Source organism: Chiroxiphia lanceolata, chromosome 1 (genome assembly GCF_009829145.1).
Source record: "Chiroxiphia lanceolata isolate bChiLan1 chromosome 1, bChiLan1.pri, whole genome shotgun sequence".
Taxonomy (NCBI): Eukaryota; Metazoa; Chordata; class Aves; order Passeriformes; family Pipridae; genus Chiroxiphia; species Chiroxiphia lanceolata.
This window is the reverse complement of record NC_045637.1, coordinates 57,618,852-57,753,135: the sequence shown is the minus strand read 5'-3', so window position 1 is coordinate 57,753,135 and position 134,284 is coordinate 57,618,852. Positions and strand designations below refer to the sequence as shown.

Below are 134,284 nucleotides of genomic sequence, written 5' to 3'. Positions count from 1 at the left end.
ATAGTAGAAATCAGTGATCTTGAGAGGCAAAAAAAAAAAGGTAAATCTGCTTATAAATCCAGTTATTTTTTAAATATCATTTAAATATTAAAGGTTTCAAATAAGAAATAGGCTATATGACCACATAATTTCAACAACAAAAATTTTGAGTGAAAGGTTATATTTACCTTGGGATATATTAGAAAAGGCCACCATATCATGGGTGACATTTCTAAATATCAATTTAGCTGATCTTATGAAACACAGCTTCTGTTTCTCTGGAGCCAAACTGAACAAATACTCCAGTGCAAGTGAAGTTCCTTAGCCCAGCAGCACTGTTTAAGTATTAGAAAAATACAAAGCCTTATCCTTTTGGCCACAGTTCGAAGACTGATATTAAATACTCCAGCCTAGATACACATCCAAGTTAGACTCTATCAGCCTACCTTCACTATTGCAAACCCACTCCTTAGTAGTTTATACACAGAGCACTCATTTAATTTCAGATACTGAATATCAGAATTTGTAGTAATTCTCCTGTTAAAAGAATTATACACCATGTAGAATAAGAGTTGCACAGTATCTATTTTAGACTTCAAGAATAGCATCTGTCAAGCATTTCTGATTCTGCTATTATGCTGATTTACTGCTTAAAGGTGTAAGAATGTGAGTTCACATTAATGTGCCTTAGTTTTGGAACATGCCATGAATTGGATGGTCCACAATTTTCCGATGATTCTCCGTGGCTGCATAACATGCTTATTTATGTTTATTTTTATATTATTTATATTTATTTATGTAATCAAACTATATTTTATATACTGGTCCATATTGGGACCAGTGTTATTTAATTTCTTCATTAATGACAAAGGGATCAAGTGCAGCCACAGCAATAAGCAGATGGTACCAAGCTGAGTGGTGCAGTTGACACACCTGAAGGCTGGTATGTCATCTAGAGGGACCTGGACAAGCTTGAGAAGTGAACACATGGGAATCTCATGAGTTTTAACAAGACCAAGTGCAAGCTGCTGCACCTGGGGTGGGACAATCCCCGGTATAAAGGCTGGGAGATGAAGAGATCGAGAGTAACCCTGCCAAGAAGGACTTGGGGGTGCTGGTTGATGAGAGGCTGGACATGACCTGGCAACGTGCACTTGCAGACCAGAAAGCCAGTTGTGGCCTGGGCTGTATCAAAAGCAGTGTGACTAGAAGGGCAAGAGAGGGGATTCTACCCCTCTACTCCGTGCTGGTGAGACTCCACTTGGAGTGCTGCATTCAACTCTGGGGTCTCCAGCACAGAGGACATTGACCTGTTGGGAGAAGTCCAGAGGAGGACCACCAAGATGATTAGAGGGATAGAGCAGCCCTAGTACAAGGAAAGGCTGAGAGAATTGGGTTTGTTTAGCCTGGAAAATAGAAGGCATGACCTAATAGAAGGGTGATCTAATTTCAGTACCTGAAGGGAGCCTACAAGAGATCTGGAGAGGAAATTTTTACAAGAGCATGTAGGGGCAGGACAAGAGGGAATGGCTTCAAACTAAAAGAGAGCAGGTTTAGACTAGATACTAGGAAAAAATTCTTTACTGTGAAGGTGATGGGGCACTGGAACAGGTTTCCCAGAGAAGTTGTGGATGCACCATCTCTTGAAGTGTTCTAGGCCAGGTTGGATGGAGCTCTGAACAACGTGGCCCAGGGCAAGGTGTCCCTGCACATAGCAGAGGGATTGGAACTAAGTGATCTTTAAGGTCCCTTCTAACCTAAACCATTCTATGATTCTATTATTCTATCATTCTACATATACTACTTAGGATTATGTAACATAGCTATGTTTTATAAATTGCCTTGTCATTGATATCAATGTTGTAGGTTAAAAAAAAGTCGCAAAGTTCTGTACTCTCTAAGTCTCACCATATTCAGAGAAGTTATTTTCAGGATAAGGAAAAATCCCTTACTGTGCTGTATTTAACATAAAGAACAAATGAAATCTTAGCTTACAGTATTGAATACCAATATTTTTAAAACTCCTTTTCAAATATTACATTGTTTTGATTATAGATATGTTGGGTTTTTTCATCAACTCATTCTATTTTATTATTTCCTTATGTGAACACATCTTTATAATGGACAAAACACAAATGCATGGAATGAATATACCTATTCAGAAAATTATAATAGATGATATAGGACATACTCTAATATTCCAAAGTAATATATGTAAGTTAGGGAATCATGTCCAAGATTTGGAGACAAATCTTGTTTTCATTAAGAAGAAAAACATTGTTTTCCTCTGTAAGAGGAAAAAAATGGAATTTAAAACATTTCTAGTCATTGCTCTTCATAAACTCCAGTTTTCACAACTTCTGTTGATTGGCATATGACCTTCAGCATTCCAGAGTGCAAAACTTCTGCTTCATGCACGCAAGCCTGATTTGTTCTTATGAAATTTAATATAAGCATATCCTGAAGCACTTGATTTAACATTTCTGTGTGAGTTGTGTCCACTGTTCAATGAAATTAACCTATCTGCATTTAGAAGCTAGTAAGCACCACACACTCTGAAAGGTCTCCTTGAAAACCTCTTGCGAGTTGTCATCATATATTTGGGTCACTAATAATAAATTCTTTATAAATAAATTATAAGCTGAATTTCATGACCTAAAACATTTCAGAAAAAAAAAGCACTTGGAAAAAATAAAATAATTTGGTATTGGATAAGAACTAAATAGGACAGTGAAAAATAGGTCTAGAAATTCAGAAAATGTGATTTCTAATCCTTCATTACCTAATTAATTAGTAACAGATTACTGAATTGTAGTCACAATGGGGTTAGGACATAAAATTTCATGAAAATTTATTTCTTCCTAATTCAGAGAATGCATACTTTTATCAAAAAACTATAAACATTCAAAGCTTTTAATTGTCTTCAATATCCTTCATCTTTTAGTGTGAACACCCCAATTTTTTTTACATTATTGAAGCATTCAATACATCCTGATGGAAAAAAACTTAACAGCTTATAAGCTGCAAGATTTTTGTGAAATGTTTTGAAATCAGAAAAGAGGACCAGAATAAAATTAACTTCTGTTGAAATTGTGGGATTTTTTTTCCCACATTTAAAAATCTTTTCTTTAAAAAAAAAAATAATCAATGACTCATGTTTGAAAAACAATTGTTTCTAAAGCACTGTGGTCATTAGTTCATATTTTCACTACTCTCCTGCAAAATAGTAAGAGAATCACAAAGGTCCTTACAAAAATATAGTTCCATTGCCAAATTATTTCTAGTACCATGGCCTGTGTACTGTTGTTTACGTTACATCCAATCCATACTTATTTAGGAAGAAATTCTTTACAGAAAGGGTAATCAGGCATTGGAATGGGCTACCCAGGGAAGTGGTGGATTCTCTGTCCCTGGAGTTTTTTAAGATGAGACTGGATGTGGCACTTAACGCCATGGTCTAGTAACCACGGCGGTGTTGGATCAAGGATTGGACTTGATGATCTCAGAGGTCCCTTCCAACCCAGCTGATTCTATGATTCAATAATTTTTTCATTATCATAACAATAAACCCTGATCCAAGAAAGAATAATATCTTCTTCCTTAAGCATTTGAAGGCCACATTAAAGTGTTATACAGTGGTATAAAGTAATTGAGGATAGTATAGTTATAGAAATACTAGTAAAACAAATTTTGGTATTGAAGAATGTTAAAATATTTTTCATTAATAACAGTGGATGGAATAGCATCTGTTGGGTTTGAATTTGGCAGATTTGATTTATGAGTTTGTTGTACTTATTTATTTTTGTACAGAAAGATGAGTGACGCTAGATTATTTGGGGGTTAACAATTTCTTTGTTTGAACAAACAAATAAACAATCCCCCTGCAAATCTCAAAACCACATACTTCCTTTCCTTAGATCAATAACCTGAATTCTGTTATTGTCTGTTTCCTGAATAACATCACCATCACTTCAATTGAATTAGAATAAATTATGATGTAAGGTATGGCCAAGCTGGATTTTTTCTTCTACAGTATTTATAATTATATATGACAGAGGTGATTGACATATAGGGCTGCAAATACATTTCTCTTAACTAGAAAGAAAGCAGTGCAGAAACACTGTGATTTATTGTTTTAGGACGAAAAAGCGACCACAGGCAGCCACAAATGCAGAAATGACAAAACAAGACCACTGTATGAGCCCATAACTCAATTATTTTTTTTATAGATCAACAAGAACAAATGCTTTCTCCTCATTTTTCTACAGGAGTTGCCACTCAAGAGATGACTTGAGGTTCCAGTAAGACATAATATAAAAAATCAGTTACCATCCATTATCTACTAGGGACCAACGGTGGTATTGTAAACAACTTTGAATATCTGTGAGAGAATTAATTACCTTGTAGGTACTGTACTATAGCTACACACATCTTATTGTATGTTTTTCTCTTTTCTGTAGCAAAATAACACACTCTATTTTCACTGAATAAAACACATGTGGAGTAGAAAACAATTTGTAATAGTTACAGCTACTGCATTTGTCCAGAATCACATTACAGACACTGCAAACCAGATTTCTTTTAATTTATCCTACATTGATCTTTCTTTTTACACTTCAGAACAATACACAGAAACACTTTAAGAACCTAGAGTTCTTCCTAAATTAAACCTAATTACCTAGCTGTGAAAAAAGACATTAATGAATTTTAAAAGTTTAATACAAATTCATTAAATGAATGAAGTTTAGAGTTTAATAAAGTGGGACATATATCTCAAAGAGTGTTAACCATCTGCTATTCTTTATTCCTTCCTATGGCAAAATTTGAGGCTTTCTATACTATAGCATGTGTACTTCCACACATTGTACCACCACTTGAAAATATTTAAATATAGTAATTTATGTCATCTTTTGTCAGAGTACTTGATAAGAGTATTCATTTATTCTTTTTACACTTCCCTTTCCTTTCCTTCCCTTCAATTTTCTTTCCTTCCAACACATGTCCAAACACGCTAAAATATCTGATTTATTTCTACTTTTTAAAAGTTACCCTAGTTACTTTTGATGTAAATAATTTTTACTTAGTCTTTTTAATAATGTTTCAGTTAAACAGTGAAACATTGGAATGAAGCCAGATAACAACTTTTTCCTCATACACACTTACTAAGAAATAGGTCTGAATTAAATTTATTAGTGAAAAAGAAATTAATGACATAACCACCTAAGTAAAACACTCAACTGAGTTAGTTCAGAATATAATATTGAATGATGAGAGAAAAGGTGCTAAAGTGACTTTGAAAGTTTCAGTTGTATGAAAAACCAAAAGAAAATTTATTTTTCATCCCAATTTAAATTGTCAATTTCTATAGTGACAAAACACTTATTTTTGACAATATGATTCCTTTTGTTTCATTAAATTGTAAGAGCTAAATTTTCAATTTCAAGTGAAAATATTTGACTATTTTATCTCTTAAAAGCATGCAGATTTATGGTTATACCTTCAGTACAATTTTTTCTTACATCAGCAAAATCACTGGATTTTGCTGTCATATAATGAACTATTTCTGATAAAAATTATTTGAAATATTTTATTCTAGTGCAGAGCATCTCAATGGCGTTAATTCTGTCATATCACTGTATTATCGTAAGTCTGAAGTATAACTTCCTTAGTATTGTTTCTAAAAAATCCCATAAAATTCAAATAATTTAATACCTCCAACATGCCTTCTCTACCTCCTTCATAGCTGAAAATGAAGAAAAAGATTTGTTCATTATCAAAGATTAGATTAAGACATGTCATAAATCTATAAACCTTTAAATAGAATATATCTGAGTACTGCCTCTGATTTGATTTGATTTGATTTTTGAGGTCTGCATTCACTACACCCATGTGGAAATGAAAATAAAAATTCTTTCAATATGAACAATGTGTAAAATGCTAAATTGTACTGCCTTCCAGGGAAAAACAAGATACTTATGATTTATAGTTTAAAGTGACAATATATGGCCCATATTTTTATATAAATATACAGATGAGCAGAAACACACAGTATGTATACAGACTTAGACATACCTATGTCTTGCAATTCAAAGTATGTAATCTTAAGACTTGAGTGATTACTACTAACACACAGATCTGAAGAAATTGAGACAGCAGAGACGTTGAGACATATGAAAAATATATAAGAAATACAGCTTATTCTCACAGTTTGTATGAACATAAAGAGTAATACTGAGAATTCCAGCAGAGTTTCAGAATGTCTACAGAACTCATCAAATAATCAATACCTTATTTCAAAAAAAAGGGAATCTTGGAACTGTCTATGAACATCAAACCCAAAGTACCCAGGCTGTTTTTATGCCCTGTACAGTGCTAAAAATACATTTATTCTTGGTTTCCTTTGTTGCAGAACACTGATTTTTTAGTACCATGCTATGGCAACAATACATCTGCACAGACTTTTTTTTTATATGGCTTAAGGCTCAAACTCTAGTGATGCACAAGCTATGGGGTTAAACCCTATTCAAAGACCTAATGCAATCAAGTCTTCATCTAACAGACCTGGCTATAATACTATTGTTGTAATTATTTGTATCCATATGAATCCACACCAATTTTTCAAATATGATAATGTTCCAAATAAAAACAGTATGTATAGTCCCTATCATACAAAGGTTGATAGTCTGAGACACGGTTAGCAAAGACCTTCTGGGTTTTTTTCACCTTGAAGAAGCTGGTAGGATAACTAGATAATTTCTCATGTTTTGGGTAACTGCACTTAGAGGTCATACTGGCAGATTCAGGTGTCTTAATATGATACAAGTTTAAGGCCATTTATTTTGAGACAGAGTATGAAAGTTGGGGTACTGTAGCAGTATGTACTGTTATACACCAAGGTAACTAGTGACTAGTACAACCACAACAGGACAGCTATGCAAATTCACAAAATCTCAATGAGATAAAAAATAATCCTCTAATTAAATCTTGCTGTGACAAATACATTTAAAAGTATTCCACTAGTATATACAATAACATCAGAACAGAACTAAATAAATAAAGTACTGAAGCATCTTAATGCAGTATAAAATAACAAAAAAGATCTACATAAATTGAACAGTAACACTAAGCTTATGTTCCAAGTACTGCTAAAAAAATTATACAATTGCCTCAGTTCTATTGGTAACACTTGAGACTGAACACCTATTGACCTAAACAGTCCAACTTTTGGCATTAACAATCACTCCGTCTTCTTTAATTAAAAAAAAAGTTCTAAATGTGGAAGTCAAAAGTCTATCATTGTCACTACAAATTAATTTTACACCTCAATCCAGTTTGAATCCTTTACCATCAAAATTTTAAAGGATGTCTTAAGGTAAAAGACTAATTTTCAAGCTGGAATGCAATGCCTCTCAAGAATCTAAACTCTTATTTTCTGAAAAGTTCAAGTAAACATAGAGAATGAAAATAAATCTCCTTGATCCCAAACACTGTCTGCCTCTTTTCACAAATTATTTATTATGTTTCATGTTAATGTTGTTTTCAAACCTGTAAAATTAAAATATTTCTCTGAGGAGTTTGGCAGTGTTGGAATTGAGCATTAACAGCCCAGGAGACTGAAAGACAAAAAATTGCCCACTTATGCTGGAATAAATCCAGAGACTCTAATGGAGTGTTGCTTATATGCTTTTCAGTATGAAAAGCTATAGAATGAAAGATGAACAAAAATAATATGGTCTTCACAGAAGCTTAACTGCTAGACTTCAGGCTGGATGAGAACTGAACACCTCAATCACATCTGCAGTGATTTATTATTATGTGAAAGAGCATCACTGAAATAGTTTTAAGAGGATCTACCCCAGAGTAGATTATAGACTAGTTTTCCTATTTCTCATTATTTCATTCTAGTACCTTATGTTCTTTCTCTTTATAGCACAATTTCCTAAAAACTTTAGATTTATGGAATTGATATTTTCTAAATCATAAAGATTATTCTTGTATGTAAATCCAAAAATCCCCTATTTATTAGATTTAAGAAGTCCCAATAAGGTCAATGGAAATAAAGTTCATTCTCAACACAACCATCACTTTCTGAAACAAACAGAAACATCAATAGCTTTCTTCACCTAATCAATGCAGACAGATTGATTTTCAGAAGGCAGACTATTATGTATGTCTGAGTACCATGACCTTTCAGATTTTACCAACAATATTCTTCATGTAAATTGATCCACCTTATACCATGGGAGCCAGGGATGCAGAACTGCCAAAAGCATTCTCTTCCACTTAGTTAGCTAGAAATATAAGTTCTCATGAAAAAGCACCTTCTTCAATCTTGGTATGTGACTTCTATATGTTGTGTGATGAGTTGTAAATGACTAAGACAATTCAGAACTGCAGATACCTTTACACTTAGTAATCATAAAACCATAAGAGTGTGAATGTAGAGTAATTGATTTAAACTTATCAGTTCTAGGCCATTAGGCTTGGTAAAAGGTATTTCCACTCAACTATACAGAAACCCATTACAGTCATTTCCATTTGAAGGTCAGCAATCACTAGCGTTGACCTTCAACATGACATAAAGGTTGTTAATTGATGAATTTACCAGAGCAACCAACAATCAAAAAACCATATTAAAAGAAAAATAAACAAACAAACAAAAAAGCTCCCCAAAAAACTCAGTTCATATTTAATTATTCTGAGCAGAAGGAACTTAACATTTTGGTGAATTAGGCTACACACTCTCCCTCTTCTATGGCTTTGTAGCATCTTAGCTGTGTTCTAATGCAGATACTGTCATTTGGTACTACGTGAGGAGCAATAGGACTCTAAGGGCAGAGATTTGGCTGCCTGAGCTCTGGGTCAATTTAGAGACAGTTTAGCTGAGGGCATGCCCCTGATCCCTTTTCAGAAAGGACCTTAAGTAAGGCTCTTCCAGAAAGCTCTGCTGGAAATCAAAAGCAAGTGCTGCTCAGCTCCTGGCTTTCCTTCCCTTGGGGAACAGGTGCCCCCCTGCCATGTTAGGGTAGACGTTAACATACTGGTTTTGACGCTGATACCAAAATTACAGTAGTTCAACGTAAGAGGAGTTCTGGATTTCAAATACTTACAGACAAAATGTATCCATACAATATTGGCAAAAAAAGCAGTCTCCACTGACTAATCACCTACAAAGTTATAAGGACCCTTCTCTAACTCTATAGTGACAAAAAAAAATATTTTCTAGACAGCATTTGGAAAGGTGTCTACAAACTTGCTTAAGTAAGGTGTATAGTGTATTAAATATAGTACACTATTCGGTACTAAAGAAATTGCATCTTCCAACATGGTTGCCACATTTGGTAATGTGTAAATAAATATCCTTGGTAAAATGTATGGTTTGAAGTAAGGATTTATTATGGTATCTAAGCATTCCTGCAAAATGACATCTGTCTCCAATGTACACAAACAACTGATATTTTTAAGAAATCTCTCCAAAAAATAACTTTATCTAATAACAAAATAAAGGCTGTTATTGCTGTCATCTCTTTGGCACAAGACTTAATTTTTATGCAGTTCTTAATCCTTGAAGGTGGTGTGCTGCACTGCCCTTTTTTTTTTTTTTAATAAGGTCCAATGAAGAAAAAACAGGTTATTTATGATTAGATTACTCTTTCCATATAGAATAATAGAATGGTCTGGGTTGGAAGGGACCTTAAAGACCATTCAGTTACAACCCCCCTGTCATGGGCAGGGACACCTTCCCCTAGACCAGGTTGCTCAGGGCCCCATCCAACCTGGCCTAGAGCACTTCCAGGGATGGGGCATCCACAACTTCTTTGGAAATTTGTTCAAGTGTCTCACCCCACTTTCAGTAAAGAATTTTTTCCTAATATCTAATCTAAATCTACTCTCAGTTTGAAGCCATTCTTCCTTGTCTTGTCACTACACACCCTTGTAAAAACCCCTTCTTGGTCTTTCTTGTAAGTTCCCTTCAGGTACTGGAAGGCCACAGCCAGGCCCACCCTAAGCCTTCTCTTTTCCAGGCTGAACAATCCCATTTCTCTAAGTCTTTTCTCATAGGAGAAGTGTTCCATTCCTTTAATCATCTTGGTGGCCCTCCTCTGGTATTCTCTGTAACAGGCTGATGTCATTCCCGTGCTGGGAATCCACGACCTGACACAGTACTCAAGGTGGGTTCTCACCAGAACAGAGTAGAGGAGCAGAATCCCCTCCCCTTGACCTGCTGGCCACACTGCTTTTGATGCAGCCCAGGTTACAATTGGCTTCTGGTCTGCAAGTGTGCAAGTGCACACTGCCAGGTCGTGTCCAGCCTCTTATCCACCAGCACCCCCAAGTCCTTCTTGGCAGGGCTGCTCTCAATCTGCTCATTCCCCAGCTCGTGTTGATAGAAGGAGATGGCCCAATCCCCTTGCACTTGGTCTTGTTAAACTTTGTGAGATTTCCACTGGCCCATTTCTCAAGCGTAATATACTGGGATAGATATATAAGAAAGAAAGAGGGAAAAGAAGGAAGCAAACAAGCAAGCAAGCAAGCAATGCAGTATGCATAGCACAGTAAGGCATAGCTCAAGGTATTCCAAACATCTACTGCTGACTGTTTAAGGAACTGAAATTTCCAAAGTTGATAAGAAATATCACAAAACAGAGTTCAAATCCATGAGCATGCATTCTTAAGAGGAATGCTGTTGAGGAACAATGCCTTCTACTTTTTTTCCAAGACTGTTAAAAGATGCCCAAAACTGAAGGCTGAGTTAACCTCTCTCTCATTTTTTTTTATTTATTTTATTTTTCTTGAAAAGGAATGTGAATCATAGGATATTCTGAGTTGGAAGGGACCCACAGGGATCATCAAAGTCCAGCTCCTGTTCCTGCAACAAGTGTTGGAAGGGACCCACAGGGATCATCAAAGTCCAGCTCCTGTTCCTGCAACAAGTGAATTTGAAAGTTTGCTACTTCAAAGTCAGATGTTAATCAGAAGAACTCTTTTCAAATATTCAGTAAGTGTAAGAATTACCTTGCCAACTGAGACAAGCTTACAGATATTCCACATAGGGGCAAAGTTTTTAACTGGAAAGATTAATCACTGGAACTGTCACATTTGACAGGATGAATTTAAAGGAATGATACTTGAACTGAGCATCAACACACTATATATCAACACACATATATCCCCCCTTTACCAACTGACAACTTAATCACCAGACAAAAAGAACCCCAAACAACAAAAAAACCCCACCAAAAACACCAAAGGGAAAATTCCTGACCTTGTATCAACAACAAAAATATAAAGAACATATTTCAGGAGTGAATAAAATAGGGAAAAACAGAATTAAAGATCTAAATACTAAACTTAAATGAGAAATTTGAAGCATATTAAGTTATACCACTAGGCAGATGCAAATGAGAGATTAATTTTTAAATGTGTTCTTGGACTTTTGGCTTTTCTTGTCAGGAATTCTGAATTAAATATTTTTGAAACTGGAAATAATTTGGTGAGAAAAGTACAGTATTGAGAGTTGATTCATAACAGATTGTAATCCAGTAATTTTTTTCTCCTTGTTTTTATTAACTATATGCACAACTTACTAGAGGAAATGAACACATCTGTAAAACTCTCTTTTTATTTGGCTTTAGTTTTACGGTTCAGTGGGTTTTCTAAGGAATTGAAATGAGCATTTCAACAGAAAATAATTAGAAAAAAATCATATAGAAACAACTGTAGCCCAAGTCATAATTCTGACAAAATACATTGTGTTTTAGAAATCTGTTAAGGGAGCAAACTGTGCAGTCTGCTTTATCATTGCAACAATCAGCCCCAGAGGTTTATGTTGTAATAAATACAATTCTCCATTGGATGAACAGTGCTAGATGAAGATCAAAGTGTTCAACTATAATACCATAAATATGTCTTTTCTTGAACTTTGTTCTGATGAAGAGAAAAAAATATAGTAAAAACTCAGTCCAAGAGATCTGTGACACAAAATCAGGAATGAAACACATGTCAACTAGTTATAAGACTATATTATACAAACTCCTTTCTTATCATCCAGGCAAATTATATAACTCCTACTCCACACTCTGCTGCCTCCTCAAGTACATCTGGCAGTCCACAGGCATTTGGATAGTGGATAGGCAGATCACTGTTTACTGTGGTCACTGTTGACAAGGAAGCAGTTTCCATCTCCTTTTGCATTTGGCCCATTCACACCAGTAAGTCAGCAGAGTAGAAGTTTGTAAGCAGATGACAGCAGCAGGTGCTGAGGCCCATGCACAAACACAAGAGTCTAGACTTATGCTTCTCCTATGGCCCTTAATCCACATGTAGTATAACACCACCTCAAAAACTGTCAATGCTCCAGCCCCATCCCCTCTCTTAGGGCTTGGAAAAAGGACAGTAAATACCTAAAACAGAACTTCCTACACAGTTTCATTAAAAAAAGAATTAAGTATGCACAAAACCACTCCTCCATCAAATGATCAAACGTTGCCATTTTTTGCTTATAGCTTCTACAAGTATGAATCAGCCACTTATACATTAATACCACTATTTTTTTCTATGCAACTACAATGAATCTCCCAAATAACCTCCCAAATACAGGTTTTGGAAAAGCTAGGACATTAGGTAACTGTGTTTTACTCTGGGATTCATTCTATAACACCTTCTGTATATTTCTTTTGTCTACTTGTTAAATCAAGCCATAATCAGAGAGATCAGTATGGAAAAAGACCTTTAGTCATCTGTAATTTCAATCTTTGCTATCTTAAACACCAAACCATAACCAATATTGCAGAAATCATCCTTTTGTACTCTTCTAACCCTACATATGATGTGATATTTTATTTGGACTCAGGCTACCATCCCAGAAATAAAAGGTTCCTGAATTAGAAGTTAAAGCCATTCTTTTCAGGTTATTTACAGTATCAGGGCAAATTAGAGAGAAACAGTCTCAGAGTTTAGAAAGGTTCAGTGGTGACATTAGGATGTGTCTACATAGGAATAGAGAGGTTCCATCTAAGATATAAATTATGTTGAAATCCTTGAAAAAGAAACTCTGTCCTTCCTTAACTCTTTTTCATTTAACAGCAGCAGCAACCTTAAAAAGTATGTTAACTAACTCTACAAATCTCTGCCTTCTCCACATATGACTGACCAAGCCCCCAGTGCCATGACTGATTTGGACATGAACTCATTGCTAGAGTAGTTTCCTCACAAGACTGTTTCTACCTTACTTTTTCCAGTTGTGAAGAGTTCATTTTATCATTAAGGGTTCACCATAGTCCTTTCCTCTAACACTGTTGACCTTTGTTTTTCTCATGTTGTCAATGGGTGCTCAGTGTCACAGAAAACTGTTTTCTGGTGATACTTTTTGATATCCCTGCAGCTAGAGACCAGGAGCCCTGGACACAGTGAGCAAGTATGCTTAGGATACTATGGCAGGCCCTGGCAAGATGTTCTGGCTGGCAGCGCTACTGAAGACTACAAGACCACTCAGCCTTGGTGATGATGCATCCCAGGGCGTGCTTCTCAACCCAAAATGGAGAATCGCAGCAGATATCCCATAAAGGGCTTCTCATCTCCCTGTGAGGCTGGGCAGGCAGAGGCAATATCCTTGCCTGCAGATGGGATCAAAAAGTCCTGTTGCCAAGCTGAAAGAAGGGGCCAACAGGAAACTTTTGAAATTGAGTAATGACTAAGCCCTTCACCATGGGTAGAAGAGTCCCTTGCAACAACAGAGGGGTTATGGCTTTTCCAAAGTAACTGTTGCTTACAGACTGGTTAGGCAGTCAGTCTGCTGGTGGTGTGTGATTACTTTTGCATCCCTTTTTTTTTCTTTTTTACCTCATTCCCCCTCACCAACTATTAATCTGTCCTTATCTCAATCCACAAGATTTTTTTCTCAATTTGCCCTTCCAATTCTGTCCCACACCTCACTGCTGTAGAGTGAATGAGGGTTGGGTAGATGCTTAACTGCCAGCTGGGGTCAGCCCATCATAAACATGATGCCCAGAGAGGTTGTGCAGTTCTGGAAGTTTTTGAGACCTCACTGGACAAAACCATGAGCAACCAATTCTGACTTCAGAGCTAACCATGCTAGGAGCAGGAAGTAGCACTGAAGATCTCCTGAGGTCCATTCCAGTCTGGCTTATTCTGTGATTCCATGTTTTGCATTTCTTGTAAATCAAATATAGAGGTGTGATACTGACAGATAGTGCTGATACTAATAGAGTTGCTCACAGATGTCTAATAGTCTATGCAAGTAACTGTTTTTTAAAAAAACAAACAAATAAATAAACTAGCACATTCATATAAGATATTTGAAAAACAGTAGCATGCCTTAGCAGGTGAGCATCTTTCTGGCCATATCTCCAACGTCAAATAACTTGCATTACACAGAAATCAAGAAAACGCTGATGTGGTATGTTATGATGTTATCTGATATGTACGATATGATAAAATAAACACTAGTGAAGAAAAGTCCATACCTGGTGCTATGTGAGATGTTTTAGCAAGATATGTTATATACATGAACTTCAATTTGCTGTTCCTTACCCACCACAGAAATATAGAAAAATCATAAAATTACATTTAAAAGCAGACATCAAGTAGACATCTCAGTCTTTCCCAAGAGGAGTTATCTATTGTAACTAAACCCTAAATCTAGTTACTCAGAATGCAATTATTCAACAATAAATGCACATAAATTAGATTAAATTATTTGTTATTTAGGCACATTAAAAAAATGTTACTGTTTCTCACCACCCAACTCGAACGTACAGACACTTGCTGATTGGTTGGTGGTTTTTGGTTTTTTTGCTTTCTCTTACACAGCTTTCAGAGTGTTAATGAAAGTGAGAGCCTTCTGGATTGCTACTTAGCTATTGGCATAGAAAAGCATAAAATAAAGGAAATATGCTCAGCTAAGAGTCTTTGAATAATTTATCACGTCATTTTTAGCAGTACAATAAGGTTTAAAAGTGAATAGATCTTTAGGGGAATATGGAAAAAAGCAGTGAGACTCTTCCTTCTGTTCCCTCTCCCCTAAGAAGTGTTTCAATGTTCAACAAGACAGAGAAATGTTTTGTCTAATAGCTTTTTTTTGCTTTGACCTTTATCAGGACTCTGTAGCTACCAAAGTTTACTTAATCTTTTCTGTTCTTCCTAGTCTTCACTTTTGTTTCCTAGTCTTGTTAGACTTGTCATGTCTCCCTTCTCCTTTTAGAAAAGAAAAGATATTTAATTCTGTTTCTGTACCCTATGGAAATTCCAAGTCACTGAGTTCCAATTTTCCAGGTCTGAGAATGGACTGTTCTGTCTTATATAATCCTTGTTTTAGGGACACATTTTAACATTGTGAAACAGTAATTTTGGCAGCGAGTTCTCCCCAGAAAATCAAAGTATTACGCGTACTTTATTTTTAGCCAACAGCTTATTTTGTGTGTGTTTATGATCACAACTCAGTTTAGTTATTGCTGGTTTATTTTTTCATCTCCAGATGTCCCTCTATTTATTTTACCTGTAATTTCAGTTTTCTAGTCTCTTCTTCCAAACTGTGCTTTTCTGCTTCAGGTCGTTCTCTCTTTCCCCATTCAGAGGTATTCTCACACTGCATTCTTTCCAGCTGGGAAGGGTTGGAATGGGAGGAAGAAAAACCAAAAGAGGAAAAAAAGAAAGAGGAATAACATAATTAAAAATTCCTGTTCTTCACTGAGTGAGGCTAATGGCTTCATCTCAAAGTAAGGTGAGTGTCTTAGAAATCAGTCCAAGTTGTAAGTTTTCCATGTTTCATAAAGTTAAATATCTGAATTTGAAGAGAAAATGACAAAGACAGTCAATTTTTCATCAACTGTACCTCTACAAAAGTAAAGCATAAATAATTTTTTAATATAGCAACTGGTAACAAAATCTTATTCTTTTCCTGCTATTTATGGAAAAAACAGTTTAAAGAAAATAATGAAATGTTTTAAATAACATTAAGACTGATTTTGGCTTGACACTGTCAAAGTTCACTTTTTATTCTCCAAAAGATGAAAAATCAGCATGTTTTTACTCTGTTTACACTTTAGAAGGATGAAAATGAATATTCATTAAACTGAAGAAGTTCTAAAGTATGTCTTCAGTATTGCATACTGCTAACCTCATAATTAGAGAAAAGAAGTTTTTTAAATTTTCACACTAATCTGTTTCTTGTGGTCACAGTTAATAGCTTAAGGGAAATATTATCTTTTATGGCCAATGTTGTGACCTTAATTTAGGATAACTTTATTAATTCATTCATCAGATCCATATATAGGAAGAATTAAATATATCAACAAAAAGCCATGTTCCTAAATCATATAAAGTAATTATTTAAGAACTGAGTTATACTTCAGAGACAAGTACATAGAGGTTTTGTCAAGGCTGCATTAAATGTTCCTCAGATTTCAAAAGAAAAATGGTAAAATGAATTTATTTTTATAGCACAAAACAGGTACTTATCAGGTGCTAATAGATATTGAACAGAAGATTATTATTGCTAAGTATTATTATTAACAAGTCATTATTAACTGGTTCTTAAAATAGATTAAAAGAGATTAAGATAGATTAGAAACTGTGAAAATAAAAGGTTCCAGTTCTTTCAACTGAGATGAAAAAAAAGAACAGAAATGTTAATACATAAACCTCAAAATTTTAAGAACATTTTACAATTTTTCAGTTTTGTAAGAACTAAAATCAATTGTTTCATAAAAATAGAGACTGATAACATTGTGAGGCACTTCTTCATTAAAGAAACAGAATATCTGTGCTTTAGAAAGAGCCATAGAGGTGTACTTTTTAAGATATTGGTTACTTTTATTCTAAAATTAATTTCTGGCAAACAATGAAAAGCTGCTGAATGTGAGGCAAAGAGAATGAGTTGTTACAGCATCAGAGAAACATAACTTAGACCTTGTGAATAGTAACAGTGATTATCTAGCTGAAGCAAATTGCAAACTTGTCTGTTACCACCTTATTTCTGAGTAAATAAAAACAGTTAGAAACTCTGTAAAGTTAAAGAGGTTCCTACAGGTTTTTAGAGGACAGTAAAAGGGATTATTCTACTCTACTCTGTGCTGGTGCAGCCTCGCCTCGAGCACTGGGTGCAGTTTTGGGTACTACAATATAAGAAGGTCGTTGGACTATTAGACTGGGTCCAGAGGAGGATGACCAAATGTTGGAAGGTCATGATGGCAACACTTTTGAGAAGTGGCTGAGGATACTCGGTTTGTTCAGCTGGAAGAAAAGAAAGATGAGGGGTGATGTCATCATAACCTACAACATCCTTGAAGGGAGGTGCTGATCTCTCTCTGGTGAACCATGATAAGAACTCAAAATGGCATGAGGTGACATCAGGGAAAGTTCAGGTTGGACATTAGGAAAAGGTTCTTCACTGAGAGGGTGGTTGGTAACTGGAACAAGTTCCCCAGGAAAGTGGTCACAGCACCAAACCTGCCAGAGTTCAAGGAGTGTCTAGACAATGCTCCTAGTCACATGATTTACTTTAGGTAGTCCTTCAAGTAGCAGGTAGTTGGACTCAATGATTCTTATTGGTCACTTCCAATTGAGAGATTCTATGACTCTAACTACCAGCTACTTCGCTCAGAAAACTAAATTTTCAAAGACTTAAAAAGTGAATGGATTATGTTTTAAGGCATTTTATTCTATTAGCAACAGATATTTCCAGAGGCTGTTCCTTCTCATCATGGATTATGTGCTCCCCTTAATAAACAAAACAACAACACGTGTACAACTCTTCCCCCACACCCCAATAGTATTCCTAAAACCTTGGCGAGTCTTAACATCATGATACACTGTTGGATGGTAGCATTTGGAGACAAATCTGAAGCAGTTCTTAAAGCTTTTGATCTAAGATTAAGGAAAACAACAAGATAGAAAGAAAATAATACATTGCTTTCATATTCTGTATCATATTGGCTGAATAACTGGGAACTAATTTAACTTTTTAAACAATTACAGTATTTGGTAGTTTTCTTTGCATTATATATTTGTTCTTGTATGAAAAGACTTAATGCAGCTACAAAACTACTAGTTTTGGAGGCTGGTCCACTTGATTAAAATGCAACAGAGTGAGAGGTCTATGTATTTTAGATTCATGCTATTTCATAATTTTTATAGGTTGTTTACCAAGTTAAATTCCTTAGAATATGATAAACATCTGTACTTGGATTAAATTGTGATATTAACTTAGTTGGTTACAGCATGATGCTAATAACACCAAGGTCATGGGTTTGATCCCTGTATGGGCCGTTCATTTAAGAGTTGGACTCAGTGATCCTTGTGGGTCCCTTGCAACTCACAATATTCTGTGAAACTGTGATTATAAGCAGGGAATTAGGGAAGGATAATTTTGTACTATTGGTTTTGGGCTTGGTTTTTCTTTTGGCATGGTGTAGCAGCTGATGATAGACTACAAGGTGTTAACTCCAACACCTACAATGTTGTTTGATGTTCACATGTTCCCAATCAGGTCTTTAAACTCTGATCACTGAATTTCTGTACAATAGCTGGAAATGAAGGAGTCACATACCTCTGTTAGGCACCAAATATTGTTTCTTCCCTACCAAAATTATGTAGGTTTATAGTTGTTCAAATACTGTCTATTGGACTACAATCACAAATCTTACATTTTTTCCTAAATAAATATGCAGACATAATGTCTTACAAGTATCCATGAAAGTTCTGGGACATGAGAAACCCTGTGTTCTTGCAAAGCATCTGCCAAAATACAGAGCTGAAATTGTAAGCCTGAAAGATCACCTTTCCCCACTGTTGACTCTAATCAATACAAATTCATTTTTGGCAGAATTCAAATAGAGAGAAATCACTAAACCATCCAAGGTTGAACTTCCATCAGACAATTAAGCAGAAGATGACTACCAAACCAAGATCTGATGTCAAAGATAAATTTACTTACCTCTGTGTCTGTAAAATTTCAATTCATTTCACCCAAGGTGTTTATGAGTCCAATAATGATAAATTTACATATTTAATTATCTTGATTTCAGCTGGCATAGAGTTCATTTTCTTCCTAGTAGCTGGTACAGTGCTGTGTTTTGAATTTAGTATGAGAATAATATTGATAACACAGGAATGCTTTAATTGTTGCTGAGCAGTGCTTACACTAAGTCAAAGTCTTTTCAGCTTCTCATACTGCTCTGCCAGCAAGGAGGCTGAGACTGCACAAGAAGCTGGGAGGGGACAGCTGATCCAAACTAGCCAAAGGGATATTCTATTCTGTATGATACCATGTTGAAAAAAAGATACATAGGGGAAGTTGGCTGGGAGGGGCTGATTGCTTCTCAGAGTCTATCTAGCTGGTTATCAGTCAGCAGGTGCTATGTATGTCACTTGTTTTGTATGTTCTTTTATTTTCTCTTCCTTTTATGTCCTATCAAACTGTCTTTATCTCAACCCACAAGATTTACTTTTTTTTCTGACTCTCTCCCTCATCACATTGAGTGAACACTTGTGTGGTGTTTAGCTCCCTACCTGTGTATGTAGCACATACATAAAGAACTCCAGAATAAAGTCAGAAAAATAAAATCTCCCTTACTTCTCAGCCATTCATGTCAGTCTTCCAAATGAGTAGGGAAATTAAAGCAAAGCAAAAAAATAAGTCTGGAATTAAGTTAGGAAGAACAAACAAAAATAGATAATTTGTGATTTCTTTAATGTAATTTTCTATAAAAAATCTTGTAGGGCTATGGTCTTTCAGAACACATTCAAGTTTGTTCAGTCCTCTTTGAGATGTAAGAAGATTCTTTATATAGTGTCTGTTTTATCTTTCAGGAAAGATTAAGTGCAATTACCAAAGGCAATGCTAGGTGTTAACTGGATTTTTGAGAATGTATTCTTCTCATTAAAACAAGGTAAAACAAAAGAAGAAAAAAAAAAAAGAAGCTTATCTGTTTATCTGCAGAAACACGATTTGAAATGTTGCTTATTTTTCAATTGAAAATTATTCTATGTCCCTGATTCTATGTCCCCGTGTTACTTTAAATGGAACCTGGCATTTTTAATTTTTTCCCTGTATTTCATTACATGAAAAACAAACAAAGAAACAAACAAACATCCTTTAAATGAATTTATTGCTGCCTTAAATTCAACTCTTTCCTTTTACTTTTCACAGAAAAATATTTCCCTGGAACAGTAATACCTATTTTTCATTTTGAAATGTATTACTGAAACTTCAGTTTAAAAACACAAATTGACTGAACTGCAGTGATACCTCTCTCACATCTCCACTGAAAAGAATTTCAGGGTTTTTTTTTCCCCAAAAAATATACATTTTCATACTTGTACAGAGAATAAGTATTTTAGATGCTCTCATGTGGAACTCCAGAATTCAATTTATAAAGGAAGCAAAAGATAAGAAACTATTTGCAACACTGGGAAAAAATCTTGAGATCTTTAATTTTCCCTTCAAATGTGAATATTTTCGCTCCATAAAATGTCTCCACAGATTTTTTACCTTTTTCCACTGAATTTTACCTTTTAATAGGAAGACCCGAATAATGGTGAAAGTATAGAGAGAGGTCAAGATACTGTCAGTGAAGTGAATAATTGCAAAGGTGAGTAGTGGAAATGAAGTACAGTGTATTGACCTTTCGAAACTGGATAATTACATCTTAGAGCTAACCTGCACCCTTTTATGACTACCATGAAAGGCAGAACCCTGAAAAAAAGCCAGACACAGAAAAAGGAACTCTACTTTGTACAGATCATTAGCAGGAAAATCTTGATGCCCTAGTTCAGTTTAAGGCAATGTAACAGTGGTTGAAGCTCAAAAATTTTTATTGAAACAACATTTTTCTCCTTCCCCTTAGTCAAGAGAAGATAGAGTAGGATGGAGGACAACAATTAAGGGGTAATGACAGCAAAAAGAAAGATGATGAAGAAGAAACACAGTCAATATGATTTCAGACAGAAAACGGAAGAATTTCCACACATCCTTCAGGAGAAAGGGAGATTAAGACAGCAGCAATTTATTTATTTTTTTGTTTTAGCACAAAATGGTAAGAAAATGTATTTAGAGAGTCATGATCCTCAGCTTTATAAAAAAAACACTTAAAATAGAACTGGACAGAACACAAGCATTACGGTTAAAAGAACCCCATCATTTTGATCTGATCTGACTGGTAGTGATATCAGAAAAAAAAAAAAAAGACAATTCAACCAGAAATTCTCCCTGCAAAAATTTTTCTTCTACAAATCTGCCATTTTTTGCCAACAGCATTTTCTGAGAAAGATTCTGCAACATCTTAAATAAAAGTTGCCTATACAAGATACTTCACATTTCATGGATGGCATTTGCCACAGCCAAATGACTAAAACTAGTAGAGTTTTGTTGATTTATTTATTTACAATCTGAACCTTACACTACCACACCAAAATATTAAATTCTAATGATATCTGTCTTTATACTAGGAATCTACAGGCAAGCCAAATATGGCCTATGGACTTGTGACCCACAGAGACAAGAATTTCTGTTTAAACTAATGATTAGAAAACTCTGGCAGACTCATTCATTTGTAGACCTAAAATATCTGTTTCAGTTTGCACAGATCAAAAATGAAGATTTAAAATCAACATGCTTTTTTTGTGCTTTAAATGACTGTGCAGAGGCTTTTTCATATTTCAAAGCAGGATGAATGAATACATTTTTTCAAGATCCTTAATATCCTCACTGTTTTGTGCATGGAAGTAATTTCCATTTACCTAATGCTACAAATTATTCTACACATTTCAAGCAAGGCAGATATTGAACTGAAAATTTAATAAGCCACAGGTTGATTATGAATTAAGGATCATATCATCCTCCTAATAAAGAAAATTTACTGAAATAACTATAAAGCTTCATTAAGAAATTAGTGAATTTGATTCTTATGGATCTTTTCCCCTGCAGTTAGTCAAAAAATTCAGCACAAGAAGTACATTTTCCTTTTCTGCAACTCAGGAATCTTCATTACTTGCAAAGCAACCTGTATTTTGTTGGGATATGGGATGGTTGTGTTTTGAGGTTTTTTGCCTTTTTTTTTAAATTATATTTATTTTGTTTGTTTTGAGATTTCTTTTGTAAGTCTGTAAGAACATAATGAAAACTGCAAAAGCTCCTAAAGTGTGAAAGGAAACCATCAGCTTTCCTGTTTCCAAAACCTGCACTGCTGTATGCAGGTGTGATGTTTGCTGGCAAGCAGATTATTACTTAGCATGTGTGACACTGGGCAGTTTTGCAGTGACTATTTACAGTATATCTGACATTTTCTAGAATTCTTTTCCTTCTTCATCTAAAAGGTGCAATCAAAGATTACCAGAATCCGTAGCAGTCCTTCCACAGGAAAGGGAAGACAAATGTTGACTACATTTTTATTTGACAAGTACTTCAATATTCAATATAGGGAAAAAAAAAATCACTCTGCTTTTTCTCTTACTGTGAGCAAGTCTGCCAAGAACACCATTTAGTCCACCAGAAACTATACTGAAAGCATGATAAATGTTTATGTGCCTGACAATATCTTGAGACACCAAGCCCTGCAACAAATTGAACTTTTTTTAATGAATGCATATATTCATAACAATGCTGAGCACCAGGATGTTTAGTAATCAAATATTTCTTCCTTCTGGTGCTACTCAGTTGCTTAACTCTGCTGCAAGCTGATATCATTGCACTGTGTCGACACTAAAAGAAAAGTGGCTGATTTACCAGCACTTATTTTCCTTTCCCCCATCTGCATGCAGAGAAGACTCTTTTGTGTGTATGACTAATTTACCAGAAGTGATTTATGAAGGAATATAAGTTGTCCATAGATACATAAAAAACTTTAAACCTGAAATATTACAATTGTGGATAATATATGCGGAGAGCATAAATAAGTTCAAAAATTGGAAAATGCTGGGAACAAGGTGGGGAAAACTACCCTTGATCTTACAGATCTTTCTTTCCATGTAGATTCTGGTACAGCTTTTTATCAGTTTCTTGTAAGTTCAATTTCATATGGACTATGTATTTCATTAAAATTAACACCTCCAGGTTCAGGAGAATCTACTATGCATTCAAGAAAAACACATTTTCTGTCAATGACTATCAGAAAAAATTATCCATAATACCTGATCAAAATTCTGCTTTCATTAATTATCTGAAAATAGTTAAAAACTACTTTTAACTCTCTAAACTGTTGAGATCAGTAAAGAGATTATCAGCACATCATGCATTTATTTTTACTTTAAAGTTACGGAGTGTTTTTGTGTTTTATCTCATTTTAAACAAGGGATATTTACAATTTTCAGGTGAAAAAATTAATCAACATGATTAAGCAAATACTGAAGGTTTCTTGCAGTATCACAATCACAGAATGGGTAAGGTTAGAAGGGACCACAGTGGGCCATCCTGTCCAACCTCCCCTCTCAAGCCTTCTCCACTGTAATCAGTGAATTAAGTAATACCGTGATCAGTAATTCATACCAAGATTGACACTAGAGGAATGTCCAAACTGTCAGTGTCTACAAAGTTATAAAGTGTTGATTATTTATTCAACATTTTTTTCATGAATTATGAGCTATTGCAAAAATTATCTAGGAAACCAGTTAGAACTAGAAAGGACTGTTAGAATGAAGATAAAAAAAATCTGATAGTCAAAAAAATATCTGATAGTCAAAAGATGTAAGGACAATTCTGTCAAGTAGATATTCCTGTAGGCATGACAGAAAAATGGGAATATTTGAATGAATATTTAAAAACAAATCACAGAATCACAGAATATTCTGAGTGGAAGATAAGAGCATGATTATTTTTGCCTGATAAATCTTGTGCTGTTTTAGCTATCTCTTCTCACACATAATGCCTGTTTTCATATTTACATATTTACAGGAATTTTCTTGGAGCCCCACTGTCTCAGATTTCCCCTGATTTAGTATAACATAAAGTAAATAAAAAATTCTGTATTCCCATTGGCCCCCAAAATAGATTCTACTGTTGATGGAGAGAGAACAGTTAATCTACCAGGTAAACTGTGACCTGGCTGACAATTAGGATTTAAAATTGAAGGGAAGTAGTTGCTTTCTTTCTGAAATCTACATCCATCAAATAAAATTAAAACACAAAAAATCTTCCTTAATTACACCTGTAGAAGAAAGAAGTCTGCACTTTTACTATCTTCAGACCAAGAACAATAACTGTCAGTGCACAAAACCTGGTGGGAACCAGACTGACTGAAAGATACTCCTATAAAAAACTGAAAATACATTTTACACAGTCCATACACTGCACTGTTTGATAATTACAATTAGTGGTTAAGAGGCTTGTTACAAGTATATTTCATTTTGCAACTAAACTCAACTCAATGAGCCTTAACAGAACTAGATCCCCTGAAAAGTATCTACAACCTCTCCAAGACACAGTAGTCCCGTAATGCTTAGGTCCTTAACTCTACAGCCCTACTTGTAAGAGTCTGAAATTAGGATCCTGAAATATATTACTCCTTTTTAGCAAGTAGTATCTGTTTAGCAATAGCATCTATTTATTCTTTCTCTAGTAGCTGGTGCTCAGTATAGGAATAAACTGTATGCAACATAGTGTACTACTAACAGAAACTGTTTTTTAAATACAAAAGTAATATAATTTTTTTCTCACATAAATAAGCTTTATGTACTGGTGCTGTCAATTCATTAGTGTACATAATCAGGAGCTACAGTCCAAAAAAGAATTATACAAGTACCTGAATGCTTAACCCTAAATTAATATGAAAATTAGTTTTCCAGCAGACCAAATGGTATTGAAAGGAGATATCAATCATATATTAAATCAAAAAGAAAAAAAACAAACAAAAAGACTACCAAACAACATAGGTTTCCATTCAATTTTTTGGTTTTGAGATATACCTACATATATATATATATATTTATATAGCAATCTGATACAAGACATTATTGAAATTCTAAAATTAATATTCACATTCACACTATATGGAAAAAGTCATACATCTCGTGTAATTTATTCTAGTTTTTAGAGTTTATCCAGGGAAAAGGGTTGATGACATGCATTTTGAGAGCTACATAGCAATAAGGATTTTTCCAGACAAGAAAACTGAAGAATGAAGTTGTCTTACATAAGAAAACAGTTCTACTGAGATATAATCCAAATGCTAAACCATTTGTAGGCTGTCTTGGAAACTGCAGGGTTCTCACATATGGCTTAAACAAATGCATAAATGCTTCATTCATTTTTATAGCCGGGCAACATATCAAACTTTTCCATGTGTCCTGATCAACCAAATTACTAATGCATATGAAAAATGAACCACATATCTTATTGTCTTTCAGAACAGTATCAATCTGTATTTCAAGATGCAAACTTCATACATTACTAGTCCACACAAATACCTGTAAGTGTTGTTATGAGTAAAGTGTGTTTCAGCTGAGAGAAACACAGAAAAAAAGGATTCCCTGGTCACAGGAAAACACACACTTGATTATTATGAGCACTAACGCATCTTCTGTATGCAAATTTAATTAAGAAGACAATAAAAATAATAAAAACTAAACATGACCATCTTCTCGTACATTTCAAAATAGAACAAAATATCAGCCTCATCTAAGTTTCCATTCTTGATGCAGCTTTCTCTGGTATTTGCTAATATATCAATATTTTATCACCATTTGTGGTTGGGGAGCTCCCATATTGTCAAAAAGGTAGCAGGCCATATATTTGCCTATCTCAAAATAAAATATTTGGGTAAGAACCATTCCTCAGTTTTGTCATTATTATTGATATTGACTGAATTTCTAAGTAGATGAAATAATCACTGTGAGTGCATTCTCCAAGGTGAAGTTGAAAGATTTAAGTCTCTTCTTGACTTTCTGTGCATTTCCTTAGAGATCACTGAGGAACTCATGGGAACCCCATAAGGTACTTGTGGGTTTCTGCTGCTGTCACATAAAGAATGACTGAAGTAACTGCTCCTTCACTACCAGAAAGCTTCAGAAGGAGGACACAGCAAGTGTCAGGCTGCAGAGTCCCTTGAGCCTCTTGTACCCTGCAGGAGATGTGTACCTGTCAAGGGGCTCTCCTTCCTTGTGAAAGACATATGGGAAGGGGCCATCAAACTGCACAGCATCAGAGAGGATGAGAAATAGATGGACTAGATCTTCTCTGAGATCTTGCAGCTTCAAGAATCTGAACCATCAGCTTTAGGGGAGGGGCAGGAAGAACCTATGCTTATGAATTTGGAAAGTGGAAACTCTCATGAAGAAGATTGGAAACTGGCGGCTTCTTGCACTAGGTTTATGCCCCATCTGATAACTTGTACCTTCAGAACAGGTTCACTGCCCTTACAGTTGATGAGAAGCCTCTCTGGTGAATGAGGCTGAGCCATTCAGGATCACTAGGAGGAAGTGGTGAATAATAGCAACAGGAAACTCCCTACTGTTGGGAATGGGGACATCCATCTGCTGATGCGAATTGCCAGAGGAAGGTTTGCTGTTTGCTGAATTTCAGAACAAATGCCCCCACAAGATTTCTAAATTGGAACAAAAGGTATGAAATCTATAACTATTTCTCCTACATTTTGAAAAATTTGCCATAATAATTTGTCTTTTTTTTAAAAAGCTACTTAAAAGTTACAAATATCTTGTCTATCAAGATACTGGGAAACATCCTGAAAATTTCCTCTCTTCCCCCATAAGATGAATGTGATAAGTGCGAGCTATTTACTTACTGAAAAAATTTAATTATAACTAAATTTCCAATAATAAATGGTCCATCAAGTAATTTTTTGTTTAAAACTTCTACTGTTTTTTAGGAAGAAATACTCATGTTCTCTCATTTTATATATACCCAATGCATATATACATAGATAATTTTATGCAGACCTTATAACTATATTACAATATGAGCAACAGTAGAATAACCTTATTTTCCAGCTCTGTCTGGGCCTAAGACCTCACCTCTGGCTCGCACATAAAGGCCCTCACAGTGCAGATCTGTTGGTTTTCCTAACTTTCCTTGGACTCTCGCTCCCCTGATTCTAGACCCATTCCAACAACACTTCTAAGCTTTCTCTTTTGCTTAACCCTACCCCAAAATTCTGTCTCAGGCTGGGGCAACTAACTGTATCTCCAGAATTTCTGTCAGCATAACTCACAACCTTGCCTGCTCTGCGTTTCCTATTTTAGAAGCTGTTCAGATATATTGCCCTCCTACTTCTATGGTTTTGCCATATTTTAAAAGCAATGCTGTGGTAGTTTTAGTCTAGGCCTTCCTTGGTGACTAGTTTGTAACCAAGGAAGTGGCCACGTTCCCAGTATTCCATACGATTTTTATGTACGCCAGGGTATAAATAAGAAGGAGAAGCCTCTTCCCTCTTCCCTTCTGGTGGATCTGAAGGCAGAGGTTCTCTGCTGTCAGTCCCACTCGTGTATGGGAGTGAGGCCTAGTGAGGCCTTGGAGGCCTTGGGAGGCGGGGGGTGCGGGTGGTCATTTGGTGTGATTCTGCTGTCTCAAGGAGAGTAGTAAGATTTTCTTTGCTAGGTCTTTATTGATTGTTCCCGGATTTCGATTGCGCATATCTGTTTTGGTTTCCTTTTTGTCCCTTTTCCCTTTTCCTTTCCCTTTCCCTTTGGGGGATGTTTGGGATTCCTTTTTATATGTATATAACTGTGATATATTTAAAAATATATATATATTGATACAATTCAGTTGGCTTTGGTTTTTTTTCAGTTTCTATAGTTTTTCCTTTGCCCAAAGGGGAAGGGAGGGGGAGGTTTTTGCTATAGTCTCAGGGACTTGATGGGGAGCCAAGTCCAAACTCTAACAAATGCTCATGCTATAAAATGCACCAACATCTACATCAAAGGTCACTTACCCAGCTGCCCCCAAAAGATGCTTTGCTAGCTTACTTCAGTAATTTGACTCTGAAAATATACTATATGGCTTAAGAAAGTCCCCTTTTCCCGTGGTCTTTCAGACTAATATCAGCTTTCTATTTGGGTTCCATTCTAGCCTACTTCTTCATACTAACCACTTCCAAAAATCTCCCGGTTCCTTGATATTGCTCATAAGCCAAATACTTTTCATTTCTCCTTGTACAAATCCAAAGACAGCAACTCTGATTAATTCCTGATTGCAGAAAAAAAATGTTGAAGCATTGGTTCCAACTTAATTCAACAACTATTTGGTCATAACCTTAAAATTAGGCAACCTTTAAGTAGCCTTTGTCTTGAAGGCTGTTTTATTAATAAAGGCAAAGACAAAAACACTCAGATTCAAGTGCTTTCTGTGCTTCCTGTAATTACAGAGAGACTGAATCTAAACTCATTTGAATGCACTGGGCATCTTTTTGCAATGTCCCCCCTACTGCAAGCTCTTCAAATTATCATTTTTTTGTTATGTTTAGCAAAATATTGGTGCCTAGATAAGTATGATCTCACATAAAAATGGTATGTACAATATGCCCATTTCCTATATTCTTAAATGCAAGTGATATTTGAGATGGGATTAATATGACTTCTCAAACTGCATTTCCTTTTTTGCCTAGAGATGAACTTAGTAGAGTTCCAACCAAGTTTAATCTAAATGAACATTATACAATGGTTTAGGTGAATTTAAAGTGTTCTCTAATCTCAGTCAAGGAAAGAATTCACATTTCAGCTAATCCCTTGAAGAATGCTTCTTGAAATTTATAAGGGACATACATCAACCAAAACTCTCAAAACTTGACAAGTCATCCCTCATGTGGTGAATGAGAATTCCAATGTGCTAACAAATGCCTCATTGCTTTTGCAGAGAGGTTGGATTTTTAATCCATGAAATAAACAAATAAAAGTTCCCATACTGCCTAACAATCAACTGGTCTAAGAACTGTAGCTCAAATCAATTTATTAAAAAAAAAAATAAAAAATCTTACCTTAATATTTCTGTTTCACTACCAAGCAAGGGAAAGCTAGAGCTCTTGACATTTACACCAAAGGGTTTGCTTTGTTTGCTTTACAAACAGTAGCATGCTTTTCTTGCAGTTGATTGGATTATGACAGAACACAGTAGAGGTGACAGTGGTAATAGATTAAACAAACTGTGTTTAAAAACCTAAGTAAATGGCAAAGATTGTTTTAGACAGAGGGATTACAGCAATTATTTTTCCTAATTTAATTTGAAATCTCAACAGGCAGCTGGTTTGGAGCATTCTTAAACAAAATGATCTGAAGTAAACCATGAACTTTCATCCCTTAATTTGCCTCAGTGACATCTTAGCTTTATGGTGGGTGGAGGTGGGGGGAAGGGGGAAATGAAAGACTGCTCACTGTGTGCTTAAAGGTTCAATTCCAGACATTTTGGCTGATGTTTCAATAAAAGTTATAACAGGCCTCTGCTGAGAACCTTTTTATTTTGTTTGTTTTTAATGACTCTTGAATCTTCTTACTAAACTCTGCTTAATTTCCTTTTCATCCAAGTGTTGTTGAAAGACTGAAGTTGCTCAGTTTAAGAGTTTTAATGATCTGAAGTTAGTTTACTTTTGTTATACTTCTCTTATCTGCGGGTGGGGACCAGGTGTGCATGTGGCTTTTTGGGTTTTTTTCCTACCTAAACCTAATAGAACAATCTCCTTCCCAAAACATGGAGCACAGACTATCCCCTGAGAGACATGAGACTGATTAATGCAAAACTTTTTTTTAATATCATGATAAAGAATAGATTTGTTGGTTGGTATGCCTATGAGTAGAAATTCACATACAGACTTAATTGAAAGCAAAAATAAGCTTCTATTCTGTGGAAAGGAATACCAAATTAAATTTTTAATTCTTAAGTATTAGAACAATGACAATTTATCTATCACTTACCAAAGATAATTTTAAAATTTGGTACTTTACAGATAAATAGCATATAAATTTAATTTTAGTTCACACTTTAACAGCTTACCTCCCTTTACTGCAAGTAGTTTTCTATTGCTGTGTGTTTAATAAAACTGTTAGTTATTATTAGTAATTGATTCAGGGACTAGAATAAGCCATAAGCCTTTCTAATAAGCACTGTAAGAAGATGATAACCTGTCATCTAGAAATACAGGGATTTTTCACATGAATACAGACATACAGAAGTGTTCTGAAAAAAACAAACAAACAAACATATGAAAGTAAATAGTGCAATGGAAAAGCTTTCCTTTTTTTTTTAATTACTTTTATTCGCTGTACAGAAGGTCAATAACTCTTGTTTCCAACCAATTTCTAATCTAATTTTCCATCCTCACTTTATACCCCCAAATTGAGACAAATATATAGCTAAATAAGGAACTGTCAGGAAACAGAAAAATCAATAGTGGTCAGCATGATTGGAAACACTCAAAGCAAGTTCAAATTGTCATCAGTCTCAAAAATTTCCTGGACAGTATTAGTATTACGTGCTGCAGATCAGAGCACTGTTCCATCTAATTGATGAGAAATTATTAAATTAATAATATTAGAGATATAAGAACAATTCTAATTGATAAATTGGAAAATAAAATGCTAACTAAAATTGTTTCAGTTTATAGTATATTTTTGATGTAACAGCTAGTGAATCACACCAAAAATACATCAAAACTGAAAGCAACATTCAAAGCCTTCTACATTTAATTTGGGAACTTCACTATTTCACTTATCTTACAGGTGAAGGCTGTTGACTTTTCAGATTAATAGAGAAGGGATGCTGGTAATAGGATGTTTCCTGTAACTTTAGGTCTCTACAAATAAGTATATCTAAGACTACTAGAATACTAAATAGTGTGAGACCACACTAGAATTTGTAAAAATTACTTTCCTGTAGTCAAAACATTCCATACCACTTTAAAAGTGAAAGAAATTTTAAAGTGTTGTGATGCTTAGACTTCAGGTAAATATAGTATAAAACATTGTCTAAATAAAGCTCTCTTTCAGAGTAAGAACTTGAAATATGCAGCTTTAGTCACTTGATCTAGGTAAGAAATTATGTAAGATAATTTCTATAGTAGAGTGGTCTGGTGGCAAGTGTCTGTAGCAATAGTTCTACTGTTTTCAGTACAGTTTACATGGCACCTCTTCTGTTCTATCTGAGCCATACCCATCATAACACATTATCTTGGTATTTTGAAGTTACGAACGTTCCTGAAGAATCTTCTGGCACAGTTCTTAATCACCTGTTACTACAGAATTTAATTCAGAAACTGACCCAAAGCAGACTTCTCATTGACTTCAGGATATCACTCACACTGTTACTCAGAGACATGCAGTACTTCACTGATGAAAGCAAGGAAACTTTTGTGATTGTATCCAAAAAAGACACTCATTAATTTTTCCTAAGACTGAATCCTTTGTTTGAAAGTAATCTGAAAATGCAATACTTCAGTGGAGCAGCATTTACTTAAGTGCCAGACAGTTCTCTCTAAACAAGATCAGAGGAAATTCCTATTACACATTAAACAGAAAAAAAAAGAAAGCAGGAAAAAAGAGAGAAAAAGTAGGGGGTGGTGAGGGGGAAGCATGGGTTCTCTTCCTACCTCCCGCGAAAGCACTACTTCTCTGTTCCAGAAGTAATACAGCTATCTTGTATGTTACAACTGAGTCAAAAAGAAAATTCCATTTCAGCAGCCACATTTCACACATATGAGTTAGGAAGCAAAAGTACCTCTAACCATCGTGCAAGCTGTATGAATATAACTGTATCCTAGACAGTAGGCATGAAGCTACGTTAATTCTAACACTAGATGTTTTAGGCACCTTCTTTATTGGTAGAATGTGACAAGAACATTTAAATCCAAGAAACTTAATTCCAGTTTCTCATGTGTTTTCCCTTCAAAGGTATGCAAAAAAAATACTTAATCCATTTACCATATAATAAACCTGAAACTCTAGATTACTTCACAGTAATGGATTTCACAAGCCTTCAAGGCTTGCACAGACTTGTGCCTTAACATAAGCAGCGATTCCTAGCAGTCTTGCTGAGTCTGCAGTGGAAACTGTTCATAACCACAAAGGTATTAGATCCTGGATAAATAGAGGAGCACTTATGATTTTTCACATCTAAAAAAGAGCATTTTATTTTCAAAAACAATGAAAGAGAATGATCTAAGGCTATTCTCCCTCTCCCCAAATTAGATAGTTAGTTTTTAAATGACCCATTGCTATCCGTATCTAGTTAAGGATAGAAAGAAAAAGACTACATCAAATGCAAAATGCTTGTATCTTTAATTTAATATGTTTAATGTTCAGACATTAAATACAATTTTGTACTTTCTATCTGTTGTTAGATTTAATTCTTCAGTGGTTTGTTATTTTTTAAAAAAATTTAGCCCAAGATGATTTTATGTGAATGAATAATAAGCATACTAGCAGAAATATTTACTTAAACAAGAAACTGAGAGAATGCTAAAATATAATACTGAAAGGTAAATTCAGGATATTTTTTAAACATATATTGAATAAATTAAATATTAAAAAGCCTTTTTGAGGGTGTTTTTTAAAGCTATACACAGCAAAGTATTAATTTCTGGTACAGAACCAAATGGCTAACTAACCACACTAACACATTATAAAGAAGTAACTTTGTCTTAATTTTGAGGTTTTCAATCTTAACTATGAAAAATTGTTTTTTTAAAAGATGTAATCACAGAATCATAGAATGTCCTGGGAAGGATCCTGGGCGGGGACACTTTTGCTAACCTCTAGCACAAAGATTGCTTCGTGCACATAAAAGCACAAACACATATATATACACATAAATGTACGCACGTGCATATTCATCCTTCATCTTCAACTCATTTCCTCACTAGGTTATACTTTCTGCCAGTAGCAGAAAAACAAGCTAAACAAACGTCTAAAATGATGCCGTATTGGCATGATATTCCTTTCACAGAAATCAGTATGCACAGATATGTTTCAATATGCACAGACATACTAAACATACTTATAAAACTAAGTTTTCATCCTTCAGTTGTAACAGAATGTCCTTAAATAAATAGCAATTGAAAAAAAAAATTAAAAAATCATGTTCTTTCTTGTTATGTTCATTGCAAAACTTGTAATGTAAACAAAGAAAACATTGGCAAGTGCAACTCAATAGAGTTTAAATATCTTATTGGAAGCCAGTATGGGGGAAAAATGTCAACGAAACAGTAGACTTTTCCTGCGCTTTCCAAATTAGATTTCTAGGAAAATAAACATCAGATGGAACCTTGATGTTATGCAGTATGAAAAATTATACTTCATGTTGGACAGAAAGAACATTCACATTAAGGACATAATTTCTAGAGATAAGACTACATATGAACTGGGACTTGATTTATGAAAACAGTGGAAAGAATAGTTAAGACTTTATGACAGTTTCTGCTTAAGCAATAATGCAGATTCATTCCTTACTCTCTAATTACCTGTTAATTATTTTAATTTAGAAGGGAAAAAAATATGTCTATCAAAAGTAATTTTAAAATACTTTTATCAAAGTACAAGTCAGATGTGTGGCACCATTAACATCCCATTTCACTCAGTCTGAAAATTGCAACAGCCTCTCAAACAAATGAAGGATTGAGACCAGTAAGGAACACTCTAAATTCTAGATCTAGTCTAAAATTAATGAGATTTTATCATAGGAAAATTAACTGCACGAGTTTCCACTCCATAAAGTCATTTGAGTTCTCAAATAATTCAGACGCTGTTTTCACAAAATTACCTAATGATATTTTAAAGCTCAGCCTTGAGGATTCTGATATCAAACTTTATAAAAACCCCTTTAACACACTAAAACAGATTACTGGCTCTTCTGTAATATATAAAAGCACCACAAAATTAATTTTTGGGACACTTATTCCTGTGATAGCCATGCAAAATACACAATAATTCTATGCATCTTAAGTGAGAAATTAAACAGAAAAATTCACAGTAACCAGTATAGCCATTCAGGCTACTGGGTTATACCTGATTATTATGTTTTCTGCAGGATTCAGAGGACAATGAGAAGACATTTTTTGAGTCACGTGAAGAGTATGGGACAGAATAGATGACTGTACTATATGTGTCTAAATTTCCCATAAGATCATCAGAGTATCACTATTTCTATTTCAGGTATATACTAAGTGAATAAAAAAAGCAATTATAGGTAAGCAACTCTGTGGCATCTTCACACTGTAAGGCAATTTCAGAATAAAGATTTCTGGAGAAGGTAGAAATCACAGTGAATCTTCAACAGGACAGCTGTTAACAACCTGAGCTTCCAAAAAGACCATTCCATTTTAAAGAGCATTTAAATGTTTACAGTGATAGTAGAAGACTTGATTTATTCAGAAGCCTCACTCACATCAGTGGAGCTTCCTCCACCTGCAAAGCAACAGGTAGGGAACCATTCATGATCTCTCAAAGAAAATAATACTTCTAAGTAACAATACACAGGTTGCTGTAATACACAATGTAAAACATCTGTATACTGAGAAAGAGAACAGAAAACACTTGTTTTAAAAGATGTTTAAAGATTATTTTCTTTGCTGCAGTGCAAAATCAATAGCTGATGACTTACCTTCAACAGTGTAAAAAAGAGGAAGAACAGAAATGTCTTTGCCAAAGATACAAAATATTAATTTAACCTGGTTTCCTTTTTATATAGGGATACTTTTCTTATTACTGATGTTCTGATAAGCTTTAAGTACCAATTAGAGTAATTTTTGCCTCATGTCCCACAACCTGGAATATGAATTTCCCTCATTAACTACCAAAACACTAGATAATGCAGAGTAAGAGCACATTCTTCACTTCAGCTAGCTGAAAATTACTTTAAGCAACACAGAAGTTGCTGTCTATAGTGGCATTTGTAAGTCTACAGTGCACACCAGTGGAATACAGTAGTACATGCATTTTTTCACTCTTTTCAGAGTAATATAAAATTGCTTTGTAAATATTCCATCTTATTTAATTTTTAAATGACCAGAAAATCATCTCCTACAGGAATTTTAAAGAAAGATTTTGAGGAAGACTTGCAATGAGTATAAACAAGAATGTTTTATTGTGCATGTTATAAGATTAAGTGACCTTTCTAAAACCTAAAACTTTAACTGTCTTGCTAACTACATTTCTGTGTTTACAAACATCTGGGCAACACACTAAGGATTTGCTCTGTTTAACAAGGAGTCCAAATAGCTAAGTAATCAAACTCAGATACACTTTTTGTGTTTCTCAGACTGTTGGTTAATTGATTGGAAAATAAACTGTATCTGACAAAATTGAGTAGTCCGTTTCCGGGAACGTTCAACAAATAATGTTATTGATGTAGAAATGTTCATGTTCTTCTGAGAACTTAAAGATTCCTTGTTTTTCCAATAAAGTGTAGTTTAACCCCAAATATATCTAATGTCAACACCATTTATTTTATAGTTTTACAAACTTGATTTTTGCCCTTCTGTGGAGTTTCATGCAAACACAACAATAAATGTAATTTTATACTGAGTAATTGCTTTCCCCTTTTTTAAAATGTCAGTGTTTTACAGCTGTTAATATGTTATTTTTAATATATGTGGAAAGCAAGGTATAGAAAATATTAGTTGATTTAGTATCCCACTAAGAGCTAAAAGTTCCTCTAGGAGTATAAGTGAAGCTTATTAACTAGACAGTACATACAAAATGTCTTTTACAGCTAAGAAATGTAGACACATAAATCTCAGTTTAAGATGTGATTTTATGGACTGAATATTGTTTAGCAAGCTCATAAATAGGTCTCTTCAAAAGCTGCAAAGGTATCTAGCAATCTCTGATACTCATAGCAATCTTAGGCCACAAATTCACAATAATTTTTAAGGTTGTCTCCATATAGTAGAATACATTTCCCCTGGGATAAATACAAAGTATAAGGAAGGTGCACTCAATTTCCATTTTCCTTCCTGGAAAAATATTTGGCAGACATAAAGACTTCATTCACTAGCTCTTTAAAGAAAGTCAAGACACAATTTTCAGTTTTTTAGACAAGTAAGGGAAAATTTAAGCCCTAGTCTGTAGTGAGGAGTTAATTTTAAGAATAACCAATTAAGACTCAGTTTGAAACTGTCATAATGAAAGTATACTTGAAATTAAGGATAGGGTAGAGAAAGCACAATGAATGAGAAATTCTGAGTGTCCTTGGAGAAACAGACAAAATGATATGCAGTAAAGAAAAGATGACATCTGACTGCTTGAAAATAGAGGTCTGTCAAACATAATCAAGATTTGAACAATGAGCTTCTTAGTGTTAATCTTAACTTTTTATTTTATTGTTTAATTGGAGAACAGAATTCTTATAACAGAATAGGAAATTATCAATTGTAACACTAAATGCAGCTTTCTGATATATCTGTTAAAATGATCTAATTTATGACTCCAAACAAATTCAATGCTAGCGTCACACAAAGCTCTCTATAGTGCTCATGGTTACTATGAACATAAATTTCCACTTTACTACTTTTTTTAGTTAACTCAATACATTGAAATCTTATTTGCAATTTACAAGCTTATGCAGAATGCATAATTTTTTAAAAAGATGATCATCAGGATCACCAAGGCTTTCTGTATTTAGTTTGTTCCAAGGAAAGTAAATACGCATCTTTTAACAGAAATTAATTAGTTACTGGCAGCACTAATAATCAAATCTTGGTAGCTGTGAAATTTCTATCATTCCACAAAATCTCTACAACTTCCAAAAGGTTAGTAGAGCTATACATTCTTAAAAATGGTTTAATTTACTATGGCACTGTCACTTGCAAACCAAGCACTTTTTTCACATTCCCAGTGGGACTGTTAGGCAATCTACCAAAGGGAATAGCAGATTAATTTAGGCATAACTAAAACCAAAAACTCTTAGTCAAGGGCATGAAAATAATCCAGATGTAGTGATTGATCTTTTATTAATCCAAAAATTTCTTTGTGATTTAATATTGCAAGTGTGTATAGGAATCAGATTTCATGCTTACCCTAGTACATGTCTGCACTTTCCTTTATTTCACTTTCAAATTTTTCACTGTCAAAATCTTGTATGGTGTTCCAGCAGCCATTTCTCAACAGTAATATGTAGTGAATGATATTCACAGATGTGTTGTCAACAAACAAGATCTGTTTTTTTTCAGTAAAGGAAGGGTTTTCACTTGCAAAAACTCCACTAATATAAGTAATTTCATTCACAGTCAGATTTCATTCATTAGTCAGATTCATTAAGACCAATGCTGTTCTGTAATTTAAAAATTAGAGGTATGTCTTATAAATCTCAGAAAATTAATAGAATGCTCAAAATATCATCTCCTGTTAACAATTAAAGCAATTGAGCATGTTTCTAAAAAAAAGCAACAACACATATGTGTGCATGCACATGCATAAAAATTGCTATCCATCAATTTCCAACAAATTCTCAGTAAATTTTTACTGCTTTTTGTGTTATTCCTGCTGACAGCACCATAAAGTACAAAGATTACATTTCTTAAGCAAAACAATTATCAAAATCTAGACTTCCTCTATTTTGCAGAAATAACAAGCTAGAATCCTACTTAATGAGCAAGCAGAAAATAGAGAACTAAAATCTGAAGGAACTCAAATATGAGAGATAGATGTTGATTTGTTCCTGCGTATGTTCATCTACGAAGGAAATTCTATTTACAGATGCACCAGTTTTTAACTAGAACTTGGGATTTAATAGATGTCTTGAAATCTTTTCCAAGACATGAAAGAAAGCTGAATTCCCTGCATTATTCCAAATCTGAGATGTTAAATTCATAGGAAATTTTAAATTCACTATCTATGTTCAGTTATATAGACACACATTTTGAGTGTTGTTGGATCTAAGAGGTCCTCGATTCATTGTTCTGAAAGTTAAACCCTGTAAACTGCAACACAAATATTTCTTATTCTTCTACTCATGAACTCAGATTGAAATGAACATTTATTTCCTAACACCAATCTTACATAACCAGGCAATGTTCTTAAATTACTCCTTTGAAGGTTGCTCTTCTTTATAAAAGCATATTGCTTTCTGGCATCAGAACTCTACCAAGAGAGCCCTTATAAGCTAAATCAATCTCCTGAGAAATCTACCAGTTCTCCTGAACACTAGGACAAACATTTGTTGCTCTTGGAAGATTCTGGACTTCAAGACCTGCCAGCTTTGGTGGGCTCCTTTGTTTACCTGTCAGAGCTGCCTCCCATGATTCCAATAGTTCCCCGAGTAAGCCAATATCCTGCTTTCCTTAGGTTCAGGGTCTGTACTCTGCTGCTCATCTTTCTGACTTCCTTCAGGACCACCAACACTGCTATTTCAAAGTTACCACAGACAAGGAAATTATTCATCATCACAACCCTAACTAGTTTCCTTCATATTAGTCAACACTGCGTCACCACTGATTGCTCCTTTTAATATCTTCAGGAAGAATTTATTTTTGAAACCCTCCAGAAATCTCTTTGATTGCAACAGCCATGTTGCCTTTCTAGCAGCTCTAGTCAGTCACCCGTGAGAACTGGGGTCTACAACTCAAGAGTTTTGGGTTCCTCAAACACTTTATTTGCTTCCCCATCAGGTAGTCTGTAACAAACTCCTACCATAATGACATCATTATTAGCTTTTCCTCTGATCCTGAGTCACAAGTGTGATTAACCCCCATCCTGCTGAAGATCTCAAAAGATCTGTGCTGCTTATAGATCCCCTATAGATCCACCCCCTCAGCTCTTCCTTGCCAGTGTTTCTGGAAGTCCTTCATAATACTCCAGCTGCATGAACTTCACACAGTATTTGAATTGTTCCAACTATGTTGCAGTTCTGTAATCCCATACAGCTCTAATTTTTTTTGCTTGTTTCCAGGATGTGTGCATTTCTTTACCAATGCTTGAGACAGGTGTCACTTCACGCTCTTTTATCATTCCTGAAGTCTTTCTTGCTCTTATCAACCTGTGCCCCAAGCTTTCCACATGACCACCAGTTTTTCATTTAACTGTGGTCTGTAATCTCTCATTGCTTCCTTTCCTAGTTCAAAGCTCTCCTCATTAGCTACCTGCAGCTCAAGGCCTGGGAACCTGCATCCTCCCTCAGCAGCTCTGAGCTGAGATCTCTGCCGTGCCAACAGCAGTTCTTCCAGCTGGTGTTGCAGACTGTGCCCCAGGCTGTGCTGCTACAGCTGCTGCTGTGTCTCGTGTTCCCAGCTCCCTCCCACATGCAAACTGCTGGAGAAATCACCACTCCTCAAAGATATGGGACATGTTCTGGGCTTACCAGCTGCACCTGAACTGGCACTCAGCTCTCCCTAGGCAGGAATTACCTCTTTTGGCCACAGCCTGGATCTCAGAGTGTCCCCATCATCTCTGAGAATGCTGCCATCCCTCCTTGCCAGTTACTCTTAGTTATAACACAGGAAATCGGAAGTCTAAATTCTCTTTCTTATTCCATGTGATAATGATGTACTGCCAACATACCTGTTTCAGGCTTTCCAGTTTGGTTTGCCTCAGTTCTTCATATTTCCATTTATAAAGAAATAATTCATTTTCCATCTTTTCCATTTCTTTTTCCAGAAATGCATTCATTCTGAAAAAAGTATTTTAAAATTCAGCATTGTACCACTTTTAAGCTGGCAAAAGACAAATTACTTTGAATATCCTTTCCATAGCTTGTTATATTTTACTGTCTTTGTGAATGATATATCTTGATTTTATTAAAAACTTATCATCACATAATTATTCCAAGAGGTTTACCAAAATTAATAGCTACAGAGAAAAAAGAAATCCAGTAGTACAGAATTAAAATTTTAATAAAATAAAATTTTGGGATAAACTGAAGAAAATTTGAACTTTGACTTCAGTTAGTGATTCAGATCACCTAGTTTATATCAAGGTAGTGAAGATCCTCAGAGAAAGGGTATTATATAATTTTTTTTGGTATAGACAGAAGATTAGTTTAAACATACATATACAGGGGAAAATATACAGTATGAAGACACAACACAAATCAAAGTTGATTGACTTTAGATGTTAAAAATTTTTTAAAATATGTATATTTCATGTTTCAATAAATAATTGTTCTTGAAATAAAATGCTAGAAGAATTTTAGGAAAATGGACTATTTAGCTCAGAAGTACTATGCCTGTAGGATGAAAGAAAATATTGAAACAGTTTAAACAAAAATTCCAATACTGGAATTAAAGAAACTGTTGTGTCAGATTGTAGTTATTTTCCGTTCTGTGGCTAATGGAATTTGTCAGCCCTTTTACTAAAGATGCTATTGCCAGTGATGCCTTAAGCCCCTAATGTTTTTTTATTTTTCTAATATTGGTAAGCCTTATAAGTTTTATAAGTAGATTTTAAAAGCAGCAACCCTCCCTCCTTTGTCCCTTGTCCCTTATCCCTTTCCCTCTAGCACCCTTGTTTACACATTCCTTAACCCTCTTACCCCATTCTATGCTCCCTATATCAATCCTACTCCTGAATCCAATAGAAATGTTTAGTCTTTTGTCAAGTCAAGGCCTAGATTGTTGGCAGAACAGCATATCAGGGCCTAAACCACAGAACATGGTCAAAAACTGGGTAACTACTACCCTTTGTGCTCTGATGAGGAGGAAGATGGGATGAACAGGGGGTCCCAAAAAGCCCCCAGACTCATTTTAAGGGGGCGGACCCGGGGCGGACCAGAGTAAAGGCCACAGGTTGGACACATCCGGGATTGGATGGATGGTATTATAAAATGTAACCTCTCGGGCACAGGGGCACGGGTCTTGTAACATCTTAGCCTTGGCAAAATAAACCCTTTCTTATCTCACCCCTAATTAACTGCTCTGGGAGATTTTTTTAGCACTTAAATCCCACGGCAACACCAGGCTAGACTAGAACTATATTCTGAGAACATTTGGTTTAAAATCCATCTGTTAAAGCAAAGTGAATTGCTGGGGTTTGTCTGGGGCATTTCTAAGCAGCACACTGCAGACTTGCACAAAGACAGCAAGAGTTACCACTGACTGGACTGGCTCAGGTCCTGGAAGCAATGTTAGCTACATTAATGAAGCAATCCACTTCAGTGAAAAATCTTGTTCTTGAACCAGGGATCTCCTTTTGCTGCCTAGATTTAGCATATCAAACATCTTCTCTTAGCAAACACCTAGAGCTCCCATAACATTATAGTAATAAAATAAACACCATCACTCACAAAGCAAAGTGGAGCAAGATGTATGTCATGCAATTCAACTCAACATTTTTTCTTCTAAAGTAATGGAATATCTGATTGGAATGATATCATGACTTCATGGGGGAACTAAAAGAATAATTAAGTGGGACATTTAATACAATAGAAAGGGAAAGCATGGAAGATGACAGCTTAATACTTTGAATAATAGCCTATTGACTTTATTGAATGTAGTGAAAGTCATTAGAAATGGTCTAATCTGAAAAGTAAAAGAGGAATATCCAGTATGAAGAGCTTATTTAGAAGACAATAGCTTTATTTTCTGTTACAGTACATCTTAAGTGAGATCAGGTCCCTCTGATTCTACTAAATTAAACAACTGATCCTGACTATATAAAATTTACTATTTAAATAAAGAAAACAAAGAGTGGAAGAAGGACTATAGCAAAGGTCAGTGAAGCAGCTTACTACTAGGTAAAAAGATCAAGGTCATAGCATTTTAATGGCTCTTGTAACCAGCTATTTTAACTCCTTATTATCTAATTAAATCACATAATTACACAGAATGGTTGAGGTTGAAAGGGACTTGCGGAGGTCATCTGGTCCAAATCCCCTGCTCAAGAAGGGTTGCCTAGAGCTAGTTGCTAGTTGCTCAGGTCCAAGTTCAGATGGCTTTTGAAGGTCTCCAAGGATGCAGACACAACAACCTCTCTGGGAAACCTGGGCTAGTGTTCAATCACCCTCACAGAAAAAAAAAAAAAAAAAGCACTTCTTGATATTCAGACAGAGCCTTCTGTATCCACTATCTAACTCTATGCATCCAGCTCTAAGAAATTCCTCTGTGATATTATTAACTACGAGTGTAGTTTGTGGGCTTTTGGTTTTAGAGGAAAGAAATATTTTTAAGTTCAAAATGGAACAAACTACAATCTTAAAACTAGAAGACATTTAGATGAGATCACTGATCCAAAAAATGACCAAAGATAACTATTTTAGGCAAATTATTATTTAAAGTGTTGAACAACTCATAAGGTTTTTAATTTCCATTTATGTCAATGGGACCTCAAATGTGTATTTTATATGAGCTATCAGTGCCTAGTAGAGGATGATGGTGTGTGATTTTACATTGCAAAGCCAACCCTGACATTTTTTGAAAGTCAAAATATAAACTTTCATTTCTTTCTTTTATTTATTATTTTTTTTTAGATCTTCTTTCTTTCTGTATTTTTCAAAGCCTGATCTGTGTGTATGTAAGGGTATACCAGCATTACTGATGATAGCTCTAAACAAAATACAATAGCCATAGGTCCTCTCAGGGTGAAGACATAAAACATCTTATAGGAAAATTAGACAGGTAACAAGGGCAAGTCCAAACACTGGATCTGCTTAAGCTAACTTGGCTCTGGAAAAAATGCAGCCACAGTTCAGAGTACTGCATGTAAACCAGAAAACTGCTGAGAAGTCCTCTAGTCTATGAGTAAGATCATACTGACTACCAAAGTAACCTTTGGTCTTGGGGTTCAGGCTGTCTGTGATCTGCTTGCTTTGGATGAAGCACAGCTGTGTGTGTCCTTGGCTCAAGTTCACTGAGAAAATTGCTAAGTTGTGAGAAAGAAGCTGTGAGAAAGTACTGAAGCTAGAGCCATGCAAGATATAGGAAGTAAAAATGCAGAGGTGAGATTGTTGAGATAGACATTATTAACAGCTCCAGAATCCAGAAGCAAAATTACTGTTAAGAACAAGAACAAAACCTAAAAGGGAAAACTGGGAATCTGAAGATGGAAACTCAGCAAAATCAGTCAATTTCACTAAGCAGCAGAGACCAACCCTTTCTGAGCCAGCAGATGACAGCCTGCCCAATGAAGATTCACCAGCTATCTCAAGAGACCAGTGGCTATGATATCACTTTTCCCAGTAATGTTATTCCTAGCTATTCATTGTGTGCTTTGTCAAATAAAATTGCTTCATACTGTGAAATTGCATATATTCTGCTAATATAACATCTTTACACAGAGGAAATGCTGCCCAAACTGACCTAGAGAGGGAGTTGTTACATCAGTGCCTGCTGTTATGTGGAAATCTGCTCTGTGATCAAGCATTTGCTGCCTGAGGTTGGCACGGCCACATATTGCATGTTCTAGATATGCCTCAATTCTTATCCTGTGCCAGTAAATTTATTACTTTGTACCAGTCAGTATACATCCAGGCATAAATGGCAAAATCTGTCTCTCTGAAATACAGTTACAAATCGGCTAGAGAAGCATGTGAACAAACAAACCAAAACCAAAACCAGTAGGTAAAAGCATGGTTTATAAAAGTTTTGCCTAAAGAGTGACTAAAAACAGGAGTTGAAAAATTATCATGTTTCTAAAAGAAAATTATTATACATACATACTCATGTATATATCCTTGATTGCCATTGAAAGATGAAGCACCTAGGACCCTAAATATTTCAACCGGAGTAAAATTAAATTTGTGAAGCATCAGTCTCCCAACTCACACACATATACATATTACTTCCACAAAAAACCTAAACACTTTTTAAGGAGAGAGAACACACTTCTGGTAATCTTCTGCGATATGATTCAAGTAAAGAATTATTGTATACTTTCTGCAGCTATCTATTTGCTTTTTTTTTTTACTCAGGCTTGTGCTATCTACAGGACAACTGTGAAACAAACTGACAGTAAAGAAAGTCTTCAAAAGAGTTTACCATTACACGCTCTGAATGGAGATGGTTGAATATATTTGCAACAGACAGGGTTGAGGTTTTCTTCATTTTGATTTTCTGATTAACTTCAACTGACTTTGAAATTACAGTCACATAATCACTATGCTGAATTCTTTCTCTAATTTTTTATCAGAGCCTTGTAAATAGCAATGATTAAAGCTTAGAAATGAGAGCATATGAGATATAAATGCAAAAATCACCATATCTAGAGTAGAAAGTGTCTTAAACCCCTTTATTTTTAATAGAGATTTCCCCAAATAGGATATATTTTGTACTTACTCTCTTTCCTTCTGTAAGATTTTCTTAATCTCAGCCAAATGCAAATGTAAGACTGAAACATGTATTAAGTCATTCTCAGTTGTCTTAGCTGTAGTGTCCACACTTTTTTTAGCTTCCTCCAAATAGATACTGGGAAGTCCATCAGGGAAGAAATCGAGGGACTTTGGAGTGAATTTTTTATTGTGATTGCTCTGGACTTTATCTACCTCTACATCCTGAGAAAACAAAAATATGACATCTGAGAAAAACATAAATGAAAGGGAAAGTCTGAGATAATTCCTGCAGGCCCTACGAAGGCTCTTCTAGAGAGTGAAGTCACATAGGAAGAAAAAGTTGAATCACGGTAATTTTGTGACGTCTCACACCTTGTGTTATGACTTCATATCCAAAATGTTTCTAATGTGTCTTTACTAAAGAAATAGATTTAATTTATCATTTGTTGGCTATAACTATGGTGAAGACAGAATCCTGGAACTAATAAACCCCAGAATGCAAGTTATGCATATGAACAATATACTAAGAAATTCTACTTTATGAACTCTTAAACTTTTAATGTAAATTCTGTTGAAGCAGGTGATAGGATCATACAAGTTTTTCATAAGGAGCAAAGTATACAAATATCTATTTTGAAGACAAATATTTTGCATGAAAAAATGAGCAAAACTAACAAAAACTAGGAAAAATAACTAAAAAATAAAATACATAATCAGTAGGATGACTTAATGTCTCTTATAAACAAGTTTCCTTTATAAATGTTATTGTTTTACCACTTCTGATGAACGGTGTTTAAAAGCTAATGTCATTTTAGCAGATTACTGACAGTTCTATTTCATACCACTCTGTTCTTTTGAGTTTTTAGAATATGCCCAAGATTTACATCAGAAAATACTAGAAATCACTGTTTCCCACTCACATATAAAGTTTCAGTTTTTAAGTAGAAATTACTTTATATTAAAGAGAAATAGTTAAAATATGTTTAGTGTTATTTACTTCATGTGGCACATTTGTCTCCCAAAAATATAAAAGGTAAGTATTTTTTGGCAAAATTTATTCTCCATACTAACACTATATTTTTTTTTAGATTTCACAGGAATTTAATATAATTTATATGCATTAGAGAATGAAAATTCTGAACAGAACATATTCAGATCTAAAATCCCAATGATTTCCTATGTACTACAATGTAGGGAGAACCATTTTTCTGCAATGTACGAAAAAATTACCTATATCTACAAAGACTACTATCTATCAGACAACAAATAGTTTTGACATGATGCTGTCTATGAAGATTATATAATGCATGCCAAGGCACAGAATTAAAGGTGGTGAAACATGCATAAGTAGTTCCATTTTTGATGAATATAACTGGATCTTTTGTATAGAACTGGGAGCTGATTAAACAATGCCTGATTGTTTAATTCTATGTCAGGATTTAATTGCCCTCCTTATCAAGCAAAAATTCTTGCAAATTTGCAGAAGACTTTGCCTCATCTATTCCCATATTTCTGAAGTTCAGAGAGAATTAAATGGTTTTATTTTAAAAGCTAAGAATCTAGTTTGTTTTTTTTTGGAGGGGAAAACAAAAAGTGAGTACACAGAACATGATGAATTCAGATAACAGAGGTAATATTTTACCTTAAAACATGAGAGTCAGAGCAATACTGTAAGTTATTGGATAGAATAGTCTGCCTCTGTTACTTAAATGTTGCATGGGTATGAATTATTTTCTGTATTTCTCTATATTAGGAATATTTAGATGGGTGAAGAAAAATGGTTTTGCTAGTGAATGGATGAGGCAGCATTTTGCTCAAAATGCTTGAAAAATCCCATATTCTCTTGCTTCTTCATGAACTAAAAAAAGATTCCCCATTCTTTACCTTCTTTGTGTCTTCTGCCCCAGGAATTTTGATGATTTTGCTCAGTTCTTTCACAGGTTCTGGTTCCAGAAATGTTAACAGGTTTCGATCTTTTTTACCATAATATATTTCTGAGCAACTGCATTCTGTTTTCCAAGCAGTTCCATTTTCTAAGTTTTCCTTCTCACTTATTAAATTATGATTTATTTTTTTAAGCATACTAATTTCTTTTATGGCACTGTCTAATTTGATTCTCAGTTGTCTTGCTTCCTCTCGGGCTTTATTTCTTTCTCCTCTAACTTTGCTCCATTTCTCCCGCCAGTTAGCAGTACAATCTGACCACCAGCGCATGGTCTTCTCCATTTGGGCAGCTCTGGCTTTGACTTCTTCCAATTCCTGAATTTTTACTGCTTCAAAAATTTCCCAATCACTGCTGTAATTCATATGCATATATGTATAATGAGATGAACATGGGTAGAAACTTTGAGATTGCAGATTTGAATTACATAGATGGTCACCTGGTTGGCAATCTCCACCTAATTTATAAGGTTGTCTTGGTTGAGTCCCAAAAATGTGTGTCTCTTCCATTTGTTTCTGAATGGAGCCCAAGTTCATGTTTTGATTCATCATCTAATTTCACTTCTAAAAAAGACAAAGACAGAGAATAATTTAGCTTTATTCAATTAGATTGTAGGAATAACCTCCAACAGAACGGGTTTTTTACTGCTATAATAATGGGTTAATTTTAATAATGCTGTTCATGTTTTAGAAATGTGCTTAATCAACAAGAAACAGCTATTAAAATATCCTTTATGTAATACTTTTCTAGTACAGCATAAACAGAGATACCTATTACTTGGCTAGGAACTACTAGCAAAGGAAGTGTCATTAAACAATCATGTCAAAATTTTTTTGAGTCTAAAGAAACCAGACAAAAGCTTTCGTCCTTCAAGACAAGATTAAATTGAATCAATATATATTTTACATATATAGTAAGAGGAGATCATTTGCCTAGAACTACAATCACAATTCATTTCCTTTCTTCCCCAAACTGTGGAATTTCGTACTAGGAAAACTTACCCTGTGATTTGCATACCTAAGGAAAAAATGTGATCAACCCCCCCCAGCCTTTGCATTTTCTTTTTTTCGTGAGAAAAATCAAGCTTTTTTACAGGGGGCTTTATTTTGTTGTCTACATTACAGAAGATGTACAGGCAGCATATTCTTACAATATTCTTGAAAATGTAGTGCTATCCTACTGTACTGTATGGCCTTCCTCTTGATGATATGACTCTGCTAGTGAACCTTGTTTCTTTCCTATTCATTATTTATCTTTTCATTATTTATTGCTCATTTGGCCAGAGGAAAAAAAAAGTATCTCAGAAATTTCTTTCCTACTCCTGTGCTGAGAGAATGCTGATGTGGACAGACTGTAGAGACTAATCACTTACACCTCCCTGAGTTTTTTCCTCTTGTTTATCTTAAAAACAAAATAAACCAACAAAGCAAACAAAATACAAACAAATAAATAAACCTAAAAATCTTGCTATTTCAATAGAAGACCAAGTTATTTAAAGTAGAAAAGAAATTGTTCTTATATTCCAATATCCATTTGCAAAAAAAATCATGTTTATCTGTTACTGTAATTAGTATTAACACCTGCATTTGAAATGTAGAAAGTCAATGCTGCAAACAAAATTCTGAAGAGCAGTTTTGGCATTGAGATTCAGCCATGTTTCACTTCAGCTAAATAGATGTTTTTGCAGGTTGTGTTCCAGTTTTCCAGCTGTTTTCAACTTTTCCATGATTTCCAGGACATTTATTTACGATTTGTTAGAAGCTTATGGAGAACTGTTGTAGTGAAGTATGGATATGAGAGAAGGAAAAGGACAGTAAAACATTCCAAACTCCCTTCAGCACCAACCCCCAGAGCAACTCTACACAGATGTAACGCAGCTGCTGCCAAAGCTTCATCAAGGTTAAGTCTTTTTTATGTTTCTTGACCTACTTCCAGCAACTTAATTTGAATATGCCTTATCCAAAATACAAAGATATTACCACCCATAATTTTGTATGAGGCTCAGTAGAGCTAAAATAGCTACATATTAAACTCTTACAATAAGCTTTTAATTTAACTTTTGGGTTGCGATAAAGCCCTCCTAAAGTTTTAATGAAAAAAAAACCCAAACAAAATTAAAGTAAATTTTAGATATATAATAATATATATAAATATATTAAATAATATAATAAATATATAACGAATTGTTGAAACTTTTGAGGTTCTAAATTTTATCTTTTTTTTTTCTGTACCAAACTATCTATATCTACAGAAATGTTTATTACACTCTTCATAATCAGTAGATTTTTTAATGGATCTTGTTAGCGGCTTTGCGTATTCACTAAAGGAAGGGAGACCCTGGGGAATGCCCAGTTTACAAATATTTGGAGAGATAATAATGGAAATATTTTTCTGTGGTTGAAACTCTGAAAGACCTGAGAAATCTTCATGAATCAGCATATCTTCGTGCTGTGGTTTCATTATGGATGTGAAGAAACTTAACTGTAACCTACTGAAAAAAAGAGTCACTGGTCATGAATTCTTGCTCTTCTCCGCTGTGATGGCTCAAGTGCTATCAAGACTGGGGCACTGCCAGTCAGATCAAACTTACAGGTGTAATATTTGAAGTAGGCTTGTACAATCTAGTAGTCTCTTAGCCTTCTAATAGTTTGAACTTTGACTGCACTTTTCATCATGGATAGATGATTCCAACTCCATACCTAAAATTAAAAAAAAATTAAGAATTAAAATAAGTTGCTCCTCCTCCAGAAAACAGAAGTACTGGCTCAGTCTGAGGTGATAAGGAAAATGAGATGTTTCTAGGAGTCTTAACTTCCCTATGTGCTTTTCAGAAAATCTAATCCAAACTGTTTTGTACCAATCCTCCTTAAGATTACTAGAGGTAGAATGATATAATTTTTTCATTACAAGACACAGATCTCAACATAACCCATTTAAGTGGCTGGCTGACTCAAGATTAAAACATAAAATAATACAAATATTGTTGGTAACAGGAATTTTCTTACAACTATGAATTATTAAGATTTGTGCTCATATCTATTTTTAAAGAAGTAGTTTAAAATATCTTTCTTGAAAGAAAGAAAAGATTTGGAAATTAGAAAAATGTGTTAATCTTTGCAAAAGTTCTGAAATGGTCAAAAATCTCACTGTTCCAAGGGGATTATTAGAATATATTTTTTATTTTATTTTATTTGCACTTCATATCGATTTGCTCTTCATGTTCTTAAAAAATATTGCACTATTCAATAATATGTAAAAGTAGTCCAGCTAACCGAAGACTGGTAATTGTAATACCGAATCAGTTGATACTAAATCTTTAATCATCCCTGTAGTTATCATGGTATTTTAAAAAAACTCCCTCTCTTCTCTGGTATATGGTCAGCTCATAGAAAAGTATTTCATTGTAAAACTTCATATATCTATATGAAGGTCTCATCTATAAAATATCCATCTATGTTCCAGGGGAGAACAAGAATAATTTCTAATTTGTATGATAAAGATAATTAAAAGACGAAAGTTATATGTTAATGTTATTAGACAAAGATGTCTAAACATCAGAAATTCCATAAGTCTGAAAACTGACAAGAAGAAACCTGTGTGCAGCTAGTTTTAAAGTTGTTAGCTTGAGTTTGCAGCACCAGACTAGCTAGCACAACATATGGAGCTCAGTGAGCTTAATTACTTAATAAAAGCTAATTGGATGGAAAGACAAGATAAAGTTAAAGAATTGGATGAAAGGGGGTTTTCTCTTCAGTGAAACTTTCTGAGTTCCATTTTTAACAATTGAAGGATAAATTCCCTTTTAGAGTAGTTTTTCTTAACTGAATAATTTAAAATAAGTATGAACAAAATACGGGAAGCAACATTCCTTGTATCATGTGAGCAGGGTGGAGACAGCGTGTGAGAGCGCTGATAGTTCTCACAGAAAAAGAAAAGACAAACATTTGTTGAACAAGATAAGGAACATAATTCTAAACCACATTTCATTGTATTGAAACTTCTCCTTATTTATTTAATGATTCTGAACAACAGTAAGAAAAAGAAAAGCTCTTGATTTATTATTGCCAGCTATTGTTATAGGCAAACAGAAGCAAATTAACCCTTGGTAGCACAGTTAACAAAATCACCAAGAGACAAAAGTATTAGTGCTCTTTCCCCATGTTAGTACCTGCTCACTGAACTCAGCTTTTTCAGTTAGTTCAGTAGCTAGGGCAGCAGATTGAGGATAATTTTTCAACACCCGTTTACTAATTGCATGACCTAACCCTTAGTTACATGTCTCTTAATTATTAAGACCTCAGCCAAACTTTTTTTAAAGGTATTCTGTCTTTAAAGAAAATGTCTGCTTCAGAGTGAGTCAGTTAGTTTTCTTTTGTCTAATCTATAAATTTAATAGGACAAAATGAAATGTAGACATTGTATGTGTTCTTTTTTAAGTGCTACTGGAAAGTCAGAACTTTCCATTGTATTGCTGCAGTTCACCATTCAATCAAAAAGCCCAATAAAGGCTTAGAGAAAATGGCCAGGGATGACAGGGTCATTATGGAAAAACAAAGGGAGTGAGAGTCAGTCAAAAAGCTTGGCTCTTTACTAAGGGCTGCTAACTACCAAGCTATCAATTCAAGAAAAGGAGGTCAAATTATGCATGGCTGTTCCTGTTGTAAAGCTGGTTTTAATTAGCAACCCTTAAGGGTTCCAACCAGTGGCTAGAGAATGGGATGAAAAAATATTGCTAAGTAAGTGACTGAAATTTATGGCAGAAAAAAACCATCACACTGGAAAGTGATTTATGATATAGCTCAATCTAAGAACGTATCCATAAAAATGTATCTAGTTTCCAAATCCCTAAAAATCCTGGCAACATATAATCAAGTGACTGATCATTTGTGTAGAAAAATTTTACACAAAACTTTGAGGCAGAATGACTAACTGTTTACAGGAATGGCTTAGACACACTGGGATTTAGGATTCATTTCAACAGGCTATCAAGGTCATTTCAATAGGAAAGAATACCCAGTAGCAAAAGTTCTGGCAAAACAAATTGTATATTCGTGCCATTTTTTGTCAAACAATGGTACATTATAAGCATTCTACCAGCTTCAGGGAAGGTAAATTAATCTGGAAAACTTCTAATGTGTATTATATTGATCCTTTAGAGCAAACACCTGGATGGTGGAAACACATCCTTAAAGGAGCAGAAATAGTGGTGTAGGGAATATGTTCCCTGCCTAAGCTACCACTGGTCTCACAACTGTTACTGCTTTAAGCCAGTGCTTTGCTACTTTTCTCTTACCCAGAGAAACACAATCTTATAATGAATAACATTTTAAGAATAAAGTAGGACAAGCTTGGTGTGTTTCAAATGTTATACAATGGATTTTCTGCCTACTGTATCAACCTCAAAATAACATGACAGTAGACAGACAGAATGAACTACTAAATCGGCAGCTACACAGGAATGAATCTGTTAATACTGTATGTGGAGATCCTATCTGTGAGAACGTCTAGGATGGCTACACAAGTGAAAACCCCCACAAGAAGAACCATAGATAAGGGATTCGTATCAGTAGCTGCTCAAATTCTTGTTCAAACAGAAGTAAAACTCTCTTGAAATCTGTAAAATGATATTGCAGTTAAACATCCGCCTCAAGGGTTATCTGTGTGCCTCTGCTTTCACAATGAAAAAGGGAACAAGTTAACTACAACTGAGGTTTGGATTATGTCCAAGATCTCACTGTCCTTACCACATCACCATGACAACACTGTTAATTGGAACATATACCCAAAAATTGTCTCTAATAGATCCTGCCTTTTAACATTGCCCATGGCACAACTAAGGTACCGCAGATCAGTCATAACTCAACTTCAAAACCAGTTACAGAAAGAATATCATCTGCAACACCACAAGGGTGAGTACTGACAGTAGGTAATAATATTACATTAATCCTAAATTCTAAAGTTAACCTGAATTTAACTATATGTGGTGACACTGGACATGAAGCTGTATGTGGCTGTGACAACAACAGAGTGAAATGGGCACTACTGGCATGCAAGGTAAGTAATCATGCACTAGTGGACCATAAAAATTATGGTAACTGTTCACAATGAGAAAACAATACATGTCAATTTTTTCATAAACATTCCGAAAAATTGCTGTGCAAGTCAATGTAAATGGACAAAATTAAGCTACCATCTGTTCCTGATTATGCAATCTTAAAAAACAATCCAGATAACTTATTAATAAAAGTTCCTTTCACCTAATGCAATTGCATGATGGACAAGAGCCTATGATTATGGTTCCAAAATTAATGACAATGATCGTACATTGAACATTACCAATGTATACATTCTGTATGGCAGAAAACTAGTACTGACAACAGTGACCATCTCTGTGGTGGTGGCTACAAAGTCATTGACCAATAGGGCATAGAAGTATAAGAGATATTATTCAAACTCTGTTGGTTTTAATTGGTATATGAATTGAATTAATTTATTACTGAAACCCTAGCAAAAAAATTGTCAATATTAAGAGAAACTGAAGTTAGGATAACTAGAATGACTTGGAAAATGCTTAAAGGAAAGAAAAGTAAAAATATGGTAATAATATGGTAATAATGATCACACCGCTCATGCTAAAGTCTGACATATGCTGAGAGCAGTGTCACTAGGTCAACGTGAGAGCAGCGTGTACATAGAACACAGTGGATAGGGACAGATAAGGGCTATCACCTGCAGCCATCATCTCCTGCATCTTCAAAAAGTAACTACTTGACAGTCTCTTTAGAATCTGCTAACTCACGGAAACGCTGTAGACTAAACTTCTTACCTGGAAAGTGTACATGCCTAAGGTTATTCCTAAAGTTCTTGAAGCAGATCCAACAGCAAGCAGACTTTTGAGACTTTTGTGCTTGTCAGTGTGATAGGAGGGGCACTCACACCACGATGGAGAAGACAAAATGAGCGCTCTCACCAACAGTTTGGTAAACAATTTGAGAAAATATGATTTAGAGAACTCGTAAGTTAGAGAGTTTGTGAATTAGTGAAATAATAAATTAGTGAGTTCATGTGTTGGACCAGTCTGTACAAAGATGATTCCACCAATGTGTGATGTCTTTGCATGTTTTGGGGGGGGTTTTCTCAGGCAGAGTATTTCGTTCTTTTATGTTTTTTTCTAATGAGGTCATAAGCTCATAAAATAAATTTTAATTTACAAAGCACACTGTGCCGTAAATTTGGGAGATCCAAAAAGACCATGCAGACTATCATATGCAGATTATCACAATTCCATATGAAAATGAAAAGATAGTGATTTCAAGACTTTTCAATGCACAGCCAAAGATGATTCTGTTTATTTTTTCCACAGTTATAAATCATAACAATATTAAACCATATGGTATATTTTTAAGCTGTTTATGTTGTTTCCAAACATTGTATTCCTTACATGTGTCATAACTAAAAATAAGCCAAAAATGGCCTGAAGAGACAAATAATGTAAATTATTTACTTCCTGTTGGAAGTTATGTGATAATTTTTTCCTCATTTATATTTCTCTAGCTTCCTTTTAATATCAAAATATCAATACAAATCTAATTTATTTCCAAATCCTGTTTTGTTTACTTCTCATGTCTAGTAACTAAAAACACTTATGCTATGAAAATAATAAAAAACAAAGTTATGTTTCTAACTTCCCAAAGATAAATATTTATGGGTTTCTGAGGTTTTGTTTCAGTGAGGGGTTTTTTGGATTTTTTTGTCCAAACATGAAATCTTAGAAGTGTCTGAAAGAAAATGGTTTTCTTACTGCATCAATTCAGACAGTATGGATTGTTAAGTGAATCTATGAAATCAAATGAAATCACAATTCATTAATACCCTAATACACACAATTAAAATTATTCAACCATGTCTTCCTTCTGTAATGCATCCTCAGCCTGAATTTTTGAAGTGTAAGAGACAATGTGAGGCCTAAATCCTAATTTCCAAGTTCTTTAGTTTTCAAAGTTCCTAAAGGACAGGAATGTTTTAATCAAAAAAATGATAGAACTGAAAGAGAAAAAAACCAAAATATTTAGACCGGTTGAGAGGAAGCAGTAAAGAGAGGAGTGCTGAGTAGTCTTCTATGTTTCCTACAGGACCAAATATATAATCTTGGGAAAACTGAATGTCACTATTTTCCTCATTATTTCATTATGCTATAAACACGTTTGCCTTTAAAACAAATAAATAAATTAAATCTCAAGAGATATTAAAAACTCCAGAGGCAGTAAAAAGAGTAGGATCAAATATCAGTAAGCACTTGATAATAGAATCTATGCAAAAATGGAGTAAATGGAGTCAGACCTCATGTTTGAATTGATCAACACTAAATGATGAGAGAGAATAATGTGACAGAGAGAGAAAAGGCAAAAAATGAGACCCACATTTGAACTTGTCTTTCTATTGAAAAATCCATAAATAAGGTTTGTTAACTACTCTGTCAGACCTAAAAAGTTCAATACCAGAAAGTAACTTCAGGAAACTGGCATTTCTGCAGGGAAAATTGCATTTTAGTATCATATAAAACTTTGTGACAAACAAGGTGTTTCTGAAGTACCCCCAGGAAGTACATTATTATATTAGCTGTCCATGTATAGCTAAATTCCCAGGAGAAAAGGTAAAGGATGAGCATAGTAAAGATAGCACTGAAAGGCAATAAACCACAGAGGGAGTAATAAGTGAAAGGAGGACTCAGAAATGGCTTAATCTTTTTTTCCGATTTAGTCAGACTATCCAGAAATCAAAGGAAATGAAAGCAATTACCATAATGCTGGAATAAGCATTTTACACTATACAACAGTACTAAGTATGCTGCTACCTGATATTCCAGTATTCATTGTAATAAACAAAAATTCTCTGACTCCAGAAGAAGAATTCTTTCTATTACTAACATAGTTTGCTTCTCCTGAAGGTTTTAATAATTCACATGAAGACACATAGGTTAAAAGTACATATCTATAATTTATAATTTTACAAAAAGAAACATGAAGTAGCCTTTCTTCAAGTAGAAAAAAAAGTGGCCCTGAGGGTGGCCATGACAGTCCCATTGCCACTTTATTCTCATTTGCTATCCTTTCCCATAACTTAATCCTTTGAAATAAGATTTACAATTCCAAATGGAAGTAGTCCTGCTCATTTTAGAGAAAAAATCTCCAGTGTTACAGAAATTCTTTTGAATCAAAGGCATGCTATGTAGAAGTCTTAAGTAAGATGCTCTGAGCAAGGTGGATGGATCAGATGATCTCAGCGGTCCCCTCTAACCTCAGCCGTTCCATGATTCTCTGAGCAGTGTGATTTCTGAGGAGCTCTGCCTGTTACTTCCAGTTATTGCCCTAACAATCAGGAATTGAGAGGAAATGAAGATAACAAATTGTGAATCTCAGAATATATAACTTTTAGCCAAATGGTTCACAAAACACTGTGTAAGTAGAGAAGGTCATAAGAAATAAACCAGTTTTGAGACAACACTGAACTGCCTAGAAGCAGCAATTGTGCACTGTTTTCAAGAACCAGCTGTAAGGCACACGGAAAAAGAAGAATGAAGGCTTTATCCCCATAAATCTGTTCTGCCAACAGACACTGAGAACATGAGAGCAGTGTGCGTGAAAGAAAAGGGTGAACAAGATAATCAAGTCTTTTCAGATACTTCCCAGGCTGAAGGTCAGTTCTATGGACAGGTGGAAACAATCCAGAAAAAAATGTACCTGTAATAGCAACAATTAGTGACTTGTAGGAAGCGTTTACTTCTCCATGAAAAATTTTGTATTACTGTAATTCATCTAACCACGAGATATTATATATTTCTCTCAATGTGTGAGTTGCTTCTGTAAAATATAGTAGCAACTTTCTATGCTAATAGAACTTGATCACAGAAGAGGTAAAACTAGCATGGCTAAAAGCTTTTAAGACTGACCATTTTTTTTCTTTCCACTGAACAAAAACACCCCTAGGTAAAGACAATTTGTTCTACTGAGTTACATTAAGACATAAGGTGCCAATAATTAAAAGCAGTAAATTAGGACAAGAATTCTTTCACAGCAAATCTTACATTATTGTTACCAATGGTGGGTGGTCTTAAAGGTTCTTACTAAAAATGAAATGCTGTAATTCTCTTTGAAAAGAGATGCACCAGAAAAGAACTTGATCCACTTGTCTATGTACTGTTTTTCCTTTTTCATTTTGACCATTTTCTCCCCATGTCTCAATATTCACTTTAAGGTAAAATCCTCTTCACTGTTTCAATTAGTTTTAAAACACAGGAAACAGTCACAAGTATTGAGTCATGTTGCTGAGAACACAGCTGCGTTGGGCAGGGCACGTCTCCAGGATGAAGGACCACCGCCTCCCTAAGATCCTGCTTTATGGTGAACTTGCCACCGGCTGCCGCAAGAGAGGAGCCCCAAAAAGAAGATACAAGGACTCCCTGAAACAACATCTCAGCCTTGGCCATATTGATCAACATCATAACTGGTCTACTCTGGCCTCAAATCGGGAGGTCTGGAGACACATCATTTATAACACTGCTGATGCTTTTGAGAAAGCACGCAGGATCACCCTTGAGGAGAAAAGACAACGCAGAAAGAATCGTGCCTTGCAGAATGTACCATCTAAGGAGTCTTTCTGCTGTGCCTTTTGCAACTGGTGATACCTATCTCGTGTTGGCCTTTTTAGCCACCAACACACTTGCAACAAACGTGGGTAGAGCCCTTCCCAAATCTTCGTTCACGAAGCCTAGCCATGAATATCTTACATAATATTATACAGACTATATACACCGTGTACATACTATATATACATACTGTAGACATACACATTCACAAAAAAGACAACTTGGAAGGTAGTCAGATTCCAGTAAATGTAAACAGATGTTACTCTTTCTTTCCTTTTTTTGTCTGCCGCTTTCAATAAACTCTAACCAGTTCAGATACTATTTCTTCAGGATGAGAACCAGTATTATATACTTATTCTGATTTAGGTCTATTCGTTAATACAAGCTATTACGTATCCTTGCAACATCTTTCAAGTCTTTTGCAGAGACAAGCTGATATTTCTTCACATCTTTGAAGTTGTATTCAAATCCTTAGGGTTAAATATGAGTAATATAAATATTTATACATAGAGATGTTGTCATTTACTACCCACAAAGCCAAAAGAAGCTCTGAAGTACTGATTTAAACATAATTTATAGTAACTTCATTTCCTCAAGAATTTTTCATTTGATTACAAACTTTCATAATATATCAACTATAATTTCTATACATTTGAGTCTGTAGAATTGATACTCATTCTTCAGTCACTACATATGAAAAAATATATTGTATAATCAGATTACACAGGGAGGGACGGGAGTGTGTATGAAATGAACAATTTTCCCAGACAGTCTCAAACAGAATTAAGTATTAAGCAAAAGCAAACCAAAGCTAATCTGATTTAATTATGTAGCTATGGCTTTTGAGACACAACAGTTTTCTTGGCTAGCTCCCCTTTGAGATTATCACCTTTTATTAGGATATGATCAATGAAAAAAAAAGGCAAAATAAATTTCCTAGGTAATTAGGATAAGTATGAACTGTCAAATTTTTAGATCTTTTCAGGGTAACCAACTTACAACCAGGTCTACAAAGCCTAGTGTAAACTTCTGAACTAAACAAGTAGCCAAGTCCCCTAAATTCCAATCTAGTCTCATTGATTCTATGTGGAGATTGGTATTCGTATGGAATATATTGCCTGAATGATGCTCTGTGTGACTATTAGGAACAAGCTATGAATAACAATCTGAATAATAACTTCAACTGATAACGAATTCAGAGTGTATTTAATAAGATTATGGTTAATTAATACAAATTCATTCATATCAGTTAAACATCTGGTCTAATAGGAATCTCCTGAATAGCACAGAGAGATTTCTTTAGAACAATAGTATTTGTACTCAAACTTGAAACAGTATTGCTTCAGAAGAATAGTGTGTTCATATTAGTTAATACTATTTCACTATACTGAAACACACCTTTTTAATGCTTATGGCTAAAGATGCAAGTGAACTCTGTGTGATTTATGAAAACACCTATAGGTATCCTATTTTTCAGGCACAATGAGAGTTGCTCTTAATCACATTAAAATGGTATCTGGTTTTTTGTTTGGTTTGGTTTTGGTTTTCGGAAGTTCCACAGCTAAGGTAAAGAATAACCAAGTGCATGAGTCTTAATCCTCTGTTTCCATAGGATGCAGAGTAAGTTAGTTTCAGTGAGTGTTAACGTGACAATTTTTTACCCATATTGAAATGAACTGCAGTGCTAAAAGGGTCATAGACCCTTTACAGGGAACGAGGAAGCTAAGAAAGGTAACTTTTTGCACCACTCAGCTCAGTTACAACAGAGCCAGTTGTCAGTCAACGACTTTTCAGAGAATCTGAAAAGTCTCCACACAATCCCAAGTTGTCAGTATGTTATTACAGAATATGCAACTCAGTCAGCACACACATGCACTATCTTGCTTAAACTGACAGACAGCCCTTCAACATGACATAGAAGAGCATCTTTCATAGATTTGCTCTGAGATTTTCAGAAAGAGGGAAGACTCCAGAAATGCAGGGAAATAATATTCAAAACATACATCCTCCACAAGGTTAGACCTGCCTTTAAGCATGTGATTCATAATTGGTTTTAGAAGACTTTAAAATTTGCAAGCATTAAAGCCAGTTGTAAGTTAAAAGTCAAAGAAGACAAGAAATCTAAAAGCATCTCATTCAGCTGGTCATTTTCATCCAGGGTGTTTGTTAAAAAATTTAAGATACATTAGACATCAATATTTGCAAGTAAGCTATAAATAAGCTTACAACACAATATTTAGACCAAAGACAATTTTATCATGTTGCATTCTCAGTGATTAAATTCCTTTCCCAATTATTGATAATATTAGCATTCTACTATTTACTGTTTTATTTATTTATGTTTAAAAGCCAAATTAATCTCTTTGTGAGAATAACTGTAAGTTCTTATTGGGTATAGTTGAGGAGGCTCAGCTACCTCCAAATGGCTCTGAGGACTTCACAGATCTGTGGGGTTTTTTTCTCACATTTTTCAGATTGGGCTACAGGTCAGGTCAACTGTTCTTCTTTCATTCTCAAAATGAAGTTGAAAAAGGCAACTGAAGACAGACATTATCCAGTCTGAAGAGCACTTTACCGAACAGGGAAATGTTCAGATGCAATATTAAAACCTGTCAATCCAAACAGTAGAGGTCACTTAAATGTAGAGAAGCTTCATAATTTAGACAAAAATGATGACAATTTTATTTTCTAGAGTTTATACCACATTTCTAACAGCTTCTTCTATGTTACTCAGTTGGAAAGATTGTTTGAATTGGATAGCTTCAATTTCATTTACAGGTGCTTTTTTACTTACTAACAAAACAACACTGAGGTGAATTGTTTGTTTGGTTTTTTTTCCAATGTGTGAGGATGTAATGGCATATCCCTGAAAAAGTTAAGTTTCTAGTCCTCGTTTATACACTGAGAAATTCTTCAGGTTTTTAAACCTCTTGACAGTATCTTAAAACCAGATGCTTTATGGTATGAGAGATCAGGAATTGTCTTGTTAGAGTCGAAATCATTTATGATGCTTTCTTATTCAAAACATGACCTACTTTCAAAAAGAAATTTCATAACACTGGGAGCTGGGAAAACTAATCGCAGATATCTGAAACTTTGTCTCAGATGACAACATAAAACATTCCAATGCTTATTAGGACACAAAACAATTTTTCTTCAAAACACTGCTCAATCTGGAAACAAGTGATTTTCCCACCCACATAAGTAGACAAGTAAGAATGCTGATGAACATTGTGCTTTCTCTGGGTCAGAGCATATCCCTTTGACTTGTTCAACTACTCTGATATAGTTACATCAGAATTAACAATTCTGTTCTGCAGAGATGTTCTCAGTTTTTTCAGAACAGTTTCAGAAGCCATCTCTTCTATAATTATGTCTCTGAAGAATATTCTTTACATATAGATTGTTACTTGGACATTTAAATGTAATTATTCTTGATTTTTCTTAAATATTTTAGTATTTTAACACCATCTTATGTCTTTCAACAGCTCAAGGACTCTAATACTGCAAGGTACCATCCTGTGTTGACTCCAAATTCAGTAAGTCTTCTCTGAGGGAAAAAAAACTTAAGAAATAATTCATATTGTCACTTTAACCATGATTTCAGAATTGTTAGACTAATCACATAAAATAAATCACAAAGTACCTTCTGTTGCATCCTAGAGGTCACTTAAATGCATAGAGAAGAATCTCTATTTTTTTCTCTCAGTGACCACTCACTGTAGGACAACGAGTACTCCCAATAAAAGTGAAGACATTAATTGTATAAGTGGTGGTTATTCAGCCTGACTCTTTCTGCATACATTCTTTTGAATATTGTCCTTTAGACAGAAGGGAAGCTGGCATCCTTTTGCCGACATGGATACCCACAAAAGTTATGGAGAAAACTTCAAGTCAACTGAAAATACACTTTAAAAAAATAATCAAAACAATAGGAACTTTCATGGCATTTCCTCCCTGGTATTCCTCCAGTAATGTGATTGACATTAAAAAAGACTGCATTTGGCATACACAGAGTCTCATTTAACCCAATGTAAATCAGACCAAGATTACTTAAATCAGCATGAGTAGAGAATCAAGCTGTTCAGGGAGGATAATTTTCACAATAAACCAGTCTATTAAAGATTATTGGCTGGATTAATAAGGGAATAGGAGCAAAAGTAGCCTTTGCTTAGAGACCTGCTTTTTCAAAGGAAAGATGAATATGGTTTCTAGCAGCTTTAACAAGAAATTAATACCAAGATAATGTAGCTACTATATATTGATACACCTGTATGTTATCCCAATTAAATAAAAAGTAAACCTCTGTTGTACAATTCTATTAATACCACATTAAAAATACCCAGGGGGAAGAAAATGGGGTTTCTAACTATGTGGAAAAAAAGCCAAATAAGGGTCTCTACAAATGAAATGGACTATTAATAACAGTAAAACTATTATTTAGAAGCTAATTTGCCTAATTTTTTAGTCATATAGAAAACTTACCAGACATCATTGTAACTGCAATAAACATCTCTTTGTTTGGGGACGCAGGAAAATCTTTGACATTAAAGTAACCCTTACGAAATTGTGAGATTAATGTTCAGTTTTCAATTAGCGCTGTAACTCACTGATTTAAGGGGAGTGGAAAATTCAAAGCTGAGAAAGAAGTGCAGAATAAGAGCAAGGAAGCTAGTGAATAGAAAATCATTAAAGAGGATGGACACCAAGAGTTTACAGGAATATAAGAAGAAAGTGGTATTTAAATAAAACTAATACATACTTCATTGTAAGAATATTTTATAGGTGACAAAAATCTATATTTGCACTAGAAGATTTCCTGATAGCATGTTACCTTAAATGTCCATATGTTCTTGTTTACTATATATATAGGAAAATGTTAAAATAAAACTTGTTTAATAAAAGTGGAAATAGATATGCCTTTTTATTCTGAAAAACTACTTGGAAAAGAAAAAATTATATTTCTTTTTGTTAAATTTAGCAGATTCTAATGGAATAAAGGCTATCAATATAGAATTGTTATTGTGGGTAACACTTGTCTCTTCTACTCACAGAAGAGTCAGCTAGTAGAATATATAAGAAAAAATTCTTTATTTGAGGGCAATGAGGAACTGGAACAGGTTGCCTTGAGAAGCTGCGGATGCCCTATCCCTGGAAATGTTCAAGGCCAGGCTGGATGGGGCCCTGAGCAGCCCCATCTACTGGGAATTGTCTCTGCCTGTATCATGGGGGTTGGAACTAGATAATCTTTAAGGTCCCTTCCGACCCAAACCATTCTGTGAATCTATGATTCCACGAATATCAGATTGATACACTTTAAACAAAACCAAGATCTACCCCTCTTGGTGTTGAAGTCAATGACAGTGTTTTAAGTCTGTTCATTACCAGCTGCTTTAGAATATTCATTTTCAAGCGATTTATTTTTCAGATCTACCCAAGATTGATATTAGTACTTTATATTTAAGGTGAAAGAGTGGCTGCAATTCAAAATTTCTACATACAAATAAATAAAAAAAGACAGACACCTAATTTCACATTTTTCACTAGTTTTTTGTAGATGTCTCTGGAAGCGATACAACTAGTTCTATAAATGATGCCTTACATATTTTGGAAATCTATCTATCCTCATTTTATTACTCAAAGAACTACATTCAGAAACTCAAAAGTAATTTTTCTAGCATAGGTAGTCTAAAACAAAGCTAGGATTCTAACCATAGGACTATTTATAACAGAGTCTGCTTCATAAAAGGGTTTTAAGAATCAGTGAGAACAATGATAAATAAAATGCAACTATCTACATAGTCCGTAGGAAGCCTATTAGAACTATTTGTTATATATTCTTACTGAACTCATCAACATTAATTTTGGAATTTGACCCTTGTTCTCATTGGTGATGGATCATCCATAGTCTCATACCATCTCCGTTACTTGACTTTGAAAAAAATGACAAACTAAATATCTCTGTCCAACATCAACAAATCAGAGTCTGAATAAACACATTTCATTGCATTAGAATAATATCATATAGCTAAAAACACACTTCTTTCTTACCCCATCTTCAGATATTTTCTGAAGGAAGTAAGGATTATACAACTCAATAATGAGTTTTATAACTTATGAAAATAGAAACACTGTGTAAACACTGCCTTCTAAATAAAAATTGCAGTATGAACTTCTACAAACTCCTAACGGTATTCTCACTACACTTATCTCCATAATACTGACACTTATTAAAAGGTAACAAAGATTTACCAATTTATGCTATTGCAGATGCATTTCACAAATTGATTTTAAAAAAGGGTTTTAGTATTAAAAGAGTATAATCCTTGAAATTTCTACATTTATACTAATTTATAAATGAAAAATAAGAAATAACTTTGAAAAATTTGAAAATTTACCTGATTAAGTAAGGATTTGAAGAACAAGCTATATTTAATGGAGTGTTAAAACTAATACTACCTAATAGTAGCCAAAAAGACAGAAGAGAAAAATCTAGTTAAATATAACTTAGCAACATACTTCTAACACTGTTTTCTGATCTTCAGTACTTTTGTTGGGTATTTCAGATTATTTTCCTCCTTACCATCAGCATGGTAGTAACTCATGCTTTGTCCCTGAAGAGAAATATAGAAATTAAACATTAAACCCACAAGCTTAAGACCCCTTACCCTCTGAGTTTTCTGGGCTCCTATTGCTTCTCAGTGTTACAGACACATGTGTAAACAACTGAATTTCCTACATCCTTTTCTCATCTGCACTGTACTGGGACTTGGCCAATTGGATTATTTACAGCATTAAGGCCACTCCACAGTAACTTGAAAAAGATTCTCATTGGTCAGACATTATCAAAACTAAAACCACATTTTTCTTTTAAGTAAAGTCATTTACAGAAAATAAAACTTTTTTACATACTGTTCTTCACTGAGCATTACATATTCATTTTTTTGCCCCTCCTCCCCTTTCTAGACTGAAGACTGTGAACCCAGTCCCCCAAACATTATGTATAAAATGAAATTAGTTATTTGAATCACAGTACTTAATCAGAGGTATTAGTACCCAACCAAATTGAGTGGATTCTTAAACCACTACTTGCTCTTAGTATACCTCCTGAGTTTTCAATATCTTATAATGAGACTAAGTTTTTAGTCAGCTAGATGATATATGGTCCTGCAAATACATGCATTTTCATAATTAACTCAGCAATTAAGGCTGTTGGACATTATTATGAAAAACTCTAGATTATGAGAGATATGAATAGACCATGGTGAGGAAACTTGGAAAAATATAGACTTCGAAAAGCTCATTTCGCATTAAAATTTACAGCTATATATTAAAATAGAAGGTAAGGAATGTTTCCTTCCAGAATACAAGCTTCAAGATTTTTGTAACTGACATGACAACGTATAACACACTGTCCCAAGGCTGATATCACAGGCCACCAAAACAGCAGGTCCTCAAGACATAAAACTGATCTAGTTAGACACAGCTGAAATGATTTGCCATAGCACTGAAAAGCTAAATATTTCTCATTAAAACAAAAAAGCCCTCATAATATACAGAACACTGACAACTCCTATGTCACAATCTCGGATGGAGAAGCCAGATTTCCTTTCTCGTAGCTTTAAGGGACATAGCTCTACTTCTGTACTAACATCACAACAGTTTTAGCAGCAATATAGCAGGTAGTCTTTTCATCATGAATAGTAGCTATAGCTACAGGACTCCTCTCTTGTTTGATACTTGGACTTTTTAAAATTTTTTTAAATTTGTTTTCAGGAAATGAACAAGCAAATCCTCCCACTCTCATCAATTACATGGGTATTCTGTGACTCCCATGGCTCACAAAATCTATTCCACGGTCAAGAGGCAAAAGACATTCATTAAAATAGGTAAAACAAAACAAAACAAAACAAAAAAACTAAACCCAAACCCACCCAGACATATATTAAAAATACCCCAAAAACCAAAAGCCCCAAACCAAAGCAAAAATCCCCCAAAAGCCTAAGGAAAAAATGACTCCACACAAAACAACCCCAAACTAAAGCAAAAAACCCCAACAAACCCAACCTAAACCCCACAATAAAACCAAACCACAAGTCTGTATCAAATTAAAAAGAAACAAACATAAAAAAACCCCTCAATCCAACAAAACCCAAATCCAAAAATTAAAATAAAGCAATAGCTGTTTTATGCCTCTTCCATGGCTTCTTTAGCAACTACATAGATTTCATCTCCCACTAGAATACTCTCTGGCTACATTCCATTATCCCTACTTTAGGAAATCTCTTCACATTTTAGAAATCAAATTATACACACATCATAACTTAGACATTATGTTATTCACTTGTAAGTGTTCACATTTAAACCCATTTATGACATTCATTTCCCACCATTTTTCACTTACTGCAATCTCTGAATGCAGAGGGCAGTTGGCCTGGAACAGGCTCCCCAGGGAAGTGGTCAGAGCACCAAACCCACCAGCAGAGCTCAAGAAGCATTTGGATGATACTCTCAGGCACATGGTATGACTCTTGGGGATGGTCCTGCGCAGGGCTAAGGATTGGACTCCATGATCCTTGTGGATCCCTTCTAACTCAGCATATTCTGTGACTCTGTGAACCAAAACTCAGCTTCTATTCTGTTACATTCTGTAGTCATCACCAATTCTTGGAGGAATCTTGATTTTGTATCATTGTAAAAGATGCATTCAAATTTAATTAAGAAATTATACTGTCAGTTTGGGAAGTTACTATATGAATTGGGTTTTCTAAACTTTGATAAAAACTATCATTGACTTTGATGAGAGAATCAAATTGAAAAAAAAAAAGAAAAAAAATCAAAACTCAGCAAACTCAAAAGCTTTCCATACTAAGTTAGTTTCTGAATTCCCTCCATGAATCCAGGGAATTACCAGGGAAATTACTCTGAAATACTATTAGGGAAAGGTAGGAAGGAACCTGACACACCTATGGTGCTACATTTGATAAGCAATTGTAAATGTTTATTGAAAAAAATAAATGGAATAGTTAGGTATTTTTGTGTTTTTACTTGGAAATATATTCTTCCTTTTCAGTCTCATTTGACCACTGACCTTGCTTTGGGTCACCATAATAATTGTGGAAAAGACATTGCCAAAAGCAAGCTTGCTAACACTCGTCCTCCACTTAGGGAACTGAACTGTCTTCCTAGAAGTCTCTGAGTATGTAAACAATTCTTAGTTCATACTAAGAACATTCATGCGTTCATCAAGAGAATGAGACTCTGGTCACTATTTTTGTAAGAAAACTGTACTGAGAAAACATGAAAAATACTATAGACAACACCAAAAATCTAGAACATATGTTTTCATACATGGCTTTAGTTGTAAACTCTGCTGTTGTACCCCTGTTTAGGGTGGGGCAGTGTCCCTTCACTTTGAGTACATTTGAACTTTGGCAGCATGCCTGACCTGCTTTTTTCAAGATCCATAGAGAAGCATTAAGAGAACATGAAAGCCAAATTCTGAATTTTTAAATGTCAAGACTCATCCCTTTGGGGTCACAAAGGAAGAGACCGGATCCTTTTTAGGATTATTCAGCCAATGAAGAAGATTAAATAATTTGTCTCAGAGGAAGAAGTTAGAGCAAGTCTTTTTAAAAACATAGAATATTTACTGCATTGATGCAATTTCCTTAGCAGATACAAGAAATTAAATTACATTACTATTAAAGCCAAAACCAATAAAGCACTTCAAGTACAAATGGCAATAAATGGGAACATTCCTATTAACAGAATTGGAAAATTGAGAGGGGTATGAAGCACTAAAACTGTAACCTTTTGAAGTTGGGCTTCCTCAAGTGTTCTCAAAAAACATATAAATATGCCAGTTGTCTGTTCAGGAGACTAACTTTTAATTTTACTATTTCATATTATTCCACACAATTTCACACAAGTGAAACAATAAGCACCACAATGCTTTTGAAAGTATAAGTATAGGAGGTCATCCCTTACTGTACCTCAACCCAAATATGCTTCCTGAGATGATAAAAACACATAGAAGACAATTTGACACAGAAGGTACTTCCAAGGCCTGAAGAAGAAAATGGGGACAAAAAATGTAATGTGATTTTGAATCCCATCTCTCCAGCTGCAAAAGTGAAGCCCAAACTTATATAACAAAAAAGCAAACCTATGAAGATATAGTTAGTTACAGAAAGGATAAAACAGTTAAACAAAACCACCAAAATCTCAATTCATGAGTCTTACACAGACTACTCTGCGTAAGAAAACGTAGCACAGTTCTGTTTGATACACAGACTAGGAAAAAGACACAGGCTAAATATTTTCTAGAATTTCTCTATAAAATTAGAAATGCAAAAAAGGGATAACATATTTCTCTCATTTTCTTCCAAGTGCTGGTATGTACTAAACAAGCAAACACAGCAAAGCTTTGCTTTCACAAGGTTTAGATGGGGAGTGGGGAGAGGGGGATACAGGAATGGCTTCTGTGGGAAGCTGCCAGAAACTTCACCCTTGTCTGACATAGCCAATGCCAGCCAGCTCCAGGATGGACACAATGCTGGCCAAGGGCGAGTCCATCACTGACGGTTGTAACCCCTCTGTGATAATTGTAGTTAAGGGGGAAAAAGTGCACCCTGCACAACAGTGATTGCACCCAGAGAGAGGAGTGAGAATATGTGAGAAAAACAGCCCAGCAGACTCCAAGGTCAGTAGAAGGAAAGGCAGGAAGTGCTCCAATCAGTGGAGCAGTTTCCCCTGCAGTCTGTAGTGAAGACCATGGTGAGCCAGGCTGTCTTCTGCAGCCCATCGAGGTCCACGATGGACCAGAGACCCACCTCCAGCCCATGCTGGAATAGGTGGGATGCCTGAGGGAGGCTGTGACCCTGTGGGAAGCCCACACTGGAGCAGTCTCCTGACAGGACATATGACTCTCTGGAGAGAGGAGTCCACATTGGAGCAGGTTTGCTGACAGGATTTGTGACCCTATGGGAACTCATGCTGGAGCAGTCTGCTCCTGAAGGACTACACTCAGTAGAAAGTGTGGAGTAATTAATCAAGAACTGCTGCCTGTGGGAGAGACTCAAGTTAGAGAAGTTCATTTAAGAGTCCATGCAGACTTCATGTCTCCCATGGGAGGGACCCCACACTGGAGCATGGGAAGAATGTGAAGAGTCCTTCCCCCAAGGAGGAAGGAGCAGGAGAGATAATATGTGATGAACTGACTGCAGCTCCCATTTCCTGTCCTGCTGTGCTGCTTGGGGAAAGGATGTAAAGAATTCAGGAATAAACTTAACCCTGAGAAGAAGGGAGGGGTGGGGAGAAGGTGCTTTTAAAATTTAGTTTAATTTCTCATTACCCTACTCTGACTGGGTTGGAAAGAAATTAAAATAATTTCCCTGAGTTTTCTCTTTTACCCCGATGGTAATTGCTGAGAGATCTCTCCCTGTCCCTATCTCAATTCATGAGTCTTTCATTGTATTTTCTTTCCCCTGTCCAGCTGAAGAGAGGAGCGATACAGTGGTTTTAGTACCTGGTGTCCAGCCAGGGTTAATCCACCGCAAGAGGTTACACACAGACATAACAGGATATCATTAATAAAACCACTTGTGCATGTAACACCTCAATCCTAGCTGAATAACTTTAAAAGAGATCCTAAACCTTAAAAGCAACATCAAACAGTAACATCTTAAAAAAATCTTACTTTTATTCTAGCATAGTTATAAAGCATAACAGGAAGAAGTTTGTCGAGAGGTAATAGTTTGCTCAGCTTCTCAGTTTTCAATTCTGACTTCACTTGTGCAAGTTAGATCAATTCATGAGTGCAAACAGGGATAGCAGATTAATGTAGACAATTTATCTTGTACAGATTCATGCTGCTGATTGAACTTCTCTGCTTACTAGACGTGAAACAGGAAAAAATACGTATTGTATTTGGCTGATGTTGAGCTATTAATACTTTTCAGCTCGTATTGCAGTAGCAAATATGTCATAAGCGAAGTTGTGGTGAAACTACTTACAAGCTTAAAGATTCTCTGTAAATATGAACTTGACTCTCTGTTGTTCATTACACTCTTTAGTGAAAATTAACATGTAACACCTGAAAATGGATTGCTCATTACAGATAAGTATACTTCAACAAGCCTCAGCTTGGCAGAACTACTCCCGATTCCCAACAAGCAGAAATATCAGCAAAGTAGGTTGTAAAAATAGGCTCTAAATTTGAAGATTCTTGTGCATGGGAAGTTATTTTGTACGTTACATCGTACCAAAATTTGAGTGTTTTATGGTCAAGAAAAAAAAGGAAAATCAGGATTAGTCACCTCAGTTAATTCAGCTGTTCCTGATTTTATTCCAGGTATCTCCTGACCAATCGATGGTTATTTTTCCAAGGGCATGTGGTGATAGGAGAAGGGGTAATGTTTTTAAACTGAAGGAGGGTTGATTTAGATTTAGATATAAGAGAGTGGATTTTTTACAATGAGGGTGGTGAAACGCTGGAACAGCTTGCCCAAAGAGGTGGTGGATGCTCCACCCTTGGAAACATTCAAGGCCAGGTTGGATGGGGCTCTGAGCAATCTGATCTAGTTGAAGATGTCCCGGCTCATTGCGGGGGGGGAGGAGTGGACTAAGTGGCCTGACACTCCAGGAGTTTAAAGATGAGAAATAAAAGTAAAAAAGCAAGAGCAATTGATCTCCTTTTGAGAGATACATATTATTTTTTACTGAATGCCTAAACAAATTTTTCCCCTTCCATACTTTAAAAATAACTCAGCAGCATAGTTTCCAAGTAAAGTCTCAATTAAAATATAATTACAAGTTTCTGGTACATCTGGTTGGAAAAAAGATACTAGTATACTTTCATAATTTATATTTATGACTACGGTTTAGTGTTGAAATAATGTAATGTTGAAATAGCAGCAACATAATTTAGAGGAATTTTATATTAAATCAAATTGAGAATAAATGAGGCATTTTCTTTTTTTTACACTACCAAACCTTTCATTAAGCACACAGGTGGGTTGCTGCTGTGAGGTTTAGATTTGTCCAGGAAAGCAGTGATTTGAAAGACTTGCATATGTGGGTGCAAAGAAGAAAAAGTCTTGGCATGATTTTTCATTTTGTCACCTTCAAACACAAAAGTCTGACTTTGAATGAATCAGTACTAATCAATGCATTCATATAAAAGTTAACAAGTAATTTCTACATATATTTCTGATAAAAAATGGGAAAGGTCCGACACTAAAATAATTATGAAGCTTCACAGTTTCAGGGAAAATATATTCCTTGATGAATCTTTCATATGCTCAGATTTCTCAGTTTTTCTTCCTCAGATATCAATTCTAAAATAAAAATATTTTTTTTGGAAATGCTTGAAAAATACTGCAATGAAGTGTACAAGAAGTATCTTGTTGGAAGTGTATCTTTCAACATCCCCTTGAGAAGGCTGCAGAATGAGGCACTACTTTGTATGCTTAGAATATGGCTGCTATTAATAAGTACAGCATTAGAAACAACCTTTTCTTCCCCCCATCCCCCCTCATATCCTAAGAATAACAGTGTCTTTCACAAGAATACCCCTGCTCGAGATAGCAGATTGTAACAGCAACATGAGGTGACTAGTTTTTCATCAGACCACATCTGAAGCAGGGAAAATGTCTGAAATTGCACTATAAACACTGTCTATCCCATTCTGAAAAAACAATTGTTTCCAATTTTTCACATTCATAATTTTTCATTCTAATCTAAAAGTAGTTATTTCTATACTAGAATAACATTATTGCCTGTACTCAACATTCAAATAGCAACAATGATTGCCACAAAAACTTTAAGCACTGTAAAAACAGTTACTAAGCTAAAAAGCAATGGTTTTTTCATTTTTACATGCAACACTATCACTCTGTAAGACTGCCATTCTCAATGAAAACTTCTTGTATCTTCAGCATTTTAAGTGACAATATTTGGCAAGATGGAAGCTTCTATGTTATTAATAAAAAGATGTTTTCATTTAGGTTTGAATATCTGGACTTCATCTGTATCTATTTCAGAAAAGAAGCTATCATAATTAGGTCTTTGAATCATCAGATTATAAATAATATCCAAAGAAAGATGTGTTCCTGATTTTTTTCCTGTAGCCCAAAACTAAGATGAGCATTAGTGGCATATAGATGTTGAAAGTTACTGTGTTAGTACTACTTATAGGTCAACTGCAGTTAAAGAGGCCTTAAAAAGCAAGAACATCTTTAAGATCTTGCTCCACACTCTTGCGATCACTTTGATTAGGTTAGTTGTCCTTTCCCAGGATTAAAGGAGAATTGGAATCCAGAGTGCATTTCTATGTAGAAAGTTAAGAATGTGCCTGTTTATTTTTTGTTTGTTTGTTTTGGAGAGGATCGGTGTAATTTTGGTTGGTTTGGTTTGCAAGAATCTCTTCTTGCAAACTTTTACTCTGTTTTTTGTTAACCTGTTATTGTTAGAAAAATCAATCACAGTTTCAAAACAAATATTAATAATCACCTAAGACTATTATATATAACATAAGAGAGTACCACAAAGAGACATACACCACTTCCAACAATATTACTGAAAAGTATTAGAGGAAAAAGTAACAACAACAAAAAAGCACTGATCTGGGCAAAGTGTCAGGCAAATGTCTTGAATTAAAGTTGTGGTGCAAATCACTTTCAGTCATGAGAGCAGGAACAGCATTTGTGAATGCATTTGCATGTTGCAAATAGTCTGCAAGTACTACACCAGTCCTTGCACTAGAATTGGCTGTAAATGAGAGCTGACATTAATCTAAAGACACCAATCTTTTTTATAGTTTAAAATATCATCTTACTAAAAGTATTATGCACAGTTTTTCAGGCTCTTTCCATATAGTCTCACAGCCATACTTATCAACATTTCAGAGTTTACCTATCAGCAGTGGTCTGAACAGATCGAGACCCATGAAGACAGCATGACATAGCTGAGGTTTAAGATTGTCACAAATGTCTTGTATCTAAAATAACCCATACTTCTTCCAGTACATCTATTCTAAAAAAGACTCTTCCACATAATCCCTCATTAATGAGGACCCCCTTGGTAAACAAAGCCATTCTAACTGTACCCTTGAGAGCCCTGAAGTTAACACATATGCAAGTGGGTTATCCTGAAAAGTATATCCATTTCACAGGAAATTATTAAGATTACTACTGAGTTGACTGAATTTTATTTCAAACAGTTATGTTCAATGGGAACATACCAATGGGAAACTTGAGTCCCTTTTCAATTTATTTTCCATATTAATGTGACTAGAGCTTTGGCCATGTTGTTGTACAACTTTTTTACTGAAATGGAATAGAACTGCCTATTACCTGCATTCTGGTGTTGTCAGGCACTTATGTATCTTTGTAATTTCTAAAGGAGTACTAAGACTGATGTCTATACATTAACAAAACATTTACTCTCTCATTTAGCACCTTCTTTTACAGTTTAACTTCACATTTTTCAATAGCAAACTGCTCAGCACAATCTTGTACTGCTTCAGATTATCCTCTCTCTAGTGTTTTCTGCTTAATCTAATTCTCTCTTTCTATTCTTAGTGGCTTTCCATCATACTTAAGCACAAGAATGCCTAAAAGAAATGAAAGGATGAACTTTCCCAATATCCAAGATCCTGTCATAGATAAGGCAAAGAAATACATTCTGTACTGTTTAACTTGACCTAAGTTGATGTCTAGCAGTTCTTCTGAACAAGAAACATAGGGCAGGAAAGCAAAAGAGAAACAGAATAAAAACCATTCTGTGGAACCTTCATTCATTAACGCAATTCAGAGGGATAGTGTGAGCAGCTACAAGGATCATTTAAAAAAATAAAATATTAGTAACTTAATCCATCATTCTAATATTTGGACTAATTAAATGAAGTTGGGAATAATACATGAAAATTGTGTGTGCAGGAGGGGAAACTAAAGCAAGCCAATCAAATTTATGTATGAAAATATAAGTAAGGATCCCTTCACCCTTACAGTGGCATCTTTACTTGTATTCTAAAAAAAAAAAAATATTTTGCAGTGCAAGCATCCACTCTGAAATTGTTCTATGGTGAGGCTTTTCCATTCCTTGTTCTGCTAAATCTCCACTCCATTCCTTCTCTAAAGAAAAACAGCATTAGAGTTGAGACAGATAATTTTCTAACACAAAAGATCTGTTCTCCATCTCCTGTAATTTAGCTCTGAAGACTCAGTTTTCGTAATCACTAAAAACTGTGTTGCTGTAAATGAAAAACATGCCTAAAAATATAAATTTGAGAAGACAAGAAATATGTGGGCAAATTTAGATATTAAATTAGAAACAGAAACCATCTATAAACTAATACAGTAACTCAAGTATACTTAGATTACTGATGAATTTAATTTTTTTACTTGGATGATGACTACCATCAGTCTATCTCAGAGACAAGCTTTGAATCTCTTAGCACCTTGAGTTCTACTGTTCTACAAACAGAGACTAGGAGTTAAGGCCTGTTTATACCTGAACAGGTGATCAGCTTTTCACTTGACAGAGTTTAGTTAAGGCCAATATCATTGTGACTGCTTGTCTTAACCAAGTATGAATTCATCTTGTATTAGAAGTTTAAGTTGTAGCTGAAATTTTCCAGGTAATACAGTCTTGAAAAATGTTATTAATTAAAATTAATTACAAAAAGTCTTATAGAAATGGTAAAGGATACTTTTAATCACATCTGTACACCTAGAGATTTTATCTGCAAAGATCAAAGGATCTATGTAAAAAACGTTTCACGGTTATATGTCTCTGAAGACTAAGAAATACTCAATGTACATCTTCTGTTGCACCTTTCTGCTCAATTGTTTGTTTTTCCTCTCTCTGACCACCCTCCAAGAGATCAGTTAAAGAGAGAAAGGTGGTAAGAAAGGAAAACACGTTCAGTTTTAAAACAAAAAAATTTGATACATTATGTGACAGATTGTAAAAATTTAGTTTACTACAATGAAAAGATTTACCGAAAATAGGAATGCCTTATTGATTACAAATCAAAACTATGCAACCATTTATCATTTTAAGCTAAAACAGGCAAACTGAAATGTACACAGTATTGTGAAGAGATGACAGGACGAAGTAAGATGGAAATTGTTTTTTGACTTTTCAAATAAGCAAACGAGGAAACTTTCCATGTAACTGATAATTTTGTCTATGTACATGGTGTTCAGAAAAGCTTTCAGAACACTAGATATAATAATCATTTTCTTAAGAACAAGAAACAATACTGTTTTCTGTTAAATGTGTCAGTATTTGCTTTTATTCATCTGGCAATAAGAATGCCTGCTGAATGTAAGTTGTAAAAGTTTCCCTTTGGCTAGTTATATCTGTTGGCAACCCTGAACATGAGTGATCGGTTTGTCAACAGTTCCATGACTGAAAGAACAGATTTAAAAGACAGATAGACCATTACTTTTCCCATTTTTTTCTATATGCACATATTTTCTGTGTAATGTTTCTATATCTGTGGCTGATTCGAATCATTGAGGTCGGCCTGAAGAAGTTAACTTGCTAGTTTAACTTATGTGTAGTTTCAGCCTTGTCTTAATTCATAAATAAGTGCAATGTTCTGCTATGTATTTTGTGACCAAATATCTCTCCAATGCAGAAAAAAAACCCCCACACTCACACATATGACTATGGAAATACTTGTGTTAAATTAATTTTATAGTCTGGCTACAAAGTATTTTAATTTATATGAAGATATAAATTAGATGGCAAGCTGATATTCACTGAAATAGGAGATGAAATCTACTACCTGCTGATTACTACTCCTTAAAGTTGTGTGTATAAATAAAAGGAGAATATTCAAGCGTAACAGCAGAAGTAAAGAAAAGATTGAAAAGCTTGATATTAATAGGCTTTCTTACTCAAGAAAACACTCAGAAAATAACAAAATCACCTCATCTTTGGTATGAGTTTTTTCTTCCTTATTGGTTTTAGCAAATGCTAAGGGGCGACACATGACACTGGGTTGTTTAAAATCAACCACATGCTTTTAGCTTTAAACTGTTCTTTATGCACACCAAGATCTGACATCTGCCCAATAAATAATGAATTCTGCTTCAGAAATCTAAATGAAATTGTTATTATTATAAAATATTATCTTCTTTAGTTATTAATTTTTCCCAGTTTCAACATCACGCATAATTAGAACAAAGGGCAACAAAGCTGGTGAAGGGTCTAGAGAGTAAGTCGAATGAGGGGTGGCTGAAGGAACTGAGGTTCCTTAGCCAGGACAAAAGGAAGCTCAGGGGAGACCTTATCAGCTTCTACAACTACCTGAAACGAGGGTGTAGCTAGATGGGGGTTGGTCTCTTCTCCCGGAAAACAAGTGACAGGAGCAGAGGAAGTGTCCTCAAGTTGCACTGGGGGCAGTTTAGACTGGGTATTAGGAAAAATTTCTTTACTGAGAGGGTGGTCAGACCTTGAAACAGGCTGCCAGGGGAGTGATGGAATCACCATCCCCGGACATGTTCAAAAAGCATGTGGGTGTGTCAATAATCCTTGCAGGTTCCTTCCAACTCAGGATAGTCTCTGATTTTGTGTGGCACTTGGGGATATGGTTTAGTGGTGAACATAATGGTGCCAGGTTAATGGTTGGACTCAATGATCTTAGAGGTCTTTTCCAACATTATAAATTCTAAGTTTATCTGATCTAAAATATTATTATCTTCTAAAGCTTGAAATTCTGAGTAATACGTGGAAAGGGCTTAACAATATTTAATTTGGAAGCAGGATATAGAAACTGGAAAAACTGTTTTCAGCAGATTATAATTCTGTGGATTTTTGATTTTCGTGCTGAGTGAGAACACCTACATTGGTATTAGTTTTTACTGTACTTCCTGCTGAGGGTCTCCCTGGGTAGCTGTGAGGAGACAACAAATTGTAGATCCTTTCTGGCAGGGAAGGTAGAAATGCCAAAGGTGCCTGGCCTGAATGCTTTGCACTAGAGCCCCAGATTTCTCCATGAGGATAGAAAATTATTTCCTTCTGATCCTCTCTCGGTCACCTGATACTTCCCCTTAGTTCTCTCTGATTTGTGCAATATGTTTAGATGAAACTAAGGAAATATATGACAAAATTTCCTCTCCTAAAGTTCAAACCATGTTTTTTTTATAAAGGCCTAAGCACACTTAGTTTGTACTAGCACGGTTTACTAGCATATAATATTTCATTGGATTTACGTTTCACTGAAATGAATATATTTTCTGTGCCAGAGGAAGACTAGATTTAACCGAAGTCAGAATGAACATAGATAGGAACCTTTTAACTGAGGCTAAAAAGCAGAAAATATTATGATTATGCTGATGCTTTATCCTATGAAAGAATTACCACCAACCGGTGCCAGCAGCTGCAACTTGAAAAGTGGAACCGATGTAGTCTGTCATCTTAATGTGCTCCTCCTCATTTGAGGAAAGTGGATAATGTACAGAACCAAAGTGGTGATAGCTTGTTCCTACTTTGCCTGATATTTTTAGTGTTTGAAGACACTGTATTTTGAATAGATATCCTGACTAGATACCCTATCCAAGTTTTCATTAAAGCCTTGTTAAATGTAGATCATCTAAATACACAAAAGAAGCAAGATCGTTAGGAGAGATAACATATCTTCAAAAAGCTTACCTAAAAAGATTACTTTTATTTTCAACAATATAAAAATGTCTATAATAAAATATTAACTACCTGTGTAAATACTTTCTTACTCAAAATTTATGCATATATGTATTTTATAATTCTCCTAACATATATATGGTGTGTCAGTTGTACTAACACAGGAAACAAATCAAGGTTTGCAAAAGTCAACAGAATACAACTAAAAAAGAGAATAGGCAATCTAATATCAAATAGGAGAAGATTAGAATCTGGATGTGTTTCTTGAAGTAGACTACAACTAAAGTTAAAAGCTATTCTGGTATCTCCTTTTTTTTTTTTCCTGTGAGCACATAGCCACAGTTAGCTCAAATTTTTTTCTGCTGATAATATTCGTATTCTAGAACAGGAGTAATGGAGAATTTTAATAGAGATAGGTAATTAAGCAGTTTAAAATGTATTTATGTTATCTATATGAAATTGTGCTGAAATCAAGACAATCTTTGCTTCAATAAAATCTTCCATATATACTATGGTACAAATAAATTGCTAGCTTGCAAAAATGAACTGCATTGAGTTATGGAAACTTTTGATAATATTTTTGTATTCATCTTATTGTTTATATAATATTTAAAATAACTATTTTCCTATATATTTACCTCTATTATTTTGTTCTGATAGTAACCAAACATTCCAAGCAAGGAAGTACTTGCTTCTCGAGCAATAATTGTGCAACAGACATAATTTTTTATAAATCTAATAAGGTATGAAACCACAGATTCAGATTCTGACAAAGAAGTCATGACTATGGTTACATTAAAATGTGACTCCTGTCACTATGGCAAAGTACAAAAAGAAAAAATGTTGTAAATGGAAAATTTTTACTTCTCAATAAAACTGTCTCAGCAGCAAAAATGTTCTGGGACAAATCAGCACATGTGCTATCATTTCCAATTAAGTGAGAAACATCTGTTCTGCCACCTTTTGCAGATTGAACATAAACATATTGTTGTTTTCAGATGTTTGTTGCTCAGTTATATGGCTACATTCTGGGAGAAACATTCATGGATATTTACAGGTAGTTAGAAACACACTGTGTTTCAACTTGACTCTATGTGCCTCCTGCATGGGAAAAGATTAAATCAGCTTTTATATCACTTATATTAACAATTTTTATGGCTTAGTTAGGAGAGTCCTGATTGGAGCTGACTAATGAAGCTGAGACAATGGTACAGGCACTTGGGCTTAAGAATAACCTGTTTCAAATGAAGGATACCAAGGACATTTTGATAAACAGTTAAGTCACTTGGTAAATTATTTAGCCATAATGATATTTACAAGACTTAAAAATTAATAACAAACAATGTTTTTTCTGTTCTTTGGAACACAATGTACTTCACGCACTGTGAGTCAAACTAGAGTATCCAAATTCAACATTACTGAAGTATTTGTACTGTCAAATTCAGCTTAAAAATCAAATAGCATATAATGAATAAGGCAGAAACCTTGCCTAGTTTTTTTTCAGAAATGAACACTTTGAGCAGACATTGAAGAGTGAAGATGAACAAAGTTATTCACTGAATTCCACCCAGCCTGAATCTACCATGAGGCTGGGAAAATAACAAAGTATTTAAATAACATTTCAACCTGTGTATTGCAAAGTACAATAGTTATATAAACTGTTTCAGGAGGCTTTGGTTGAGATGCATTATGCATGTGTATGAAATAGTAAATCTCAGTTCTTTATGCACACACTTCAGCAAAAAATCCCTGCCAAATCTCTATAAAGCAGATTTCAACGAAAGCGAAAGCATCATAATTCTCATCTTCCCATAGAGAATTTAGGTGGAAAGTTATTTGACTTTATCGTACTCACAAGCACCTCAGTAGCAGAACTGTGAAAAAAAGCAAATATGTTCTGAGCCTCAATGCAATAATACTAACCAGTCTGTAGTACGTCTCTCATGGTTAAATTTCAGCTGCCGTTTGAATTGATATTGATATATTCATTACAAAACTGTAGCATTTCTTTTGGACATCACGTCCCTTAATGAAAAGTCTTGTGCGTAGGACTTTTTACAGCTAATATGCTCTGAATACAGTTTTGTGCAAGGTGTCAGGGCACCACAGAGGCTGTGATGGTCACGGGGGATCCCCATGGTCTGTCAGGAGCAGGCAGCTGGGCGATAACAGGGCAGCATGGGGCAGCTCCCTGGGGATGGGGTTAGGGACAGGCAGAGGCTGAGATGTGGGTCTGACTCATGTGGGGACCCATGGCCAGGCAGGGCAGGGCTGTGGGGAACTGGAGACCAGCCTGGCTGGGGCATTGCTGGGTCAGGGGACACAACAGGTTCCTGGGCTGTGGGCAGGGGCAGGCAGGGCTAGTGATGCCCCAGGGCCACGGCTCATCTAATGGTGTATTTTTTTCCAATTCAGTCAATATTGGATATTTTAAATCAAATCAATATAAAACTAAACTGCATTACAGAAATCAAAGTTAATTCCATACTGGAATTTAAGAATATATACTTGGCCTTTGTTACCTTTGACAGTTATCTTTCATCAGTGTACCTTTATACTTGGCCACGACTTCATAGCTGAATTTAGAGACATGAAATTCAAAACTAGACTTTGAATAGATCATACTTTTATGATGCATCCAGTGTCTTAAAAAAATTTTACTGTGTTCTTTTGCCCTTTTTTCCACACTTGGACTTTGATTTTTTGTTTCATTGCCTTCTTGGCTTTGATACCAGTACTTTTCTCACAGTAACTTTTCTCATTAGCAGCTGTGTGACCCTCTGCTGTGGGGTTCAGCTGTCCCTGGTTTGTACAGCCCCTCTGTCTGACCTTGGCTCTGGTTTGCTGAGAAAATTCTTGTTGAGGTGTGAGAAAGCAGACAAACTAAAATTAGGCAAGATATGGAAAGTGAAAACAGATGGAAATGCAACTGTTGGAGCAGCAACAACTAATAGCTCCAGGACTCAAAAGTACTGACTAGAACTGTAAGACCTTTCTCTTCTGCCAGCTCCATGGAACTGGAAGACAACCCAGCAACAGCAGCGGCAGCATGGTAGGTTGGCCTGTTTGGAGGAGCCTGGCCCTTCCCCAAGTGACAGCTTGTGTGGCCCAAGAGGGCTGAGCCGTTCTCAAAGGGGTTGCAAACACCTAACCTGGGAGCTTATTACTTCTAGCTTCTTGACACATGTATTCTCTGACAAAAAACACCACCTTCATACCCCTCAGATCTCACTAGCATCTTGTGCTGAAAGCTGCCCCACTGAAGTGATGAAAGAGAAGGTTTTACAGTATCTAAGAAAAGACACTGTTTCCATTGTACAGCTAGAGAAGCATTTTCCTGTCCTATGAGAAATTAGACTAAAAAGCAATTATTATCCAGAAATTTCCAACAATAAGAATTATTGTTCCCCTCTATAAAAATATAGAGGGGAAATTTAGAAAGGATAAAATGAGAGCACTTCATATCGTTATGTAGTCATCTCGAAATTCTAAGTTGGTGAATGAAAAAGTAAATATATTTTATTAATTTTCAAAGTAGTACTATCATTAGAATTTAAGCCCCCTTTTCTCTGCACCCGTGGAAAACTAATTGAAGACAAAACTTTTGCATCGAGAGTTTTGTTGCTGATATGTGTTTTTAGTGAATAAACATTTTGCTGAAACACTTTTCTACCTATTTGGATTTGGTGTGAGTCTTCCGTTAAAATAAAGCAGACTAAGGTATGCTAGCCCTAGAACACTGAAGTTTTTAGAAACCATGTATTCATTTAGCAACAATATGGAAGAATCTGTATAGAAACTAATTTTCAGTTACTGGCACCCATATTCTCAATGTAAGCATCTAATAAAAGTATATCTAAATCAGCATGGAGTGATACAAACCATTCTGATGAAATCCTGTTAAAAAATTCCTTCAGGTAGCTGGAAACATAAGATTCTCAGAGTATCTAAATTCCTGCAAATTAATGTTAGCACAGTTTCCCTTTTTTGAAACTAAGACTGCAAAACGCAGGGACTGTGACTTCTCAGAAAGTCACTGGCATAGCAAGTTAATAAAGTCTATCCTTTAAATCCTACTCTAGACTTTACCTGGGACACCCAACTCTCACATTTTCCTTGATGTTCATGGATATTTCAAATTCATCCACGTTGTGTTATGAGGTTTAAAGATAAAACTATACTTATAAAGACAGACCTTATTACAAATAATAAAACAAAAAGTTAAACTGTACTTTATAAGCAATGATACCAGGGGAAATGTAACATCTGGGATAAAGAAATGACAGAATTACAAAAACGCTTTTTCATATGATGTGTCAACTTCTCCCACATTCCCTTTTTAAGTACTTAAACTCTTTAATACTTTCTTTGATATTGATATTGGTCTAATGTACAGAATAACTACAGATCGTATATAATACTGACTAATTTAACTAAAAGCCAAAGTAAATCTTCACATAGAGAGATTTTTTATTAGATGTTTGGTTTTTATGTTCATTTTCTTCAGAGCTAACGTTCTGAACAGCATCTCTCATGAGACTTCTCAATGGAAAGGATTAAAGCATGCTTTATAAATATTAGATCACACAACAAACTTATGATAATATTTTTTGTGCCTTTGCAGATGAAGTAAATGCATATAATGTATGTCACACAGGAAGTAAATGACACATGATATGGAATTCAGACTGCTAGACGCTGTCAGATTAGAATCTTTAAAAAAACGTGCAGAAACCCAGTTCTTAGATATAGGAGAAACAGAGAGTGCCAAAACAAGCAAATAAATTTGAAATACTATAAGTAAAAATGCTGGGAGGGTCTTTTTTTTCTTGAAATTCAATCAAGATTGTATTATCGCCTGCCAGAACATAATGTTTTCAGGTCAATAAAAGAAGAATAATTTCTCACATGAATGGAAAAATCAGAACAGGATAACAGGATAACAGCAACCTTCAAAAATATTTTTACCAGATATCTCATTTAGTCCCACGTTATGTTAGCTCTTCTAGTTTCTGCTGCTGCTAATAGTCACAGGATGCTGACATGTGTACAACTAGTTTCTGCCAATCCAAGCAAACTGTAGCAAGCATGCTGTAATTTACAGTTCCAAGATGTTGACAGACCGGTTCACAAGCCAACAAAACATTACTTTCTTTTGCAGCTTCAAAGCCTGAAAGGAGGACAATGAGTTCTGTGAAAATCAGTGGGATGCTGGAAAGCTAAGACATAAGCTAAGCTGCTTGTTACAAAGATGCTGGCCATCATTCCAGAGAGGATATCACAGATCTAACCCCAACAAAACATCTGGCAACAGGAATGTTTTCTACACAGGCTGTGAAAAAGTAGGCTGAGAAAATTTTTGTTGGGGGCCTCAGCCTGGCGTCCAGCTGTGTGCCATTTTTGTGCACTACTAGTTATATAAAACAGTAATATTTTATTCAGGTATATGGACTATCTAATGCTATACCTTGTACAAGTGTTTTCTTGATAAGTAAGTATTTTTGAAATTTTGGTATTTTGAGACAGCATTTAGAAAATTCTTCTATAATTATACTTCTGTCAACTACGTGAGGTTGAAACCCTAAAAATATCTCTATTTCATATTGAAACTCTTATCTGGAAAATGCTGAATTTTTGCATGTGTAATCGTGTCTCAAATCCCGAAAAGGACAGATAATATGTTCATACTTTCAGATTACAGCAAAGCAAACCAAATCTTACTTTTTGAACTGTGGAAAAACATTAGCTGTGATTCTAACCTCAGGACAACAGATGACAAAGCTAGGACATCACAGTGCAGCACTGACTGTCTAGTGACAGAAAATATCTGGCTCTAAAAGAAAATCCACAGTACTGTTATGTTTGCTTGGATGTTTTAAATACAAGGAATGATCTCTGTGGGTTCTGCTGTATCCTTCTATTCAAACAGAACAATGCCACTTGCTGCAGCAGGGCTGCTCTCCAGCTCCCACAAATCTGCTCAGCCCATCCATGGGCCCAGGGAGGTGCCCAGTGCCCGGGGCTGAGTCTGCCCCAGTGCCCCTAGCTGGGCCACTGGGACAGGCACTGGCTGACATGCCTTGCCCTGATAGACCCTGATGGAGACCCCCCCACTCCCTGACAGACCACGGGGCCACCAGCCCTCGCAGTGGCCCGAGGGTCTCTCTTGGTGTTTCACAGTCTTAGACGCTTGGGCTGGTGGCTCTTTCCCGTCTGCAACTATGGAAAGATGTCCTGCAGGTAACATGGTGAATGTGATGTGGTTTAAGCTCTGCATAGCATACTGCAGTGAATTTCTTTCAAAAGGGGACAACCCTTCTTAAGTGGAAAGTATACGGAAAGATACAATACAGAAAATCATAATAGTTACCAGCCCAAGAGGTTGGTTTTCATTAATACAGTGTCTGGTTTTTATCACAGCTATTACATTAGCACCCCACAATCTACTTGCATCCTGTTGGCTCTACAAATAGAGCTCTGCAGATGTTTGCTATTATCCACAATTTAGAAACTATTTCACCAAAGAAAAGAAAAACCCTGGGAATTAATCACCCTCTTTGTCAAACAGCCCTTGAAGAAGTAAAAATGTCAGAATCATTGCAAAGAAATAAAAACGTGTCTGAATGTCCATCTGAAACAATATAACACTGTTCTTATAAAACAAAAATTAATTTATTTCTCTTTTTTTTTTTCCACCATGCAAGCATATTACATCCCCTGCTACAGTATGTCTATAAATCCCCTCCATTAGAAGAGGGAGAAAGAAAACACACAGATATTTGGTGGTATATGAACACATGCAGACCTACAGTAACAAATTAATCTGTTCAGATTCGAGAATGGTGGTGGTCATCATATGCATAGTGACACAGAAACTTCAATGAACTAAATGGGATTATGTTTGTGTGGTTAATGAGATCTATAGGTATTAAAATTACAGTGGGCAGTATTAAGAAGTTATTTTACTTATATCTAATCTGATATAGCACCTTAGCTGGAAATTGCAAAGTCATTTTCCATCTTAACTGTAGAAAATTTTAACCATGGAGTTGCCAAAAAAAGACTAAGGAAGCTACAGAGCAATTTCTCCTGCAGATGTTGAGTAGTGTCTCATTGACAATTCTTTCTGCATATGTGAAATACAGCCTAGTGAGGGAAAAAATCAGATTTTTCACAGTATCAGGATAACAACATATAGGAAAACATTTAAATAAATTTGACTTTTTTTCTTTTATTTTATTTACAATTGTTTCCTAAAAAATATTTCAGTCTATTTGCCCTTTACACAACTGGAAAATTGTATCTATGCAATTTCTAGTCTGCATTCTGAACACACAGTTAGTTGTGAATAGTTACTGACTACTTTATCTGGTAAGATCAAATAAAATTAAAATCCAAGTTCTAATACAAATGCTTGCTTATTAAATTTTATGTCAACAGCTCTGGTATTTATGTAGATTTGCTTACTGAAAAATAATTATGAAAATTAAATTGAGCACATAAAATAATTCAGAATGGTTAAAAGTATATTTTAAGAAAATTTATTAAAACTGAAAACTATTAATACCTCATTATTTATCCTATAGTGAATGCAATATTTAAGAATTGCATAATCAGAGTCTACTAGCTACTATCTACTAAAGCTGTTTGATTGATTTCACAGACATAAGTAATTTCTTCAAATGAAAATTATGTAAAATAACATCATTATTATTATTAGCTGGACTCTGCACCAGCATAATGTCCATGTTACAGAGTAGGTGCAATAAGAATGAAGGTGTATCCAGCAAAATGCAGTATTTCAGACAAGAATATGTAGTTTTTACACTTCAAATGTGTTTGTTGTTAATTTTGAGATAAAATATGAGTAAGGTCTAAACATATGCTGTGACTATTTTCAAAGCAGTGTGGTTATCACAGGAGAAGAAACCTTTGGTATTATTTAAAGATTTTTCTCTTTCCTATAAGACACTCCTGGTTCCTACTAACAATGCAGTGTATTTCCCAAGCATTTAGTCAAATGGCTACTTCTTACAATTAGTGATTTTGCTAGTTTTGGCTTTTGACATGTTTTTTTTCAAGACCCTGGGTTGTCTCTTAAAGCAGCAGTGCATAAACACCTCACATTCTTTTTATGTGCCTCAGTTACCCAATCTTTAAAACAGGAAAATGTTTAAGATTTTCTGAGAATTTTGCTTTATAGAATCTTCGTATTGTTACCTATATGGGAACAAGGGGGGAGGGAAGCAAGAAACTTGACAAGCTGAAATATTTCCCTTCATCTAAAGAACTGGGTAAACCTGTAAACTTTATTTTATGATCAGAGAGCAGGTATATCTTGATTAATGAAAACGTTATATGGAAGTCTTAAAAATAAAAAAAGACAGCCTTCAGCATGTCCAGACCATCTGTGTGGAGAGAACCCCTCTTCTGTAAAGGCTGTATCTCAACTACATCTGCTTGTTACTGCACCACCATGTGTCAGCTGACTAGAACAGGATTTATCCCAGAAGCCCCTTTGGTGGCACTAGTCACAGAAATCCTCTCCACCAACCTCATTTGTCCCTGGGCCATGACTGGAATCTTTGTGTAATGAGCAGGACACCAAATCCAGTCTATTTGCTTCTTGACCTCATGGCCATTACAGATCTGCTCTGGTGTGATGGGTGATGGGCACTGTCAGACACAGGGCACTGCCCAGGGAGGCACCAGCAGCAGTTGACACAGAAGAGTGCACAGCAAAGGGGGGACAGATGCTCTGCTGAGAAGTGCCTTCCCATGCTCAGCAGCGCTGGTGACATCTCACAGGGCCTAGTCCCCAGCCTCTGCTGGAGGAACTGCTCTGGCACAGTAGAGGCCTTGAACCAGCGTGAGCTCCAGAGGAGCTGTAGCTCAGCAGGGATGTGGCTGCAGGGATGTCTGGGGCCTCTGGTTGATGTTGGAGTAAGGAGAGCTGGATTCCTTGCCAGACTGCTCTTGTGACCAAGCAAAGTGGCTGCAGGAGGAGGTCACCAGACTGTGTAACATCAGAGATGATGAGAAATAGTTTGGTGTAAGGGCATGTGGAAGGGGAGAGCACCTGATTCACTAAAATCATCATCGGATCAAGAACCTTTTCAATGTATTGAGTATTCTTTACTCAATAATGACTAAAGGAGAAAACCATAAACAATAGCCCACAGAGACACAAACTTGGTCACAAAAAGGGTCAACAGAGACAATGCCAAGGACCAGTGTGGGACAGAGATCCTTTTCTGTCTTGGCACACTGGGATGGTCCTCAGTGGCTGGTGGAGGTAATGGTCATTTATAACATCTCACAACAACAGGATCATCTCCAAGACCCTGCAGCTTCAAGAACCTTCAACAGTAATGAAAAGAGTGCAGGTAGATTCTGTGCTTATCAGGTGTAAGAAAATCAAGCCTCCCATGAAGATGGAGGCTGGAAGCTGGTTACTTCTGGCACTCAGAAGAAGGTTCCTGCTCCACTTTCAGATTTGCAACTTTCTAACACGCAATTGTCATCACTTACATGACACCACCCAACCAGACAGTCATCAGTATGATGAAGAAAAGCTATGTAACATTGTTCATCAGCAGGGAACCATTGCTTTAGTAACAATTTAGTTTTGTCAAATACAGACAATAACTGAAAAGTCTGAAAGGGGAAAGATAACTATTTAATAGTGCTAAGAGGCAAGGAAACTTTTTTTTTTCTTTTTAACCAATAAAATCTATTACGAAAGCATACTCTAATTCTATTTTACATCTGGTGTGGATTCAGACTGTATGAGGCATGTAAGTTGTTCACTCCCTACCGTGGGGGGACATTCCATTATTAAGTGAGTGACAGTAATGGAAGCTTGCTCTCCAATCCTGGATTCAGCACAGTTCCATCAAGTTAAAGAAGAACTTCTTGCCAAACAAATTGATGTAAATTCCAAAAGCATTATTTCTTTGTCTGCAACCATCTTTCTATTAAAGAAAAACACTTGCAAATACAGGCATTCAGTTTTCTAGGCCAGGTCTAAAAACTGTCAAGATGTACAAGTAATCCTTGTTTAAATTACTCTGAATCAGGTCTTCAAGAATTCACTAATTACTTCATCCATGCGTAATTTCAACTTTTTGCCTGTCTCCTGACTCAAGTTACAAGGTTTTTATTTGCCAGGTAACATCTGCTGCACACCAAGAATACCTCTAAATTTATCTGACCACACTATTACTAATGTGCTTTGACTTAAATTACACCAGCAGTTATGTTAACTAACACTAATTTAAAGCATATTTTCTTTTGTTTTCTTCTTCTTGCCTCCTATATGCTGAATATTTTTGCTATAAAAAGTTGTGGTTAAGTTAGGAAGAAAATACTGTTGAATAATTCTTTATATTTCCTCTGGATCTCCCTAAAATACTGTTAATGTGTTCTGGTTCCTACAGTCATAGTGACGGGGAAGTATTCTGGTAGCCAGCATAAGAGTGAAAATTAAAGTATAATAAGGCTAAATACAAATCTTGCAGAGGACAGGTCCCTACAGTTTCATACATTTCTTTTACATTAATTATTCTCTTGGAGTTTCAAAGTATGTCAAATCAGCACGGCAACATACAGAAAATCACTGCACTAAGCACAACAGAAATTCAGATGCAAAAACCACTCCTCAGATGAAGTGTAAATGTAAGCATTGCAAAAAATTACTTCAAAGTGTCTGCAAATATTACTTTAAATAAAAAATGACTGCATTAATTAAATGACTTTATGGGCGCAAATCTGATAACTACTGAACGAAAAAAAACAACCCGGAAAGATAATCACCAACAAAAATAATTGCAATGTCAATTTTGATTCCTTACAGTAAAAGCTGTAAAACCACATTCTAAATTTGGATAAGAATGTTCTTATGTTATTTGTATTCCTTGAAGTGAACGGAATGTATTTTAGGAGCAAAAATTCAGTTTGACTCCCACTCACCCCCACCCTTACTAAAATATAGATACCTAGCATTTAAAATTTACTTAGCAGAACATGCCCATATGGAAAAAGTGGATGGAGATTTTTATTTTTTTTTTTACCTAAAACCAAAGCCTAGCTGCTGGTTCGGAAGGCTGTGGCTGGACAACAGCACCCGTCCACCTGGTTGCAGCAGGTTATGTCCATGCCCAGCTGCATTACAAGAAGGTCTGGAATCCGCTGGAGCTGTCTGAACAGGTCCTTGCTGTGGGTGCATGTCAAGGGCTGCTGTGGCGGGACAGCTACAGTCATGGAAACTGGAAGAAGCTGCTGTATCACCAGAGGCATTGCATCAGGACCTGATCGACACTGTCTGCCTGGCAGTGTGGGAGTGGTGTAAGAAGAGATCTAACGATAGTATCCTGTGTAATTATCTATTATGCTGTGTAATTGCCTGTAATTGTCTATTATTTAAAAAATGACGTATGCATGAAGCATTATTAAAACTTTTCTATGATAGCATAGTCCTGTTCTTGCCAGTGTTTCTATTGTAGAAAGTATTTCCTTCATATACTAACATGTTGATCTGAACATTAAACTGGTTCTGACAGAACCTTTTGGTCATTATTTCAGTCTCTTGGAATAAGACAAATCAGAAACAGAATATATAAACTGAATACTGAAAACATGAAAACCAAATACCTATTATTCTAAAAATTAAATTCTGGAAGAAACCTGTTATTACTCCACTTAGTCTATAATATGCTCAAATCTCTCTTGCATACAGCTCTGACAGGGAAGATTCTAGAAAAATAATCATGATCAGCCATGAGAATCAATATCTAGTACATGTTGGATAATGTGTAAGTGTTCTCAATTTGATTTTCAAATTATACAGTGCCATAACAGAGGAGGTTCTAAATAAGTGATATATAAAGGATAAAGCAAATCCAGCAAATCCAGTAAAAAAAAAAGAAAAATGTTGTTTCTGTAAATACACCCAAAGGCCACCAGGTGTCTCTGTAATAAAAGGAATGCATATAAATATACAAAAATAAAAATATAATACTAAAGAAAAAAAAATTCAATCTTCAACACACACACACACAACCCTCCACCCAAAACAAACAAACAAACAAAATCAACAAAACCCCCAAAAAGAACCAAACAAACAAAAAAAGGCCCAAACTCTAATGATTAGTTGAATTTTAAACTAAAGTTATATGGAAAGGTGAATTATTAATGCAGGACCAGACAAGTCCTACTGCCAGTGTCAACAGTATTAGTGCGATCAAAATTATGTTTTTAATTCAGATTCTACTTCATGTTGCACCTTGCAAAACCTGCAAGCATTCTCATGCAAGGCACGTAAAAAGTCCCCAAAGTGTACCAGATCATGTGTTCTTCTAATTAAACATGAATTTATTTCAGTGCAAGTTTATTAGTAATTTGAATTTAATTATGATTCATGAAAAATATGTTACTGGTTAGTTCATTTTATGGCATAGACTTAGATACCGACACAAATAAGTTGGTACAGACCCACTATCATAGGTGCAGCCACTATAGGAAGATACTACATATCAGTACAGCTTATTCTTGTAGTAAAAGAGAAATAAAGAGCACCGATATCAACTATGTATAGCAGCATATTGTGCATTAAAACATTCAATACTGAATGATGCAATTACTGATGATCTTGTTTGTGATAGTACTGGTATTACACATGAAGACAAACACTTCTGTTGCTGGCATGTAGTTATACAAGTGCATAGATGTGTTTTCTAAACATATAAAACCAGGGTGTTTGTTCACAAATGTGCACTTATCTCTTTTGAATTAAGTACATAGCCTCCCTCCTCCTTCATTACGGCAGTCCATGTGGTTCATATGAAAAGCTATTTGAGTAATATTTATTCAGATTTTTGTTCTGCTTAACATGTCTTGACACCAGCTCTTAATTGTGAGCGCTGTTATTTTAACTTTTTGATAAAAGGTAAATACCAAGGAGGTGAATATTCTTGAAATACAGAACATCTGTTCCTTATGAAGTAATGGGAAATATATTTTTCTATACTTTCAAAAATCTCTTTTAATTTTGAAATTACTAAGCTAATTCTTGGACTACTTCTACTAAAATTAAAATATATATTTTTCCACACTTTCTCAGATTTCACACAACTGAAAGGAAAACATGAATAGCTGAAAAACTTTTTGTATAAAATCTTTGTGTAAATGTTCAGAAATGCCATTTTGATGTTTACAAATTTCATATAATAGCAAATATATTTAGTATATAAGATACAATGAAATAAAAATATACAGTAAAATTTATATAAAACAAATATTAATATATACCCCAAAATAGTAGCATCATTGAGGGACGCTACTGGCGGCAAAATTAGAAGGTATGTGAATTTCTTGGTTTGCCTTCTTCATTAGATAGAACCTGTTGTCTTTTCCACATCTCTTTTTCCCTTCCTATCATAAGCTCTTGGTGTGGGCCACATTGTTAATTGACCACCAAAACTTTGTCCATATCAGAACACTCTTACATCTTCCTCTGTGCCTCCTTTTCTTGTCCAAGCTCTCATTTTGCTTTCTTTCCTCTTTTTCCCACATCTTTCTTCTTTCTTTCTACTCTTCCATCCCCTTTCTGTATTTTTAATCTGATCCTTCCATACAACCTTTCATGCCTGGCTGGGCAGTGCTGGGAAGTCTCCTTTAGTACGGTGTCATGGATACATTATCCACTGTATAATATTAAAGATGCGTAAAAGAATTTTAATAATCTAAGTATTTTATTTATGCAAATGTGTATTGAAATCAACCTTGATATTCTGTTTACAAGGTAATGAATCTTAGACAGAAATTTATTTGAAAGAGATTATTTCTCTTAAAGCAAAAGTACATACATTCCAGAAAACTAAGGACTGTATAATTTAGATAGAGCTACAGGTAAACCATCCTTTTCCCTGCCCTTCATACAGGTCAAGAAGAGTGGACAGACTGCTCAAACAGATCAAAAATCTTGCAACAGCAAAATTGCGCGGTAAAACCACCTTCAGCAGGCCATGAGGCAAAGCTTGGAACTTGTCTTTGTTGAATTTCCCTGTCTAACAGGTTGAAAAAAAACCCTACTCTTTGGGTCAGCAGGACCATTAAATCTTCCTACAGTATATGGATTGGAAGGAATCTTTGAACCCTTGATGTTCAGTTTCCAATGTTTCACTGATTACTGATCTCCCTATAATTCCCACTTTTTCCTGCAGTACCTCGCAGGATTTTGATAGTATTCTCTGTGCTTTTTGCTTCTTATCCTTCATGGTCCTTTTTTTTTTTTTTTTTCCCTGTATCTTCTGTTCAGTGCCTATACCAAATCGTCCCTTTTGTACACTAAGTTCTCCAGTGAATTTAGGAATTTAGTAATCTATTAACAGTAATACATTAATCCTGTATCTTTTTAAAGTGAAATATTCATAGTAGAAATAAGAAAAACACAAAAACCCCTTGACATTTCTCTAGACCTCATCCATTATTACCCAGTCTATTTGTTTTGCATGTTATACGCTGTTCCCACAATACTTTTACTTGGCTGCAGAGCAAGAACTACCTTTTATATACATTTTACAGTAAAGCTTCATAAAAAACTGTATAAATAAATATAGCACAGTGTTGTGGATGTGGGTGTACATAAATTTAATTACAAAGAAGTAAATATAAAGTGACTCCTTCAATTTCAAGATAAAATATTTCAAGAATACTGCCTTGTACTCTATTGCAGAAGACAACCCTGGCTTGCCAAATGCAAAAGCTTAACAATCATATTCCCTTATTTGCAAAGAGAATAAACTTCAAAGCTAACGAATAGGATCTAGAGGAATTTATTCAAATCCATACAAAGCGATATAAAATGTTTATTTCACTTTAAAAGTTATTTAAAGCCAACTGTCTGAGTAAGAAAACAAGATTATACTAATTTAACAGTTACTTGGCTATCCCCATTTTGTCTGGTATGGATTTTCTACTAAAGGACTGATGGAGTAAATTGTTTTCATTGTCTCAGTCTAGACAGCAGCTAGATTAAGATCAAAAAGATGCCAGCTTTCATTTGATCAGGCATACAGACGGTATTTAGCTAACTGTGGCATACAGAAAGTGAAATGCATGGAAAAGAAATTCTCTGCATTCAATGAATAATTGTCACAGTTTATCCACTAGAGATGTTAGGAACTTATTAGCTGGGGGTGGTGGTGGTGGTGATTAGGGGGAAAAAAAAAGTGAAATAGTTTTTTTAAGACCTAATGCTGTATAATCCCTCAGTGAAATATGGATAAGAAAAAATATGTCTACCACAGGCCAGAGTCAGATACTTCAGAATTCTAATGTGAGCTATGGCATATACTCTCAGGCCTTGACCTGTTTCTCAGCCAATGGACTTATGGAAGTTAGCTTTTCCAATGAGTAGACAACTCTGGGAGTCATTTGATGAATCTAACATACTTTACCCACAAAGCATTAATTGAAGAGGAGGTCTTTGCCAGACTAGATATGGCCTAGTGAGGAAGGTAATGAACAGCCAGGAGGAGAACATGTATCCACATACATGTAAATACTAGCAGATATGCACACGCACACATGCATACACAGAGCAGCCCAAGAATGAGGTAAAGTCTGTTTCCAACAATGATATCAAACATTTACATGTACAGCTGAAGAAAGTAATTCTGACATAGGGAGAAAGGTGTATGTAAGAACTTAGACTGCAGGAGTCAAAACTGAGAAGGAACAGAACACAGAATCACAGAATGGTTGAGGTTAGGAGGGACATCTGGAGGTCATTTGGTCCAAAACCCTTGCTCAAACAGGACCATCCAGAGCTGTTTGCTTAGGACCATGTCCAGGTGGCTTATGAGGTGGAGGACTGGTAGGCAGTGCTCAGTCACCCTCACAGTGAAAAAGTGCTTCCTGATGTTTCGAGAGAACCTTCTGTGTTTCAGTTTATGCCCATTGTCTTTTGTCCTGTCAGTGGGCACCACCGGAAAGAGCCTGGCTTTGTTCTGTTTGCATCCCCCTTCAGATGCTTATACACATTGATTAGGACCCCCCAAGCCTTCTCTTTCCCAGGCTGAGCAATCCCAGCCCTGCTTTCACTCAGCTTTTTAAAAAACCTTTCACAGCAGGATTCTTTGACCTTTCAGGACCTGCAGATCTGCACTGACAGAGAAACGAAGTACTTGAAAATAGGAAAGACTGTAACAGATTTGTACGAGGGAAGCTAAAGAGAAAGTTACAGACACAGAGTAGAGGGAACAAGTGTTTCGCACACAAGCTGAAGGACGGCTGCTGACACCGCAGCCAAGTGGTGCGGGATGAGCTCTACCCGCGGCAGACAGCGGGCAACATGACAAACGGCACACATGTTCCTGCTCAAAGGAGGACGTGGTTTTATTTTTTGCAAGGAACCAGAACATTGATCCAGCTGAACGAGTCTCCCCACCGGGGAGATGACAACGTTCACCCGCGCCGCGTCCCGGCCCCGTGTCACGGTGTCACACTCGCCTCCCCGCTCGCTGCCTCCAAGAGCGCCCTTCGGCGGCGCGGAGACCCCCAGGCCGGGCCGGACCGCGGTGGTCACCGTGCCCTCAGCCAGACCCACCGCCCCCTGCCTGCGGGAAGCGCCCCCAAAGCCGCCACCACCTCCCGCCCCTCGCCCGTGGCCTCCGCGCGTGCGCCGTGGGGAAAGGTCGGCGCTTCCCGTTCCGGCCGTTCCGCGGCTCCCGGGAACATGGCAGCGGCGGCGGGCGCGCGAACGCGGGGTCTCCTCTGGGCGGCAGGTGATGGGCGGGCGGCAGCAGCTCCTCCGAGCTGGGGCGGGGGGGATAGAGGGAGGTAAAAGCGGTGAGGCTGGGAGCAGGGCGGCAGGTGCGGGGCGGGCTGGGCTGTGGGGAATCGCTGGAGGCGAGAGGGGCCAGGGTCGAGGGAGGAGGGGCGGCTGTCAGCGCGGTGAGCCTGTCAGCTGGCGTGGGTGAGAGCCCCGGGGTGACTCGGACATCACTCACGGAACGCTTCTCCTTGCCTCGCAGTGGTGGCACATGTGGTGGCGTCAGGCGCCGGTTTTGTGAAGGATCTGGATGAGTCGTAAGTACTGGGGTGTCCTGCTTTATGGCCTAAATAGTGCTTGTGTTCTTGTGGGGAACATGACCCCAGACTTTGTGCATAGTGTGCTTGTCAAGAAAACTGCACTGGAAAAGTTTGCCTTTTTCTTAGCAGTCATGGTAGAAAGACTGTGGCCTGAAGTATCATCGAATGTTCTGTATTAGACAGAACCCACAAGGCTCTGAAGTCCAACTCGTGACCCTATGCAGGATAGCCCCAAAAATCACACCATGTGACTGAGAATATCGTCCAAATGCTTCTTGAACTCTGTCAGGCTTGGTGCTGTGACCACTTCTCTGGGGAGCCTCTTCCAGTGCCCAGCCACCCTCTGGGTGAAGAACCTCTTTCTAATATCCAACGTAAACCTCCCTTAACACTACTTCAGACCATTCCCTTGAGTCACCTCAGACAGGAAATCAGTGTCTGCCCCTCTACTTCCCCTCATGAAGAAGTTGTAGACCGTGATGAGGCCTTCCCTCAATCTCACCTATTAAATAGGTTCAGTTAATGAACCTGAGGAACAATTCAATTTTTCAGGCGTTTTTAAAGCTGTTATTGGAGGAAGTATTGCTGGAAATGTTCTTGGAGTTCCTTGTTCTTTCTTACTTTTTGGTAGTGTTAATATAGTGGTGTATTCGTGCCTGCCCCAAGTAAAAGCTGATTGTGTTTAACCAAGTTCTTCATTAGAGTTTGCTGCATGGCTGCCGCAAGGGACTGGGAGAACGAGTATAAATGCATTCATGCATGGCCAGAAACGGAAAAGAGAAGGAGGCTTGGAGGACTAGTTCGTGGCTGCTTTAAGTGCCAGTTACATTCCAGTGTGAAAAAACGTGCCTTTACAGCAGAATTAGCCCTGAGACTGTGTAGGAGTTGAAATGGGCAGTTCTGCCATTAAGCTGATTGTGTAGTGTCATTGGTTGTGTACTGCCTTGCTTTAGCAGTTTGGTGGTTACGTAGGTGCTGTTGCCCCGAAAAATTACCTGACATAAATTACATGACTCATATTTTCAAGGACTGAAGATAGGCTAAGTGAATATATCTGTGCTCCTGCATCACATTCCCATATCATGTTTGTACAGGTGTGAATTTAAATGCATTTGCTGTTTTGGAGTGAGAAAACATAAATCTGTAGTCACATAACTTTTTAAATAACCGATAAAAGAAAATTCTATTTTACAACACTTGGATTTTTCAACTACAAAACTACAGAGATACCTGTCTTTGCAGTTGGGAGTAAGAATTGGTGAGTTGTTCAGGACGGGGGTTTTTTTGTGTCTTTTTTTCTTTTTTAACTAATTGGCAAATGGTGAAAAAGATCAGGATAACAATTTTAAAAAAACAAACCTGGAAGCAGTGACTGGTGAAATTTCAAATTTTCCATTTGATAGATACCTAAACTTAATGGACTTTTTGCTGTTGCTGAAAGTTTTGGGTTTTATTTGAATTCTGGTAGTTGTAAAAAATGACAGGTAGTACAAGATGTGCATCCCTTTCCCAAGTTTGCAGGATATGGGAAAAGAAGTCACAGAGCAGAACTAACAGAGGTACAAGGTACTCAGTATCACCCAGCTGGGCTATGGAAGGGATGCAGAATAAAAGCTGTGGTACCTATTGGCTTGTGCTGCTGATCTGCTGCCTCAGATCAGTATTCATCTTGCAATGTTTGTGCACTTCTTCTAGTATAATAATGAAGCAGTTAAGTAACCTAATTAAAAAGGGAAATATTTTTCTCTCTGTGAGGATGCACTGGTGGCTCAACGCAGGATCAGAAGCATAAGAAACGGTGCAAGGGGAGTGAGAAGCAAGACAACAAGGAATAAACACAGCAGCTGTGTTGGTTGAAGGCCCTTGTAATTGTGGGCTTGGTTTTCAGTTTTGCTTCATGCTGGTTTCTTTTAACTGTTCGTGATTAAGTGAGGTGCTTGGTTTAAGTGGCGGTTGAGAGAACATTTGATCATGTAGTTTGGAAGATGTATGTATTTGAGACAAATAATTTTGTTTCAAGGATGTGCAACACCTTTCCATCAATGTGATTGTGTCTCTGTCAGTTGACAGGGGATTGATTGCACAATTCATTTAAAAAGAGGCACTGAAATGTTACAACTGAAAATATATTTATAGTTCCTAGGAATAGCACCTTCATAGAATGCTTGAATACTCTTTTGTAGAGAAACTTCTGTTTTTGTTCATCAGTATATTGAACTTTCTTAATACTGTCTAGTAATTTAATCATTGACATTACCAAAACTAGAGTGAGTTTTGATAGTTGGATTTTTGTCACACTTGAAATTTTAGTTTCTGTGGCAGTTGATTAAATAGGTGCTTGTGAATGAAATTTATTATTGTAAAAACTATGGTATTTTTTATATTACCTTAGGCCAAAGTTATTAGATTCCATCGGAATATTCAGCTTCCAGACGTTTCCTTTCTTTTCCTTTTTGCATTGCTGTGTACTGGTTTTGTAAGGTTTCAGTCTACCTTTCTCAGTGCTGTAATGTTCTTTGCAGTCTCCTATAACAGTTGTACTGTGGCAGAGGTAGGAGAACAATTAATTGTAAATTCTTCTTTTACAAAGCAAAAGTGATATTCTAAATTGAAGCACAACCAGGATCTTATGATTCGGTAGCTGCTTTCTACCTCTTGCATCATAACCAATTATTTAACATTGTAATTGGAAATAAGCTGTAGCTCTGTTAGAGTTCTCAAGAGATGCCAGACTCTAACTGGTTCTTTCATTAACTCTATAGCATTTAGGGTGGTGAAGTAAATTTTTAGTGAGTTGCTCAACTAAGCAATTTTGTGACTTAAAAATGCTACTTTCCTAGAGCAGTGTTATGTTAGTTGCTGCAAATACCTTTCCTGCTGTACAGGTATTGCAACCTTGTTATACCATCAATAAAAAAGGCTGGAATTTACCAGTGAAATGCTGCATTTCTAAGTTTCAAACACTCAGCACTGTAATTAGATTGTATTCATGATTTCTGAATTATTTCTTTCAAACAGCAAGCCAACATCAGCATTAGTATTTCTTCAAGACCATTATGGACTATTACAGGTTCAGCTTTAAATGAAATATAATAAATATTCTCTGATTCTGCTTACTGCCTATGAGCCATTTATAGGCATGCTGTGTATTGGGAATTGGTGAGTTGGGCTATAACTTCTGTTAATTGGATTTTAGAGTGTAGATCACACACTACATAATTATATAAAAATATTCGTTTCTTTTCACAATAGGAGCATTGCAGTAAGAATGTGGTATCATGTATGTTATAGCATGTGACATTAATCCCAGTCCTAGTCACTTTTATGAAACCTGTCTTACAGAAATAAACCTTATATTGAATTTCTGGCTTAATTATTTATCTACATAGAAATCGTTAAGTAATGCAATAATTCATATTATCATGTAGTGACAACAGTTCAGTGAAATGTGTAAGCGACATTTTGGAAGGTAGCAAAGAACTTTGATTTATCATGTTCTATTTTTATTTTAGGGATTTTAGCATTTAGTGACAGATTTACAGTTAATAAAGCTAGTCAATTCACTTAAATGTCATTTGTCCAGCATTAAGAATATTCAGTAGTACTTGTGTATCTGTTTTTTATCAATCACTTGAACATTTTTATTCCAGTAAGTTGGTTTCTTGTGTGCAGCTTCAATAAAGTCATAAACTGACACACCTATAGTAGAATGTTAAAGGAGGTTGAACTGAAATTGCTTTGTGTGTTAATATTAGAGATAATTTATTTAGTTTACATTCAGTAAAGCTAAGATTAGCAATGTACACCAATGCTTTAAGAGTCTGTATTAGTTGATCTGTAAAAATACAGCAGTGTACAATATTTAATATCACTAAGACAACTGCAAAATACTTCTTCCCCTTAAAATACATATGATAATAAAATATCTTTTGTATGTATTCTTATTTATTGTTGTTTTTCTTTTGTTGTTGTTGTTGTTATTGTTTGTTTTTTTGTCTTGGGAAGTAATTATAGGAACCTACATCTGTGTGTGTAGTAGCATGTGCAGGGGCATTGCTAGTACTAGAAAATATTATCTCCTCTGTTTCTTCACACCCAAAGAAAGAATCTTAATTGTGGATTTTGCCTGTTTCACACATGCACTTCACTGTTTTATTTTCAGATTTGTTGATTTCGTTTTTTCCCTTTTTAGGTTTAAAGAAAACCGTAAAGATGATATTTGGCTCGTAGATGTGAGTATATGAGAAGAATGGGAAGATCTGCTAGTGGAAATCAAAAGATAGAATGTACAATGCTACACTTTGTAGTAAGGCTGCTTCATCGTTTGGAAAATTGTTTGTGCATGATGCAGAAAAATTCCATGACAGTAATTCTGACAGGATGGAAAAACAATCTATATTGTTCAGAGTGAACCAGGAATAGGCTGAATATTGCGTGCAGATAGGCTTCATCCTATATTTTGCAGTCCTTAAAAAAAGAAAGCAGGTTACTTAACACAATCAGGAGGTGATAACCTCTTTTCAAAATTGTTATGGTTCTGTTCTCTAATTATACCAGCTAATTGGTGTTCTAGACATTTATTAGCACTGCAAGATCAAATACATGAAAGGCTTCATTTACTTTTCTAACTTATTTGGAAAGTTTCAGTGCTCCTTATTTCAGGGACAAGGAATTGCTAAAAAGATTGAGCTTGTTTGTGGATGAGGTAAAATTCCTTTTATCTCACCTAAGTATGTACTGTAATGCTCAAAATTGTATTATTCAGATTTGTTATTTTTGAGTGGGGAAAAACTAAATGTGCTGATTCAGAGTTATCAGTAAAGTATAACAAAACAAAATTCAGCTTTGTCAGGTTGTAACTTATACCAAAACATCGATATCTTCCCTATTAATTTCACTGAGGTGTTGCAGCAAGACTTAGGCAGAAAGGTGAAATAAAGTCTCTCAGCTCTGCTTGGTCCTGAGAAAATGGGATCAATTTTTCACTGTGCTTTTATAAAAGTAGTTGCTAAAGAACTGAAATCCAGAGGACAGCTTGGGGAAGTAGGTATAGTATCTATTGCCCTTCCCCTGTTGACAGATATTGACATATTCCTGGATAGATTGTTTACGTGATCTTTTATCTTTCAAAAAAAAGAGGAAAGTATTCCAAAAGATTTTTAAAAATGTTACCACACTGTCTTTTTAAATAAGAAATCATGTAATAGTGCAACAATTTAATATATTCTTTTCAAACTTGTGCTTTCATAATAAAAGCAGGACCAAATCATAAATGCTGCATGTCATGCTAGCCTTGTAATTAACTTGCAATTTTATTAAGACATAAGGAGAACCGTGAGTGGAAAATAAGCCTTGCTAATGATTTGAGGGTTAATTGTGTAATCAACTTCTACTAACTTATTTTTTTTTTAATAAAATATTTTTGCTTCTCAGTTTTATGCACCTTGGTGTGGCCACTGCAAGAAACTAGAGCCTGTGTGGAATGAAGTGGGCATAGAAATGAGAAACATGGGCTCTCCAGTAAAAGTTGGGAAGATGGATGCAACTTCCTTTTCTAGTAAGTATGGTTTGGTTAGGGGTAATTTCATTGCAGACTCTGTTTTGAGACTGTTAGTTTTTTTCATCAAGTTATTCTTCTGTTCTGTATCATAGCACAAGTATGCAAACAGTCACTGGAGAACAGTTTCCCGATCTTTTTCTTTCTAAAAGTGACAACTTGCTGTAGTATGCAGTTTTTATCACATTTGTTTCTGCTTGTGTAGGGAATTCTTCCTGACAAATGGAAGGTAAAAGCTTTTCAAAGATCTGCTTTTGATACGCCTCTTAGAGAACTTATTTAAGCATTTTATGTGCTGTGTCTCTTGACAGCATCCAGTTTTAGGTTCCTTGTATTACTGTTGGAGAAGTGCTTTGTGTTCTCGCTGTTATTCTTTCCAGGTAATCGGTCCTTAAGCTGTTACAGAAAGCCTGCTGAAATCTTTGAATTTACTCTTGAGCCAATTTCTTTCTCATCTTTCTCCGTAAATGTCTTCCTGAAGAACCAAATTTAGCTCTAAGGCTTTCTTTTTTACTTTTCCTGTGTATTGACCTTCTCAGAGAAAACCCAAAACTTTAGGTATTCAGAGAAGTGATTTGGGTAGATGTGAGAGGATTGTTGAATGCTTAACAGTATTTTCTTTGTTTTCATATGCTTGTTTATTGTCATGTCACTTGAATCTGTGTTGAACCAGGAGGATATTTAAGAGGGAAGGCATAGGGAGGAGTGGGGCCCAATGGAGATCTATTTGGAATAAAATTTTGTAAATACATGTAACATTTTTAATTAACCCCCATTAAATCTGGTTATTCAGCTTTGTTGTATTTGCCTAAAATATCATGCAGAATACTTTTTTCAGTGATATTCCAGCTTTTCTGTGCTTACCTGTAGCAGAGTTTGGTCTTTTGAGATCAAAATGATTTTGTCTCAAACACCAATTTATTGTATGTAGCTTTTTCTGTAAAACCACAGAAATTTTGTTTCATCTTAAAGATACTTATTTGCTATAGTAAGTCTAGAGCATTAGAAATTTCAAGTTCATTTCATGGATCTCTAGCTTTCCAGTCATATATATATAAAATTCTAAATCATATAAATTGTATGAACTCTTACCCTGAATATTTGCATCTGTCATCCTGATGCTAAATTCTTATATTTTATGCCTAGAACAGAATTGGCACATTGTTTTTTAGTTCTATAATTCAGTTTTGCACATATAAAAATTACTGAAAGCTGCAAGGGTTCCTTTGTGCCCTGGAAAAGTCTTTCTACTCAGATTTGTTACCAGTTTTATAAAATAGTGTCCGATAAATCTCTTGAAATAGTTTTGCACTTTTATTTTGAAAGTGGAAATTTTATAACATCTGGTTATGAAAAGCTCAAGTCAGTTCTGCTTGGTATCTTTCCAATCTAAAGATTCTGTGAAATCAAAGTAATTCAGTCTTGAGAATATCAGAAGGGAATGCAGCTGGAACTTGTGGACATGTAACCAGGAAGGAACATGAATGGTTGGCTCTGCATAGTTTGTGTTCCTAGTTGAAATAGGAAGTAGTGTGAAAAATCTGAACTCTGGGTAGCTTGTTGTCAGAGAGCTGAAATCACAGATGAACATATAAATCATCCAGTAAGTGTTGCCTCAGGTGGCTCTGCGTTATGAGGACACAGGAGTTTTATCAAGAGAGGTCACCTGTTGTGTTATCAGTTGAATTTTCAGGGGGACTTTGCCTCAAAGTCCACTGAATATGATCAGAGTAGAAACACATCATGCCTCAGGCTGACACAACTGCTGCTGTTTGCCTGTACTGCGTTCTTTATATCAAGAAGTGGAGGTGCTGGTGTAAATAGTATGTCACTTCCAGGATGTTGAGAGAGTTTTGGTAATCTCCAAGGCTGGGAGGTTTAAAAATAATGTATTAAAAATTGGCTGTTTTCTAGTTCTCCTGTCCATGCATGAGAGCTGTAGAAGGAGAAATAAACTCTGTTGTCAGCTCTTGTGATTGAATGTTCTGATATACATTTTAATGCATTTTAAGTCTATGTAGTAGAACTGTGAGAGGAAAGGATCAGAATAAAATTGATCCTAGTACCTGTATTTCTTAGAACAGTCATCTTTGACTAAGATGCCTGTAGGTGAACTGCTAGTTTTATTTGTAGTGCTGTGCAATAAGGTACTGATCCAGTACCTAGGGATCACAGTTCTTAAACTGTTACTGAGAGCCCTGCACACAAGTCCTCCCACATCTGCTTGCTCTGACATATGGTTGGTAGCTTCAGAATGTTTGTTAGAGGTATTGACTCTTCGTGCTTTTTGAGTGCAGGAATTGTTACTCAATAGGGAATTGCACAACTGTTGCCAGAATTTTATACTTAATTTTAGCCTTTTTTGAAGACTACTCAGTTTAACTTTTGGAAAACACTGAATTGACTGAAAAGTGTAGTTTAAGGTGGTAGTTGTTCACAAGTGGAAGGGTAGTTGCAAATTGTACTCGTATAATAGATGGTAGCAAGATACAAGGTTTTAAACAAACCTGAGGTGGGGGAAAAAGTTCTGCAGTCATTTTGCTTTTCACCACTTTCGTAAGCAGCAGGTAAATAACTGATTGCTTAGAAAGTGTCTGTGTCTGGTGAGGTTCATTTATGTCTGCAGAATGCAGATGTAAAACCTTTTTTGTAACTGCTGCAGTATGATACTGCACTTCTGTTGTTAGGCATTACTGTAGCATATGACTATATGTCATATGTTTTGTATTTCTTTCAAGCATTACTATTTACTATTGTACATCCTTGATGCTTAATTCTTGCCTCTAGTATTTTCAGTCAATTGTGTATGTATTTTAAAATGTATGCTACCTTTTGGTTAGAACAGGTCAAGCATGTCTATTTAGAGGATTCTCATGGCATTTGAGTTGTGGCATATGAATTGAGAGCCTTCTTTAAGAGGTCCAAAATTTAGTAGCTTAATAAGCAAGTAAAATAATTCATATTAAACTAAGTGGGAGTTCTTTCATTTGTTGTTGTGGCTTGAATAGTAAACTATGTTTAATGATTAAGGTAGGAGAGCAAGAAAGTCTTGGTTCACTTTGGCATTAACACATTTCTTTCAGGTATTGCATCTGAATTTGGTGTACGAGGCTATCCAACAATTAAGCTGTAAGTTGATGCTTCCTATTGAATTTCTAACACTGATTTGATGACACTAAAGAAAACATAGCCCTGTTCATTTAAAAATCTCAAACAAACCAATCACAAAAAACCTGTAAAACTCAAACCAAGAAAAACCCCAAAAAGCCACTTCACCATCTCATGGTAGCATTGTCTTTGATTTCTACTGGACTGTTTTGCTGTGAAATTCAGTCATATCCATCATCTTATTTAGAAACAGAATTCTTAATAGACAGGTTAACAAATTGGACTTCATTTAACTGCTGCTTTCGATGCAGTTATGTAGAAGTGTGTGTACACAAATATGTCTTTCAAATATATATACACACAACTATTATAAAAAGGAATTCCTTCCTCCATTTGATTTGACATCTTTAGAGTGATTCAGGCAGTAAGTGCATAGCTGAGTCTTCCCACTAACTTCTTGTAAGCTGCTGATTGCAGTTTCTTATTTTCAATTGCCTCTCTCTTCTCTCCTGTGTACCTTAAAAATCTAACTAGTAACAGTAGTAGTTACTGTGTAGGGTGAAGGGTGAGAAAAGTTGTTTAACAAGAGAAGTATATGTAGATTTTTTTTCTTCATCTAATTTAAAAAAGACAGTGGAGGACAAAAATTATAGGAAAATATCAATCCATAATGATATTCTATGTACTTACTTATAACACATGTAGTTTATAGTCCAGTACAAGGTCATATTAAATATTAAGACACAGTAATTTTGGGTCCTTTTTACTGTGAACAGACTGGGGGGTTTAGCAGGTTATTTTTTAAGCAAATAATACTTATAATATGTAATAATGAATCTTGTCAAAGTGACAAGAAGGCAACAAGAGATATTTAGCTTATTAATCTTTAAGGATGAAAAATTTTATTGGCATATAGAGGCACTGAAAACTCACTTTATCATTACTTCTTTCCTGTGAGTTTCCTAAACCTATATGGATTTAAAGAAAACCTCTTAAAATTATTGAAACTTTCTGGAATACTCTAATAATGCAAGTGTGCTACATCCCCTGTCAGCAGAGTACCATAAGCTGACCAACACTTCATGTAAGCTTAATTTAATACATATATTCGGAAGGTTTTGCAGGTTATTTGATACCTTTCAATTATAAAAAAAAAAAAAAAGAAGTTTATATGTTTGTCTTTTATAAAGACTAATACCTCAGTAGTATAAATGTTGAGTGTTTGGGGTTTGATTTGGGTGTGGGGTGGGATTTTTTTATACAGTCATAAGCAAATGTTCTAAGTTATCTGTGTGCTTACAGAGTAAATGACTGCTGTGCACTAGAAAAATAAATGTAAAAGAATGCTAATTATTTCAAAAAGTCAATAAATCAGATACTGTGTAAATAATTTTTTACTGCATAATTGCGTTGTATTGCATTATTGGGTTTTCTATTTTGCTGACCACTTCTGTTACTTCTCACTCACTAAAAGGTGACTGTAATAAACCTGTGAAGATTGAGTAATTCTGCGTGTACAAATGTAGTTTAGGTCATTTCAGTTCTGTTCTTTTTTTTTGTCTTTCCCATTTATCTAGCTTAAAAGGTGACTTGGCATACAACTATAGAGGACCTAGAACCAAAGATGATATAGTTGAATTTGCTAATAGAGTGGCAGGGTAAGTATACTCTTCTGTGAAACTGGTTCTGGGGACTTAAAACTTACTTAGGATTTTGAGGTGAGCCAAGAATTAAATCTGTTTAAAAAAGAACAAGATACTGACACAAAGTTAAAAACTATATGTGCTATTGATGCCTATCACTATGTGTGTCACTGCATGTGAGGCTGGTGGTGAGTGGCATGGAGAGAGTAAAGAGAGACTGGCTAGCCACAATACCTTCTTTACAGTGCAAGAACTAAGGGCTTTTCAGAGTACTGGAAACTGTGAACAAATGAAGCTCAGGGAAGTCAGAAACAAGAATGCCAATCTAAATGTTGGCTGACAGGCATCATTACTAAGGCAGAAGATGTTTCATGCTCCGAAGTTGTGCTTCTGAAAAGTATGCCATAGGCACCGTAACGAAATGCTTTGGCAGGATTGTTCATAACAATTTCTGTTGGCTCGCTCTTTCTTCCCTACAGTGGCCTGTGACCTCAAAATGTTATTGACAAGTAAATTTTGGGGAGAAAAAAAGTCACATTTCTTTCCTCCATTCTAAAAAATAATTAAGAAGTTTTGATATAGGAACAATAATATTCATTATTCTTTGGAAGTCTGTGGTTTAGGAATATTGAGGGATCAGAATTTTTTAAGATTTAAGACCACATTTCATAACTGCCGTGCTTAAATTCAGAATTTTATCTCTCAAATGACTGAGACCTTATTGTGGCCTTTCGCTAAGAGGTCTTATAAGAAAGAAGAAGAGAGATTTTTTATCAGGGTCTGTACTGGCAGGATAAGGAGCAATGGTTTTAAACAGAAAGGGGATAGATTTAGATTAAATATCAGGAAGAAATTCTTTACTGTAAGGGTGGTAAGATGTAGTTCTTTACTGTAAGGATGCCCCATCCTGGGAAGTGTTCAAGGCCAGGCTGGGTGAGGCTTTGAGCAACCTGGTCTAGTGGAAGGTGTCCCTGCCCATGGTGGGAGGATGGGACCAGATGATCTTTTAGGTCATTTCCAGTCCAGCTCAGTCTCTGATTCTGTGACTAGTAAATGGTATGCATGTTTCCATTGTAGCAACATTTTGTACTAAGATATGAGTTTTAAATTTAAGTGTGCTATTTGAGGAACATAGCACGTTATTTTAGGAGGAATTTTTCTTTTTTTCTTTTCTCTTTTAGTTGAAAATAAAATAATAAATTGAAAAATTGAATTAATGTGCATTGTGTAATTTAATTAAAAAAAACCACAAAAAACTGTATGACATTTTCTTGTGGATTTTTATTTGTTTGGGTTTTACAGGTTGAAAAAACTAAGAATTTTCTTTCTTGTTTTTATTTTCCTCCCAGACCTCTTATCAGACCACTTCCTAGCCAGCATATGTTTGAGCATGTGCAAAAGAGACATCGTGTACTTTTTGTGTATGTTGGTGGTGAATCTCCTTTAAAGGTTTGAAGCTTGATTAAGTAAAGTTACTTCTTTTGGGTATTCACAGAGTAATTTAAAATATCTTTTAAAAGACTGAAGTGTATGCTTGAACAAATTCATGTGGTCTTTCTACATTTATTTGTTTTTACAATCTTGTATCATAACCCATATTTTCTAATTTCTCTTTGAAGATGAGTTATGTCACAAAGCTTTTATTTGACCCATACTAAAAGTTCAGAAATTAAAAAACATTGTTTGTATTTTTTCAGGAAAAATACATTGAAGTTGCTTCAGAACTAATAGTTTATACGTACTTTTTTTCTGCCTCAGAAGATGTAGTGCCTGAGGTAAGCTGTTTCCATGCCTACTATTTTCACAGAAGTGGTGTTGTTCTCATATATGTAATTTTACTGTTTCAGTGGCACAGAGATGGCTTCTTACAGTATATTTGGCTTTGATAGATTCCAAAATAATTACACTGAAACGTATAATTTTTGAGTCTGTATGAGGAAAGAATACAAACCAAGTTTCAAGTCTGTCACTGCTTTGTTTTGGCCAAATTAATTGTTCAGTCACATTAATAAAATTAATCAGAAGATATGTGGAACTCAATTTGGACCATTCAACCTGCTCAAGAAAGTAGATACTTGGACTTTTAGCCAATGTACAACTCTTGTTACTTCAGCCAGTCCTTTCACCAACCACTTTTAAAACTAATTTGGGGGTCTTTACCATGGAGAACTTCTGATACCTTAGTAATCAGAGAAGTAAGTGAAGAGGTAAGTTATTTTTGTCTTGTACAATACAGCTGATCAAAACATTAGTCTGCCCGGGGATCAATGGATCCAGTCTACTGACTGCAGAATTCTCATGTGGCTCTTTGGAGGAGTCTGTAACAAGGAAAATATTGACAGTTAGTCACAAGGGTGGAAAAAATTGGTATTGCTGTTGTTAGTCTAATCATTGTTGCTTACCTGTTGAAGCAAAATCAAGAGGCTGTTTCATTTACTGGTATCTCCAAGTGGGACCTAAGTCTACTCCATGCCTGATAAAACGTGACTTGGAAATTAGTTTGGGATTATCAGGGTGAGAACTAGCATAATTTGTTGGCTTTTTTTTTTTTTTTTAGGCAGCTGCATTTTCCAACATCATAAGTAGAACATACTCATTTTAAATAGTAGATTGTTAGATTTCCAGGCCACCTTAATTTGAATATTGCTATTTGCACTTCAGCCCCACCTGAGCAAGAAAAGTACTGTTCAGTTGTGCAGTGGAAAGAGTGTAAAAGGCTCAAAGTCTTTGAGATTCTGTGATCACACTGATGTAAGCAGTGAGCTTTTTTTTTCACGGAAGGTAATTTCCCCGTTGTCATTAAGCTGAAGTAGTAATATTCTGTGGAGAGAAGCAAAAATGTTATGAAATTACTGAGTGCTAGAGTTGTAATGAGCCTTTCCATAACGCTGTTCACTGTTAGGCTTTGTTTTGTCACCTTAGGTAATCTTGTTCCGAGCTTCAGGTGTCTTTTGCGAGCTGTAATCTGTACGCAGATTGATTTGTCCTTTAAAGATGTAAAACTATGTTTAAAATAAGAGAACGAAAGCATCACTTAGAATTTTCTTATTGTTCATTTGTATCAGCTGTTACATTGTAAACCTACTGCTTTTACATTTATTTCCAAGACAGATAATGCAGAATGATTACAGAAGGCATGCTGTTTGGAAATGATGCAGTTCTTACCTTTCCCAAACATATCAGTAGACAATTCAGCCAACATAATTAAAAGTATGCTCATGATATAGTCCTTTTTTAACCACAAGTGCCATCAGAATTTTGACTTTGAATGGTAACAAGCAGTCAGGAGTAGATGCAGTATATATTTTCTATGGCAGTTCACTGAAAATGTGAGCTGAATGAGATTCTTTAAGTTCCAAGAGAAAGGTTTCTACACCTCTTTTTTTAGTATGTTGCTGACCATCCTAAATATCATGTTTAACATGGTAATGCAGGCTTTCATTGTTACTTTTGCCTAAATTAGGTCTGTATGCAGCCTCGTCTTCTGAAGCTGTTTCTTTTTATTCCCATCAGTCTGAACCACAAGAAATAGCCCAGATTTAGTGGGACATGTTATCAGTATTACTATTTTACTGTACATTTAGAAAAAATAGCAGTATGACAGGTATGCTGACAACAGCACAGATTGGGAACAGGGACCATAATTGATAAAACCCTCAAGTTTACGATCTCCTATCTAAAGTTCATGTGCAACTCATAAAATATTCTTCATGCTGCTGGAGATACTAGTAAAAAATCCTGTTTCATTTACGCTTTGTGAGGTCTACCTCTCAAAACTACATTGATGTGTTACTTTTAATATGCAGAAGCTGATAAATTTATTTTAGTAAATTTAGACAGAAAATATTTAGATGTACTTAGAGATTTTCCCAAGGACTGCATTTCCATATTTTCAGATTTTTTAGTTTGTCTGTTTAAACATCTTTTAATCTTTCATGGATTAATTGAAAACCAACTCTTTCAGTATGTGACATTGCCTGAATTACCTGCTGTTATGGTCTTCAAAGATGGAACTTACTTTGTTTATGATGGTAAGTAAAAGTGGACATTACCTTAAGAAAATATATTTAAAGTATATATGGAGAAACTGGAAGAGGTGGGATTTTTTTGAAGTTTATATTGGGGTTCTGGGAGACTCCCCAGTTTTAGAACAAATAGCAACTCCTTCAGGAAGGAGAAGAGAAAAAAATAATTAGTTCTTATGCCACAAAATGCAAGGCATTTGTTTTAGGAATACTGAAGTAGAAGTGATGATATTTGCTTTGTGTTATAAGTAAGATGTAGCTTCCAATATTATTATTTGCTGGCATTAATGTACTTATAAAAGTTACTCCTTCCCTCACTGTTGTAATTCATCATACACAAAATAGCAGAAAACTTACTGAAGAGGAATCACACATACGATGAATTTACAGTTTCGAACAGTTAATGAGATTTACTGTAAGTTGAAAATGTATCACTCAGAAGATTAATCTGCAGTTTTCATTTCTGAAAATAGGTAGTACCACAGCAAAATACTCCAGATTGGCCATCAAGGATATTCTTTGTGACTTCACAGAAGGGATATACTTGTCTTCCTCTTCAGTCTGTTGCCTCCAGATAAAAATTCACTCTCTAGGCTCCTTAATTTGCATTTAAATTTTTTTATGCTTTTTGCAATCCTGGAGAAAGAAAGCTTGTAAGAGAAACACTTCTGAATTGCCTTTTGCTGTGTTGCCTGCTTGCTTTTTCCATACCTTTTAAAACGAATGCGTGACGCATAATGAAACAGGCTTCTAATTTATTTCGTAAAAATTTTACTGTCTCAGAATGTACCAGAAACATTATTTTAAGTCAAACAAATTATGAAGATGCAGTTTAAGAGACTGAATAAGGTTATTATGTCCAACTGTTATGACTGAGCTTACCATAAGAAAAAGTTCTGGCAGAATCCAGTTCAATGCTCTCAGCTTGTCTGGTATTTTGGTTTGGGTTTTTTTTTCTTCCCCTTAGTAGGGGAAATTGATGCAGACCTATGGGAAGCATTATCCTTGGAATTGTTTGCTACTATCTTATGGCAAATAATTGTTAACCTGAAGTTATTGATAAATCACACTATATAATATGAATTTGTTTATTGTACACATAATATGCAACACTATGTTTATATATGTTTTTCTTTTTTACTTGTGAATAAGATCTAATTGGTGGTCTGTGTTAGAACTGGATTCTTTATGAATTAAAACATCTAGCATGTGAAACTAGCCTTCAGTATAACTGATTCTCAGTCATACATGACTGTTTATTCCTTTACATTCACAGTGCTGTTGATGCATCTACTTTTTCTTGAGTTCTTTGTTTCATTTAAGAAGTCTCACAAATACTGCTTTCTGTAATTGTATCTCTGTTTACTTAGTTTGAAACTTGATGACAAGCACACATACACCTTTAAAAACAGAGTTTGGAACTGTTCCTTTCTACACTGTATCACAACTTTTAATATAGTATTGTTTATCATTGAGTTTGGGGAGAAAAAATCAACTTTTCACGCTTTTCTCTAACACATTTTTTCTTCAACAATTGAAAATTGCTTTAGAAGTTTTAAAACCGAAATGTCCAGAAACATGTGATAACTTAAGAAGAATAAAAGAAAAAAAGGAGAAAAAATAGTGTTTACCTCTATAGTACTGAAGTAGTAAATATGACGGCCTACCTTATGAAAAAAAAAAGCATTCTTTTTTTCTTTTTTTTTTTGTTAGAGTATGAAGATGGTGATTTGTCATCCTGGATAAATAGAGAAAGGTTTCAAGGCTACCTTAATGTTGATGGCTTTACGCTGTATGAACTTGGAGATACAGGTGAGATGCTGCTACCACCAATCCCTTTGACATCTTGTGTGTAAGAAAAATTAAAAGAGTACTAAGAATGTGTTTTTTAAATCTCAGAAATTAATCAGTCTCAGAGTTCAAGCTGACAGTGCCAGTCTTTTGTTGGTGTTGGTGAGACCTGTTGTGTTGACTAGAGGTTTCATCCACAACCTTGTCCTACGCTAGTCCTTTCCTCGCAACATAAAAGTTTGTGTGTCTAATCCTGTGGTATTCAGAAAAATTAGTAGAACTTTTAATTTAAGAGCACCTTAGGTTTTGTGTAAGTTGTATATGAACTCTTGGAGTGCCTGCAGGGAATTTTATGACTAAATTTAGAAGTATCACATATGGACAGGTTCAGATGTCTTACATCTAATGGATTTAGATATCTTTAAAACATATGAAGGGAGTGGAGCGTGTGCTAAAATGGACTTGTCCCAGAAAACTTCAGCTTTTCTCTAGTAAAATTTTTTGTAGGCCAGTAAAAAATTTTGCAGCCAAGTGACTTCTGGAATAGGCAAATAATCTGTACTGCTCTTAAGATATACATACTCTGAAATATCATAAAAAATGCTGTAAGTGTTGATTTTTCCAGGCCAGGGTATCTTATCATCTACGTTCCCTTTCAAAATATTTATATTCAGTCAACATTGAGTTCTTTCAGGTTTTAAAGATTATGAAACATCTAGGTTCTCACATATAAAGCTAATATTGTTACACCTACATTTTAAACAGTTATTTACAGAAGTGCTGTTACAAGTTTTTTAAATGTAGTATATTTGTTCCTGTTACATTTTTGTCTAACAGTTCCTCAAATTACAAAAAAGAAAAACGTTGGCTTTATTAATCCAGTGGAGAAACCATCATTTACTTTAAAGAAACTGATGTACTTGGAATTTATTTACGTTTTCTTTTTCAGTCTAAAAGGTAGTTGACTCCTAGTGTATTGACTAGGTAGTGCCTTAGGTTAAGGAAAGAAATGGGGAAAAGTGAGAATTGAGGTATGGAAGAAGCGGGATGGGGAGAAGCTGTTGCTGTTTCACAAGAAAGCCTGGGAATGAATCATAGTTCTTGCCCTTAAAACTCTTCAGTATTACTTGAAAAAAGTGACTTTCTATTTTTGAGGAGAATGCTCCCGGTGGCATGATGATAGGTAGGAACAGAGCAATAGGTTGTCTTGGTGTGGGGGGGGTCTGAGTGAATCATGACATCTGAAGAGAATTAACAGATCTGCACTCTGTAGGCTTTAGTTAATCTGACTGATGACTACACTGTTAGCTGATCTGCTTTCCTAGCAGGAAGTGCTTGATCTGGAGAACCTTTGGCCAGCTTTCTAAATGTACTTTGATCTGATTCACTGTCAGAATCTTTGGGTTTAGGGTTTTTTTCTGTTAATCAGAAAAACTTCACAAAGTAAATCTGAAAAATCGATATATTTTGGTGTTGACCTTTAAGCTCCTCTGAGAGAGGTCTGTGGACTAAATTGTTTTTATGATGTAATGAATTCTGGGCTGTGACAGTAAATTTTCCAAATTTTTTTTTCCATAATACTCCAAATTTTTAATAGTGTGAAAAGTAGTCATTACTAACTCCATACAATAGTGATTCAATGACTTAGAATCAGCTTGTAATTATGTAATAAAGGTCTCTGTAGTCTCGTATTTAGGTATATGCACATATGTTGCCTGAGTAGGTTATTAATTTTTATCTGTGTTTCCTCCCTTTTAACTTCTTTCTAAGGATAAACTTTTCATAGAATGCTACTGGTGTGGCATTAAGCCACATCTTCATTTATTTTCAGTAGCTTTTAGAAAACCACATTTTGGTCAGCTCGAAGAGGCTCTTTGGCTTTGAGATTGGTTTATACTTAAAAACTAATTCCTGTCCCTGAAGAATATCTGCTCTTCTGGGTTGGCATATTTTCCAATTGAGAATGTGTGTTTCTTTTTAAGTGGTTTCAAGAATTTTATTCCTTATTTTAGGAAAACTTGTGGCTATTGCAGTCATTGATGACAAAAACTCTTCAGTGGAACATACCAGGTACAGAACTGAGTATGGGTGACACTATGGGAAAAATGTGCTGTAATGAGAACTTTAGAAGTTTCTTAATTATTAAGAAACACTATGTTAAATGAGTGGGTTTAACTTGCACGTGTTCTCTAATTTCTGACTTAGTGTCCTGAATTTACTTAATTTATGGCTCAGTTGAAGCACATATGAGTTCAATGAGATGATGGGAGTTCCTGACTCACTCCTCTACCCTTTGTTAATGAGATCACAGGAGCCAAGGATGATCTCACAACTTTTGAGAGCTATTGTGTCACCTTTAGATGAGAGTACTTGAGTTCAGATGACTTTGAGATGAACTTAGTAAGTTTAAACAAATGACTGTACTTAGCTCACTCGCATTAAAAATTAGTGTAGTGATGCTTACATAGTTGTTGTTTGTGGAACATTTAAAAAGGGGTTGGAGTTTGAGACTGAGAGGAACAAGACCTTCCTCTGTTTTTTTCTGGTTGCATATGTAATTAGACTAAGAAAATGCTGTTCAAGTACTGTGTATGGGATTTTAAACCTTTAGGAACCAAGCACGATGAGCCAGATATTTTTTGTTAATCTTCATTGCTGATGAGGTCCAGTTTGCTGTTTTCTGGGGAAATCTCAGTGTTTATTGTTTGTATTTTGAAAGAGCATATCCTGGATTATCAGTGTTATTTCTTTTTGCCTCCAGACTAAAGTCCATTATTCAGGAAGTCGCTAGAGATTATCGGGATCACTTTCACAGGTAGGCACACATGGTACTCACTCTGATATCTTAAATGAACTGTCTTCTAGATCATCACTTTTTTGAATTACATTGCTGAGTGTCTTCGGTTATAGGAAAAATACTTAAAGATAAACTTTTGATGAAATTCACTATTCTACTTTCTTTTTCATCATTGCTTTTTTCACCACTTCTCTTACAGGGATTTCCAGTTTGGCCATATGGATGGAAATGATTACATTAATAGTTTACTAATGGAGTAAGTAAATTCTTATTTGAATTTTCTTTCTTCTCTTGTATTCGTTACTGAATATATTTAATTAAAAATAATCTTATGAAGAATTCCTGCCTTTCATGACTCAAAAAAAATCATTGTCCTGAGAATTCAGCATGAAACATAGTAGCGGTTTTATGTTAAATTAAACTGCATAATTTAATATTAGAAGTTTGGCTTACTGATAATATTGATTGACAAAGCTTATCTTTTAGGTCTGCTTTGTTAAGTTAGTAACTGTTAGAATTGTGGGATTTTCACTCTGGATGCATTTTTAAGACACACACCAGAAGTATGCTTCTGTAGAGAAGCAGCATAAAATGCATGGAAGATGCTGTCTGCTCTTGATATGTACATGGCAGATTTTGAAATATATAAGTGGTTTAACAAGATGCTTGACAGTTGCCCTTGTTATGATCCTTGTCTGAAAAAATGCATAATTAGAGAGTTAAGTTTCTTGGCATTTACCACTGACTATTTGTTCTCCTCTGGCCTTTGGAGTGAAAGAAGGGAAAACCGGAGGTCTGTATACCAGCTCTGTAAGTTTTCCAAATCCCTTTCTTGGGTATCAAAGCATTAATAAAGCATGTGTTCGTACCCCTAAAGGTTCTAGGAGCTTAATGGGGACCCAGGAGTCATAAGATCTGTATTTCTGTAGGATGTCTGCAGATTAAGACCTGAATAAAATTCATTTAAAAACAACTGTCTCTCAGTTGAAGTCAAGTAATGTGATTGAGCTTTATAGTTGCCAAAAGTGAGACCTTCCTCACTTCATTAATTACTTCTCCTGTGCAGGCTCTTACATCTGACTGTCTGCTGAGCTGTTTCAGCTTGTTTATCTGGCAGAAAAATGGTTTTTGTCTAGCCATGTAGGGAAGTTATTTTGCTGATTCAACAAAACCCTTAAACCTCTTTCCTTCTGCTCTGCTGAGTACCAGAACTGATGTGCAGAGAAGTAGGGGGGAGGGAGATGAGATCTCTGGGAAGAAGGAAATGAAGGGAACGGAGACAGAACTGCCACTTAGAGTGGTAGTGGTCTAGTGGCAAGGTCTGTTCAGCTGGGTTGTTTAACTGAATCTGCAAAAGGCCTGACTTTATAATTTGTAGTATATGGAAAGTTGTTGCTCAAGCATTCACTGGCTTTTAATTGTTCTCTAAACAGAGTATACATTTCAAACATAAGTGGAAAGCAGCAAAAGAAAGCAGCAAATTATGTTCAGTGTTACAAGTAACTGCTCTTCCTGTGGATACGTGAATAATTCAAGTAAAACCATATTGCAAGTGCTCTGGTTTGTCACCAGATGGCAGCAAGTGCAAATAGAAAAAGCCTCCTGAATAGTGAGAAATGTATCACAGAATAGTTTTTTACTGTGCCAGATCGACATAGGAACAAATTCTGTTTCTTCACAAAGGACAAAATATTGTGTGATTTGTAGGGATAGAATTGGTAGATCCTGATAGAAGTAAATTTATGAACTTGGCTATAACTCCACAAGGAGACATTATAGTTCTGTCTTTTCACCAGTGTATGAACATGCTTTTGCTGGGTTAGAAAAGGTACGATTAAAACTACACACAAAAGAAGAAAACAGAATATTACTTTACTGAAAGCGAAGTAAGCTAAGGTGTCATTGGGAATATCAACTAGAGGTGTATGTAGAGTATTAATTCCTCAGTTCTTGGAAGAGACACGTTAAATGTGCTTTTATGAATATCTGTATAGCATATAGAATCTGTATATGGAGGTTGTGTTTCAGCTGCTCTACAGTAAACTCCAAGAACATCAGTTACCAGACTGTTAAATGCAATAGAAACACTGGGTAGTTTTTTATTGTTTTGGTTTGGTTTGAGGTTAGTTTTTTTTTGATTAATCTTTCTGCATCCCAGTAATAAAACTTGTTCTCTTTTGGCTGGGATGATGTATTTTGGCAGAAGTTGCTGGCTTGTTACTAGGCACTTGCAAAAACACCTGACTTGATTTGAGTGCCTTCAACTTTTATTTCTTGGGTTTTTCTAATAAATACAGATTAAAAACGTCAAGGCAAAATTATAATTAGAGAATCTTATGTTGCAAGTTGTCTCTGTGGAAAAAATTTTGTTTGGTTGGGCTTTTAAAGTTCCATTTAAAGGATGACATTATTTTGTTATTTCTGTAGTTGCCCTTACATTTTCTGAGGTGCCACCATGCTTTCAACTTGAGTACTGGGAACACGGTTTTGAAGTATTCAGCTTTCTAGAAGTTTAGAAAGTTTTCATGTTTAAGTATTAAACTGTTTCACTTTTAGGTTTGCATGTTAATTTAAATTAAAAAAAAAACAAAACAAAACACCTAAAATGTGAGAAAAAATTTAGGATAATTTCAATGACTTCAAAGAAAAATAGCAATCTTGAGTAAATGCTAAACAATATTTTCGTGGATAATTTATTATGGATTGATAGTCATGGTTAAAGCTGAAATCGTCATCAATATTACATGGATTACAAATGTACACTATTAAAGAAGAGTGAAAATATAGAAAAACAAGATTTGCATTGCTTCTGCTGTGAAGGAAAGCCACCTAGTATTTGAATTAATTATTGATAGAATTGTTGAAAATTGACAAAGACTACAGGAGATTTTTAAGTTTAATTAATGTATTTTAAATCTTTCTTGTTGTATACTATACTTGTGCAGTGCTAAAATGTCCTAAACCTGATGTAATTTTGAAGTTAGTGCTACACTGAACAGAAGATTAAATTGGGCAGTGTCCAGATTAAACTGGGCTGTGTCCAGAGTTAATTTCTAACCTTTTTTCTTTTTTCTTCTTTCCAATTCTGTGATCCTAGGCAGTGCTTTTGCATGTGGTTAACTGATGAGTAATAATTCTTTAAAGACTCTGTAGCTCATCTGCCATATCTAAAAGAGATGTAGAAAAACTTTGGTTGGTGTGTCTTATTCTTTTGACTTGACAGGCAGAGGTTGATCAATAGAGCTGATCAGTTAGAACATGGTTGTATGGGATTAAATTTTTGAACTATACTTCTGCCTTTGTGTGCTAAAACACTTAATACATTTCATATACAAGGCTACTATCTGTGATCTGTTACTAACTAGCAAGTTGTAAGGTACATGATTTGCAGTCACTATGGGTATGTAAATTGCAAAAAGCTTCAATAGTGTCACTGACACAGATGTGAAGGAAAAAAATATTAATGAGAAACATAACCATTCTGGTGATTCTCTTCTCCCTTCCCCCTTACCTTTAAGGAATGTTATAAAGAACACACAAGAAAGTGAAGATTCATGGATATCCTTTTAAATTATTGCAGCGATTACTTGAATTCCAATATTTTACATGGGAGTTCTTTAAATGTATAAACTGTCTGTTTTATGTTTCCAGTGACTTGACAATCCCTACTATTGTTGTATTGAATACCTCCAATCAGCAGTATTTTCTACCAGATAGGCACATTGAGAGCACAGAAGACATGGTTCGGTTTATTAACAATATCTTGGATGGTACAGCTGAAGTAAGTCTTCATTGTGACTTGGAATATGTTGGTTGATGTTTATTTCCTTAGATGCTAAACTAGGGAAAAAGATTTGGTTACTCTGTCATGTGTTTTATCTTCCTGTCCTATCTGTCTTATTGTCTTGTGTGCTGGCAATGAGTATGTGATTGTGAATTCTGGAGTTGTGCTGTTGCTCACTGTTCTGACTGCAAAACCTCTTGCAGAAAACAAGGTTTATTCTGTTTATAGCATAATGTTGGTTGGCTTCTTTTGATGTTCCTTGTAATGGTGCACCGGTAAATGGAGATCTCATTATTAATCTCCCGGTTTGCATTAAATGCATTTGTTTAAAATTTTTATTATAGTGCATAATTCAACCATACTCTTTCTTTTGGATGGTAAATCAATAAATCCAATAGGTGGAAGAATGATAAGTTCTGATTCAAAAAGCAGTGGCATACTTGCTTTTCATGTTAGAAATGGACACAAGCTTACCCATGTCTGCTCTAAAACTAAAATCGAGCTGTCTTTTGTTAAAACAACAAAGTTAATAAATCCATCTGGAATTGATGGCTTGGATGATTTCTTAGTATTTATTCCCTCAGTATACTTTGTTAGACAGAAGGCTATGTTATGTGGATGAGAAAAGATCGTGGATCAGAGCTTTCATTTGTGCTTGTGGGGGTGGAAGGCTTTCCCACAAAGGGGAGCAGTGCTAACAAATAATTTGGCTGCCTCCCAGGAGAAGCCTGTGTTGGTTTAAGCCCCAACTTGCTGCAGAATGCTTACTGTGCTAGCTGAATGCTGCTTTCCATTACATCAGCAGTTTTAGATCATTGGGTGGTAATGGCTAGTAATGCTGAAGATCATTTCAGTCATATGATTTATTTAATCTGACAAATTGATGTGGTAACATAATGTAGGTGGAGTTACTTGTTCATAACTTCACTGGCCATGCTTCCAGTTGCATTGTGAGGGGTATTACTATAACTTATTTGATAGTTCTTTGTTCTTTAGTTCTCACTTTTTTAAGTGCATTGAATTATGTTATTAACATGCTAGACTCTATTTAAATATATCCTTTTGGTTGAAACAACAAATGAAATTGATTTCTGGCTGGTTTTTAATTTTGAGGAAATTAATTTGTGATGCCTCAGTTTGCTGCTATTTTGTCACTTAGGTCTTTCTGTTTTTTGTTTGCAGTATTCCAACTAGAATGATTAAAGGTCGATCTAAATTCACATCTCTATACAAGACAAAAATATAGGATGTGCCTTCATTTAAGCTGTCTAAGGTGTCTACAGACATAAAATGGCACTGCTTTGGCTATGTTCTTTACCCAAGAAATTGTACGGCTGTTGAGGAATGACAGTCTTCAAAGTATGCTGGTGAACTGCTAATAGGAAGGAGACTTTGTGAGCCACAGAGAAATTTCTGAGAAATCTAACATTTCACCCTTCCCTTCCTTGGGAAGTGTTGGATTATTCACCTTGACTTTCTTGGTATTTTCTGTAAGCCCTATAGGTAACCTTTTGTGAGTCTGTTTGATCTTCGTGGACTTTTTTGCTATTTGAGGGATTTTGGTCAGATCAGGTGCTGATCAGTTAACTTGCAAAATGGGATTTATTTCTCTGGCAACTCAACAGGTGAAAACTAGTCCTGTTCAACAGACAGATTGCCCTTAGATTCGTGTAGTTATTTTGAACACTGCTAAATTAGGTGACAGTGTAGGTATAGCCTGTCATTGCTTGGCACAAGTTTTATTTATTACACCTTCATATCTTCTTTTTGCTTAGTCCTTAGCTTTTTCTAACTGTGCTGTCAAAAATCCATAAATGGATATCCAGTAGCTGCAGGAAAGTTCAGAAGATCTCTGCAGTTTTATTGATGTTATATCAGGACAGTTGCTAATTTTTGTTAGTGTTTCTCTATGGTAAGAGTGAGTGCCAGCCCACTATTCAAGTTGGTGCTGATTGTTTAAAACTATTGTGAGAGACTTTTTCGTGAGACTATTGAATAATAGTTATCTAAGTTTGACAAGCTGGAGTGTCTGGGCGTCATGAGATGTAAGAATAATTACTTTTCATTTCCTTCTAAAGGGACTTAAGATTGCAAGGTCTGAAGAATGAACTTTTGGAATCATAACTGAAAAGTGTCAGCAGTTTTGACTTGGTTGCGTTTGAAATTTCAGGCACAGGGTGGTGATGGACTTCTGCAACGAATCAAGAGAATAATCTATGATGCCAAGTCTACTATAATGGTAAGTTTTATTTTTCATTAAATTAGATGGTACCCTTGTCAATCACAATACAGATATTTTCAGAGGGTTAAAAGATATTTTTATATAAGTTGGTTTATATTATATATATTGTGTATATATTATAGGTATATATAAATTAGATTTAAACCAAATTAACTTCTTGAATAAATATTTTAATACTGTATTTTATAATTTTTCAACATAAGTTGATTTCTTAGTTTTTCACTCCTTTTCTATATGTCTGACAAGTATTTTAAAGGATAGAAGAGGGAAAATTCAAAATCTTTTCCTTGACCTTTTGACATCCTTTCCTGAAACTGGTAGCACTTCCATGTTCTGAGAAATGTTACAGTTTTGTTATAATTAGTTATGGCATAAAGGGATTAAATACTACTCTTTGTGTAGGTTTAAAGCAAATATTTGTATCATCTTTCTTGTAAGCTAATTATGCTTAACAGAGTTTTGTTAGCTGAAGAAGTACACAAATCCATTTCTTCACTTGTCCTACACAAGCAAATAAACCCGTGCTGTGAATTTAAATTGAAACACGTTTCTATATGAGTGGCTTCTACTTCTGTGTAAGTGCAACTTTTAACCATAAATTTCTGCAACCATAAGTACTTATTCCCATGCCATTTAGCTAATCTTCAACAGGAAACTGTCTAGTAACAGAACATTTCTGCAGATCCCTTATTATTCAAATTTTTGAGAATGAGGCACAAATAGTAACTGAATCTGGTTCCTTGAAAGTATTTTTGTAACACTGTTAGAACAATTGTTTCTGAAGCTTCAAACAATGAATAGGATATGCTGTTGGCCTGTTAACATTAACTACCCCAATGCAATATTGTAATATTTGAATTTTTAAGTATTTTTTTATAAACTTATATTAGGTATTGTTGCAATTGAGGACTCTTTGTCATTTTTGCAGAAGAAAGCAAAACAAAATCCAAAATACCCCCAAAACAACAGCAATACAAAAACCAAACCCCAAACCAAGCAAGCAGAAAACCCAAAAAACCCTACCCATCTCCCTGAAAAACCACTGAATCTCATTCTGGATATTTTTGAATAAATGTGCGGAGTGGTAAGAGAAGTAATGCAGTAACTTTATGTTAATCACTGAAAGTCTTTTCTACTTCAAATTTCTGTTTCAACAGTCTGTGTTCAAGAGTTCACCACTGCTGGGATGCTTTCTCTTTGGGCTGCCCCTGGGGGTCATCAGCATTATGTGTTATGGAATCTGCACAGCTGATACAGATGGAGAGGTATTTGAGCATGAGGGAGCTAAAAAGGAAAGTGGCGATCGGGAGCTCACAGACGAAGGCAGTGAGGAGGAACAAGAGGAGGAAAAGAATGGAAAATACACAGAACTTTCAGATGGAGAGCTTAAACAGAAAGACACAATGGAAAAGAAAAAAGACTAACTTGTTTAGCAGAAGAATTCTCTAGAATTTCCAAATAGATTTATTTATTGAAGGTTTTCATTTATTGATGATCTTCATGAAAGAGGACCGTTTTGTCTGCGTTATGGTAGTTTTGACTTGCATGTATTCAAATTTTCTCAGAAATTGACAGAAAAAAAAATGGGTGTTCTCTTAATTGTCCTTATTAGATTAACAAAGAGCAACTTAAACTGAAGAAATCTGCAGGTACAATTCTATACCATTTTTGGAAGAGTTTTGAATTGTTCATTTCCAGAACAGTGAGATCATGTTACTGGGCCTTACTGTATGGGATGAACTGCTGCTAGTATAGCCCAGCTGAGCACTCATTCACATAAAATTAGGGCTGAAAACTAAGAAAAATGAAGAGAGCTGTGAAGTCTTTCAGAGCCTGATAGCTAAAGACAAGTTATGATTTTTCTAAGAAGTCACATCTTCTACCTGTTGCACATTATTATGAAAAAGAAAACCCAAGAAGATTATCTATTTTCTCAAATTAAATGTAAATTGTTATGAATTGGAGACTGTTCTACCATGTAATAATATAATTATTGGCAGTCAAGAATGTTTACTTGATATAGGATGTGGGACTTAAGTGTTTACTAGTGCTCTAGCAGTTAAAAATATTGGAAAACTGTTACAAACTTTCTAGAACGTGATTGCCTGTTGTTTTCTATGAGTGCTTGCACAGACTTATAGTGCGACAGGTCTTTAAGTTTCCTAAATCCGCAGCATAACCTGATAAAGGAAGACGTAAATATAAAGACCCTCTGATGATTTTGTATAGCTCTCTAATGGCAACCTTTTTGAATGGTGTAAATTTGTTTCACAGTGTTTAATTGAGATTGTTACATATCTTTTGAGGTAGTTGGTTTTGTTTGAGACTGTTACTTACTCTGAAGGAGGGAGTTATTAGAGCATAATATTAACATTCAAATAGATTGATCAGTATAATGCATTTTTCTTACCTTTTTCATCATAAAATTCAGTTTTAATATAACGCTGTGACTGTGAAAAGGACTAATTTGTGTCCAGGGTTAAAATCTCCAAGGGGAAGCTATAAAGTAGCCTTTGGCATCAGTATCATAGAGAATCACAGAACTTATATTGCTCCTCCTTGAACTATTCCTTGCTGGGTTTTTTTCTTTTTGTTCCTGTTTTGTTTAAGGCTATATTACTGTATAATACAAATTATAATGTCTTTCTCATAAGGCAGCTTGATCACATAAGAAATTACTATGCTCTAGCACTAAATTAAAGAATTTCAAATAAAAAACATGAGTAAGCTTAAATAGACAGGTTCTGTGTTTGAGTAAATTTGGTGATGCTATACAATGGTAACCAGGGAAAACATTGTATTCTTTTTCTCTGTAGGAAAGAAACTTGTTTCTTCTCTTTAAGTAGCTTGCTAACAGCTGACTTCATGTTGCAATACAGAGTAGATCCCTGACTTGAAAGATTTTGGTTATCAATCAGTATAAAAAACGTGTAAAGAGATTAGGAACTTTTTCAGAAAACTTCTGTCTGGTTTTGAATCCAACCTTTTTCCTTTTGGGTGGAGAGATAAAAATTGAGTTCATAGAATACTGAGTAGTGTGTGTCAGATACCTTTTTCCCCCATTTTTTGTTCTCTCCGTTTTCCTTCTATGAATTGCCTTTTTTTTTTTTTTCATTTTTGTCATTATAGCTAATTGTACATAGTGACTTGAGTTTTCTTGTTTTTTATTGGTGTTTAATTTTTTTGGCAGAGTCTTTTAGGTGTAGTTTTAGTACAGACATGAAGAATGAGATGCTTAAAAATGTGTTTAGCAAGTTTTTTTTAACATGGTATGGAGGTCCTGAGTTGTTTATTAAAAAAGTTTAAAAAAATATAAAAAAATCACTTATTGTAAAACCTGTAAATTTCTTTGGACTTCAGCATAACTCAGTGCTGATAGTCAAAATATAGGACTATTAAGGCAGTAATATGTTCTTTTGTTTTGTCTTTAAGATTTCAGGACAGATCAATTACATATTTAATTTTGGCTCAAGCTGGAAACCTGCAGCTTTTGACTTAAAAAAAACCTAAAGTGGTCACTGGAACGCTGCTGTTCCTTCTATGGAGTGTAATAAAAATTAAAAAATATTTGAGTTCTGGTGCACTCCTAAGAGCTGTTTCAACTATGAGCCTTTTTTTTTTTTGGTGGTTATTTTTTGTTCGTGTTTATAATCAGTAGCAACCAGTTAACTTGCTGAGAAATCTTGTGAGATGTGGACCTGAGTAAAGAAAATACTGTGGAAGAAACAGATCACACTGGGATCTGTTAAAACTGTAGCACTTAGTAGTCAGAGTTAGGAGTAAAGCCTGTGTCTTGGTTACTTCTGAAGTCTAATATCCATCAGATGGGTACTGAACTATTGAAAATTAAACTTGAAATGTACTGCTGTTTTCACTGAGTCTGTCTACCAGCTATATTGAGCAAGTCACAGGGAGAAGAAAAGCATACAAGTCATATAGTGGGTGTCAGAAGTGACGTGAGATTAAGGCATTTGCTGTGGTCACATAAGTAATCTAGAGTGCTGTCTGAGGGAGGGCATTTTATTTTTCTTCTGCAGTCTCTAAAGGTTTCCTAAAGCAACTTCACTGTAATAACTTGGGATTCATGAAGTAATGCTGCTTTTCTAAGTCAAGTGTAAGCCTTTTCTTTTTCTGTAATAAAAAACATTTTAAACAGCTTGTTTCCTTTGCTTAATTTACTGTGTGTTAGGAGCTTAGATTTACACGTTGTGTAGGAGGGTGCTTGTTGAAAGAGTACCTTGGGCCTTGAGTAACACGGTGCAGAATTGCAGCTGGTATTTTGCAGTAGGAGTTAATATTTACTTATCTTTGATTTAGTGAGCACTCTAGCAATATGAAACAAATGCTTTTATCCAAAAGAAATTCTAAATTACCATACTTAAAAGAGTTTCTACAGAAACAGAGGGATGCTGAGGCAGTCTATCCCAAGCTAGACTGTTCTAGCTTATGTCTCCTTCTGGAAGCACTTGAGTAGTCTTGACACTCAGACATGCTCGGTCTCATGCTGCTTTGTTATTTACCTGGGCTGTTTTAACAGCTTTTGTCCACACTGTGGTGCTCCCTGCTTAACGGATGGAAGGACTGCACTACCATACGTCTGATGTGCTGAAGATGGCACAAAAGTGCTTAATTCTCTTGAACTATTTAGGTAAAAGTTTTAGCTTGCTCTGTTTTGGTCCAGAACTAATATACCCTGTTCCTCTTTTGTCAGCATGTTTGGAGAAGTGACTGTATTTGGAAGAGTGGGAGGCTGGAGAGTTCTTCTGATGACAGCCAAAAGCTCAAGTCAGAGAAGAGGGTGCAAAATGAGAATGTATTTTTCTTAAGCTGTTAAAATCTCATGAGGCTACAGATGTTTCAGGTTTTATTATCCTGTGACAGACTGGTAGTGGCTCTCAAATCTTCTCAGGGAGCAAAGCAGATTTCTGCTGTTCTGTTCTCATCACTGAGCACATCCCTAACAGATTGAATCATACGAAGTTGTTTTACCTTATATTGCTGTAACCCACAAAGACAATTTTGCCAATATTGTACTGAATGCTTTGTTGGACTCTTGGGAGATTTTTGTAAACTGCCTAGGCAGCACACATGTTCCCGTAACAATTGTCTTTGATTTGTGAAATTTTAACCATTTTAAAGGATTACCGTGACTATCCCATACAGACTTTACTGACATAAAGCACAGTTTAGCAGCTGATGTGAACTCTCCTATTGTTGGCAAATCTCCTTCAGCTTACATGCTAAGGAATATAAAAATGTTTACAAGGATAAATAGACTACAAGTATTTTATATAAATAAGGGGCAAAGAAACCTTTAAGATGACTCCTAATGAGAGGAACAGTATTGTTTTGTTGCTCAGTTGCAAGGTTGGCATTGTCTTCATCTGGGTTGATGAGTGTCCTGACCAAACAGGTGGGTGGTTTTAGGTTGTCTTAAGAGAAGCTTTGGTGAGCTCTTAGACTGACACATGAAGGGGATGAAAATGCATAGACAGGAGTAATGAGAATGGGAGAAAGGGATGGAGCAGGGCCGTGTATTTTCATATCAACATCTTATGCTTTGAATGAATGAGCTACATTTAACATACAAGTGGGAGTTTGTCCTTCCAAAAGAAGTCTTATCTTCTCCATTAACTTTACAGAGAACCTTTGGCTGGACAAGTTTGCCTGGCATACAGTGACTAGCATTACTACCAAATCAAGGTTATTTGTGAATCTTTATGCTGTTTCTCAGCAGAAATGTACACTCCAAGTCACTCAAAAGAGCATACTTTAATGGTCATCATTTGTTCAAAACAAAAACCAAAACCCAACTCTCTTTCATCTTAGGTTACTACTTTAAACAAATGACAATTTGGAGTGTACTTAAATTTTTACTTAGTTGGCAGATTGTAGTCTTAACACTTTCAGGAATTAAAGATCTAATCAATAATGTAGGGTTTGTATTTTCATCTTAAAAAGTGTTTTGGTTTGTGGTTTTTTTTAAATTAAAAAAACATATATATTTCAACAGTTGCTGCAATTTTATTCTTTTTACCTGAATAGTAAATGTTAACTCATAATCCAAAGCAGACAGTGTACTGTTCATAAATTGTGAAATCTTAAAGTGTTTCAATACTAAAAGAAAACAAAAAAACTTGGGGACTTCGGTACCTAAGTTTTTAATCTCCTCCTGAAGTAATTCTTTTTTCCTTTTTGTCACTGAGTTATTTTGACTTAGAACTGATATTTTTAAAAGAAATACTGAAGGAATGCATATTTTTAGTCTTCATGGCTCCTTTATGAAATCTCAAAATGCTTCAATCCCATCCCAAACTGCCACAGGCTACAAGAGAGAGTGCAATATGTTGTGGTGTTGACTTGAGATTTATCTGATATTACTGTGAGGTAAGAAGTATCAAAAATCCTTTTGGAGTGGGTTGAAGGAGAAGGGGAGGTAATTTCTAAAAGGTAAATAGAAGTATTGCTCTCTGTTGAGTGCCTCTGACAGACAGATGTCCCAGCATATGAGAAGTACTCTTTCGAATGGATCTTTAAGCAGCTGGGAGCTTCTTGCATCGCATTCTTATGATTTAAAATAGAAGATTTCTTGAAGAGGGAGGGTAAGTAATACTTGATTTCTAGAACAGGATTTAAATGAATCTATGAATCTGGAACATAGTATATTTGTATTTTTGCACGTTGATCATGTGTTTTTATAATTTAAGTGGTCTGTCTTAGAGAGAAAAGCCTTCAATGCATTCATGTGATTCTGTTTCCAGAGAGCAACTGGAATTCAAGCGTGATTCAGAAGCACGGGGTTCTTTCAGTGTGCGGTAACTGCATCAACTTCAGATGTCAGAAATCTAAATGCTAAGATATACTAAAAATAAGACTTTGAGTTGCTCACTTCGCTTTGCAAAGGCTCAAGTCATGTATAGAAAATTAGTCCAACTCAAACATTATGTGTTATCTGATGGCGAATGATTATCTATGACTTAAACAACCTTGAGAAAAGAAGTTGCAAGCCTTCTTTTAGTTTCGTAAATAGCAGTTATGAGGTGGGAGGAATTTTTCATACTGACATCCTTAACTGTTGCATATAAAAGGTGTGTGATTTTGGCTAGAAATGTACAGCGAGGCCTATAGGGGAATGAAGTTTGCAATGAGGGCTAAAGGTATGATAATCTTAAAGTAAGATCATTCCTCATGTTAAGCTACAATGGAGGCTAGGAAAGAGTTGTAAAGTAAGAGCATAATAAAATAGTGAAGCTTGTAATATTCACATTCAAATAATATGCTACTTCATGATGCCAGTCATTTTAAAAGAGTGTTAAAAAACCTGAGGTTGTGTCAGGATACGATGCACGTTGTTGGTAAGAAAAAGAGAAGTTTCCTTAGCACTTCTTTTCACTTCTTCCCTTGAGAAGAAAAAACACCTCAGTGCTGATCCTTGGTGTGAACTACCACTGCTGAGCTCCAGCACTAGTTGCTTTTCCCATGTGATTTCCCAGAAGCAGGGACTCTACTGCATATAGCAGTGGCTCTGGAAGCCTGTGTCACACACCTGTGGGTTAGCCCCACAGTGGTTTTCAGAAAGAATTAGAAGTTGGCCACAATGAACATGAACTGGAAAAGTGGTGGTAGCAAGGACTTCAGGAACCCCAGCTTTGACACACAGGGCATGTGCTGCTGTGGACAGCCATCTGAAGGCACAAGAGAAAGGACACTCTAAAGACTTCAAAAAGTCATCATTGCATTGCAGTGATGATGTATCGTAAGGTGAGGAAGAATACATGAGGTACAGAGGTGAGCAGACACAAAAACCTGTGGGGTATTTCCTCTGTTCAGGCCCATGATACTTGTTTGCAGTTGGGACAAGGCCACTCAGTTTTGGGGACAGCAAGCTCATTATCACAGATGTAAGTTGGTCTGTGCCTTTTGGTTCTTGGGCATTGGACTTGCCCTGTCATGTTTAAATTAGAATGTAGACATGCCATGTAGCATTAAGTTCAGTTCCTGACCATCTTCTTTTGACATGGTTTGCAGTTTTAGGCGAGTTACTTAGGCCCTAGTTTCATTATACTGCAACTTTAATGACAGTACTGGCTTAAGGAGTTTCTATCCTCATACCTTTCTAGGCTGTCCTTCAAATTATGGCCAGCTGTTGGAAAAGCGGTACTGTGAGTGGAGGAATGAACTGATCCAGGTGAATAAACTCCTTGGACAGGACATTGTGCCAGAGTATGAGAGAGCAACAAGGCTTTGGAGGCAGCAGCAGAGTGAGAAACTTTTTTATGGTATTTCATAACAAACTGGCTGTGCTCACTTAGATATTTATTTTGCCCTTTGCTTACTGCCTTCAGAAAACAAAGGTGATTTGGCTGAGTGCTTACTTGAAGAGTGAAGAAACAGTGGGTTGCTATCCCAAGATCCCACTTTCAGTAGTGTAGTAATATTGCTTATAATTCTCTTAACATCTCCTTTCTAGGAGACAGTTAAAAGGGAAGAAGAAAGATCAGAAGCCTTATCAGGTTTGGCAGAATGCATCTTGCATGGGATATAACTTGGTAAGAGTGGGAAGGATGACACCTCAGAGTGTAACTGTGGGTAATCACTGTCATAGTGATAGGATGACTCACTAGGTTATACATTTGTAGATAAATTCTGTTTTACAGTTCTACATGTGCATTTAAGACCACATAATGCCTGAAGTCTGAGTCCAGACTCAGCAATCCTTTTAATTTGTGCGTAACTACTTATGCAAATAACTAAGAGAAACAGGAGCTACATTATAGAAAGGGACAGGATTTTCATACTTGAATTTTAGGAGAAAAAATTGTTTCATATGTAGAGGAAACAACTAAAGGAATTTTAGACTAATCCATCTGGCACGTAGCAATTGCAAATTTTTTGGTATAATTTTCCATATGAGAATCTTAAGAGCTTTATGAGATGGACAGATTTAAGAACTGTTTCAAGAGAAGGTCAAATGAAAATCTCACATGTCTGAAATGGTTACTTTTGGAAGCACTTTTCCCAAGTTAGATGAGAACAAGGTTGTAACCTTGGAGAATCAGAGAAGGCAGTACCAAATGCTGTATATATTATGTTCCCAGTAACTTGACAGAAAAGCAAAAGGCACCTTTAGCTAGCAGTGGCCAGACATGCACTGACAACTAGCAACATCACTGACCACTCCTTGTGACTGAAAAGACCACTTTCTTCAACCAGTTGGTCACTTGCCTGTCATATCTAATAACTTATTCTGGTTTGTTTGTCTTCTGTTTCCTATTCCTCTAATTTTCATTATCTCCTTTTGTATTTTGTCCTCTAACTCTTTTACCATCACAATTTCCCCTGCCCTTTTCCAAGTTGTTTTTTTATTCTTCTTTCTTTCCCTCCCTGCATATTAGCAGCAATAAATATACAGGAAAAAAAAGATAATTATGAAAAAATCTGTAGTTAGAAATCTTCATTCAGGCTACTGTGTGGCCTCCCAGGTTGTTTTATAATGATGTTCCCTTAGTGGCCCAACATGCTCAGTATTCTAGTATTTTACATAGGTTTGCTCATTAATTTTGACTGGCTGCATTGAAATTAATAGGCTATTTTATTATTAAAATAAGATGAAAACTTGTTGCAGGTAACTTACAGATTTGAGATTTAACAGATTTGTATGCAGTACAGAAAACATCTTGTCTTTGAGCCTTCCACTTGGGAGTTGCCTCATTTCACTCCTATGTTTAGAAAACTGGAGAATTTTAGATTTGCCCCTTTTGGATTTTTTGCTACACTTAATGAAGAATTTAAGGCTTCCTTTCAGTGACAAACATACAGATAAGCATTTGCTGATTAGTTTTGTCTTGACCTCAGATGATAAACATGGTCTTGCAAACTGCTGCTTTCTCCCTAGTTAATTAATAATTTCCATGATTACTGTAGATACAAACTTATTTGCTGCTCTTGTTCATCCAGTTATTCTTTGGATTAGCAATTGGTGTCTAGTTAATTAGAATATGGCTGCAAAACATATATTTTTCACATTGAAAAGCAGTGATTTTTTTTTTTTTCAGAGTCTTTTTCTTTCCTCCTTTTCTCCTGTTTAATAGTTCTGGTGCAACCTAGAGAAATCAGGTAATGTGACCTAAAAGTGAGTAATTTTAATGCAATGGCACAATGTCTGTGGGAAGCACAATGGTTACTGTTGAAGAGAAGTTGATATGTTTGTTCTTTTGGCAAAACTATTTTTAACTGAGTAAAACTAATGTTCTTTGTTTTTCCAGACTGCCATAATGGCACTCTGATTCTCGTCTAGCCAAGGTGTATCGATGGACACCTCTTTCTCCTTCCTCTTCTTTGTTAATGTAAATATAAACAAAATAAATGAAAACAAACTGTTGGGTCCCCGTGCAACTGATAAGCCACATGGGTAGTTCTCATAATGAAAATATCTCATTTTGGTTGTTTTAGACATGGCCAGTGCTTCTGTAATACTCACAAAAATAATTCCCAATTAGTCCAAATAGTTTATGCTCGAGTAGAACTATGAGATCTCTATGGATTTTTCAATTCTTTCTACCAGTGTAGTTTATTACCTTTTTGCAAGGTAATTTTTTTGTGAATTACTTGTTTGCTGATGGTATTATGTTAACAAACTACTAGTTGTGCAAGCTCTAAATTTCAGTGCAACTTGCAGAAATGAAACAGGAAAAATGATTCAGCAAACTCTTTTTTGTAGTATGCAACCCCTAAACATCACAAATTAAAAGTTAATTTGCCTGTATTCATTAAATCTTAGTATTGAGACTTCTAGTCAGTATAATTTCTAGTACCTGTGACTGCTGCAATGAGCTGAAATGTTCCATTTTTATATGTTTAGGCTATCCCACACCTCAGGTCTCTCAGAAGAAAATGTATTATTGACTTGGTCCTGCATCTGTAGCTGAGGTCTGTTAAACTGTGGTTCATTGAAATATTTGAGCCATGGTCTCTGAAGATGAATGACTAAGTTAATATGTAACTTAAACAGAAGTTGGTCTACAGATTGTTCAAAGCAAAATCACCTCACTTTCAACTCTCTAAAACACAACTGTTAGAAACAGAATTTTAATTTGCTTCGCTTTTATTGCTTTTGCATTCCACTGACAATCAGGTTGTTCAGCACCTTAATGCTTTTTTGCAGTAACTTGCTGCATAATGGTAAATAATCTAAATTTATAATTTTATAGACTCCATATATCTACATGGTTGCTATGAGATGTCCTTTTATGTGGACAATGTAAGCATTGTAACAATTGAACTCTCTCTAAAACTGAAAATCTTAATGAGAGACAAAATATAAAACTTCAAAATAAATGCACTATTAATAAAAAAATTTCATACCTAGATCACACAGGTAAATGGTACCAAGGTGTTACTAGATCACACAGGTAAAACTATTAGTATACTTATTTAAATTAGTATCTATGTCTTTTTAGTTTAATATATTCACATGAGGGCAATATTAAAGGATTGTTTAATTATTCTTTAAGTCTTCTGAGATTCAAGAAAAAATTCACACTAATGAATAAAAAGAGAAAAAGGTTATAACTGTCAGTCATTTGTATCATTCAATTTTTTAACAGCATGTGATTCAATTACTGCGAAAGTTAGTAGAGAAAATATAGATTTTTTTTTTTTTTCTTCTAAAAATAGATTTAGAATGCCATGGGCAGTCTGTTCCACAGAAAATTAAAAGAACATCTCTGTAGTTAACACTTTGCATTTTTCAACAAAAATTAAGACAGTTCTGGACAATTGCTTGTGAGAACAGACCATAGAATTTAGTTGGGATTTCAAGTCTTAATCTTCCATCAGTTCATTTTGGTTAATATGGTAATATTAGTAAATACCAAGTCTCTGAATCTGGGTGTTAATGTGGGATCTTAATAATTAAGAGCCTAATCCAGTCTTCCTGGTGCAAGGCTGCTGAAATATAATTGTATATTTAGAAATAATTAAATTGAAAAAAAAAGCGCAGCAACGAAAATATCTAAAAATAATGTTTTCAATTTTAGTATTTTCTCTTTGCAAGTCTTCTAGCATGTTTCATTCCTGATCCCCACCACTCAGAATGTACTTTGTGACTCATTAGGTACAATTGACCAATAAAACCCAGAAGTGGATTTTAATGCTTTATGTTTGAAAATAATTGGTCAACATAGTTTAAAATTCTAACATATACATTTGAGAGAAAGATGACTGTCAGTTAAAAAGCCCTATTACTCAAAAGAGAGACTACATTGCTACAATGAACCACAGGTTTGATTCAGCTGTAAAAAAATAGATCCATGGATTTGATGTTTAAGTTAGTCTTAAGTTAAAGTTGGAATATTAGTTGTAGAGCTAAATTATCACCTGCAAACTGTTGTGTGGTTTTTATGAACAAGTTGAGCTGTCTTTTGAGCAATCCAAATAATAACTTTCTGTAGAAAGGTAATGCACCTAAAATGGTGAATTTGCTTGAAAATTACTCTGCTGTGCTGTTCCAAGTGGGCTTACAAAATGTCAAGGATAATGCTATTTCCTAATAACAACAACAACAACAAAAAAGCTATTTTCTTCATGCTGGGATTTTTTTTTTAATTAACTGCTTAATCTATTTAAATTTCTCTTTTCTTAAAGGAAAGTCTAGTTAATAATATGTCTAATAAGGAATAATGCAATTTTTCTGTTATGTTTTGTCATTTTTACCTTTTTTTTTTCTCCAAGAATTTCTGTATGTATTTTTTAAAATAGTGTCAGCTGAATGTTTCAGAAGGTTGTGTTTAACATATATATAGCCAAACTTTTGTAAGTTTTAAATCATCCTGATGGATTGTCAGAACAGATACTTTTGAAAGGTCAGTACAATAGCAGGATACAGATTTAAATATCTATTTTTCATGGTATAGACAAGGATTGATATAGAAGCAAGATAAATTTGTATCAATAAGCACTGAAGTGCAGGAAAGAATTATCTAATTTTCAGAAGATTATAAATGACAATATAAAAATAAATGACTTATAAACAAATGAGGACAGTTCATAACTTTGTCATAGTTTATCCAAAATCATAAACACTAATTGAATGTGTATGGGGAAAGTCACGGGAAGAATATATTTTGGTCAGGGGTATAGTCAGACTTCAGAACACGTATTGGATTTACTTATTTAAAAAAGATCTAATAAACCTCTCTTTTTCAATGTGGAAAATCTGTTGCAATTTTTAACACAAAAAGGAAAAAAACTGGCAAAGCCGTACATTCAGTATTAGAAAAGACTGGTAAAGTGTGTATATATCCTAATATAATATGCAATTTATGATACATATTTCTCTATTAAAAAAATGGTTACAGAAAATACTGTCATAATGGCAAAGCAGCTCTGAGATCCAGATCAGCCCTGATGTTTTCCTTGATTGGAAACTCTTTGATGTTGTAATGAAAGCAGTGGAATTTCAGTACAAATGTGTAACCTGTTCTGCAAGTGTGATTTGTTGACCGTGGTAAATGACAAATGTTAGATAGACGTGCTGTTTGAGGTGCTGCTAGGCCTGTTCTTTCTGCGCATGAGGCCTTTATAATGTGTTTGCCATTACTTACGCACAGCTAAATGGTAATATCCCTGTAATTACAGTTTTGTATGTCAAACATCAAACATCTGAAAAAAATATATATCTCTGGTTATTGTGTTGGGATTAAACCATGAGCTGTGTGTTATTAGCTTGCTTGTAGTGCTTAATGCAGATTGTAACTAAGGTGTTTGTAAATCTTACATAATGTTCAAACACATTATTGTTCTAATCTTGTGTCCTATCTTTTATCATATTTTACTGGGGGTTTGTTTAAATTATATTGCTGAGGAGGGCTATCAGTTTTAATTTTTTTTTATATCCTGAGCATGATTAGCAACCATCACACTTTGGGAATTTCTTCAATGTGGGCAATAACTTGCTTCAGGAATATGTACATACCTGCTTCATCATGGTGAGGTTGATGAAATGTAAAGTGTTGCTTTGTGTCTTAACATGCCTGTGGTTTGTATGCAGTATAGTGGTTAAGAAATGCAAAACCTGAAATGTATTACTGCTTGGAGGAAGAAAAACAAATACGAGGGAGGGGAATAATCTTGAATAGATTTGATGAGATTTACTTCTTGTAAAAAAAAAAAAATAAGATCGGTTGGAGTATTTGTAAAAGAGGGAAGCATTTTTTAATTAAATGATAATCTCTCTGTCCTGCTTTGCTGTCATCTTCACAATTTTTTTATCAAGTTTTCTTTCTGTTCTGTTGTATCCTACATTCTAAAAATTATTTTTCTGAACAAGCTGAAAATTAGATGAGAAAAATGGTTTTCATTGGAATGGGCTCACTCGTTGAGGGAGAAATTCACAGAAGTTTGCTGCACTTGAGATTAGAGAGAAAAAGGAAAAGGAGGTGCTTATTTAATTAACACTGTGATTTTTCATCTAAATGATGGAGAGGAGAAAACTTTGCCGTAAGGGCTTTAGAATTAGATCACATGATTTGGGAGATAAGAGTTATAGTCACACCTACACTGTTAGGTTTGAAGCAGCTTTTCTTGTATCTCTGGAAGTTGGTTCTCCTAAGTCCCAAGAAAATGTTATGGTTACTGGTGCATTGGTCATATAACAGACTAGTGTGTATCACTTGAAAAACTGCAAAGAAGGTACATTTGTAATGTTAATTGAAAAATAATAAAAATAATACCAGGTGTTGGTAATAATTACTTTGTTAAATATTTATTTGATGCTGAGACATTAAACCAAAACCAGCTCGAGATTCTTGTTCACTAGGTACTTGTTACCTGTGTACATAACAGTAATGATTCCTGTTTCCAGTGAAATGGAGCGGTGATGCAGCCCAGGAGGGCTTTTTCATTCCTCCTGGCAACCCATTTGCACTAGTATGTGAGTAGTAAAACTTGGTCTGACTAGAAAAAAGGAAGCTGGTGGTTATTCTAAGTTAGTTTCAGAGAGGTATATGCCAGTGCTCGTAGGTGTTGCTTTGAATTATTATGGTAGTCATAGATACACTGCTACTTTTTGTATGAAATGGTTTTGACTCTCTTTGCCCCACATAATAAGGATAGTCTGTCTAATATAAAGGTGTTTTCCTAGGTCAGTAAAGAGGGGAAAACATGGGAGATTTGTCTGGAAGTGTTACCAGTAAAAAAATAACAAGATGAATTACCTGTACTTATTTTCTTCTCCGAAGTAGCACAAAGAATTTGAACTTTGGTGTCATCATGCTTTCTCTTCCAAAGGAAGATGACAGAGTTTGGAGCTGTGCACAAGGCTGATGACAATCACTACCCACACTCTTTGCCATTTTGCTTTTAATGATTTACTATTTGGACGATCATTAGCTGGAAAGAAAAAATGTTTCCATAAGCGTACAAGGCATCCAGGCTCATATCCCTAATTACGATTCTTTGGAAAGATGACAGCATATTTCACTGTAATTATTGCTCAGCTGGATGTGTGCTTATGAAAAAGAACTCATTTCAGATTATTGTATGGCACTCTCTAATGTGTGGTGTTTGAAACCAGCAAAGAATAGACTTGATATTCTTATTGATTTCTAAGTGCAGCAAAATTATTTGCAATAGATCTTGTGAATATTCAGTTTCTTTGAACAGAAACTGAGAAACTCAATTTTTAAAAAAAAGCTTTAAAACATAATTGAGTGTACGATTAGACCAAGATATTACTGAAGGCAGCTGGATTAGTTTAAAATGCGGCAAATCAAGGTTGTGGCTACTGTAACTTCACCATGGAGAGAATCCATGTTTGTAGGTAGCAAACTAGCCCAAAGCATTTTAGTACGTCCTTAAAATACAGTCATATTTAAAAG

The 134,284-nt window shown here is 35.3% G+C and overlaps 2 protein-coding genes and 1 long non-coding RNA gene across 4 annotated transcripts; 2 read left to right on the top strand and 1 right to left on the bottom strand.

Annotated features, from left to right (window-relative positions):
* Positions 1-15,333: 15,333 nt before the first annotated feature.
* On the bottom strand, positions 15,334-63,461 carry CCDC102B (coiled-coil domain containing 102B). The gene is made up of 5 exons (XM_032675044.1): positions 63,378-63,461; positions 46,007-46,627; positions 44,130-44,344; positions 39,424-39,532; positions 15,334-15,601 (listed from the first exon to the last, which is right to left on the bottom strand). The coding sequence occupies exons 2-5, from the start codon at positions 46,613-46,615 to the stop codon at positions 15,488-15,490; spliced, it is 1,047 nt and encodes a 348-aa protein (XP_032530935.1). The 5' UTR covers positions 46,616-46,627; positions 63,378-63,461; the 3' UTR covers positions 15,334-15,487.
* Positions 47,806-82,468, top strand: LOC116780302. Its single transcript, XR_004354412.1, has 4 exons — positions 47,806-47,963; positions 51,867-51,973; positions 60,198-60,248; positions 81,527-82,468. It is a non-coding gene; the product is annotated as an uncharacterized LOC116780302 (long non-coding RNA).
* A 10,599-nt stretch (positions 82,469-93,067) lies between these two features.
* Positions 93,068-122,561, top strand: TMX3 (thioredoxin related transmembrane protein 3). Of its 2 annotated transcripts, XM_032696912.1 has the most exons (16): positions 93,104-93,152; positions 93,402-93,456; positions 97,652-97,691; positions 98,893-99,016; positions 102,100-102,145; positions 103,702-103,782; positions 105,117-105,216; positions 105,465-105,542; positions 107,732-107,798; positions 109,506-109,604; positions 111,596-111,653; positions 112,345-112,398; positions 112,580-112,636; positions 116,032-116,161; positions 118,335-118,403; positions 119,564-122,561. In XM_032696912.1, the coding sequence occupies exons 1-16, from the start codon at positions 93,104-93,106 to the stop codon at positions 119,828-119,830; spliced, it is 1,374 nt and encodes a 457-aa protein (XP_032552803.1). In that variant the 3' UTR covers positions 119,831-122,561. The 2 variants fall into 2 exon arrangements, with proteins under 2 accessions (XP_032552811.1, XP_032552803.1); XM_032696920.1 differs by lacking the exon at positions 119,564-122,561 and having other exon boundaries at positions 93,068-93,152; positions 118,243-118,358.
* The last annotated feature ends 11,723 nt before the right edge of the window (positions 122,562-134,284 follow it).

Coding starts and splice junctions, on each gene's coding strand:
- CCDC102B (XM_032675044.1), bottom strand. CDS start 46,615: ATGATGAATCAAAACATGAACTTGGGCTCCATTCAGAAACAAATGGAA. Junction 44,345..46,006: donor GGGCAGAAGACACAAAGAAG/GTAAAGAATGGG, acceptor TTGTTTTCTCAG/GATGTAGAGGTAGATAAAGT. Junction 15,602..39,423: donor AACTGGAAAGCCTGAAACAG/GTATGTTGGCAG, acceptor AACCCTTCCCAG/CTGGAAAGAATGCAGTGTGA.
- TMX3 (XM_032696912.1), top strand. CDS start 93,104: ATGGCAGCGGCGGCGGGCGCGCGAACGCGGGGTCTCCTCTGGGCGGCA. Junction 97,692..98,892: donor ATGATATTTGGCTCGTAGAT/GTGAGTATATGA, acceptor TTTGCTTCTCAG/TTTTATGCACCTTGGTGTGG. Junction 116,162..118,334: donor TCTTGGATGGTACAGCTGAA/GTAAGTCTTCAT, acceptor TTGAAATTTCAG/GCACAGGGTGGTGATGGACT.